This window comes from the organism of the source record quoted next, unplaced genomic scaffold (assembly GCF_019419815.1).
Source record: "Pyrus x bretschneideri cultivar Hongxiangsu unplaced genomic scaffold, Pyrus_bretschneideri_v1 Contig4, whole genome shotgun sequence".
Classification (NCBI taxonomy): Eukaryota; Viridiplantae; Streptophyta; class Magnoliopsida; order Rosales; family Rosaceae; genus Pyrus; species Pyrus x bretschneideri.
The window spans coordinates 3,168,581-3,283,212 of NW_025999723.1; the positions used below are offsets into that span (position 1 = coordinate 3,168,581).

General features: G+C 37.2%; 12 protein-coding genes across 59 annotated transcripts; 3 read left to right on the forward strand and 9 right to left on the reverse strand.

The window, feature by feature from the left end:
* Window positions 1-51: 51 nt before the first annotated feature.
* LOC103964596 (receptor-like serine/threonine-protein kinase At4g25390) lies at window positions 52-2,232 on the reverse strand. The gene has a single exon (XM_048565556.1). It carries the CDS (start codon window positions 2,143-2,145, stop codon window positions 226-228), a length of 1,920 nt encoding a protein of 639 aa, XP_048421513.1. The 5' UTR covers window positions 2,146-2,232; the 3' UTR covers window positions 52-225.
* A 4,029-nt stretch (window positions 2,233-6,261) lies between these two features.
* Window positions 6,262-11,860, forward strand: LOC103964619 (TMV resistance protein N-like). 2 transcript variants are annotated; one of them, XM_048565223.1, is made up of 3 exons: window positions 6,262-7,601; window positions 7,969-9,520; window positions 9,623-11,860. In XM_048565223.1, the coding sequence occupies exons 1-2, from the start codon at window positions 7,111-7,113 to the stop codon at window positions 9,107-9,109; spliced, it is 1,632 nt and encodes a 543-aa protein (XP_048421180.1). In that variant the 5' UTR covers window positions 6,262-7,110; the 3' UTR covers window positions 9,110-9,520; window positions 9,623-11,860. The 2 variants fall into 2 exon arrangements, with proteins under 2 accessions (XP_048421180.1, XP_048421179.1); XM_048565222.1 differs by lacking the exon at window positions 6,262-7,601 and having other exon boundaries at window positions 9,171-9,520.
* Window positions 11,861-12,678: 818 nt separating this feature from the next.
* Window positions 12,679-19,500, reverse strand: LOC108868486 (disease resistance protein RPV1-like). Of its 2 annotated transcripts, none has more exons than XM_048565214.1 (6): window positions 18,831-19,500; window positions 17,290-18,400; window positions 16,717-17,025; window positions 14,676-16,617; window positions 14,503-14,581; window positions 12,679-13,679 (listed from the first exon to the last, which is right to left on the reverse strand). In XM_048565214.1, the coding sequence occupies exons 1-4, from the start codon at window positions 19,313-19,315 to the stop codon at window positions 16,192-16,194; spliced, it is 2,331 nt and encodes a 776-aa protein (XP_048421171.1). In that variant the 5' UTR covers window positions 19,316-19,500; the 3' UTR covers window positions 12,679-13,679; window positions 14,503-14,581; window positions 14,676-16,191. The 2 variants fall into 2 exon arrangements, with proteins under 2 accessions (XP_048421171.1, XP_048421172.1); XM_048565215.1 differs by having other exon boundaries at window positions 14,676-14,773; window positions 18,831-19,497.
* On the reverse strand, window positions 12,679-84,271 carry LOC103938645 (disease resistance protein RUN1-like). 29 transcript variants are annotated; one of them, XM_048565184.1, is made up of 17 exons: window positions 83,416-84,271; window positions 81,892-82,999; window positions 81,325-81,627; window positions 78,391-81,225; window positions 78,272-78,331; window positions 78,083-78,175; window positions 77,477-77,980; window positions 77,264-77,395; window positions 74,778-75,679; window positions 74,009-74,113; window positions 73,742-73,898; window positions 73,047-73,595; window positions 72,347-72,697; window positions 71,590-71,765; window positions 70,326-70,392; window positions 13,239-13,598; window positions 12,679-13,094 (listed from the first exon to the last, which is right to left on the reverse strand). In XM_048565184.1, the coding sequence occupies exons 1-4, from the start codon at window positions 84,045-84,047 to the stop codon at window positions 78,616-78,618; spliced, it is 4,653 nt and encodes a 1,550-aa protein (XP_048421141.1). In that variant the 5' UTR covers window positions 84,048-84,271; the 3' UTR covers window positions 12,679-13,094; window positions 13,239-13,598; window positions 70,326-70,392; window positions 71,590-71,765; window positions 72,347-72,697; window positions 73,047-73,595; window positions 73,742-73,898; window positions 74,009-74,113; window positions 74,778-75,679; window positions 77,264-77,395; window positions 77,477-77,980; window positions 78,083-78,175; window positions 78,272-78,331; window positions 78,391-78,615. The 29 variants fall into 29 exon arrangements, with proteins under 29 accessions (XP_048421141.1, XP_048421136.1, XP_048421135.1 ...); XM_048565179.1 differs by having other exon boundaries at window positions 12,679-13,103; XM_048565174.1 differs by lacking the exons at window positions 12,679-13,094; window positions 13,239-13,598 and adding an exon at window positions 68,113-68,586 and having other exon boundaries at window positions 77,477-77,692; window positions 77,788-77,980.
* Window positions 33,003-33,930, reverse strand: LOC125468672. Its single transcript, XM_048564856.1, has 2 exons — window positions 33,668-33,930; window positions 33,003-33,273 (listed from the first exon to the last, which is right to left on the reverse strand). The coding sequence occupies exons 1-2, from the start codon at window positions 33,928-33,930 to the stop codon at window positions 33,003-33,005; spliced, it is 534 nt and encodes a 177-aa protein (XP_048420813.1).
* Window positions 33,507-43,080, reverse strand: LOC103936862 (TMV resistance protein N-like). Of its 14 annotated transcripts, none has more exons than XM_048565213.1 (12): window positions 43,011-43,080; window positions 41,569-42,037; window positions 40,084-41,188; window positions 39,512-39,820; window positions 38,393-39,415; window positions 36,618-37,972; window positions 36,405-36,529; window positions 36,205-36,303; window positions 35,269-35,442; window positions 35,001-35,158; window positions 34,360-34,853; window positions 33,507-34,007 (listed from the first exon to the last, which is right to left on the reverse strand). In XM_048565213.1, exons 1-6 carry the CDS (start codon window positions 43,012-43,014, stop codon window positions 36,650-36,652), a joined length of 4,233 nt encoding a protein of 1,410 aa, XP_048421170.1. In that variant the 5' UTR covers window positions 43,015-43,080; the 3' UTR covers window positions 33,507-34,007; window positions 34,360-34,853; window positions 35,001-35,158; window positions 35,269-35,442; window positions 36,205-36,303; window positions 36,405-36,529; window positions 36,618-36,649. The 14 variants fall into 14 exon arrangements, with proteins under 14 accessions (XP_048421170.1, XP_048421169.1, XP_048421165.1 ...); XM_048565212.1 differs by lacking the exon at window positions 43,011-43,080 and having other exon boundaries at window positions 39,512-39,649; window positions 39,770-39,820; window positions 41,569-42,453; XM_048565208.1 differs by lacking the exon at window positions 43,011-43,080 and having other exon boundaries at window positions 35,269-35,373; window positions 36,205-36,287; window positions 41,569-42,453.
* Window positions 46,018-52,153, reverse strand: LOC103936864 (DEAD-box ATP-dependent RNA helicase 7-like). Of its 4 annotated transcripts, XM_048565218.1 has the most exons (12): window positions 51,445-52,152; window positions 50,937-51,022; window positions 50,641-50,825; window positions 48,415-48,569; window positions 48,193-48,304; window positions 47,906-48,007; window positions 47,769-47,829; window positions 47,502-47,670; window positions 47,331-47,427; window positions 47,136-47,230; window positions 46,718-46,851; window positions 46,018-46,565 (listed from the first exon to the last, which is right to left on the reverse strand). In XM_048565218.1, the coding sequence occupies exons 1-12, from the start codon at window positions 52,056-52,058 to the stop codon at window positions 46,363-46,365; spliced, it is 2,013 nt and encodes a 670-aa protein (XP_048421175.1). In that variant the 5' UTR covers window positions 52,059-52,152; the 3' UTR covers window positions 46,018-46,362. The 4 variants fall into 4 exon arrangements, with proteins under 4 accessions (XP_048421175.1, XP_018500430.2, XP_048421174.1 ...); XM_018644914.2 differs by having other exon boundaries at window positions 50,641-51,022; window positions 51,445-52,153; XM_048565217.1 differs by having other exon boundaries at window positions 50,677-51,022.
* LOC103964615 (disease resistance protein RPV1-like) lies at window positions 57,837-66,672 on the reverse strand. Its single transcript, XM_048564859.1, has 8 exons — window positions 66,185-66,672; window positions 64,667-65,771; window positions 64,103-64,399; window positions 61,629-64,006; window positions 61,416-61,540; window positions 61,216-61,314; window positions 60,019-60,131; window positions 57,837-59,908 (listed from the first exon to the last, which is right to left on the reverse strand). The coding sequence occupies exons 1-4, from the start codon at window positions 66,670-66,672 to the stop codon at window positions 61,661-61,663; spliced, it is 4,236 nt and encodes a 1,411-aa protein (XP_048420816.1). The 3' UTR covers window positions 57,837-59,908; window positions 60,019-60,131; window positions 61,216-61,314; window positions 61,416-61,540; window positions 61,629-61,660.
* Window positions 84,272-89,453: 5,182 nt separating the features above from the next.
* On the reverse strand, window positions 89,454-93,971 carry LOC103936861 (DEAD-box ATP-dependent RNA helicase 7). Its single transcript, XM_018644915.2, has 14 exons — window positions 93,420-93,971; window positions 93,104-93,238; window positions 92,882-93,022; window positions 92,675-92,786; window positions 92,251-92,321; window positions 91,961-92,115; window positions 91,778-91,889; window positions 91,425-91,526; window positions 91,288-91,348; window positions 91,021-91,189; window positions 90,850-90,946; window positions 90,656-90,750; window positions 90,237-90,370; window positions 89,454-90,050 (listed from the first exon to the last, which is right to left on the reverse strand). The coding sequence occupies exons 1-14, from the start codon at window positions 93,876-93,878 to the stop codon at window positions 89,848-89,850; spliced, it is 2,046 nt and encodes a 681-aa protein (XP_018500431.1). The 5' UTR covers window positions 93,879-93,971; the 3' UTR covers window positions 89,454-89,847.
* Window positions 93,972-95,212: 1,241 nt separating this feature from the next.
* LOC108866527 (embryo-specific protein ATS3B-like) lies at window positions 95,213-96,613 on the reverse strand. Its single transcript, XM_018645304.2, has 3 exons — window positions 96,410-96,613; window positions 96,223-96,330; window positions 95,213-95,677 (listed from the first exon to the last, which is right to left on the reverse strand). The coding sequence occupies exons 1-3, from the start codon at window positions 96,596-96,598 to the stop codon at window positions 95,354-95,356; spliced, it is 621 nt and encodes a 206-aa protein (XP_018500820.2). The 5' UTR covers window positions 96,599-96,613; the 3' UTR covers window positions 95,213-95,353.
* A 1,381-nt stretch (window positions 96,614-97,994) lies between these two features.
* Window positions 97,995-103,895, forward strand: LOC103938637 (K(+) efflux antiporter 5). Of its 2 annotated transcripts, none has more exons than XR_007251271.1 (20): window positions 97,995-98,566; window positions 98,681-98,724; window positions 98,932-98,999; window positions 99,128-99,212; window positions 99,340-99,401; window positions 99,718-99,793; window positions 99,968-100,042; window positions 100,584-100,655; window positions 100,795-100,878; window positions 100,973-101,041; window positions 101,145-101,222; window positions 101,349-101,437; window positions 101,634-101,730; window positions 101,826-101,879; window positions 102,145-102,240; window positions 102,468-102,656; window positions 102,752-102,829; window positions 103,022-103,066; window positions 103,153-103,331; window positions 103,487-103,895. XR_007251271.1 is itself a non-coding variant. In XM_009348662.3 (20 exons), exons 1-20 carry the CDS (start codon window positions 98,344-98,346, stop codon window positions 103,529-103,531), a joined length of 1,725 nt encoding a protein of 574 aa, XP_009346937.2. In that variant the 5' UTR covers window positions 98,013-98,343; the 3' UTR covers window positions 103,532-103,895. The 2 variants fall into 2 exon arrangements, 1 of the variants encoding a protein (XP_009346937.2); XM_009348662.3 differs by having other exon boundaries at window positions 98,013-98,566; window positions 103,153-103,248.
* Window positions 103,896-104,581: 686 nt separating this feature from the next.
* Window positions 104,582-107,084, forward strand: LOC103938638 (cysteine and histidine-rich domain-containing protein RAR1-like). The gene is made up of 6 exons (XM_009348663.3): window positions 104,582-104,857; window positions 105,277-105,279; window positions 105,379-105,461; window positions 105,644-105,798; window positions 106,410-106,645; window positions 106,766-107,084. Exons 1-6 carry the CDS (start codon window positions 104,753-104,755, stop codon window positions 106,853-106,855), a joined length of 672 nt encoding a protein of 223 aa, XP_009346938.2. The 5' UTR covers window positions 104,582-104,752; the 3' UTR covers window positions 106,856-107,084.
* The last annotated feature ends 7,548 nt before the right edge of the window (window positions 107,085-114,632 follow it).

Consider the following 114,632-nt stretch of genomic DNA (forward strand, 5'->3'; position numbering starts at 1 on the left):
GAAATAAAAAACATTTTGATTTGTAGGCCGTAGCAGTAAAAGACGAGCAAATGAAATAAATTCCAATAATTCAAATTCATTGATAAAATCCTAAGTTAATACAAGTAAAAACTGTTCCTTTTCCCTTCTTTCAGTACATAAATCATCCACAAAAAATGATGAAGCAATGATCTATAGACTATAGCAGTATACCAGCTTATGTTAATGACAGAAACGCTTAGAAACTCACCGAACATTTGTATGAGACTTAAATGGGAAGCGTGACTTAGCCGAAATGGATAATTCACGCGGTAATTTGGGTGGTTCCAACTCACCGGTCAGCATCCCCACAACCTCCTTCATTGAAGGGCGGCGAGAAGGCACTTTCTGCAAGCAAACCAATGCCACGGTAATGCAAAGGATCGCTTGTTCTTGATCCAAGAACTGAATGGACTTATCAACAAGATCAACAAGCTTCCCCGCACGGGCAAGATGGCGCGCCCACGATAACAAATTCGCCCTTTGGAACTCAGATAGAGGCGAATTTGTGACCTCAAGTGGGCGCCTTCCGGCGATAAGAACTAATAAAAAAATTCCAAAACTATAAACATCCCACGTCTCAGACGGATCACCACCGTCGCCATATTCAGGAGCAACATAACAAACTGTGCCTCTCATGCTCGGAGTACTACTCATGGCGCCACTCATTGGAATTTCCCCGGAATCATGGCTAGCATTATGCCGCATTCCGTCCAACCACCAATCAATACTACTCACACTCCCCCAACTCTTGGTCCTACTCCTCTTCTTGATCTTCTTCTTACTCTCCGCATACAATTCCTCGTCGTGTGCCCACCAATTGTCATCATTCTCATCAAAGCTCATTCCTTTTGATTGCTTCTTATCCTTCTTTTTCTTCTTCTTGGCAAGCTCATCGCAGTACTCTTCCTTCCACCATTCCCTGGGAGGCCTTTTCCTCTCCTTGTTAGAATTCTTCGCATTCTTTTCCTCGTCCATTGACACCCACCATTCCAACCTCTTCTTCGTATTCTTCTTCTTCTTCTTCTTAAATTTCCCAACCATTTCGCTACTTGAACCGGAAGCAGTAGTTCCAACCGGCCTATCAGCCCCAATCTCATTCCCAATCCACTCCATCACATAGTCCTTCACCCCACTGTCCTGCCTCCACCACCAATCCCTATTCACCCTCTGCTTCCCACCCTCCTGCAAATTCCCCTCTGGTGACACCGGGGACGGCTGTGTCACCGAAGTCTCCGGCGAAACCGAAACAGGACCCTTCGCTAAATCCTCCGGTGACTGATCAACACCCACGTTTAAATCATCGAACCCAGCTGTCATCACACTCTCAGTTTCCTCCACCACCGACCCATAGTCGCACCCGCCATTGCTCTCCAGCTCCTCCTTCTTTGGCGCGTCATCAATCTCAATCACTACCTGATTCTCCGATTTCAGCCTCGCCAGCCCGAAATCGGCGACCTTGGCAGCGAAGCCGCCGTCCAGCAGCACATTACTCGGCTTCACATCGCCATGGATTAGCGGCGGGTCCAACCCATGAAGATATCTCAGCCCTTTCGCTACGTCAACGGCAATTGAGAATCTTTTCCTCCACTCCATCAATTCGGGGCACTTCCTCTTCAGCAGCGCGTCCTGCAAATTCCCGTTCCTCATAAACTCGTAAACCAGCACCATACGCCGCCGTTTGGGGTCGGAGGAGAATCCGAGCACCGAGACAACGAGCGGTGAATCGAGCTTGGAAGCTAAAAGGAGCTCGTTCTGGAACTCGCGCTCGCTCTGGAGCGACCCGGAGTCCATGAGCTTGACGGCGACGTCTTGGTGGGTGTGTGGGATTGTGCCGAAGAACACGGACCCGGAGCCGCCTTGGCCGAGTCGGCGCGTCGAAGAGAACGAGTCGGTCGCTCGGCGGAGGACGGAGTAGGAGTACCGGTGGGGGGGCTTGGAGTCGGATTCCGGGGCAGTCCGCTTACGGGTGCTTTTTCGGAAGCAGACTAGGAGGAAGAGGAGGAGAGAGAAGGCGGTGGTGGCGGAGGCGGCGGCGAGAGGGTGGGGGAAGCGGCTGCTGACGTGGGGTTGAGGCTGAGGACTAGCTGCCGGCGATGGCGATGGGGAGTGAAGGAATTGGCGCATCGTGGGGACCAAAACGACATAAAGATTGAGACTTTGGAGTTCGTTTAAGAGTGAATCTCTGCGAACTGCGACAGTCAGAGGAGTTGAAGGAAGAAGAAGAAAGTGTTTCGAGTTGTCGAGCTGTTCGTTTCTGTATTCCCTTATGGTTCGGTTCGGGATGATTTTATTTATTTATTTATTATTTGTATGAAAAAGTATAATTTATTTATTTTAGTAGACTTTTCCTTCTTCCTCATCATTGGTCATTTTTATGCACATTGAGCGTTTACTTTTGTAAGGAGTTTTAACGAAAAACTCGTGGTACTATTAATTTTAATAAAAAATTATATTTTTACGTTAAAAAATCAAACATAATACTATTTACTTTACCCTTTATTTTATCCTTATCTTTAAAATTCAAAGTTTTTAAGTATATTTTATTAGTTTTCCTTACTTTGTATTATTAGTTGTACCATCTTTGTAATAAAAATAAAGTTGGTTAATATATGTACGTTTTATCTCTAGATAATAAGAATAACGTTTCTGGAGTTATATGACCTTCCATTTTGTATCGGTTTTAAACATTTTTACACATAGGAAAAAACATTATAGTAAATATAATGTCACATAAATGTTAAAAGAAAATGCATAATTTCATACTTAAAAAATACCGACCTAATTAGTTGATGTAGTTGATATGATAAATAAATATAATATAATAGTTGTAATGACTCTAGCTAATTGCATATTTTATGATGATCGGACGCACTATGAATTTACATATACATATATATATATATATATATATATTTGTTTTTTTTTTTTTGTCCACGGGTGGGTTTGTGTGTTCTTTGTTTATTATTAACAGAGATTTTATATTTAAACAGATAGGTTATGAATTTGAATATTATTATGAAGTTGACTGAAAAATTATGATATTTAATTAAGCTGGAGACTCGACCAAATGATCATATATTAGTCCATGTATTAGGGGCTATTTGCAAACTAAATCAGCTGTATCGAAATTTGTAAAGCAACTCTACCAGACACATCATGAATCATTGGTAAACAAACGATAATGCAGAATAAAAGTGTATCGGCTGCTACTGCGTGGGAAAACAAAAGAGGTTCAAAGATTTCCAATCAACAAAATTATGAAAGAATTTATAGATACTTTATTAGTTTAAAACACATAGTGATAAAAACAAAAACAGTGCATATTGTTTTTCAAAGATAAAAAAATGTGAATGTGATACCAATGTATTAGATTCATATAGCAATCACACTTTTACAATGATGAATATCTTGAATGCAGCACTCGTATGTGGTGGGCCATGAAGGTGGTGTGAGGGGGTGGGGTCATTACATGAGATATTGGTGGGTTATTTGGGAGTTTTGTCTAGGGTATGCACGGACACATGATTATGGTCACATCCCAAAATTTCTTCTAATAATAAGTCGAAAAATTTAAGTGTGATACCAATATATTTAAATGAGTGTAATATTGATAAACTAGTAAGTTCTAAACTATGACTCTCGGTTATTAAATTCACACCAATGTAGAAGTATGTTCTAGGTATTAGATTTAAACTACCGAATTCTTATATATATATATATATATAGGTATCAGTATCACATTTACTCAAATTACGGTAGAAGACCTAACTAATTAGCCACATCTAAATCTAGTTGCGAACCGTCCTTTAAGATTCAATTAATAATGGTTAGTCGTCAAAATAATCCTAATTGACGCGAAACGTACCATTTTGTCAAAAAATCAAACCCGCACAAAATGTGGGAGCGTACCAAACAATGGACTCCTTCCATCTTCCAAGTCTTTGATTCCTTTGGCTAGGTTTGACAATTCTTATTTGAAATATTTTAGTTATATCTTTCCAACTTTAATTTTTCCTGAATGAAAATTCTAACTTAAAACTTTCCTCCTTCCACTTCCAAATGTCAAACTTTATGTGTTGATCCAACAAAAAAATAAAAAAAATTATGCTGCAGTATAAATTTAGAGGATGGAGAGAGAGAGAGAAAAAAAAAAGTTTTAAGAATTTTATGTTAATATTTCTCACACGTTATGTCTTTACACAATTATGTTTCTAATCAAATAAAAACTGCAACACGTTGAGAGTTATTGACGTATTTATAAGATTCCACGTGTGGCTGGATAGAGTTTCCACTTTCTATCATGTGGTCATATACAGTGTCGTGGAAGGGCAGAGGAAATTCGTTTCAGAAAATACAAACAAAGCTGGTAGCATATATCCAAATAAAACGAATTATAATATAAAGAAATACAACGTGGTGATCGACAACAACCGATCTGTCACTTGCTTGCAGAAAACAAAAAGATCACATGAAACCCAAGAAAACCATGTACCGTCAACTTTCCACGTGGCCACCTAGCTGGGCATTTTCCCCTTTCCCATGAAAGATTTCTAAACATAGAGTGATACATCGTATATTATTGTATAAAAAATGATTCATTAACAGGAATCGTTAGATTTTGATCCAACAGCTACAATTATTATAATTTTAAAAAAAACTTCTGTTTGTAACCGTTAAATTAAAATTTAAAAACATATGTTAGTGAACCATGAGGATCCCCACCACTTCCTCACGAGGGGATCCAATTCCAAGAAATCTATGTACCATCACTTTCCACGTGGCAACCTAGCTGGGTATATTCCCCTCTTCTATGAAAGATTTCTCTGTACAGCTGAAACATGAAGTGATATATCATGTGTCATTGTATAAAAAATGAAATACTTGTATTAATTAATAACTCCTTTTTTTGTCAAACAATAAATTTTAATAAATTATATGTTAGATTAGCCATTGTGATAAATAGTCATTTGCATGTAATAGCTCAAAATTTTGGTAAATTATAGTTGGAACCCACGTCGACATGTAATAGCTCAATACTTTTCTGTCACTGTGGTAAATGGTCACTTGCATGTTAATTAGTAATTTACATAAATAAAACTTCTCGCTATTCATATAATAATACGTAACGTATAACTTGGATTTGAGCACACTAGAAAATTACTCCCTCCAAACCACCTAACGTACAACGTTAACTGTTTATGAGATGATCACACGTGAAAAGAATCAATATCATGTTAAGAGTTTTTGCTCGAAAATTTTATGATACTTTGAGTATGTTTTTAATCGTTAACTTTTTTTTTTTTTTTAAATTTTGACAAAAAATCTAATGATTGTTAATTTTGAAGTATAGAATATTTTCGACTACACTAAATAATTCCTTCATTGCTAGCCTAAATTTGATCTTCTCATCTGCCATCAAAAATTTAATTTAATATATAATTATCTAACAGCTAAAAATCTCAATATAAACTATACTCCAATTTACACTAAAAAAAATCAACTCTACGATAATCCTTGCGACGAATTAATACACTGGCGCAGCTCGTTTTAAGTTTATTAATATCACATCAGCTTTGCTTGTATAACTGACTTACGTACGTTGAGGAGATTACAATTGCATTAATATATATTGCCCAAAGTCTCACCCCACCCCAAAAGTAGAGTTTTATATAAAGGAAAGGTCCTCCAAGTTTCCAACCACTCCACGGTCCACCCCATTCATTTACACTAATAATCGTTTCTCAAACGATTCTTACATAATTATGACTTGCGTCGCAAGGTTTATTAGGTTACTCGGAATATTAGAAATCCATTTAAATTTAGGGTTACAAGTTTGGAAACTTTTGGCTATGCTGGTTTCTCTTGTGCAATTGTTTTCATCAAATGCTGATGAACGGAGCCGACTGCCTCATGCTCATGGGTCCTTCTCAGAATCGGAGTCGGACTCAGACTCGAACTCGTTGTCACGGAGACCTGTATACATCCAAACAAGTGAATTGGCGCGCTTTAGCTGGGTCCCCATTGCAAACTACCAAATTATTTCACTCTTATGAGTGTTTTATTTACACCCAAAAAGGATCTTTAGAAAGCTAATTTTTTTAAGCCGCCATCTTTGAATTTTAAGTTCCTTTGGGCACCCCACTACTATTGCCCTCGTCTGTTTATAATCCTGCGGGGCTTGTTACTTTGACAATATGGTTTTGCACGCAATTGAAGGCCTTACTAGCAGCATTTGTCAACTCAAGTCCCTTAGAGTTATTACACTTTCTGGTGGTAAAAAGCTAATGGTTTTTCCAAACATTGTGGAAAATATGGAAGGATTAAGAGGGGTTTATTTGGATAGAACATCTACCGGAGAGCTTCCGGCATCAACTGAACGGCTCGGTTTAGATTTCAACGACTGCAAAAGACTTGTCTATCTTCCAGACACTACCATCAATTTGGCAACCCTTCAGTGGCCCACTCTCTACGGGTGCTCAAAACTTTCTACGTTGCCAGAGGACTTGTGGTATTTGAGACACTTTGACGTAGACAGAACTCTGGTATACATCAAGACAACAATCAAGGACCAACGGTTCCCCCCCAAAACAGCGATGTTGCAGAACTTTGGGCGATATGGCCGAGTTCCGGAGCAGTGCATGAGTATCCGGGGCTAACCTATTAGAATCAGTATCAACGGTGTACAAAGAGGAAACATGCAAAGAGCACAAATCACAACAAAACATGTAAGTAATTTGTCCCAAAAAATGTCTCCAAAATTTGAAGTTTACTTAGTATTTGGATATTGTAGGCATTTCATCTTAGATTCTGTACTTTATATATGTGCGTGCGCGTGTGCGTGTGCGTGTGCGTGTGCGTTTAGTGTAGTTCATAAATCCCAAAGCAAAGGGGGAAAAAACAGAGAAAGAGCCAAAAACAGACGGACACGATGTTTCCAAGGATGAAACATGAATCAATTCCTAGTTAGAATTGATGATTCCAAGGATGAAACATGAAACATGAATCAAACTTGTGCTTTGCATTGCAAGTTTGCAACTAGAAGGCTAGCCGACCATCTTTCTCCAGCTGCAATCAATCTTGAGCTTGCTAATGGCTTATCCTTCTTCTTCTTCGTCTGGCCCTGCCTTCCGTTGGATATATGATGTCTTCCTTAATTTTAGAGGCGAGGACACTCGCAAGATATTTGTCAGCCATCTATACAAAGCTCTGGTTCAGAACTCAATCAACACCTTCATCGACGCCGAAAAGCTTAGGAAAGGCTACGACCTTTCACAGCTACTGTCAGCTATTAATGGCTCAAGGCTTTCGATTGTGGTTTTTTCTCAAAACTACGCTTCTTCCACATGGTGCTTGAAAGAACTTGTCCAAATCCTGGAATGCATGGATACACAGGAACAGATTGTGGTGCCCATTTTTTACCAAGTTAGTCCAACTCATGTTCGTAAACTCCAGCAAAGTTTTGCAGAAAGTTTTTCTAAACATGAACAGGATTCTAACACCGGCATGGAAGAGCTATGGAGCTGGAGGTCCGCTCTAACTAGAGCAGCCAATTTATCTGGCTGGGACTCACGAGATTACAAGTAACTAGTTTTAGTACTCTCACTTCTTTATAATCTAATTAATTAGTTTTAGGCTTCTAGTTTAGTGAAAAATAATTGTTGATACATATCTATGATGCTAGTACAACATGTAACCCGCCTAGATCTTTGTCATCTATCAAAAGTTAAGTGCAAATTGATTAACACAATAGTCACAAACATAAAAATTGACAAAAATGCAGAAAATGGAGCCTTTATATGCAGGTTAAAGTAAATTCTAGCTTGACTTGAAGAACTAAATTAAGTTTTAGTTCAGTATGTCAAACTGACAATACATATCTTACTAACAATAGTACGAAATTATGGCTTACTCTAACTCCTTTTTTATACTCTTTTTAAAATTTCATAGGGATGATGCCAAGCTTATTGAGGACATTGTACAAGACATATTCAAGAAATTGATCAACATACCATCAAGTGAAAAGAATGGCTTGGTTGGAATGGATCCCCACTTACAGAAAATGGATTTGCTGTTATGTCCTCGGGTGGACGATGTTCGCCTTGTCGGAATATGGGGTATGGGTGGTATAGGCAAAACCACCATTGCTAGAGCTGTTTATGACAAAATCAAACATCAATTCGATGCTAGTTGCTTTCTTGAAAATGTCAAGGGACGTTTCCCAGCGGTTGATGCAGGTGAAGCACCAGTAAATATGCAGGCAGAACTTCTATCTAGTGTCACAAACAACAAGGTTGGGAGTTCGGACATTTTGAGTTATGGTTTCCAGGTGATGTTGGAAAGGTTAGGTAAGAAAAAACTTTTACTTGTTCTTGATAATGTCGACAATTCAGCCCAAATTGAAGCCTTAATTGGAAAGCAACCGTCATTTGGTGGCAAAAGTCGAATCATTATTACAACCAGAGATAAACAATCACTAAGTAGAGTTGGTGAGATCTATGAGCCCGAGTTGTTAAAAGATGATGAGGCTCTTGAACTCTTTAAGCAGTATGCTTTCAGTACAAAACAACCCACGGGAGAATACAATGATCTGTCAAGCCATTTCATAAAGTATGCTCAAGGTCTGCCTTTAGCACTAAAAGTCTTGGGAGCTTTTCTCGATAACAAAAGCGTACTTGTGTGGAAAGATGAGTTAAAGAACATCAAGAGAAACCCGCATGAGGGAATTCAGAAAGTTCTTAGAACAAGCTTTGATGGGCTAGATAGTTTGCAGAAGGAAATATTTCTAGATATCGCTTGTTTCTTTAAACAAATGAAAAAAGACTACGCAACAAGGATTATGGAGGGTTGTGGCTTCCATCCCCATACTGGATTAGACGTGCTAGTTGGTAGAGCTCTTGTAGCTATCTCATCTGATGGTATACTCGAGATGCATGATTTACTAGAGGAAATGGGTTGTGAAATAGTACGTCAAGAATCTATCAAAGAGCCTGGGAGGCGCAGTAGGTTGTGGAACAATGAAGATGTTCGTCATGTGTTAACTCATAATACAGTGAGACATATATTCATGACCTCTCTTTTTCTTTTGTAGTACTCACTAGTAGAAAGGCTAAACTTTGATCAAAATCCAATTCATGAAAACATGCATTAGCTTTATAATTTTCAAAAAGTTTATGTATATTTGTACTACCTTAATTTTCAATCTTTGGTTATTCAGGCTACTGAAGCAGTTGAAAGCATAGTTGTGGGTTGGCCAGACTCAGACAATGTGGTACAGCTAGATACAACTATTTCTAAAATGACTGAACTAAGACTACTTAGAGTTCACTCATACTATGATCAACGGGAGTGTAAGGACTTAAAGTTTCTCTCTGAAAAGTTAAGTTGTCTCTTCTGGCACAAATGTCCCCTAAATTCTTTATCGTCCAATTTTAACCCGGAGAATCTTGTTGATCTTGACATGCAATATAGTTGGGTTGAACACCTTTGGAAAGGAACTAAGGTACAATCATCATCTGCTTATTTATTTATTTTTTTTTTCAAATGGTTTAGTTCTTAGATGCCTTGTTATGTAATGCATGTTTATCTGGATGTGTTTTGACAGTCTCTAGAAAAGTTGAAAGTTATCAATTTAAGAGGCTCTCATCGTCTTATGGAAACACCCGACTTCACCAAGGCGAAAAATCTTGAGAAACTTATTCTTGAGGGTTGTACAAGTTTACATGAGGTTCACCCATCCATTTCAGCCCTTGAAAAACTTGTCCTCTTGGATCTAAGTTGTGCAACAACCTCTATACTTTTGCAAGCAGCATTTGTATGAAATCTCTTGAAACCTTGAATCTTTCTTTTTGCTCAAACATTGAGAAGTTTCCAGATATTCCAGAAGTTATGGAGAACCTTTCGGAGCTTTATTTGCAAGGTACTGCAATAAGGAAACTGCCCAGTTCAATTAACAATCTTACAGGTCTTGTTGCTTTGAACCTTGAATATTGCAGAGATCTTGAGATTCTTCCAAGAAGCATTGTTCGACTCAAGTCCATTAAATTTCTTAATCTTTCTGGTTGTTCAAAGCTTGAGGTGTTTCCAAAAGATGTAGGGAATATGGAAGGATTAAGAGAGCTTCGTTTGGATAAAACATCTATTAGAGAGCTTTGTCCATCAATTTCATCTCTTAAAAACCTTGAGAGTTTGAGTCTGGAACAGTGCAAAGAACTTCGTAGTCTTCCAAGCATCATTCATATGAGATCTCTTCGAACCTTGAATCTTTCTTGCTGCTCAAATCTGTATCAGTTTCCAGAAATTCTTGAAGTTATGGAGAACCTATTGGAGCTTAACTTAGATGACACTGCAATTTCAGAACTGCCCTCGTCCATTCAGAATTTGACAGGACTTGTTACTTTGAACCTGAAGGGTTGCAGAAGATTAAAGATTCTTCCAAGCAGCATTCATTGGAGATCTCTCCAAACCCTTAATCTTTCTGGCTGCTCAAATCTGAAGAAGCTTCCAGAGTTTCAAAAAGTTATGAAGAACCTATCAGAGCTTCATTTAGATTGGACTACAATTGAAGACTCACCAATTGACGATCATATGAGATCTCTTCGAACCTTTGGCACCCAAGATCTTGAGAACTTTCGTGAGTTTTCAGGAGATAAGAAAGATCCATCATGGCTCGGTTTAAATGGGATTGCAATTGTAGAGTTGCCCTCGTTAATTTATAAACTTACGGGTCTAGTTACTTTGACGCTACGGTATTGCAAATACTTCAAGGGTCTTTCAAGCAGAATTTGTCAGCTCAAATCCCTTAGTTATCTCTCTCTCTCTGGTTGTACAGAGTTTTCGGTGTTTCCAGACATTGTAGAAAATATGGAACAATTAACCGGTCTTGATTTGGACAGGACATCTATCAGAGAGCTTCCCCCATCAATTGAACGCCTTCGGGGGCTTGTGTCATTAAATTTGAGAAACTGCAAAAGCTTCGTCTATCTTCCGGACAGTACCTGTAATCTATTAAATCTTGAATGGCTCACTCTCAATGGGTGCTCAAAACTTTCTAGATTGCCTGAGGACTTGTGGTATTTGAAGCGTCTTGACGTGATGGGAACTGGCATACATAAGGACAACAATCATGGTCCAACCGGCTCCCACCCAAAATTGCAATTTTTCAGCACTTTGGGGGAATTGGCTCAGTTTCGGGGCACTGCACCTTTGAGTAATGTGGTGGACTCAAGCTGTGAGGAAAAGGAGGCAGTGGGTGTTGGGGCAAGTTTGAATGATCCTGAGGAGTCAAGCTATGTGGAAGGGAAGGAGGAGGAGGCGGTCGCTGTTGGAGCAATTTTGAGTGATCTTGAGGAGTCGAGCCATAAGGAAGAGAAGGAGGAAGAGGAGAAGAAGGTGGTGGCACCCTCCAGGAGAGGTGGGAGGATATGGTGTTGCATCTGTGGGGAACTTGGCACCAAAACTACATGAAGATTGAGTTGAGTTAAAATAGTAGGGAATTGGGAGGAGGAAAGAATGAGGATTTGGCGGAATGGAGTTTGCGACTCTGTCGAGTTTTGAGTTGGTGGTTAATTTCTGTAATTTGTGCCGCTGTGAGTCACTGATATTTGGTGTGTTTCGTTTTGATTGCTCTTGTGTTTAGCTTTTCATTGCGAAGTTGGCTCCTGTTTGTCAGCCCATAATTCTATTAATTTGTGTCTGTTAACTTTATGTTTTATGTTCGGACCTATTTTGCAGAAATAAGTCGATAATGTCGGTACTCACTGCCGAAATGTGCAAAGTATCAATATCCCCACTGTAAATGGTGACTGCAATATAAGCTACACTGGGTCAAATTCTTTCTTCTTTTACTTGATTCCTTCTCCTCACTAAACCTTGAACTCTTTCGGGCTACCTAATTACTTGAGAACCAGACTCGTTAGACCAACTCCAACGGAGGATCAAATCCCAAATGATAGTTGTAACAAAGTGCTCATAAGAATGCAGAAAAGAATTTAACAATATTAAGATCTTATCTTCATTCTTTTATTTTCATCTAATTCATCGAATCAACAATCAACTTATTAAAAGTATAAAGAAGTCTAATCATCTTTGTACCTTCTTTATATTGGAAGCAGTACAACTTTTTCTTCAAGTGTAGTCTGTTATCCACACTCTTCGTGTGTACTTGTCTTCTAATTTTTGTCACGTACTTGTCTTCTAATTTTTGTGACAACAACTTTGCCATTGACTCCTACATCACAAAATACTTCTGAGGTTTTGCAAGTGACAACTGAATTGTAGAGCAAGCTCACAAATCTAATTTTTCTCATTTTGACTTCGAGTCATAACTTCTAACTTATCTCCCAAAGCCACAAGTAGATCTTGTTGAGCCAACACATCCTTAACCTCACATTGCCACATCCCAAAGTTGCTTGTGCCATCAAAATTTTCCACTTCAAACTTTTCATTTTGCACAGTAGTTCTTGCAAACTCTGAGTTGCTTCCAAAATGGTCTTATTTTGTCTGCCATCTTTAACAACTAGAGGGTTCCCAAGAGCTACCAGTGTTCTGATACTAATTGTTATGCAAGAATAGCATCAAACCATTTGGAAACCAACTCAAGATAACCCACAACAATTATACCAAATAAAATGCAAGAATAAAATAGAAAAGACACCAAGATTTAACGAGGTTCCTCAACAGACAGTGTAACTAGATTATGTCCTCGGAGCAGTAGGAGCTCACCAATAGTCCGCTATCAACCAAATGGGAGTATTAATTTACAAAGTGTTTGGCAACCTCACAATTCAAAACCCCAGATACACCCAATAGCTCTCACACACCAAATAAACAAATAGAGAAGGAAATATAATGATTAATTTCCTCTCTATACAAAGCTCATAGCTAATAAAACAACTACGACTTTGATGGACTGATTGCTAACAAAGAGGGGCAGCAGCTCTTCTTCTTCTCTTGGGGGCTGTCGGCTGCTGCTTTCTTTTCGCACAATCTGCTCTAAACAAAGGGGCAGCAGCTGGTGCCAAATAACCCTAATCACGTACCCCAGTTGTGGGCTTTCACAATGAAATGCTCATGTACTGCAAGGACTGAAATGCTCAGATGGAATAAAAAGCATTAACACACACACTGAAAGTAAATCATGCCAAAAGAAAAAGAAAAAAAAACCTCCAGTGCATGAATCACAGTGGAGGTAGCCAAACTACAACAATAGGGCTTCTCACCCTGTGCACTCCATCCTTCCACACCAACCCTCTGCATTCCAGAACTGCCAGCCGATATTTCGTAGTGAAGGTGATCTTATAAGTTAGCTTTTGATTTTCTCTGGTGAAGTCATACGTCAAAACTTTCACATAAGCACCTTTGAACTGCGAAACTATGGCGTGGTAATTCGCAGGGCCAACATTAGTGACAGTTGTATGAAGTGTCAAAACAGAAACATTGGTCTCTGTTTGCAGCTGTGTTTGCCAAAATCATACCAATGGCTCCTGCATCTTTCACCACCTGTCCCTCCAGCACTCTGGGCCTAATACCACTGTCACAGATCACAATCTTCCCGGCAACAACGCTGCAATCCAAAGTTCCTTCCAAACACAAGGAGCTGGGATCAGGGTCAGTTGAATTGTTTCCCACGTACACCATCAACCTCCTCTCTTCATTCAATTCTGAACAATAATATTAATAGATAAAAGAACAACTCCAAATAAGTGAACTGCACTTCAATTCGAAATACGTTTAAGTGAAACTATGGAGTTGATGATGAGGGTGGGTTTGGAGTGTGCTTGCAGCGGATTGAGTCATGGCAACTTATTCATTCGGTAGAATTGTGAGCGACTGTGAGAAACAAACATTGGTTGCTGAGGGGACTTTGAGTATTTGGGGAGGAGTTGGGGAGAGTCGGACAAGCTTTGTTAACATATGTCCTCTACAAATAACTGGAGAAATTGGCTTGACACATGTGTGATTGTGACATATGAAATCTAGTCTGGCTAACTGGTTGAGAAATCCAAACAGACAAAGTCAATAAAGTCAGTTTTATGTGAGCATACAACTAAAACTGGCATCACCATCAATGGTGCACAAAGATTGGTGGAAAAAAAAACGTAATGGGAAGTAATCACAACACAACGTGTACCAAGTAATCTGTCCACAGATGGGGATATTTTGAACAGTTTGAGTTGTTAACTTTCGGTTGTATTTTTTAAAGCAAGGCGGACGTCAACTATGCAATGCTCTGTAAAACTTAAAAGGCTTCATTTTTCTTTGATTTCTTTCAAAGGAAAATTTTTTAACTACCAAATCTACAGATGTATGCAGAATGTGTTGATGATGCATACGACAAGCAATTGAAAATACCGTCATTATACCCCAGTTACGCCAAAAAAGAAATCTAATCTAGACTAATATAGTCATTTACACAATCCAGAGGGCTCATCCACTGTTATTTGCAGATATAGAAGTACTAAGATTAAAGGAAATGCAAAGTACCTTTCACCCAAATTGGAGGAGCACCGGTGGCATTAACAAGTTAGCAACAACCTATGACATTGCAATATCTTCACAGTTTCTGCACGAGCACAAATCAAAAGTATAAGAAATAAAAGCAGCACATAAGCAATTGAACCCGCCAAACCCATACGAAAAGATAGGCAACAATGTACCTCTCCCTGGCGACATAATCACATAAGCAATTGAAAGCCGCCCCACGTGGCATGGAGACCTATTGATTGCTTCAAAACAGAGCTTCGTATCCCACAATCTGCATAGTGACCGATTGGATGCCGATGATGTTTAGGAGTATAGTACACATGTCAAAATGTCGGTATCCCAATTATCAATTTCTACTGCACTATCCCACAAGCGTACTAAATCTTCAAAGGTGACAGGTGATTCAGAAAGATTTGTGCACCCACCGGGATGCACAAGGATTCTGCAGTCTCTCAGATGTAATACCTCAAGCCCCTGAAGCCGTTCAATCGAGGGGGAAAGCTCTTCAATAGATGTTCCATCCAAATGAAGCTCAACTTTTGTACAACCAGAAAGATTAACATTTCTAAGGGATTCAAGTTGACAAATGCTACTTGGAAGGCTCTTAAGTTCCTTACAATCTTCTAGGTCCAAACGATGCAATCCCGTGAGATTAATAATTGACGAGGGCAATTCTTTAATTTTTGACCTGGATAAATTAAGCTCTGATAGTTCCATCATAAGTGAAATGTCTGAAAACATCTCAAGACTCGAGCAGCCAGAAAGATCAAGAGTTTTGAGAGATTTCAAACGAATGGTGCGAGGAAGACTCTTAGGGTGCGTTTGTTGCACCGGACTGTCTTGGACTGGACTAGCTTCAAGGACTAAGCTGGACTGGCTTAGACTAGACTAAGCTGGACTAGCTTAGTGAAGTGTTTGGTGCAGTGTCGGACTAAGTCACATAATATATTTTTTTTGCCATTTTTAATTCACTTTTGGATTAAAAATTAAACAAAAATTAATAATTAAAGGGCAGTGAAGTCTGGAAATGAATGGACCTAAGCAAATTTTCTTTCCCCTTCCTTCCTTTAGCCTTCCTCATTTCTCTTCTCCATCATTTTCTCTCTATCAAATTATGCATTAATCTCTTAATTTTCTTGTTTAATTAAGAGAATTTGTTAGTTAACCATTTGCCAAGCCTTAAGAGATTCCAAAAAGAAAGGCAAGCCTTCCAATAACCAATTAAACCTGCAAATCCCAGAAAAAAAAAAAAAAAAAAACCCAAAAACCCAAAACAAAAAAAATTACTGAGATTGCGAAGCAGTCATGGCGGAGACAACCTGGTCGATGAGGAGGCAAGCCGAAGGCAAAGCCAAAATCAGTAGCTTGAAACCCACGACCATGGCAATAGCGAAGCAGCGAAGGAGAAAAAGATGGTGGAGATGACCCAGTCGACGAGGTCTTCGTCGGAGATGAAGACGTCGACGAGTTCGTCATCAGAGATGAAGCCACACCTTAAGCTTATGCCATCGAAATCGAGGTCGGGGAGGTGAGTCGAGCAGGACGAAGAAGTTTTCGAGGGGTCACGCTAAGAACGGCTAGTGAGGTTGTTAGTGAAAGCGAGTCCTGGCTAATCCCATTAAAACTAGTCCAGCCAGGAAACAAACGCGGGACTGGACTAATCTTTAGTCCAGTCCAGTCCAATGAACTTTAGTGAGGGGAAACAAACACCCCCTTAAGTTCCTTGCAGTCTTTCAGGTTCAAATGACGCAACCCCGTGAGATTATTAATTGACGAGGGTAACTCTTTAATTTTTGACCCGGATAAATGAAGTTCGAATAGTTTGTCTATAACTTCTGAAATCTCTGGAAAGATCTCAAGACTCCGGCAGTCAAAAACACCAAGGGTTTTAAGAGATTTCGTACAAATGTCGCTGGCTATAATCTTAAGTTTCTCGCACCCATCCAGATCCAATAAAACAAGGTTTGTAAGAGTCGAAATAGATGGGTGAACCTCAACTAAACTTCTACAACTTCGAAGAATTAGCTTCTCAAGATTTGGGACCTTTTTGAAGTCAAGGGTTTCTTTAAGGTATAGACAATAACTTAAATCGATGAATTTCAACTTTTCCAGCATCTGTTAGAACATTTAGAAAAACATGCATTACTTAATAAGACATCTCAGAACCCAGACATTTAAAAGAAACATATACATTTAAATGATGATTGTGCGTACCTGGGTTCCATTCCAAAGTCGGTCAATGAGACTATATCGCATGTCAAGGCCAACAAGATTTTTTAACTGAAAGTTGGATGACAAAGACTTAAGGGGGAATCCAAACCAGGTGAGACACCTCAACTCATGAGAAAAAAACCTCAAGTGCCCAATCAGGTGTTGTTTGCAGTAATCATCATTTGAGTAGGGGAACTCATAACTGATCTTGAGAAGTCTTAGTTGAGTCATATTAGCAAAAGCTCGAGCATTTAAGCACACCCAATCTGAGCACGACAAATCCAGGATTATGCTTTTAATTGCTTTTGTAGCCTGTGCAAATCAAAGTAAAGGAAAAAACAGAGAACCTTAGCTCACATTAAGAAATTAATGCTCGTTTCTTAAGGAGCAATTTGATAATCATTTCGTTTTTAGTTTTCAACTTGGTAATTGTTTTCAATTTTCAATTATTAAAAAATGAAAACTAAAAATTGAAAATTGAAAACAAAAATGGTTATTAAACTGGGCCTAAGAAATAGATTTTGATCAAAAGTTGAAGCTTTCTACCAACAATTGCATAAGAAAAATATTTCTCACCGTATTTTGAGTTAGCACATGATGAACATCTTCATAGCTCCACAATCTACTTCGTCTCCCAGGCTCTTTGATAGATTCTTGGCGGACGATTTCCCGGCCCATTTCCTCTAGTGAATCATGCATCTCCAGTTCCCCCTCCCCTGAGACAGTTATGAGCGCCCGATCGATTAGAACTCTTATTCCTGTATGAGGATAGAAACCACAACTGTCCATAATTTCGGTTGCATAGTCTTTCTTCATCCCTTTAAAGAAACATGCAATATCTAGAAAGATGTCCTTCTCTGTGTCATCTAGTCCATCGAAACTTGTTTTAAGCACATCATAAATTCCCCTATGCGGGATTTTCCTTATTTTTTCTAACACATCTTCCCACTCGCGTACAGTTTTGTCATCAAGAAAAGCTCCCAAGACTTTGAGTACTAAAGGCAGACCTTGAGCATATTGTGTGACACGCCTCGAAAGATCATCATAATCTCTGGTGGGTTGGTTTGTTCTAAAGGCGTACTGCCTAAAAAGTTCCAGAGCTCCACAATCACTGATATTCTTGGGCCTATATATCGCATCAGCTCCGCTTAGTAATTGCGCATTCCTTGTTTTTATAATGATTCTACTTCCATCGCCAAAAGAATGCTGCTTTCCGATTAAGGCTTCAATTTGTTCTAATGTGTCTACATCGTCAACAACAAGAAGAACTTTTCTGTGACCAAATCTTTTTAACATCACCAGGAAACCTTTATTCGATATGTCGGAACTCCCCACCTTGTTGCCCGAGATACTTGATAGAAGTTGTGTCTGCATATGGAGTTCACCATGCTTCATAAAACCCTCCTTGACATTTTCAAGAAAGCAACAAGCTTCAAATTGACAAGCAATTTCATCATAAACAGCTCTAGCGATGGTTGTTTTGCCTAAACCACCCATACCCCATATTCCAACAACGCGAACATCACCCAATTCCACGCCAGGAGGATCAAGATGTAATCGTAAATGCATTTCATGCATATGAGAATCCATTTCAACCAATTCATTATCTTTGCTTGAAGTTGATGAGATGTGGATCAATTTCCTATAAACATCTTCTACAATTTCCTCAATAAGCTTTGCATCATCCCTGTCAAATTTTAAGAATATTATAATAGCACCACCAAATAATAATTCATGGGTCATTTTGATAGTTATTTTGTTTTCATTTTTAAAATAAAATAAAAAATCTGACTTTTGATTTTAAAATTTTGGCCATAAATTTTTAGTTTCATTAAAAGTAGTTATCAAATGAGTTTTTCAATTTTTCTTTCATGTTATATAATAGTCTCAAAAATTACGAATTAGATCTTGCATATAGAGATCTAATGGGTCTTTACAATTGTTTTGCATAAAACTTGTATTGAGTATTTCATACCATTGTAGCCCCATCACAAGTTTTCATCTATTAATTTTAAACAACTAAAAATTAAAAATTAAAAACTTGAAACAAAATATTTATCAAATGACGCCATCACGTTACAAAAATTAATAGGAAAGTAAAGCAAATTAGAAATTACTCATAGTTTCGCGAATCCCAGCCGGATAAATTGGTGGCTCGAGTAAGGGCGGACCTCCAGCTCCGCACCTCCTCCATGTTGGCGTTAGAATGGCCTTCATGCTGATCAAAAGCTTCGGCGAAACTTCCTTTGTGTTTACGAATATCGGATGGATCGACTTCGTAGAAAATTGGGACCACAATTTGGTTCTTGTTATCGTTGCATTCCAGAATTTCGACGAGTTCTTTCAAGCACCAAGTGGAAGAAGCATAATTTTGAGAGAAAACTACAATCGAAAGCCTGGACTCTCGAATCGCCGTCAGGAGCTCGGAAAGGCGGTCGCCTTTTCTGAGCTCTTTGGAATCAATGAAGGTGTTGATTGGTTTCTGACGCAGAGCTCTGTAGAGATGGCCGATGAAGATCTTGCGAGTGTCTTCCCCTCTGAAGTTGATGAACACATCGTATTTCCAAGGAAGGCCAGAAGAAGAAGAAGAAGAAGCAGCCATTAATCGATCGCAGGTGGTCAGCGATGATTGAGCTTCGAAGACAAAGAGGAATGTAAGAAACGAAATACTGAATTATGCTTGGGATCCCCGACAATAGTCTGGTAGATTTGAAGTCAATCGTTTTTAAATCTGTCATTACGCAAAAAGGACAAAAGAAAATTATGCTTCATGAGTTTTCACATCTTCTTACAGGAAATTTCAGTGTGAAAGGAAGTTTGACTCAGTGGAAATGTGTGTGGCCCAAAGCCCACGAGCATTCACCTCTTCACTCAAAGGCTTGACTCATTGGAAATGTGTGTGACCATCTTTCAGTGAAAATCTGAAGTCACCAAATCGAAAACGCAAAACGCGGCACCGGTGTACTTGCATTTAGACCTTCAAGGAAATTTCGGTGCGACAGGGATGTGCGTACTTTCGATTTTTTGACCCAATAAAATGCGAAGAAGGGGGTTAAAGTACGATGTTGAATCTACACTTACCTACCCAACAACATCGTTGTAAGCCGGAAATATATCACAATCTTCCTATTCACATGAAAAGTGAGTTGGGATGACCAGAAATATCCTCGGTTAAATGTAAGTATCTCACATGTATCATATCCAACAACCAACGGAACCATATAAAGATCATATATTTAAAAACTATTCATATATTTAAAGATCATACATGAGTAACATATATTTAAAGATCATATATGAGTTACATATATCCAACGGAATCATATGTAAGTTGCATATTCTTTTTCTTCTCCTGCAATAACTTGTACTAGCACATGCAAGAGTTACATACAAGTACAGGAATCATATTCAGAAGAAAAAAAATGAAAAAATTGAACTATGTCAGTAGTCGCAAAGTGATTACTGACTGTCCTAAAGAAAGTCTTCAACCCCGCGTCTTGCTCTTACATCCCGGTATATTGCGAGTGCTTCTTCCATGATCTTAGCTTGAGCCAGCAATTCAGCTCTTATTCCCTGAAAGATAGTCTCTGAGTGCAGAGTCACCATAACCTTGCTCAACTTCTCGGACACAGTTGGACACACTCTGGGATCATATCCAGCTGAAGCAACCAACAGAAGCCCAATGTGATCCGCTTCAATTTCCATCCTGATTAAGTGAAAGAGAGCATGAGCACACGAACATGGAAAACCAAAGAATTGTGTTCAGCATTTTGTCAAGCTGTCAGCTGTTACACAAGCACTATGACGTAATAATCATGAGAAAATAAAATATAAAAAGCAAAACTACACATCCAAGCTTTAATCCAAAGAACTCTCACTTGGTAATCCAAAGCCAATTGATTACAATTCTGTTAGTCCAGAAACACTCAACTTATCTATACACTCAACTTATCCAACTATTTTACAATGTTACGAAAGACTACTACTACTACTTTACAGGTGAAACATGAAAAGGTAGAAAAACAAACATGAATCACTAGATTCACTACAACTGACACACTGAGCAATCTAACAGTAAGTATCAACAAGACCAGTCCAACGGTATCACAGAGCATATAATGGAGCTTTCAGTAAGGTAACAATGGAGGTCACTATCATCTTTTTCGAGGAAGCATCAGTGAACAAAAGCTCTGAAATATGATCCCCACAATACCAAAAGTTTTTGTGATAGGGAGGGTCAAGGGTCTTTGTACTAATACAATTCCCTTCTTTCCAATTGCTGGAACCCAAGCGTTAATGAATGGTTCACTTGAAAAAGCAACCAGAGTAGGACTTCTCACCCTGTGCGCTCCATCCTTCCACACCAACCCTCCAAATTCCGAAACTGCTTGCCGGATTTTCATAACGGAGGTGATCTTATAAGAGAGCTTTTTATTTGTTCTGGTGCAGTTCAGCGACCAGGGCTTGACTTTCACATAAGCACCTTTGAACGGCAAAACTATGGCGTGGTAATTCGAAAACTGCAGGGCCGACATTAGTGACAGTTGTATGAAGTGTCAAAACAGAAATGTTTGTTCTCCATTTGCAGCTGGGCCTAATACCACTGTTGCTTCCCATATACACTATCAACCTCCTCTCTTCATTCAATTCAAAAAAATAATAGATAAGGACAACTCCAAAGAAGTGAACTGCACTACAATTCTGAAAGTAAAAGTGAAACTTTGGAGTTCGTTTTTGGGGGGGGGGGGGGGGGGGGGGGGGGGGTGGGGGGTGGTGTGTGGGTTGGGTTGGTTTGGCGTTTTGGGGTGTGCTCGCAGTGGATTGAGTAGTGGCAACTTATTCGTTCCGTGGAATTGTGAGTGACTGAGAGAGACAGACATTGGTTGCTGAGGGGACTTTGAGTATTTGGGGAGAAGTCGAGGAGAGTCAGGCAAAGCTTTGTTAACATATGTCCTCTACCAATAAATGGAGAAATTGGCCAGACAGAGGTGTGGTGTAATATATGAAATCTAGACTGGCTGAATGGCGAAGAAATCCAATAAGCGAGAAAGGCTGTGTAGCAGCTCTTGTTTGTTGTATTGAATACCATGGTTTCACTCAGCGAGAAAGGCTTTATTTCTCTTTGATTTCCTTCACGGGAAAAGGTGCTTAAAAGTTTATAACTACCTAAGCTACCAATGAATGCAGAGTGTGCTAATGATGCATATGACAAGCAATTGAAAAGCCCATCATTATACCCCACTTATGCTTCAAAAGCAATCTAATCTAGACTAATATAGTCATTTGGACATTAATACAAAATTGGAGGGCTCATTCACTGTAATTTGCAGATACAGAAATGTTAAGATAAGGAAATGCAAACTACCTTTCACCCAAATTGGAGGAGCACCGGTGGCATTAGCAGTGAGAAATGACGTAGCCATATTTTCACAGTTTCTGCACAAGCACAAATCAAATGTATAAGAAAAGCAGCACATAAGCAATTGAACCTGCAAACTCAAACAAAAAGATAGACAGTAAATGTATTCCTATGAAAGAATGAAGTTTTATGAGAACTTTATGCATCCAAATGGCATTTGACGCAGATTGCCAGACGGTGAAAGCAAAATCCAATGTGGGAGAAGGGACAATTACATCATCGTCAATTCCAATAATAGATAAAAGAACAACTCCAAAGAAATGAACTGCACTTTCATTCCAAAAATGTAAAAGTGAAACTAAGGAAAATTTGATAACTTTAATGGTGGGTGTTGTGGTGGTTGATGGTGAGGGTGGGTTTGTGTTGTTGGGGTGTGCTTAGGCCTTGTAGTCATGGCAACATATTCATTCCGTGGAATTGCGCGAGACACACATTGGTTGCTGAGGCGACTTCAAGTATTTTGGGGGGAGGAGTTGAAGAGAGTCAGTCAAGCTTTGTTAACATGTTCCCTACCAATAACTGGAGAAATTGGCTAGACGGATTTGTGAGTGTGACATATGAAATCTAGACCGGCTAACTGGCTAAGAAATCCAGTAAGCGAGAAAGACTAAGTAGCAGCTTTTTTTCTTTGTATTGAATACCATGGTTTCACTCAGCAAGAAAGACTTCAGTTCTCTTTGATTTCCTTCCTTCACAGGAAAAGGTGCTTAAAATTTTATAACTACCTAAGCTACCGATGAATGCAGAGTCTGCTGATGATGCATACTACAAGCAAAAGAAAAATCAGCCATTATACCCCACTTACACCAAAAAAAGGCAATCTAATCTAGGCTAATATAGTCATTTCGACATTAACACAAAGAGGAGTTTTTAACTCTTTTGAGTTTTGAGTTGATTTGTGTATTTTGAGAGCTCTTCTATTTTGGTTTTTGCTTTTTCAGATATTTCTTTCTTCATCGTTCATCCTGTGACTGGTACCTGGTCACTATTTACCTACTCTTATGTGTTGGGCACTTGTTCAGTTGTTTATGATTGTATTAATTTGTGTCTGCTAAGTTAATATACTTTTATCAATTTGTGTTCTTTCTGTCATTGGTCAGTAAACAAATGTGGATTATGGTTCAGGAGTATCATCATGTTCCTAACTTCCTATTAGCGATAACGTCCTTCTCCAGTATATATACAGACACTAGAAATATATAAATCTAACCTGAAACTACCAGAACCATTTGATTCTAGCGTCTACTCTGCAGCCTTAGCTTTAGTTGGTACAAGGGACATCCTTCCGAAGAGGGAGATGAAATCGTTGAGGCTCTTATTTATTCCTCCTCTTGTTGTGCCCTTTTAGAGTGCTAATTCCAGATGATCCAATCTCATACACCTTCCCTGCAAAAGCATATGTGCCAGACTTCAAGATCAAATTTTTCCAACAAAAGAACTTAAGATGAAACTCATTAGCGGAATAAATGGTGCACAAAGGGATTTAAAATCTTGAAATCTGTGTATTTTTGGCAGAGTTTATGTGAGCATGCAACTAAAACTGTCACTACCAATGATGCACAAAGCGTGGCGGAAAAACGTAAAGGGAAGCAATCACAACAAAACATGTGCCATACGGGTACGATTCGAGTTCGCAATTCGGTTCGGGTATGGGATTCGGTAATAACATATAGTATCATTCGCTAGAGAGTAGGCATAGACAGTACGATTTTTAGTTCGATTCGTTTTAAATTCGTTAAAGAATGTAAATTAGTTTGTATATAAAAATATTGATAGTAATACATTTATAATTATATTTTGTAATACTTATTATGAGCAATCATTTTTATTTTGTAGCATTGATGATTTGTAAATAATTATTTGTAGCAATGATTTGTTACATGGGTGGATGCATGCCAAAGAACATGATTAAATGGACCGAACTTATTCATGCGGTGGAATTGTGAGTGACCATGTGAGATGCAGGCATTGGTTGCGGTGGGGACTTTTGAGTATTTGGGGAGAAGTCGAGGAGAGTCAGGCAAAGCTTTGTTAACATATGTCCTCTATCAATAAATGGAGAAATTGGCCAGACAGAGGTGTGGTGTAATATATGAAATCTAGACTGGCTGAATGGCGAAGAAATCCAATAAGCGAGAGAGGTTGTGTTGCAGCTCTTGTTTGTTGTATTGAATACCATGGTTTCACTCAGCGAGAAGGGCTTCATTTCTCTTTGATTTCCTTCACAGGAAAAGGTGCTTAAAACTTTAGAACTACCTAAGCTACTGATGAATGCAGAGTGTGCTGATCATGCATATGACAAGCAATTCAAAAGCCCATCATTATTTATACCCCACTTATGCTTCAAAATTAACCTAATCTAGACTAATATAGTCATTTGGACATTAATACAAATTCAGAGGGCTCATTCACTGTAATTTGCAGATAAAGAAATGTTAAGGAAATGTTAAGTAAGTTGTGAATTTGCTTGATTGTAGTCACGGATAGGATGCAATTCTCAACTAGCATCTTCTAGGCCCAGAAGGGCTAGATAACCGTGATTCACCTCCAATTGTCCCCTTTTTAAAAAAAAAACAAAAATAACAAAAACAAAAACGAAAGTGATTAGAGGAAAAATCCAAATGTGAAGGGATAATTAAAAACAATTATTCAAGATCGGCGGTAAATGATTCAACCATTTACAAGATTCGAACTTAAGACCACGATCTATTAAATCTTGTATTAACTATAAAGCGGTGTTCTAACATAATTCTTAGAAATTTCAAAGAGACATATAGAGGTGGATTATTATTATTATTTTTATTTTATTTGGCAGCACAAGAGAATTTTATTGACCATATTTAGGCTCCACCACTAAAACTATTGCAAAATGCGCATTAGGATTAAAGTTGTAGCATAAAGTAATTACCCTGTGAACTCCGTCCTTCCACGCCAAGCCTCCAAACTGAGTCTGATATGTTGCTGCTGGTTAGATGCTTGTCCCCTGCATGCTACAGAATCACAAGAGCGAGCTTACAAAACTGCAGTTTTTACTGAATAGTTATTGCAAATTGAAAATACAGGTTGGTGCCAGCAAGCAATTACCAATGTAATTTTTGTCGCAACTGCTAGGACTAATAGGAATGAAATTTCCCGGTGATCAACAAGTATGACCATGGCATGCCAGCACGTGAAGAAACTGCTTCTCGGTTAAACGAGATGCTCAGATTTGACATGGTGGAATGGACCATAAAGCACAAGTGTTATTTGGAAAGCCCACGAGCATTCACTATTCGACCATAATTATCTCGTCTTCTCTCAATAATTTCGGATGTGACACGTTTAAGATGACTTTTTCAAACACATTTTTTATGCCTAATTTTTAATACCACCATATCTTATCATGGTAAATCCAAATAACTATATAATAGCAACAAAGCCTCTGGAATATCAAATGCATTACTTTACATAGAAAATTTGTTTATTCAAAAGCATTAATAAAACACATATAGAATCAATTCATGCCAAAAAGAAATTTCAGTGTAAAAGAAATCTGTGCACTTTGGTTTTGACCTAAAAAAATGTGAAGAAAGTGTCAAAGTACTATGTTGAATCTACACTTACCTACCCAACAACTTCATTGTAAACTGGAAATATATCCCGATCTCCCTATTTACATTAAGAGTGAGTTAGGGTGAATAGAAATATTGCCGGTTAAGTGTAAGTATCTCACATATGTACCATATCCAATAACATCATCGGCATAAAACAAGAAATTAATAGTTATTTGGCTTCTAATTTGATGTTGTTGTAGTAACGGTACTACTCTGAAATTTTTGATGTATATGATTTTAGCCACAAAACTACTAGAACTTCACAAATTGCTTGTGAAATAAAAAAATATTGACTAGATTTGAACTTGCATTATCTACCTTTCCACTACACGTATTTGTTTCGCTGGTGTTCTAAGGTTGGAACAAAACTTGAACATCGCAGCAAGAAGCAGAGGAGGCTAATGAGTTATATTTTTAAAATGTCAAATCGGATTAATGGTTTCCGTAGTGATATGGTATTCGAAAGATAGTCCTCATAGTAAAAGAAATAGGATTCAAATTAACTCTCGTGATGAAGACTGTTAGTAAATTTGATTCAAAAGTTAAATTTTCAGTCAAACATCAATTAGATGGAAGGATAAAAAAATAAAAATAAAAATAAAAATTGGGTCCACGTTCTGAAGTCATGTGTTAGCGTGCATCGGAACATTTGTTTATCATCAATATGATATAAACCCAACCGGATTCAAATCCTCTTTGTAAGGATCCTAGAGATCCATTAATTGTGTCTATTCATTCTACATCGGGCGATCACTTTTCTTCAGGTACGTTTAATTTTAAATAAAAAAAAATTAAAATGATTTCTAACCGCACGATGTACAATGAACGGACACGATTTATGGATCCCCGAGATCCTCACAAAGAGGATCCGAAGAGGATCCAAATTCGATATAAACAGGCACCCAAAATAATGGTGGTGGTTGTGTTTAGAGAAGACTAGTCTTCATGCACGTGCTCACGCAAGTGCAGAATATATTTTTTGAATCACGGCGTGCTACGTGAGACTTACACAACGTAGTATTATCCGCGTGTGAAAGACCTTTTTTTTATAACCGGTGAGCATATACATAAAACATTTTTTGAATCACGGCGTGCTACAAACGGCTTAAACGTTTTAAATGTATTATTATACGCATATGAAAGACTTTTTTTATAACTGGCACTACACGCGTGTTAAGATATTTTGAAAATGTTTAAAAATAGAGAAAATAATATTTAATAAGCAACTGATTGAATCACATTATTACTACCTATTCTAAGGTACTTATTTTTAAAATTAAAAAAAAAACACTATACAAAAGTAATTAATTATTAAATATATGATAAAAATACCCTTGCATTATTTGGTTCATTATTTTGAATTGCTTTTGAACTTTTTTGATTAGGAGGCATTTCTGTCCTAAATTTTTTGGTGAAACCGTTGATCCCAAAAGTGCCTCCCGACTTTATATATAAAGATATATGTATAGAAAAATGGCAGCAGTAGTGAAGGGATGATGTTGAAATATCAAAACCCAAGTCAATGGAGCTCCTTCAGTCCATGAAAACAAAAATTTATAATATAATAAGGTTCGCATATGGACTTGAAAAACGACATACCACCGGCAGGGAAGGTGCAGTGAAAGAGAGAGGAAATGAGGAAAGAAGCGAACGCGAAAGGACAAATACTATACAATAAATTATAACAATTACTATGCAACTATTAATAATGCATTATTTTAAGTTGAAATATGGAAGTATACGAGAGAGAGCATGACAACAATCACACAATAAACAAAAGTGATTGAAGAAACAGTTATTCAAGATCTGCATTAAATCATTGAACCATTTTCAAAATTCGAATTTAAAACCACAATCTACTAGATCATTGTATTAAATATTAAGTGATGCTCTAGTATAATTGTTAGGAATTTCAAGGAAGCATATGGGGGACTCTTCTTTTTCTTAATTCGGCAGTACAAGGGAGTTTTATTGCCCCGTTGATTTTGTTTTGTTTATGATTTCATATGAGGATAAATTGGTAAAAAAGAAAAATAAAAGTAAATTCGTATTGTTGGATGATGGGCTTTGGTTGCACTCTCCTTCGGCATGTGTAATTAGTGGGTCGGAAAGTTAGGCCCTGAAGATGATTCATATTACCCCAAAGGTTAATCGTTCGGCCTGCTGTAGGTCAATTTCACAATTAGGGACATTGCGTATGGGAGAAACTTTTGGGTATAAACTTCCGTAGCACGTTACTTGTGCGCCTAAGATACATACACGGGGATATATTGCATTCCAAATAGGCCTGGCAAACGGGTCGTGTTTATCGTGTTCGTATCGTTTTCGTGTAACACCTGTTATCTTAACGGGTCGTGTCGTGTCACACCCGTTATCTTAACGGGTCCTTAACAGGTCGTGTCACTTTACCCAACGGGTAAAGTGACCCAACCCGTTATGACCCATTATGACCCGTTAAGAAAAAAAAATATTTTTTTAAAATTTGCACATACCACACATTGCCACATAAATATTACTTCAAAACATTAAAACATTTCTCATTCAAGTACTATATCTACACTCGAAAATAAAAGCCTAATAAAAAAAATAATACATACACTACTAATATATTACAGATATTAAATGTGCAAGGATAAAGAGTTTTTGTTTTTAAGATTGTAAGTCTTTCTCAAAAGTTTACACCTCCATTTACAAAATCTTCAATTTACATCGATCATCATGAAATTGTATTCAATTTACACCTACATCTATATAATTATTATAGTTTTTACTTTTTAGGGATATAAAATTATTAAATTAATGTATATAATTATTAATATTATAGTTGATTCATACTTTTATTAAGTATATAAATTATAACATAAGATTTTGTGATATCCACATCCACTAGTGTAAATATTTTAAATTGAAGATCAAATTCATTCTTTGCATTCATATAGGGTCAAGGAGTGTAGCTGTAAAAATTCATCAAAATCAGAGTTAAAATAACTGTTAAATCTTGATTTTTCGTTTATAACCGTCGAAAAGCTTTGTCCCGTTACTTGATCTCTGAATGTTTTTTTTTTGTGATTTTTTGCTGATGTGATCTCCAAGCATATACAAACAATTTTGATGGTTTGGATTGTTGAAATTAGTTTTGGAGAATTCATAAAACGATAGATTGACTAACACTTAGAGTTTATTTATACTTTCATTAAGTATAACATAAGATTTTGTGGTATCCACTTGTGTAAATATTTTAAATTGAAGATCGAATTCATTCATTGTATTCATATAGGGTCAAGGAGTGTAGTTATAAAAAATCATCAAAATCGGAGTTAAAATAACCGTTAAATCGTGATTTTTCGTTTATAACCGTTGAAAAGCTTTGTCCCGTTACTTGATCTCTGAATGTTTTTTTTTTGTGATTTTTTGCTGATGTGATCTCCAAGCATATACAAACAATTTTGACGGTTTGGATTGCTGAAATTAGTTTTGGAGAATTCGTAAAACGATAGATTGACTAACACTTAGAGTTTATTTATACTTTCATCAAGTATAACATAAGATTTGTGGTATCCACTTGTGTAAATATTTTAAATTGAAGATCGAATTCATTCATTGTATTCATATAGGGTCAAGGAGTGTAGTTATAAAAAATCATCAAAATCGGAGTTAAAATAACCGTTAAATCGTGATTTTTCGTTTATAACTGTTGAAAAGCTTTGTCCCGTTACTTGATCTCTGAATGTTTTTTTTTGTGATTTTTTGCTGATGTGATCTCCAAGCATATACAAACAATTTTGACGGTTTGGATCGTTGAAATTAGTTTTGGAGAATTTGTATGCCATCAATCAAGTTCCGTGTGTGTGTGTGTGTATATATATATTTATTAAGTAGATTTAAATCTATTTATTTTGTACGTATAAATTATAATTGACTGGTACACGGAATAGTACATACATCACGTGTCACGTGTGTCATTATAAAAATAGTGAGATATGTCATGACAGTCATGTGTGTGATAAAAAGTTAATAACTTAAAAAAAAATAAAAAAATTTCTCACCACTTCTATTAATTTTCATTTTTCCCTCTCTTTTTTGTTTCCTTTTCAACTTTTTCTTATCATTTTCACTTTTCCCTCCAACATCTTTCCCTAATTCCCTCACTTTTTTGTTTCATTTTCAACTTTTCTTAACATTTTCATTTTCCCTCCATTTTTTTTTTCAAAAAGGGCGGCAAGTTGGCAACAGCAAGAAATTGATTATTGAAATTTGAATGGAAATAAATCACATCAAATTTCAATGGATGCAAAATCATGCAATGCATCATGCATATTAAATTATTAATTAATAATTATTATAGTTTTTATAAAATTATATATATATATAATTATTATAGATAGACTTAATATTTTGGGGGTATAATTATTATAGTATATATAATTATTACAATTATTATAAATTTTATAGTTAATTTAATATATATATATTTATTTATTATAATTTTTAGGGGTATAAAATTGTAAAATTAATGTATATAATTATTATAGTATTTTTTTAGGGTTATAAAATTATAAAAATAATATTCTGCTTATCGTGTATCATGTTACCCACGTGTATACCCGAACCAACCTATTATCTTAACAGGTGCTTATCGGATTACCCGATAATGACCCGATTCGTTATAGTGTCGACCTAAACACCTGTTAATTTCGTGTCGTGTCGTGTCGGGTTATCGGGTCGTGTCAGAAATTGCCAGGCCTAATTTCCAAAGCATTGAATCAAGTTTAATTTAAATTATTTTTGTGATTTTTCTTCCTTTTTTTTTTTTTTTTTTGTTCTTTTTATCTTTTTATCTTTTTTTTAGTTTAATGCATTCATAGCGAATGACCCTTTACAATAGTGGTGAAAAAGAGTGAGCTTTTACATGATGGCGTAAGTTTAAACTCCGTTAATGACTAATCTAATATCTAATCTAATAAAATCTATGTTTTGACAAACAAAAAAAAAGTTTGGTGCGTTCACTCTTTCTTTTTCCCACTATTTCTTGAAGATTAATGGCCGGATTATTTGAACTTGGTAATTCCAATGCTTCTGCTTCAAAAGGCGCAGATTGGCGCTATTACAAGCAAGTTGTTAGTCTCGAATGCGAGAATAGCAACACAAAGGATGTGCTCCATATCTGCAGTTCCTGGTCATCCCACCATCTCTTATCCTTAAGGAGTCCATTTTCTAGAGTTCCTGCAAGAACAAGCAAACATGGTGAATGCTTATATATGTAACGCGTTCCGGTAATGATCCATACACACTTATAATTAGGGACGGGGGAGGCACCTCAATTTGTCATGAAACAATATTCAGAAGAAAGTGAATTTGGAAGATGCTCTTGCTCGGTCGACCATGTCTACCACTCAATTCATGAACGAAGCGAAAATGCAGTTGCCAAATCAGCAAACTTCTTTTTGTAATTTGGAGAAGCAAGTTGGCCACATTGCCGTGTATATAACAAGATAGAAGACCCTTATTATTTAAGGAAAACTAATAAAAATAGCTTAAAATTTTTGAGTTTTAACGATAAAGACAACATAAAAGGTAAAGTGAATAGTACATGATTGACTTTTTAGTGTAAAAATATAATTTTTTTTGTTAAAACAAACAATACTGCGAGCTTTTCGTTAAAATTCTCCCTCATTTATTGTATCTAACCGTGAAATGCACAAATTCAAAAAAGCGCCCTCTTTTACGACTGTCTCGAGAAGGGCCATTTATAAATTTCGCAAAGGCCCCAAAATCTCAGATAAGACCTGCTCTCTCTCTCGTTCAAGTCCTCCTTCTCCGCTTTCCCAGTTACTCCCGTCCGCTGTTGGTGGTTGTGCTATCTGCGAAAGCCAAGCTGATTTGTGATGCGCAGTGGCTGACTGTGAATTCAATTCAAGTCCCCGATGAAGCCTATTTTGGGAGAATCATGGTGTTCAGATTTGACATCCATTGCATTAACTGCTCTGCCGAATCGCCATCAAAACCGATCCCCCAGAAACTCCGACGCTGTCGAGTCCGGCACTAACAGGAAGCTTGAGTCGTGGCCGGGAGCGGCGGTGAGGTTGAGGGAGAGGACGTGGAGAGGAAGAGGACGAGGGCGGGTGAATCATGTGAAGTGGTTGGAGTACGGGAGGGATGAAAATCATGTGAAATGTGAAATGGGCAATACCATCAGTCCCGTTTGAACAAAAGTAGGTACCTTTTAATCTCGGAATCAAAAGCGTTCCTACATTCCTCTGATCAGGCAAAAGCATTAAACGATTAAGCAACCCGCACAAAGTATAAATCGGAGACTCATATGCTTTGTTGGAGTTGGAATCAAAAGCGTTTCTGTAGGGAGATGTTGTTGGTATATGGTCCAGCCCATGATGAATGTTCTAGATTATTTTAGTAAGTGAAGTGGCTGGAGCATGCTAGACCATTCTAGCATTTTATTAAGTTGGTGGAAGAAGATAGAGAGTAGTAGCTTCCTTGATTGCAAATGGAAGGATCTAGAAGCTACAATGCCCACCTATAAATAGGTGTGTGGGTGTTGCTACAATAGTATAGAGTAGAAAGGGATCAAGTCCAAAACTAAGAGTTCCACTCCAATAGTGTGAGTTAGAGTGTTCCACTACACATTGTGTGAGTGAAGTTTAGAGTGATAGAAAGTGTGTGTTATACTTTCTTTTATCCATCAAGCTGTCTTTGATTTGGTAAGACTACTCTTGTTGTACTCATCATTTTCATATAGTGAAGATGAATCGTTGTTGCGTGGACGTAGGCATAAATTGCCGAACCACGTAAATTCTTGGTGTCCATTTTCTACTTTACTTCGTGCATTCTCTATCTTGTAGTACCGACATTCCTAACAGATGTTTCCAACTCCAACAAAGCATATGAGTCTACAACTGTTGCCTTTTATCAAGCAACCCGCACAAAGTATAAATCGGCATTGACTTACTGCCTCGCCAATAGAGGATGAAAACCGCCATCAATCGCAAGCTGCAAATCAAAGTGAAATATTACTTTTGGATCAACAAAACGCATAAAAGTTGGTTTGTTAGGAATGAACACAGAGACCACAGAAGATGACAGAGATAACAACACTGACTAGAAGGCTTTTCGACCAAACAACTTTTCTTGACATTGTTAATGTGAACCAAAGTGGCAACCAATCTGCAGGGTTGCATCACCTCCATTCCGGGCCATCAACAATTCCCACTGAAGGCATTTTACTATGGTCATTTTCAGATGCATCATGTTTTGAATGCCTTTCAGGATATTGTATGGCAAGCCCCCAAGATTTTAAGTGCTAAAGGCACGCCATGAGCATGTTGTATGGCAAGCCTCGATAAACAATCATAATCTCTTGTGGGTTGGTTTGTTCGGAAGGCATGCTGCTTGAAGAGTTCAAGAGCTTCTGACTCGCTTAAGTTCTTGGGCTTAGATACAATTACAGCATCAACTCCATTTAGTAATTGCATATCTCTAGTTGTTATAATTGTTGTGCAAGAATAGACCAAACCAATTGGAAACCAACTCAAGCTAACTCGCAGGAAATATACCAAATAAAATGCAAGAATAAAATTGGAAAGACACCAAGATTTAACGAGGTTCCTCAACAGTCAGTGTAACTGGAGTACGTCCTCGAAGCTGTTGGAGCTCACCAATAATCCAATATCAACCAAACGGAAATGGGAGTGTTTACAAAGTGTTTGGCAATCTCACAATCCTAAACCCCAATACACCCAATAACTCTCACACACCAAAGGAACAAATAGAGAAGGAAATACAGTGATTAATTTCCTCTTTATACAAAGCACAAAGCTAATCACATGCCCCAATTGTGGGCTTTCACATGGGCCATTAAACACCCAATTAATTTTGGGCTACTGGGCTTATCAGACGCAAAGGCCCAATGTAATTCGGCCTCAAATACCTGATTTCCACCACCAAATGAAAGCTGCTTTCCAAGCAAGGCTTCAATTTGGGATAATTTTTCAACTTCATCAAGAACCTAGAAAGAAGCAGTTCCTGCATGGGTGCACCGGTGCTAAAACCTTTTCTCAAGATATCTTCCAAACTGTTGGAGTCGTGGCTCCCAAAAAGGTCCGCTCTCGGCCATTCCAAACGCTGCCTAGCAGAGGAGTGGTTATCTGAAGCGATGTACAGCACCATTATCCGAGAAGCCTTCCTTGACATTTTCGAGAAAGCAGCAAGCTTCAAATTGACAAGCGATTTCATCACAAAAGAGTCAAAGCTTCAAATTGGCATCATCCCTGTGAAGTTTTAGAATTATCAAACCTGAGTTTTATAACAAGCCCAAAAGAGTCAAAGGAATGCATGTTCACTTGCTTGCAAATTGCAATTAACATACTTTAACCGCACAAATATCATAATCTGAATTGTTCATGTTCTTGAGCATATAAATGGCCAAATTGGTGAACGTTTAGCCATTTAAATTTAAGGATGTTAAACGAGACCAAAATCGTGGATTTGTTTGATACATATGGGTAGGTAATTAACGATCTCCAGCTAATCTTGATCAAGAAAATGAACACTTTCAAGTTATAATATTTCTACAGTAAAAATACTTTAACAGCAAGTGCATGTGAAAAAAATTAAACTTACTTATAATTTTGCGAATCCCAACCGAATAAATGATGGCTCTAACAAGAGCGGACATCCAGTCCTGCACCTCCTTCACGCCAGCATTATAACGACGTTCACGGCTTCTGCAAAACTTCCTGTTTTCGAATATCGGAGTCGATCCAGTCCGGATCTGTATAAAACAGGAACCACTATCTGCTCGTGTGCATCCACACATTCCATTATCTGGATCGAAAGCCTGAGTTGCAAATAGCTGCCAGGAGCTCCGAAAGGTCGTTGCCTATTGAAGCTCTTCGGCGTCAATGAAGGTGTTGACTGCTTTCTGATCCAGAGCTTTGTTGAGATGGCCGACGAAGAAGCAGCAGCCTTGAGTCCTCTTAAATTCAGGAACACATCGTATTTCCAATGACTGTCGGATGAAGACAAAGAAGCAGCAGCAGCCATTAACATGCACGGGATAGATCGCAGAAAGTACTATGTAAACGATGATTGACTAGCCTCATGTACTGCAAGGACTGAAATGCTCGGACGGAATAAAAAGCATTAATAATTAATATCATTGAAATTAAATCATGCCAAAAAGGGGGAAAAAAAAAAAAAAAAAAACTCCAGTGCATGATTCACAGTGGAGGTAACCAAACTACAACAATAGAGCTTCTCACCCTTTGCACTCCATCCTTCCACACACCAACCCTCCGAATTCTGGAACCGCCTGCTGGGATTTCATGGTAAGGTGATCTTATAAGATAGCTTCTGGTTTGCTCTGGTGAAGTTAAACGTCTGAGGCTCGACTTTCACTAAGCACCTTTGAACTGCGAAACTACGGAGTGGTAATTCGAAACCGCGGAGCCAACATTAGTGACAGTTGTATGAAGAGTCAAAATAGAGACATTTGTTCTGCATTAGCAGTTGTGTTTGCCAAAATCATACCAATGGCTCCTGCATCTTTCACCTCATGTCCCTCCTGCACTCTAGGCCTAATACCACTGTCACAAATCACAATCTTCCCAGCAACAACGCTGCAATCCGAAGTTCCTTCCAAACACAAGGAGCTGGGATCAGGGCAAGTTGAATTGCTTCAACTACACACCATCAACCTCCTCTCTTCATTCATTTCAAAACAATAATTAATAAAAGAACAACTCCAAAGAAGTGAACAGCACTTCAATTCCAAAAAAGTAAAAGTGAAACTTTGGGGTTCATGGTGAGGATGGGTCAGGGGTGTTGAGGTGTGCTTGCGGTGGATTGAGTCGTGGCAACTTATTCATTCGGTGGAATTGTGAGTGACTGTGAGAGACAGACATTGGTCGCTGAGGGGACTTTGAGTATTTGGGGATGGGTCAAGAAGAGTCGGTCAAGCTTTGTTAACAAATGTCCTCTACCAATAGCTGCAAGGTGTTTCGAATTACAGAGGGTTGGGAAGATGTACAAGGCTTTTGCAGTTTCTCAGATTTAAATACTCAAGCCCCTGAAGTCGTTCAATCGAGGGAGAAAGCTCTCTGATAGAAAGACTAATCCTAGAACAATATGACAAAGAAAATTACCCATCCTGTCACTGAAAATTGATTGTGGAAAGCAGCAATGTACCCACCGATGATTGAAGTAGTACATATAAAGACGAGAGCAGTGAACAAAGCTCCACGATTATACGGATATAGGACTCCAAAAAATCAAAGTTAAAACTAAAACAAAGGTTAAAAGTTGACACTCATACGGTCGCATTTTTTTGTAATAATTTAAGACAAAGGTCCAGATTCATGGCAAGCAGTTGGGTACCAATTAGCCTAAAAGGGGCTAGCTTGTTACTGGTCTCTTTTGTAATAATTTAAGATATAGAAAAGTTAAGATAGAAGGAAAGCAAAGTACCTTTCATCCAAATTGGAGGAGCACCGGTGGCATTAGCAAGTTAGCAACGGGAATTGACATAGACAGCAATAGCTTCACAGTTTCTGCACAGGCACAAATCTAAAGTACAAGAAAGAAAAGCAGCGCATAAGCAATTGAAACCCGCCAAACCCGAACGAAAAGACAGGTATCAAATGTATTCCACATGTAGAGATATGTACCTCTCCCTCGCGACATAATCACAATAACCAATTGAAGGCCGCCGCATGTGGCGTAGTGACCAACTGATTGCTTCAAAACAGAGCTTCGTATCCATGTGTTTATCAGCAGAGTGTACCCAAAACCCCTGAAATTTCTTTCTTTTTTCAGGTAATATAATCTCCCAATTCTGAAATTTAATTCCGAATCAAAAATTGGGTTTGAATTTTGATTACCTGGAAATTGGGGTTGTACACGCGTCAAATTTTCACAACAGCTCTGTTTTGGGTTTTACCCAAAACCCAATGCTACTTGGAAGATTCTTAAGTTCTTTGCAATCTACTAGGACCAAATGATTCAACCCCGTGAGATTATTAATTGACGAGGGCAGTTCTTTAATTTTTGACCCGGACAAATTAAGCCATGATAGTTTCTCCATAACTTCTGAAATCTCTGGAAACATCTCAAGACTCGAGCAGCCGGAAAGATTAAGGGTATTGAGAGATTTCATACGAATGCTGCTCGGAAGACTCTTCAGTTCCTTGCAATCTACTAGGACCAAATGATTCAACCCCGTGAGATTATTAATTGACGAGGGCAGTTCTTTAATTTTTGACCCGGACAAATTAAGCCATGATAGTTTCTCCATAACTTCTGAAATATCTGGAAACATCTCAAGACTCGAGCAGCCGGAAAGATTAAGGGAATTGAGAGATTTCATACGAATGCTGCTTGGTAGACTCTTAAGTTCCTCGCAATCTTTTAAGCTCAACATGCTCAACCCTGTGAGATTATTAATTGACGAGGGCAGTTCTTTAATTTTTGACCCGGACAAATTAAGCCATGATAGTTTCTCCATGACTTCTGGAATCTCTGGAAACATCTCAAGACTCGAGCAGCCAGAAAGATCAAGGTGTTGGAGAGATTTCATACGAATGCTGCCTGGTAGACTCTTAAGTTCCTCGCAATCTTTTAAGCTCAACATGCTCAACCCTGTGAGATTATTAATTGACGAGGGCAGTTCTTTAATTTTTGACCCGGAAAAACTAAGCCATGATAGTTCCTCCATGACTTCTGGAATCTCTGGAAACATCTCAAGACTCGAGCAGCCAGAAAGATCAAGGCTTTGGAGAGATTTCATATGAATGCTGCTTGGAAGACTTTTAAGTTCCTTGCAATTTGCTAAGATCAAGTCGGTCAATCCCGTGAGATTATTAATTGACGAGGGCAGTTCTTTAATTTTTGACCCGGAAAAACCAAGCCATGATAGTTCCTCCATGACTTCTGGAATCTCTGGAAACATCTCAAGACTCGAGCAGCCAGAAAGATCAAGTCTTCGGAGAGATTTCATATGAATGCTGCTTGGAAGACTCTTAAGTTCCTTGCAATCTTCTAAGATCAACTCGGTCAATCCCGTGAGATTATTAATTGACGAGGGCAGTTCTTTAATTTTTGACCCGGAAAAACTAAGCCATGATAGTTCCTCCATAACTTCTGGAATCTCTGGAAACATCTCAAGACTCGAGCAGCCAGAAAGATCAAAGCTTTGGAGAGATTTCATATGAATGCTGCTTGGAAGACTCTTAAGTTCCTTACAATCTTTTATGAACAAATACACCAACCCCGTGAGATTATTAATTGACGAGGGCAGTTCTTTAATTTTTGACCCGGAAAAACCAAGCCATGATAGTTCCTCCATAACTTCTGGAATCTCTGGAAACATCTCAAGACTCGAGCAGTCAGAAAGATCAAGGCTTTGGAGAGATTTCATATGAATGCTGCTTGGAAGACTCTTAAGTTCCTTGCAATCTGCTAAGATCAACTTGGTCAATCCCGTGAGATTATTAATTGACGAGGGCAATTCTTTAATTTTTGACCCGAAAAAACTAAGCCATGATAGTTCCTCCATGACTTCTGGAATCTCTGGAAACATCTCAAGACTCGAGCAGCCAGAAAGATCAAGTCTTCGGAGAGATTTCATATGAATGCTGCTTGGAAGACTCTTAAGTTCCTTGCAATCTGCTAAGATCAACTCGGTCAATCCCGTGAGATTATTAATTGACGAGGGCAATTCTTTAATTTTTGACCCGAAAAAACTAAGCCATGATAGTTCCTCCATGACTTCTGGAATCTCTGAAAACATCTCAAGACTCGAGCAGCCAGAAAGATGAAGATGTTTGAGAGATTTCATATGAATGCTGCTTGGTAGACTCTTAAGTTCCTTGCAATCTGCTAAGATCAAGTCGGTCAATCCCGTGAGATTATTAATTGACGAGGGCAATTCTTTAATTTTTGACCCGAAAAAACTAAGCCATGATAGTTCCTCCATGACTTCTGGAATCTCTGAAAACATCTCAAGACTCGAGCAGCCAGAAAGATGAAGATGTTTGAGAGATTTCATATGAATGCTGCTTGGTAGACTCTTAAGTTCCTCGCAATCTTTTAAGCTCAACATGCTCAACCCTGTGAGATTATTAATTGACGAGGGCAGTTCTTTAATTTTTGACCCGGAAAAACTAAGCCATGATAGTTCCTCCATGACTTCTGGAATCTTTGGAAACATCTCAAGACTCGAGCAGCCAGAAAGATCAAGTCTTCGGAGAGATTTCATATGAATGCTGCTTGGAAGACTCTTAAGTTCCTTGCAATCTTCTAAGATCAACTCGGTCAATCCCGTGAGATTATTAATTGACGAGGGCAGTTCTTTAATTTTTGACCCGGAAAAACTAAGCCATGATAGTTCCTCCATAACTTCTGGAATATCTGGAAACATCTCAAGACTCGAGCAGTCAGAAAGATCAAGTCTTTTGAGAGATTTCATATGAATGCTGCTTGGAAGACTCTTAAGTTCTTGGCACCCCTTCAGATTCAATAAAACAAGGTTTGTATGAGTCCAAATGGACGGGTGAACCTCAGCTAATCTTATACAACTTTGAAGAATTAGCTTCTCAAGATTTGGCATCTTTGTGAAGTCAGGGGTTTCCTTAAGGCATTGACAATAACTTAAATTGATGAATTTCAACTTTTCCAGCGTCTGCCAAAACATTCAAGAAAGCATGCATTACTGAATGCGACATCTTAGAACCCAAACATTTAAAAGAAACATATACATGTAAATGAACGTACATACCTGGGTTCCTTCCCAAAGTCGGTCAATGAGACTAGATTGCATATCAAGGTCAACAAGATTTGTGAATAGACAGTTGGATGGTAAAGACTGAAGGGGGAAACCAGCCCAGGAGAGACACGTCAACTCATGAGAATGAAACTTTAAGGGCCCAATCAGGCGTTGTTTGCAGTAATCATGTGTAAAAATGGAGAATTCATCACTGATCTTGAGAAGTCTTAGTTGAGTCATACTAACAAAAGCTTCAGCATTGAAGCATACCTCATCTGAGCACGACAATTCCAGGATTATGCTTTGAACTGCTTGTGTAGCCTATACAAATCAAAGTAAAGGAAAAAACAGAGAACCTTAGTTACATTATGAAATTAATGTTTTTTTCTTAAGGAGCAGTTTGATAATCATTTCGTTTTCAGTTTTCAACTCTGGTAATTGTTTTCAATTTTCAATTATCAAAAAATGAAAACTAAAAATGAAAAATTGAAAACAAAAATGGTTATCAAACTGGCCTAAGAAATAGATTTTGATCAAAAGTTGAAGCTTTCTACTAACAATTGCATAAGAAAAATATTTCTCACCGTATTTTGAGTTAACACACGATAAACATCTTCATAACTCCACAACCTACTTCGTCTCCCAGGCTCTTCGATAGATTCTTGGCGAACTATTTCTCGACCCATTTCCTCTAGTAAATCATGCATCCCCAGTTCCCCATTCACTGAGACAGTTATGAGAGCTCGATCGATTAGAACTCCTATACCAGCATGAGGATAAAAACCACAACTGTCCAGGATTTCGGTTGCATAGTCTTCTTTCATTCCTTTGAAAAAACATGCAATATCTAGAAAGATGTTCTTCTCTTTACGATCTAGTTCATCGAAGCTTGTTCTAAGCACATCATTAATCCTTCCTAGTGGGACTTCCTTTAATTTTTCTAAGACACCTTTCCACTCACGTATGGTTTTGTTATAAAGAGAAGCTCCCAAGACTTTGAGTGCTAGAGGTAGACCTTGAGCATAATTTACGGCACGCCTCGTGAGAACATCATAATCTCTAGTGGGTTGGTTTGTTCTAAAGGCGTAACGCCTAAACAGTTCTAGAGCTTCCGGTTCACTGAAAATCTTGGGCTTATATATCGCATCAGTTCCGCTTAGTAATTGCAAATCTCTAGTTGTTATAATAATTCTACTTCCACCACCAAAAGAACCCTTATTTCCGAGTAAGGCTTCAATTTGAGCTAATTCGTCTACATCATCAACAACAACAACAACTTTTCTTTGACCAAGGCTTTTTAACATCACTTGGTAACCTTTAGCCGATATGTCGCAACTCCCCACCTTGTTGCTCGAGATACTAGATAGAAGTTGTGTCTGCATATATAGTTCGCCATGCTTCATGAAACCTTCCTTCACATTTTCAAGAAAGCAACAAGCTTCAAACTGACAAGCGATTTCATCAAAAACAGCTCTGGCGATGGTTGTTTTGCCTAAACCACCCATACCCCATATTCCAACAACGCGAACATCATTCGTTTCAACTCCAGGAGGATATAATAATGAACGCATTTCACACATATGAGAATCCATTTGAACCAAGTCATTATCTTTGGTTGATGTTGATGAGATGGGGATCAATTTCCGAAAAACATCTTCTACAATTTTCTCAATAAGCTCTGCATCATCCCTGTCAAATTTAAAAAACAATATAATAACAACAACAAATAATAATTAATGGGTCGTTTTGTAAACAATTTCGTTTTCATTTATGTTTTTTAAGTCTAGATTTTATGTTTTTAAGTCTATAATGGAAATTCATATAAATCTTTCAAAATCCATATAGAATTGTAGAATCTATTAAAATCCTTTAAAATCTGTCCCTTAACAAAATCTATTAAAATCCTATGAAATCCAAATTGACTGCCCCCCTAGTTTCACTGAAAGCAGTTATTAAACTGTTATAGTTATTCGCGAATCCGAACCAGATAAACATTTTCTAGTTATGATATTTCAACAGTAAAAATACATTAATAGGAAGTGCGCCTGAGTGTGAAGAAATTAACTTACTTATACTTTGATGAATCCCAACCGGATAAGTCGATAGTTCTGGCAAGAGCAGACCTCCAGCTCTGGACATCAACGTTAGAATGGCAGCGTTCATGTTTAGGCAAAGCTTCTGCAAAACTTCCTTTGAGTTTACGAATATCGGAAGGATCGACTTCGTAGAAAATGGGGACCACAATTTGGTTCTTGGTATCCTTGCATTCCAAGATTTCGACGAGTTCTTTCAAGCACCAAGTGGAAGAAGCATAGTTTTGAGAGAAAACTACAATCGAAAGCCTTGACTCTCGAATCGCTGTCAGGAGCTCGGAAAGGCGGTCGCCTTTTCTGAGATCTTCGGTATCAATGAAGGTGTTGAGTGGTTTCTGACGCAGAGCTCTGTACAGATGGCTGACGAAGCCCCTGCGAGTGTCTTCCCCTCTGAAATTGATGAACACATCGTATTTCCAACCAAGGCCAGAAGAAGAAGAAGAAGAAGAAGAAGAAGAAGAACCCACCATTAATCGATCGCACCTGGATCGAGCGGCACCCATTACTAAAAGTAATATAAGTAGAAGAGGAGAAGCAGGAGGAGGAGGAGGAGGAGGAGGAGGAGGAGAACCCCCTATTAATCGACCCCCCATTAATCGATTGCGCCTGGATCGAGCAGCACCCATGACTAAAAGTAATGTAAGAAGAGAAAAAGAAGAATACGAAGAACCCCCCATTAATCGACCAGAAGAAGAAGAAGAAGCACCCATTGAAGAAGAAGAAGTGCCCATTGAAGAAGAAGAAGTACCCATTAAAGAAGAAGAAGAAGAAGCACCATTAATCGATCGCACCTGGTCACGATTATCGAGCAGCACCCATTACTAAAAGTAATTAGTACTGTAAGAACAAAAATACTCAATTGATCTACAAAATGGATCAACGGAAAATGGTCTGATTCGATACGAAGTCAATGAGGAAAAAGAAAATTATGCTCTATGTGCTTTCACATCTTCCCGGAAATTAACGAAACTAATCTTCTTGCAGGCAAATTGACAAGACCGGCCCTGACAATTTGGGCCTAGGCGAGTTTGTAAAGTGGGACCTAAGTTTTCGGATCTTTGATTTTTTGTATATTGACATGTAGTAAAAAGAATTTGCTAATTACATAAAAAGTTTATTTGTTCATCTAATATCATTAAAAATTAATATTAAAAAAAAAAAAAAAAAGATGTACTAATATTCTTAATATTACATGTCACATGTCTTTAGACATAAATGCACTAAATGTTTGCAGTCAAGAGTCTAAGTACAGATTTGCTACTAAGGTGATTTTATAAAAAGTGGATATAAAAAAAAATTGAGCTCAAAAAGGTGTTTGATAAACATTTAAAAAAAAAAAAAAAAAAGCAGAACTTTGCCTCTGAAATTGATGAACACACCGTATTTCCAACGAAGGCCAGAAGAAGAGGATGAAACAGCCATTAATCGATCGCACCTGATCAGCGATGATCGAGCAGCTAAGATTAAGAGGAATGTAAGAGCAGAAATTCTCAATTGATCTACAAACTAGATCACCGGAAAATGGCCTGATCGATACCAAGTCAATAAGTCAATGCAAAAGGGTAAAGGGAAAAAGGAAATTATGCTTGATGTGTTTTCACATCTTCTTCAAGGAAATTTCTGTGCGAAAGGGATGTGCATAATTTTGCTTTTTCGACCCAAGAAAATGCCAAGAAAGGGGTCACAGTAGAATGTTGAATCTACACTTGCCTACCTAACAGATTTTTTTGTAAAGAAATATATACCGATCTACCTATTCACATGAAGAGTGAGTTAGGTGATCGAAAAATATTTCCAATTAAATGTAAACATCTTATATGTGTGCTATATCTAATGAAATTGTGGGTGAAAAGTGGGAGATTAATGATTGTTTGACTTCTAATCAGATGTCACGGTACTAACGGTACAACTCTAAAATCTTTTAGGTACATGCTTTTAGCTACAAAACTACTAGAACTTCACAAATTGCTCATGAAATAAAATATATTGACTAGATTTGAACTGGCATAATTTACGGTTTCGCTACATATCATTGTTTTGCTCGTGTTCTAAGGTTGAAACTAGATTTGAACATAAGAAGAAGCAAGGGAGGCTAATGAGTGGTATTTTAAAATGGTCACATATCGAATTAATGATCTTTGTAGTAATAAGGTATTCAGAAAATAATTTGGATTCAAACCTTACCATTAGCAAATTAATCAAAAAGTTAATTTTCCATCAAATATCAATTAGATGCAAGGATAAAAAATTAAGAAAACTAACAAAAAATTCAAAATAAACCTTTAATTTTAATAAAAAAAATGACAAATAAATGTGCAATAAATAGTATCAGAAAAAAAGTAAAAATATAATTTTTTATTAAAAATGAACAGTATCGTTTAAAATTCTTAAAAAATTTGGGTCCACGTGCCGAAGTCATTTGATAGCGTGCATTGTAACATTTGTTTATAATACAATATAATATAAATAGGTTGAAACGAAAAAAGACAAAGGAAATTTATGCTTTATGAGTTTTCACTTATTCTTCCTGGAAAATTCAGTGTGAAAGGAATCTTCATATTTTGCTTTTGACCAAGAAAATGCAGGTAAATGGTGGTTTAGCTTTTGCGTGTGGGGACTAGGTGTAAGTAGTACGTTGAATCTACACTTGCCAATAAGTTCTGAATCCGGAGATTATAGATCCTTTTTGTAAGAATTTTGACACAATCAGTATTTGATAAAAATTGATCGCACAATATATGATAAATAGACATAATTCACGAATTTCTGGGATCCTCAGAAAGAGGATCCGGAGAAGATTATGTTGGAATAACTTCTTAGTAAGTGTAAGATAGGGTGATTGGAAATATTCAGAAGTGTGAGGGTAATCGGAAATATCTGGAAGTGTAAACATCTCACATATGAACCATATGCAATGACATTGTTAGCAAAAAATAAGAGATTAATAGGTGTTTGAATATAAAAAGCAGGTGAGGTTAATGAGTGGTATTTTCAAATGGTCAAATCGGTATTCAAAAAATATTCGGTGGTAAAATAATTAGAATTCAAACCTTACCATTAGCAAGATTAATCAAAAAGTTAATTTTCCATCAAATATCAGTTAAATGCAAGGATAAAAAATTTGGGTCCGTGTGCTGAAGTCATTTGTTAGCGTGCATTGTAACGTTTGTTTATAATGCAATATGATATAAATAGGTTGAAACGATAAAGGACAAAGGACAATTATGCTTTATCAGTTTTCACTAATCCTTCCTAGAAAGTTCAGTGTGAAAGGAATCTGCATATTTTGCTCTTGAGTCAGGACCAAAATATGGGGTGAAGAAAATGCGAGGAAGGGGTGGTTTAGTTAGCAGCTTTGCGTGTGGGGACTGCTAGGTCAAAGTCGTACGTTGAATCTACATTTGCCCACCCAATTAACTTCTGAATCCGGATACTCTCTGGATCCTTTTGTAAGAATTATGGAAATTCGTAAATTGTTTTCGTTTATCGTATATAATACGGTTAAAAATTATTTTATTTAAAATTGAACACAAACAGTATATGAAAAAAACTATCTGCACGATTTATGATGAACGAACACGATTCATGAATTTTAGGAATTCACACAAATAGGATCCGGAAAGAATCTTGTTGGAATAACTTCTTAGTAAGGGTAAGATAGGGTGATTGGAAATATCCGGAAGTGTGAGGGTAATCGGAAATATCTCGAAACGTAAGCATCTCACATATGTACCATATGCAATGACATTGTTAGTGAAAAATAGGAGATTAAAAGTTGTTTAGCTTCTAATTTGAAGTCACAGTAGTAATTGTATTACTCTGAAAATTTGTATGTATATGCTTTTAACTACAAAACTACTAGAACTTCACAAATTGCTTTTGAACTTAAAAAATAATAATGACTAGATTTGAACTTGCACAATTTGACATTTTCCCTTGTATTCTAGTTCATATTCATGTAGTTTAGAAGATCACTTTGTCAGAATACCAACGTAACACCGAATAGTTATTAATATTATTGAAAAATACAACATAAAATGTCACGTCTCTTATTAATAATACGGTATTACATTGCACCATTTTCTTCCGTTGTCACGATATTACATTGCACACCATTTTCATCAGTTGGCCTCATACCCTTCACTGATCAACTCTCTCCTAAGCCTATACAGCTGTATTTAGATTCATTCTAAAAAGGCAACCATCCGATGATTGGTAGTAGTTCTACAGTTCTACGTTCAGAGCATACAAAAGCATAGAACACGAAATACAGGGTTTCAATTACATGTAGAGAATACAATTTTATAATGGCATTTATGCTCGCACGATTATATCAGCGTTAATCAGAAAATTGTTATCAGCACTGTAAAGTATACGTACAGCACAAATAACATTAGAAGAAAAGAAAAACGAAACTGAACAAAATTGAACGATAAAATAGTGTTCTTACACTCCAAAAAAGTGTTCTTACACTATTAAGAGCATAAAAAAAATGCTGAAAAAGAAAATTGAACAAAAATGAACGATAAAATAGAGAAGGGGGTTGACAGAATATGCTATACGCAGAAAAAATGATGTCGTTGTAACGAGCCAATCGAGGCCCTCAACCTACCGAATATTTTCTTCATTGTCAAAATATACTCCTGCCCCTCCACTCGGATCAACTGGCTTTTAGTACCTCCGCCAGTTGAAACCATCGTGAATGCAACCTTTTGATATTATTTGTTGCTCACAACAGCTTACTTGAAAGGAGCCGGTTTATATTGCGCTTCACCATCTGTTGCCGCGACCTCTCCCACCACCACCACCACCACCGGATCGGTTGTTGGAATACCTATCATTTCGAAAACCTCCTCCACCTCCACGGCCAAACCTTCCACCACCGCCAAATCTTGTATTCCTTGATTCTTTTTCTTGTAAATAAGGCAGTGATTTCAACACCGTTATGCTCACATTAGCTGCATTTTCCTGACCTGCACCCCACATGATACGACCACAATAATCAGACTTCAAGACATCAATACAACAAAATGAATGACATCAGTTTCTGGTAGAATCTTAATAAACTATAGTGCTTGATGAGAATGTAACACATGATCGTATAGAGATATGAAAAGAAGAATACCAGCAAGAAACAAATCCAAATCTTCAGATGCCACATAAAAAACTGCACCATTTCCATCAGCTGTTAGTGCCATACCCTTCACTGACTCAACCTTCTCCTCGGGCAAGAATCTCCTCAAGACACCAAAAGCAAAAATGAGACAAGGTTGGTGGAAATTATGGATCAAATATGATCAACAAATCAAAACGCTAACTCTTAAACAATAACACAAACTAAATCGATAGAAGATATAATTACGGATATCTATATTTAAACAGCTCATAATATCTTGGAATCACAAAGCACAATGTGACTCCTTCAGAACACAATCAATATTGTTCCCATTATTAGCTAGTGCTTGTATCCACATGTGAAAATAAAACCAAGAACATCAGACATATTGGTTTAGAACACAAGGACACTAATGATAATTGCTTACGACGGTGAATAAATGGGCTTTCCAGCCTCGAGAAGTACTGTGACATGGTCCTCCATAGAGCTAAGAAGTGATCTTTTCTTTATCTCAGTGTAGCCCTGCACACCATACAATAAGCAACTCATAAACTGATAAACAAACATTTACATTAATTAATTTAAAGAACTCATCAAGTGGGAAAGAAACAGCAAATCTTACAGCAGCTTTAGCTAGTGCTTTAGCCAGTAGATCTACTGCAGATAGGCCAGAGGTGTTAAGTAGCTCCTCGGCAACAGACTTGAAAGCAGGAATTACACTGAAATGAAAATTGTATTAATATATGAAAATGATTGCATCAAAATGTAACAAGCATTGCACTGTCAAGCATACCCATCAGAAATTTTGGTTATCATTTCTGCTGCATCTTGACCTACTGCTTTAGCTATATCAAGTGGCTGAGGAGCAGAAATGTGTTCAAATTTCACCCCCGATTCCCTCTCGATTTTTGAAAAATTTGACCTTCTTGGATCATAAAGCATGACAGCAACTCCAGAATTTCCTGAAAATATGGACGCACCTCTAAGTACAACATAAAATCAAAGACATTGTTTAATAAAATACGCATAAACAAGAAATGCAACAGTTTTCAAGATTTACCTGCTCTCCCTGTGCGTCCAGATCGATGGATATAGTCTTCTACATCACGTGGGGGTTCACACTGAACCATAAACAATAAAAGTAAGTATACAGATTGACAAATATTACAAAGTTCACCCATATGCACACTGACAAACCTGGATAATTAATTGAACATCATTGATATCCAGTCCACGCGCTGCCACATTTGTGGCGACTAATGTCAAAAACTTGCCAGACCTGAAACCAGCAAGTGTGACCTGAAAACACAAAACAGGAAGGGAAACAAAAAACTCTGCCATTAGAAAAACAAATTAGCTTTTTAAAAAAGAAATATCTCTATGAAAGGAAAAGAGCCTGAAATATCATGTTTCAGTACAGTTGTACAAGGGGAAAGGAGGAGGATTTTTTGAGGGGGTTGGTGTTGCATAGTCAAACAACTTACCTCACGCTGGCCCTGCTGTATGTCCCCGTGCAAAGCTCGGGCTCCAGGCAACGCCTCAGCAAGTCCAGAAGCAGCTTCCTTTGTCTCGGTGAAAATAATTGTGCGTCCTCCACTGAGTCGGAAACAAACATGTCAAGTACATGAAAAATGACTCCCAGATAAATTATACCCAAAAGTAAAAATAGAAAGCATACGGTAGTTGTTGACTAAAAAACAACCAACCTGCTATAACAACGTATGATATCAGGAATAAGTTGCGACCTTGCTGAACTGGAGCAAGGAAGAACAATATGCCTAACATTGGTGCTGGCCTTCATTTTTTCATTACCAACAAGATCTACAGTTTTCTTATCTGGTTTGAGAAACCTAGAAGAAATCTGGGAAAAAGAACAAGAAAATTTCATTCATGTGTCGAGAATGGTTGGAAAGGTATAACATTGCAATATAATCCATTTATGTTTGACTGAAATCAGAAGAACATCCAAATTCAGGATCTCAGCTAATTACTTACGCCTTTCGATAGATGTTCCATCCAAGTGAAGCTCTCTTAATCCTACCATATTTTCTTCAATGCTTGGAAACACATCAAATTTTGTGCAATCAGAAAGATAGAGATATTCAAGGGACTTGAGTTGACAAATGTTGTTTGGAAGACTCTTAAGTTCCTTGCAATTGTCCAGGACCAAACAACTCAACCCCGTGAGATTATTAATTGATGAGGGCAGTTCTTTAATTTTTGACCTAGACAAACTAAGCCACGATAGTTCCTCCATAACTTCTGAAATCTCTGGAAACATCTCAAGACTCTGGCAGTTAGAAAGAACAAGGGTTTTAAGAGATTTCATACGCATGATGCTCGGGAGAATCTTAAGTTCTATGCACCCATGCAGATTCAATAAACCAAGGTTTGTAAGAGACGAAATAGACGGGTGAACCTCAACTAATCTTATACAATATCGAAGAATTAGCCTCTCAAGATTGGGCATCTCTGTGAAGTCAGGGGTTTCCTTAAGGTATAGACATTCACTTAAATCAATGAACTTCAACTTTTCCAGCTTCTGTTAAAACATTCAGGAAAACATACATTACTTAATAAGACATCTTAGAACCCAAACATTTAGAAGAAACATATACATGTAAATGATTGTACGTACCTGGGTTCCTTCCCAAAGTCGGTCAATGAGACTATTTTGCATATCAAGTTCAACAAGATTTTTGAATTGAAAGTTGGATGGCAAAGACATAAGAGGGCATTTAAGCCAGGAGAGACACCTCAACTCAAGTAACTTGAAGTGCCCAATCAGGTGGTGTTTGCAGTAATCATGTTCAAAAATGGGGTCCTTATGACTGATCTTGAGAAGTCTTAGTTGAGTCATACTAACAAAAGTTTCAGCATTTAAGCATACCCCATCTGAGCACGACAAATCCAGGATTATGCTTTTAACTGCTTTTGTAGCCTGTGCAAATCAAAGTAAGGGAAAAAACACAGAACCGTAGTTTACATTATGAAATTAATGTTTTTTTCTTAAGGAGCAGTTTGATAATCATTCGTTTTTAGTTTTCAACTTTGGTAATTGTTTTCAATTTTATTAAAAAATGAAAAATGAAAACTAAAAATTAAAAATTGAAAACAAAAATGATTATCAAACGGGCCTGAGAAATAGATTTTGATCAAAAGTTGAAGCTTTCTACTAACAATTGTATAAGAAAAATATTTCTCACCATATTTTGAGTTAGCACATGATGAACATCTTCATAACTCCACAACCTACTTCGTCTCCTAGGCTCTTCGATAGATTCTTGAAGGACGATTTCCCGACCCATTTCCTCTAGTAAATCATGCATCTCCAGTTTCCCCTCCTCTGAGACAGTTATGAGAGCTCGATCAATTAGAACTCTTATACCAGCAAGAGGATAGAAACCACAACTGTCCAGGATTTCGGTTGCATAGTCTTCTTTCATTCCTTTTAAAAAACATGCAATATCTAGAAAGATGTTCTTCTCTTTATGATCTAGTCCGTCGAAGCTTGTTCTAAGAACATCATTAATCCTTCTTTGCGGGACTTCCTTTAATTTTTCTAAGACACCTTTCCACTCACGTATGGTTTTGTTATCAAGAAAAGCTCCCAAGACTTTGAGTGCTAGAGGTAGACCTTGAGCATATTTTACAGCACGCCTCGTGAGATCATCATAATCTGTAGTGGGTTGGTTTGTTTTGAAGGCGTACTGCCTAAAGAGTTCTAGAGCTCCGGGATCACTGAAAATCTTGGGCTTATATATCGCATCAGTTCCGCTTAGTAATTCCAAATCTCTAGTTGTTATAATAATTCTACTTCCACCACCAAACGAAGAATGTTGCTCTCCAAGTAAAGCTTCAATTTGTTCTAATTTGTCCACATCATCAATAACAATAAGGACCTTTCTCTGACCTAGACTATTTAACATCACCTGGAAACCTTTATCCAAAATGTTGGAACTCCCCACCTTGTTGTTTGAGATACTCGATAGAAGTTGTGTCTGCATATGTAGTTGGCCATGCTTCATGAAACCCTCCTTGACATTTTCAAGAAAGCAACAAGCTTCAAATTGACTAGCGATTTCATCACGGACAGCTCTAGCAATGGTTGTTTTGCCTAAACCACCCATACCCCATATTCCAACAACACGAACATCATTTGTTTCAACCCCAGGAGGATGTAATAATAAATGCATTTCATGCATATGAGAATCCATTTCAATCAAACCTTTAGCTTTACTTGATGTTGATGAGATGTGGATCAATTTCCTGTAAACATATTCTACAATTTCCTCAATAAGCTTTGCATCATCCCTGTCAAATTTTAAAAATATTATAATAGTATCACCACATAATAATTAACAGGTCGTTTTGATAGTTTGTTTTCAATTTTTTTTTTTTAAATCTAAATTTTGAATTTTAAAATTTTGGCCATGAATTTTTAGTTTCATTAAAAGTAGTTATCAGATGAGTTTTTCTATTTTTCTTTCATGGTATATAATAGTCTCAAAAATTACGAGTTAGATCTTGCATATAGAGATCTAATGGGTCTTTACAATTGTTTTGCATAAAACTTGTATTGAGTATTTCATACCATTGTAGCCCCATCACAAGTTTTCATCTATTAATTTTAAATAACTAAAAATTGAAAATTGAAAACTTAAAACAAAATATTTATCAAATGACGCCTAAACGTTACAAAAATTAATAGGAAAGTTAAGCAAATTAGAAATTACTCATAGTTTCGCGAATCCCAGCCGGATAAATTGGTGGCTCGAGTAAGGGCGGACCTCCAGCTCCGCACCTCCTCCATGTTGGCGTTAGAATGGCCTTCATGCCGATCAAAAGCTTCGGCGAAACTTCCTTTGAGTTTACGAATATCGGATGGATCGACTTCGTAGAAAATGGGGACCACAATTTGGTTCTTGTTATCGTTGCATTCCAAAATTTCGACGAGTTCCTTCAAGCACCAAGTGGAAGAAGCATAGTTTTGAGAGAAAACTACAATCGAAAGCCTTGACTCTCGAATCGCTGTCAGGAGCTCGGAAAGGCGGTCGCCTTTTCTGAGCTCTTCGGTATCAATGAAGGTGTTGAGTGGTTTCTGACGCAGAGCTCTGTATAGATGGCTGACGAAGCCCCTGCGAGTGTCTTCCCCTCTGAAATTGATGAACACATCGTATTTCCAACGAAGACCAGAGGAGGAGGAGGAGGAGGAAGAAGAAGAGGTGTTGATTGGTTTCTGACGCAGAGCTTTGTAGTGATGGCTGACAAAGCCCCTGACAAAAAGAAGAAGACGAAGAAGAAGAAGAAGAAGAAGAAGAAGAAGAAGGAAGAAGGAAGAAGAAGCCATTAATCGCACCTGGTCGGCGATGATCGAGCAGCCAAGAGTAAGAGGAATGTTGGAACATAAATACTCAATTTATCTACAAATTGGATCACCGAAAATGGTCTGGTAGATATGAAGGACAAAGGATAATTCAGTGTGAAGGGAAATTTGACTTTGTGGAAATGTGTATGGCCCAAAGCCCAATAGCATTCACCATCCCACGGTAAAAGATTGACCATCTTTCAGTAAAAATCTAAAGTCACCAAATCGAAGACGCAAAACGCGGCGCCGGTGTACTTGCATTTGGATCTTCAAGGAAATTTCGGTGCGAAAGGGATGTGCAGACTTTTGATTTTTTGACCCAATAAAATGCGAAGAAAGGGGTTAAAGTACGATGTTGAATCCACACTTGCCTACCCAACAACTTTGTTGTAAACCGAAAATATATCACAATCTTCCTATTCACATGAAGGGTGAGTTAGGATGACCGCAAAAATATATTCGGTTAAGTGTAAACATCTCACATGTGTCATATCTAATGATTAACGGAATCATCTAATTAAAGATCACATATTTAAAAATTATTCATATATTTAAAGATCATACATGAGTAATATATATTTAAAGATCATATATGAGTTACATATATCCAACGGAATCATATGTAAGTTGCATATTCTTTTTCTTCTCCTGCAATAACTTGTACTAGCAAATGCAAGAGTTACATACAAGTACAGGAATCATATTCAGAAGAAAAAAAGTGAAAAAATTGAACTATGTCAGTAGTTGCAGAGTGATTACTGACTGTCCTAAAGAAACTCTTCAACCCCGCGTCCTGCTCTTACATACCGGTATATTGCGAGTGCTTCTTCCATGATCTTAGCTTGCGCCAGCAATTCAGCTCTTATTCCCTGAAAGATAGTCTCCGAGTGCAGAGTCACCATAACCTTGCTCAACTTCTCGTACACAATTGGACACACTCTGGGATCATATCCAGCAGAAGCAACCAACAGAAGCCCAATGTGCTCGCTTCAATTTCCATCCTGATTAAGTGAAAGAGAGCATGAGCACACGAACATGGAAAACCAAAGAATTGTGTTCAGCATTTTGTCAAACTGTCAGCTGTTGCACAAGCACTATGACGTAATAATCATGAGAAAATAAAAAATAAAAAGCAAAACTACACATCCAAGCTTTAATCCAAAGAACTCTCACTTGGTAATCCAAAGCCAATTGATTACCATTCTGTTAGTCCAGAAACACTCAACTTATCTATACACTCAACTTATCCAACTATTTTACAATGTTACGAAAGACTACTACTACTACTTTACAGGTGAAACATGAAAAGGTAGAAATACAAACATGAATCACTAGATTCACTACAACTGACATACCGAGTAATCTAACGGTAAGTACCAACAAGACCAATCCAACGGTATCACAGAGCATATAATGGAGCTTTCAGTAAGGTAACAATGGAGGTCACTATCATCTTTTTCGAGGAAGCATCAGTGAACAAAAGCTCTGAAATATGATCACCACAATACTAAAAGTTTTTGTGATAGGGAGGGTCAAGGGTCTTTGTACTAATACAATTCCCTTCTTTCCAATTGCTGGAACCCAAGCGTTAATAAATGGTTCACTTGAAAAAGCAACCAGAGTAGGACTTCTCACCCTGTGCGCTCCATCCTTCCACACCAACCCTCCAATTCTGAAACTGCTTGCCGGATTTTCATAACGGAGGTGATCTTATAAGAGAGCTTTTTATTTGTTCTGGTGCAGTTCAGCCTCCAAGGCTTGACTTTCACATAAGAACCTTTGAACGGCAAAACTATGGCGTGGAAATTCGAAATGCAGGGCCGACATTAGTGACAGTTGTATGAAGTGTCAAAACAGAAATGTTTGTTCTCCATTTGCAGCTGTGTTTGCCAAAATCATACCAATGGCTCCTGCATCTTTCACCACCTGTCCCTCCTGCACTCTGGGCCTAATACCACTGTTGCTTCCCATATACACTATCAACCTCCTCTCTTCATTCAATTCAAAAAAATAATAGATAAAAGGACAACTCCAAAGAAGTGAGGCAGTGGATTGAGTAGCGGCAACTTATTCGTTCCGTGGAATTGTGAGTGACCATGTGAGATGCAGACATTGGTTGCAGTGGGGACTTTGAGTATTTGGGGAGAAGTCGAGGAGAGTCAGGCAAAGCTTTGTTAACAAATGTCCTCTACCAATAACTGGAGAAATTGGCTAGATAAATGTGTGAGTCTAACACATGAAATCTAGACTGGCTAACTGGCTAAGAAAACCAACAAGCGAGAAAGGCTGTGTAGCAGGTCTTGTTTGCTGTATTGAATACCATGGTTTCACTCAGCGAGAAAGGCTTCATTTCTCTTTGATTTCCTTCACAGGAAAAGGTGCTTAAAACTTTATAACTACCTAAGCTACTGATGAATGCAGAGTGTGCTGATCATGCATATGACAAGCAATTGAAAAGCCCATCATTATTTATACCCCACTTATGCTTCAAAATTAATCTAATCTAGACTAATATAGTCATTTGGACATTAATACAAATCCAGAGGGCTCATTCACTGTAATTTGCAGATATAGAAATGTTAAGATAAGGAAATGTTAAATAAGTTGTGAATTTGCTTGATTGTAGTCACGGATAGGATGCAATTCTCAACTAGCATCTTCTAGGCCCAGAAGGGCTAGATAACCGTGGTTCACCTCCAATTGTCCCCTTTTTTAAAAAAAATAAAAAATAACAAAAACAAAAACAAAAGTGATTAGAGGAAAAATCCAAATGTGAAAGGATAGTTAAAAACAATTATTCAAGATCGGCTGTAAATGATTCAACCATTTACAAGATTCGAACTTAAGACCACGATCTATTAAATCTTGTATTAACTATTAAGCGGTGTTCTAACATAATTCTTAGAAATTTCAAAGAGACATATAGAGGTGGATTATTATTATTATTTTATTTAATTTGGCAGCACAAGAGAATTTTATTGACCATATTTAGGCTCCACCGCTAAAACTATTGCAAAATGCGCATTAGGATTAAAGTTGTAGCATAAAGTAATTACCCTGTGAACTCCGTCCTTCCACGCCAAGCCTCCAAACCGAGTCTGATATGTTGCTGCTGGTTAGATGCTTGTCCCCTGCATGCTACAGAATCACTTGGTGCCAGCAAACTCTTACCAATGTAAAAACTGCAGTTTTTACAGGTTGGTGCCTGCAAGCAATTACCAATGTAATTTTTGTCGCAACCGCTAGGACTAATAGGAATGAAATTTCCCGGTGATCAACAAGTATGGTCATGGCATGCCAGCACGTGAAGAAACTGCTTCTCGGTTAAACGAGATGCTCAGATTTGACTTAGTGGAATTGGCCATAATGCGCAAGTATTATTTGGAAAGCCCACGAGCATTCACTATTCGATCATAATTATCTCGTCTTCTCTTAATAATTTCGGATATGACGCGTTTGAGACGACTTTTCAAACACATTTTGTATGCCTAATTTTTAATTCCACCATATCTTATCATGGTAAATCCAAATAACTATATAATAGTATCAAAGCCTCTGGAATATCAAATGCATTACTTTACATAGAAAATTTGTTTATTCAAAAGCATTAATAAAACACATATAGAATCAATTCATGCCAAAAAGGAAAATTTATTTTTGTATTTTCGTATCTTCTTTCAAGAAATTTCAGTGTAAAAGAAATCTGTGCACTTTGGTTTTGACCTAAAAAAATGTGAAGAAAGTGTCAAAGTACCATGTTGAATCTACACTTGCCTACCCAACAACTTCTTTGTAAACTGGAAATATATCCCGATCTCCCTATTTACATTAAGAGTGAGTTAGGGTGAATAGAAATATTGTCGGTTAAGTGTAAGTATCTCACATATGTACCATATCCAATAACATCATCTGCGTAAAACAAAAGATCAATAGTTGTTTGGCTTCTAATTTGATGTTGCTGTAGTAACAGTACTACTCTAAAATCTTTGATGTATATGATTTTAGCCACAAAACTACTAGAACTTCACAAATTGCTTGTGAAAAAAAAAAATATTGACTAGATTTGAACTTGCATAATCTACCTTTCCACTACACGTATTTGTTTCGCTAGTGTTCTAAGGTTGGAACAAAACTTGAACATCGCAGCAAGAAGCAGAGGAGGCTAATGAGTTGTATTTTAAAAAGGTCAAATCAGATTAATGGTTTCCGTAGTGATAGGGTATTCCAAAGATAGTCCTCATAGTAAAAGAAATAGGATTCAAATTAACTCTCGTGATGAAGACTGTTAGCAAATTTGATCCAAAAGTTAAATTTTCAGTCAAACATCAATTGGATGGAAGGATAAAAAAATAAAAATTGGTTCCACGTACTGAAGTCATGTGTTAGCGTGCATCGGAACATTTGTTTATTATCAATATGATATAAACCCAACCGGATTCAAATCCTCTTTGCAAGGATCCTAGGAATACATTAGTTATGTCCATTCATTTTACATCGGACGATCACTTTTCTTCAGGTACGTTTAATTTTAAATAAAAAAAATTAAAATGATTGACATGATTATGGATCCCTGAGATCCTCACAAAGAGGATCTAGAGAGGATCCAAATTCGATATAAACAGGCACCCAAAATAATGGCGGTGGTTGTGTTTAGAGAAAACTAATCTTCATGCACGTGCTCACGCGAGTGCAGAATATATTTTTTGAATCACGGCGTGCCACGTGAGACTTCCACGTTTTAAATGTAGTATTATCCGCGTGCGAAAGACTTTTTTTTTATAACGGTGAGCATATACATAAGACATTTTTTGAATCATGGCATGCTACAATCGGCTTAAACGTTTTAAATGTATTATTATACATATGTGAAAGACTTTTTTTATAAATGGCACTACACGCGTGTTAAGATATTTTGAACGTGTTTAAAAATAGAGAAAATAATATTTAATAAACAACTAATTGAATCACATTATTGCTACCTATTGTGAGGTACTAATTTTATAAATTTAAAAAAAAAAACTATACAAAAGTAATTAATTATGAAAAAACACTATTTATATGATGAAAATACCCTTTCATTATTTTGAATTGCTTTTGAACTTTTTTGTTTATGGGGCATTTCTATCCTAAATTTGTTGGTAAAGTCGGTGATCCCAAAAGTGCCTCCCGACTTTATATGTAAAGATATATGTATAAAAAAAATGGCAGTGGTAGTGAAGGGATGATGTTGAAATATCAAAACCCATGTCAATGGAGCTCCTTCAGTCCATGAAAACAAAAATTTATAATATAATAAGGTTTGCCTATGGACTTGAAAAACGACATACCACCGGCCGGGAAGGTGCAGTGAAAGAGAGAGGAAATGAGGAAAGAAAGACGCGAAAGGACAAATACTATACAATAGATTATAACAATTACTATTCAACTATCAATAATGCATTATTTTAAGTTGAAATATGGAAGCATATGAGAGATAGCATGACAATAATCACACAATAAACAAAAGTGATTAGAGAAACAGTTATTCAAGATCTGCATTAAATCATTGAGCCATTTTCAAAATTCGAACTTAAAACCACAATATATTAGATCATCGTATTAAATATTAAGTGGTGCTCTAATATAATTCTTAGGAATTTCAAGGAAGCATATGGGGGACTTTTCTTTTTCTTAATTCGGCAGTACAAGGGAGTTTTATTGCCCGTTGATTTTATATTGTTTATAATTTCATATGAGGATAAATTGGTAAAAAAGAAAAATAAAAGTAAATTCGTATTGTTGGATGATGGGCTTTGGTTGCACTCTAGTGGGTCGGAAAGTTAGGCCCTTAAGATGATTCATATTAGCCCAAAGGTTAATGGGGCCTGCTGTAGGTCAATTTCACAATTTGGGACATTGCGCATGGGAGAAACTTTTGAGTATAAACTTCCGTAGCACGTTACTTGTGCGCCTAAGATACATACACGGGGATATATTGCATTCCAAAGCATCGGATCAAGTTTAATTTAAATTATTTTTGTGATTTTTCTCCTTTTTTTTTTGGTTCTTTTTTATCTTTTATTTATTTTAGTTTGATGCATTCACAGCGAATGGCCTTTTACAATAGTGGTGAAAAAGAGTAAGCTTTTACATGATGACGTGAGTTTAAACTCCATTAATGACTAGTCTAATATCTAATCTAACAAAATTTATGTTTTGACAAACAAAAAAACAGTTTGGTGCGTTCACTCTTTCTTTTTCCCACTATTTCTTGAAGATTAATGGCCGGATTATTTGAACTTGGTAATTACAACGCTTCTGCTTCAAAGGCGCAAATTGGCGCTATTACAAGCAAGTTGTTAGTCTTGAATGGGAGAATAGCAACACAAAAGATATGCTCCATATCTACAGTTCCTGGTCATCCCACCATCTCTTATCCTTAAGGAGTCCATTTTCTAGAGTTCATGCAAGAACAAGCAAACATGGTGAATGCTTATATATGTAACGCGTTCTGGTAATGATCCATACTCTAACACTTATAATCAGGAATGGAGGAGGCACCTCAATTTGTCATGAAACAATATTCAGAATGTGCAAAAGTCTCCCCCAGGTTTCATGGCTCAAGAGAAGAAATTGAATTTGGAAGACACTCTTGCTCAGCCGACCATGTCTACCATTGAATTCATTAACGAAGCGAAAATGCAGTTGCCAAATCCGCAAACTTCTTTTTGTCATTTGGAGAAGCAAGTTGGCCACATTGCCATGTATATAACAAGATAGAAGACCCTTATTATTTAAGGAAAACTAATGAAAATGATCTAAAAATTTTGAGTTTTAACGATAAAGACAATATAAAGCGTAAAGTGAATAGTATCAGAATTAACTTTTTAGTGTAAAAATACAATTTTTTGTTAAAACGAACAGTCCTGCGGATTTTTCGTTAAAACTCCATCATTTATTGTATCTAACCGTGAAATGCACAAATTCAAAGAAGCACCTTTTTTTTACGACTGTCTTGAGAAGGGCCATTTATAAATTTCGTATAGGCCCCAAAATCTCAGATACGACCTGCTCTCTCTCTCTCTCGTTCAAGTCCTCCTTCTCCGCTTTCCCAGTTACTCCCGTCCGCTGTTGGTGGTTGTGCTATCTGCGAAAGCCAAGCCGATTTGTGAGGCAGTGGCTGACTGTGAATTCAATTCAAGTCCCCCATGAAGCCTATGTTGGGAGAATCATGGTGTTCTGATTTGACATCCATTGCATTAACTGCTATGCCGAATCGCCATCAAAACCGATCCCCCAGAAAGCTGTCGAGTCCGGCACCACCAGGAAGCTTGAGTCGTGGCCGGGAGCGGCGGTGAGGTTGAGGGAGAGGACGTGGAGAGGAAGAGGACGAGGGCGGGTGAATCATGTGAAGTGGTTGGAGTACGGGAGGGATGAAAATCATGTGAAATGTGAAATGGGCAATACCATCAGTCCCGTTTGAACAAAAGTAGGTACCTTTTAATCTCGGAATCAAAAGCGTTCCTACATTCCTCTGATCAGGCAAAAGCATTAAACGATTAAGCAACCCGCACAAAGTATAAAGGAGACTCATTTGCTTTGTTGGAGTCGGAATCAAAAGCGTTTCTATAGGAAGATGTTGTTGGTATATGGTCCAGCCATGATGACTGTTCTAGATTATTTTGTGCCTCCTTCACGCCATGATGACTGTTCTAGATTATTAAGCAACCTGCACCTCCTTCACGCCAGCATTATAACGACGTTCAAGGCTTCTGCAAAACTTCCTGTTTTCGAATATCGGAGTCGACGCCAGCATTATATCGACTTTCACTAAGCACCTTTGAACTGCGAAACTACGGAGTGGTAATTCGAAACCGCGGAGCCAACGTTAGTGACAGTTGTATGAAGAGTCAAAAAAGAGACATTTGTTCTGCATTAGCAGTTGTGTTTGCCAAAATCATACCAATGGCTCCTGCATCTTTCACCTCATGTCCTAATACCACTCCTGCACTCTAGGCCTAATACCACTGTCACAAATCACAATCTTCCCAGCAACAACGCTGCAATCCGAAGTTCCTTCCAAACACAAGGAGCTGGGATCAGGGCAAGTTGAATTGCTTCGAATACACACCATCAACCTCCTCTCTTCATTCATTTCAAAACAATAATTAATAAAAGAACAACTCCAAAGAAGTGAACAGCACTTCAATTCCAAAAAAGTAAAAGTGAAACTTTGGGGTTCATGGTGAGGATGGGTCAGGGGTGTTGAGGTGTGCTTGCGGTGGATTGAGTCGTGGCAACTTATTCATTCGGTGGAATTGTGAGTGACTGTGAGAGACAGACATTGGTCGCTGAGGGGACTTTGAGTATTTGGGGATGGGTCAAGAAGAGTCGGTCAAGCTTTGTTAACAAATGTCCTCTACCAATAACTGGAGAAATTGGCTAGACAAATGTGTGAGTAACACATGAAATCTAGACTGGCTAACTGGCTTAGAAAACCAACAAGCGAGAAAGGCTGTGTAGCAGGTCTTGTTTGCTGTATTGAATACCATGGTTTCACTCAGCGAGAAAGGCTTCATTTCTCTTTGATTTCCTTCACAGGAAAAGATGTTCAAAATTTTATAACTACCTAAGCTACAAGGTGTTCCGAATTACAGAGGGTTGGGAAGATGTACAAGGCTTTTGCAGTTTCTCAGATTTAAATACTCAAGCCCCTGAAGTCGTTCAATCGAGGGAGAAAGCTCTCTGATAGAAAGACTAATCATAGAACAATATGACAAAGAAAATTACCCATCCTGTCACTGAAAATTGATTGTGGAAAGCAGCAGTGTACCCACCGATGATTGTAGTAGTACATATAAAGACAAGAGCAGTGAACAAAGCTCCACGATTATACGGATATAGGACTCCAAAAAATGCTAGCAAAAATAAGATAAACAGCCTGAAGATTTGAAAAAAAAAAATCAAAGTTAAAACTAAAACAAAGGTTAAAAGTTGACACTCATACGGTCTGCACTTTTTTGTAATAATTTAAGACAAAGGTCCAGATTCATGGCAAGCAGTTGGGTACCAATTAGCCTAAAAGGGGCTAGCTTGTTACTGGTCTCTTTTGTAATAATTTAAGATATAGAAAAGTTAAGATAGAAGGAAAGCAAAGTACCTTTCATCCAAATTGGAGGAGCACCGGTGGCATTAGCAAGTTAGCAACGGGAATTGACATAGACAGCAATAGCTTCACAGTTTCTGCACAGGCACAAATCTAAAGTACAAGAAAGAAAAGCAGCGCATAAGCAATTGAAACCCGCCAAACCCGAACGAAAAGACAGGTATCAAATGTATTCCACATGTAGAGATATGTACCTCTCCCTCGCGACATAATCACAATAACCAATTGAAGGCCGCCGCATGTGGCGTAGTGACCAACTGATTGCTTCAAAACAGAGCTTCGTATCCATGTGTTTATCAGCAGAGTGCACCCAAAACCCCTGAAATTTCTTTCTTTTTTCAGGTAATATAATCTGCCAATTCTGAAATTTAATTCCGAATCAAAAATTGGGTTTGAATTTTGATTACCTGGAAATTGGGGTTGTACACGCGTCAAATTTTCACAACGGCTCTGTTTTGGGTTTTACCCAAAACCCAATGCTACTTGGAAGATTCTTAAGTTCTTTGCAATCTACTAGGACCAAATGATTCAACCCCGTGAGATTATTAATTGACGAGGGCAGTTCTTTAATTTTTGACCCGGACAAATTAAGCCATGATAGTTTCTCCATAACTTCTGAAATCTCTGGAAACATCTCAAGACTCGAGCAGCCGGAAAGATTAAGGGTATTGAGAAATTTCATACGAATACTGCTCGGAAGACTCTTCAGTTCCTTGCAATCTACTAGGACCAAATGATTCAACCCCGTGAGATTATTAATTGACGAGGGCAGTTCTTTAATTTTTGACCCGGACAAATTAAGCCATGATAGTTTCTCCATAACTTCTGAAATATCTGGAAACGTCTCAAGACTCGAGCAGCCGGAAAGATTAAGGGTATTGAGAGATTTCATACGAATGCTGCTTGGAAAACTCTTAAGTTCCTTGCAATCTACTAGGACCAAATGATTCAACCCCGTGAGATTATTAATTGACGAGGGCAGTTCTTTAATTTTTGACCCGGACAAATTGAACCATGATAGTTTCTCCATAACTTCTGAAATCTCTGGAAATATCTCAAGACTCGAGCAGCCGGAAAGATTAAGGGTATTGAGAGATTTCATACGAATGCTGCTTGGAAGACTCTTAAGTTCCTTGCAATCTTCTAGGACCAAATGATTCAACCCCGTGAGATTATTAATTGACGATGGCAGTTCTTTAATTTTTGACCCGGACAAATTAAGCCATGATAGTTTCTCCATAACTTCTGAAATCTCTGGAAACATCTCAAGACTCGAGCAGCCAGAAAGATTAAGGGTATTGAGAGATTTCATAGGAATGGTGCTGGGAAGACTCTTCAGTTCCTTGCAATCTTCTAGGACCAAATGATTCAACCCCGTGAGATTATTAATTGACGAGGGCAGTTCTTTAATTTTTGACCCGGACAAATTAAGCCATGATAGTTTCTCCATAACTTCTGAAATCTCTGGAAACATCTCAAGACTCGAGCAGCCGGAAAGATTAAGGGTATCGAGAGATTTCATACGAATGCTGCTTGGAAGACTCTTAAGTTCCTTGCAATCTTCTAAGACCAAATGATTCAACCCCGTGAGATTATTAATTGACGAGGGTAGTTCTTTAATTTGTGACCCGGACAAATTAAGCCATGATAGTTTCTCCATAACTTCTGAAATCTCTGGAAACATCTCAAGACTCGAGCAGCCGGAAAGATTAAGGGTACTGAGAGATTTCATACGAATGCTGCTTGGAAGACTCTGAAGTTCCTTGCAATCTTCTAGGACCAAATGATTCAACCCCGTGAGATTATTAATTGACGAGGGCAGTTCTTTAATTTTTGACCCGGAAAAATTAACCCATGATAGTTTCTCCATAACTTCTGAAATCTCTGGAAACATCTCAAGACTCGAGCAGCTGGAAAGATTAAGGGTATTGAGAGACTTCATACGAATGTTGTATGGAAGACTCTGAAGTTCCTTGCAATCTTCTAGGACCAAATGATTCAACCCCGTGAGATTATTAATTGACGAGGGCAGTTCTTTAATTTTTGACCCGGACAAATTAAGCCATGATAGTTTCTCCATAACTTCTGAAATCTCTGGAAACATCTCAAGACTCGAGCAGCCGGAAAGATTAAGGGTTTTGAGACATTTCATAGGAATGCTGCTTGGAAGACTCTTAAGTTCCTTGCAATCTACTAGGACCAAATCACTCAACCCCGTGAGATTATTAATTAACGAGGGCAATTCTTTAATTTTTGACCTGGACAAATCAAGCCATGATAGTTCCTCCATAACTTCTGAAATCTCTGGAAATATCTCAAGACTCAAGCAGCCGGAAAGATTAAGGGTTTTGAGACATTTCATACGAATGCTACTTGGAAGACTCTTAAGTTCCTTGCAATCTACTAGGGACAAATCACTCAACCCCGAGAGATTATTAATTGACGAGGGCAGTTCTTTAATTTTTGACCCGGACAAACTAAGCCATGATAGTTTCTCCATAACTTCTGAAATCTCTGGAAACATCTCAAGACTCGAGCAACCAGAAAGATCAAGGGTTTTGAGAGATTTCATACGCATGATGCTGGCTAGAATCTTAAGTTTTTTGCACCCAAAAAGATTCAATAACACAAGGTTTGTAAGGGTTGAAATAGATGGGTGAACCTCAACTAAACTTATACAATCTCGAAGAATTAGGTTCTCAAGATTGGGCATCTCTGTGAAGTCAGGGGTTTCCTTAAGGTGTTGACAGTAACTTAAATCGATGAACTTCAACTTTGCCAGCTTCTGTTGAAACAATCAAGAAAACATGCATCACTTAATGAGACATCTTAGAACCCAAACATTTAAAAGAAACATATACATGTAAATGATTGTACGTACCTGGGTTCCTTCCCAAAGTCGGTCAATGAGACTATATTGCATATCAAGTGCAACAAGATTTTTGAAATGAAAGGTGGATTGCAAAGACTTAAGAGGGCATCCAAGCCAGGAGAGATACCTCAACTCAAGTAACTTGAAGTGCCCAATCAGGTGGTGTTTGCAGTAATCATGTTCAAAAATAGAGTGACTGATCTTGAGAAGTCTTAGTTGAGTCATACTATCAAAAGCTTCAGCATTTAAGCATACCCAATCTGAGCACGACAAATCCAGGATTATGCCTTCAACTGCTTTTGTAGCCTGTGCAAATCAAAGTAAAGGAAAGAAAACAGAGAACCTTAGTTTACATTTTGAAATTAATGATTGTTTCTTAAGGAGCAGTTTGATAATCATTTCTTTTTAGTTTTCAACTTTGGTAATTGTTTTCAATTTTTAATTATTAAAAAAATGAAAACTAAAAATTACAAATTGAAAACAAAAATGGTTATTAAACCGGGCCTAAGAAATAGATTTTGATCAAAAGTTGCAGCTTTCTACCAACAATTGCATAAGAAAAATATTTCTAACCGTATTTTGAGTTAGCACAGGATGAACATCTTCATAGCTCCACAATCTACTTCGTCTCCCAGGCTCTCTGATAGATTCTTGGCGGACGATTTCCCGGCCCATTTCCTCTAGTGAATCATGCATCACCAGTTCCCCCTCCCCTGAGACAGTTATGAGTGCTCGATCGATTAGAACTCTTATTCCTGTATGAGGATAGAAACCACAACCGTCCAGAATTTCGGTTGCATAGTTTTTCTTCATCCCTTTAAAGAAACATGCAATATCTAGAAAGATGTCCTTCTCTGTGTCATCTAGTCCATCGAAGCTTGTTTTAAGCACATCATAAATTCCCCTTTGTGGGATTTCCCTTATTTTTTTTAACACATGTTCCCACTCGTGTACAGTTTTGTTATCAAGAAAAGCTCCCAAGACTGAGAGTACTAAAGGCAGACCTTGAGCATATTGTGTGAAAAGCCTCGAAAGATCGTCATAATCTCTGGTGGGTTGGTTTGTTTTAAAGGCGTACTGCCTAAAGAGTTCCAGAGCTCCACGATCACTAAAAATCTTGGGCCTATATATCGCATCAGCTCCACTTAGTAATTGTGCATCCCTAGTTGTTATAATGATTCTACTTCCATCACCAAAAGAATGCCGCTTTCCGAGTAAGGCTTCAATTTGAGCTAATTTGTCCACATCGTCAACAACAACAAGAACTTTTCTCTGGCCAAGGCTTTTTGACATCACCTGGAAACCTTTATTTGATATGTCCGAACTCCCTACCTTGTTGCTCGAGATACTAGATAGAAGTTGTGTTTGCACATCGAGTTCGCCATGCTTCTTGAAACCTTCCTTGACATTTTCAAGAAAGCAACAAGCTTCAAACTGACAAGCGATTTCATCATAAACAGCTCTAGCGATGGTTGTTTTGCCTAAACCACCCATACCCCATATTCCAACAACACGAACATTATTCGTGTCAACTCCAGGAGGATGTAATAATAAATGCATTTCATGCATATGAGAATCCATTTCAATCAAAGGATTATCTTTGCTTGAAGTTGATGAGATGAGGATCAATTTCCTATAAACATCTTCTACAATTTCCTCAATAAGCTTTGCATCATCCCTGTCAAAATTTAAAAATATTATAATAGCACCACCAATTAATAATTAATGGGTCGTTATAATAGTTATTTTGTTTTCATTTTTTTTTAAATGTAAATTTTGAATTTTAAAATTTTGGCCATGAATTCTTAGTTTCATTAAAAGTAGTTATCAAATGAGTTTTTCAATTTTTCTTCCATGCTATATAATAGTCTAAAAAACTACGAGTTAGATCTTACATGTAGAGATCTAATGGGTCTTCACAATTGTTTTGCATAAAACTTGTATTGAGTATTTCATATCATTGTAGCCCCATCACAAGTTTTCATCTATTAATTTCAAATAACTAAAAATTAAAAATTAAAAACTTAAAACAAAAAGTGACTCCTAAACGTTACAAAAATTAATAGCAAAGTAAAGCAAATTAGAAATTACTCATAGTTTCGCGAATCCCAGCCGGATAAATTGGTGGCTCGAGTAAGGGTGGACCTCCAGCTCCGCACCTCCTCCATGTTGGCGTTGGAATGGCCTTCATGCCGATCAAAAGCTTCGGCGAAACTTTCTTTGAGTTTACGAATATCGGATGGATCGACTTCGTAGAAAATGGGGACCACAATTTGGTTCTTGTTATCGTTGCATTCCAAAATTTCAACGAGTTCCTTCAAGCACCAAGTGGAAGAAGCATAGTTTTGAGAGAAAACTACAATCGAAAGCCTTGACTCTCGAATCGCTGTCAGGAGCTCGGAAAGGCGGTCGCCTTTTCTGAGATCTTCGGTATCAATGAAGGTGTTGAGTGGTTTCTGACGCAGAGCTCTGTATAGATGGCTGACGAAGCCCCTGCGAGTGTCTTCCCCTCTGAAATTGATGAAGACATCGTATTTCCAACGAAGGCCAGAAGAAGAAGAAGAAGAAGAAGTAGCCATTAATCGATCGCAGCGGGTCAGCGATGATCGAGCAGCTAGGACTAAGAGGAATGCAAGAACACAAGTAGATCTACAAACTGGATCACCGATAAATGGTCTGATAGATACCAAGTCAATGACTCAATGCAAAGGGGCAAAAGCGAAAATAGGAAATTATGCTTTATGGGTTTTCACATCTTCTTCCAGGAAATTTCGGTGACCCAAGAAAATGCGAAAAGTTGAAAAGATGTTGTTCTTGTTAGACCAAGTCATAGTCTGCGTGCGGTTTCTAGAGTTCGTGATCAAGTCAAACTGTTATCCAACAGGAGTTATTTTAGTTTAAGACTCTTTCAAATATGTCTTTCCGCGTACATCAAAGTTTGATCTTTCTGTTGTATTTTTTAATTTCAAATAACCTTGTAAACAGGGATTTCAATTCCCTCATGTAATCTGGAATGCAGTATTAATACATGCAGCCCATCACTGATTGGGTAATGCAATTGAAGAGAAACCTTGAGTGTTCTTAAGTTTTACAGTTCTGCTCTTCAAAACCCTGGACTCGGTCTGCATACGGGTGGGCGCCGAAAAACAGAAAAAGAAAAGCATTTTTCTTTTTTTTTTCTTTGTTTTTGGTAAATAGAAAAGCATTTTTCTTCGATTTAATATATTTAAGGGTAAATATAAGTTTACTGATCTCAAGTTTACATGAAGTTTTTTTTCGTTCCAGAGTCATATTGTTAATTTTAGAACAGTTTCATAAATCTGTTTGTTAGTCTGACGGTTAAATAAGTCATTAACTGATGACGTGGTGTTCACGTGGACATAATTGGACGCCAAGTGTCAATATGAGGCCTACATGAATATTAAAAAATTAAAAAAACTTAAAAAAATCAAAAAATAAAAAAAAATTCTGGGCCTCAGCCCTACGACCCCCTCCCTCCTTCTCCCTCCCTTGTCTCGTCTGCACTCACCCATTCCCCATTGGTTGATTCCGAAGCCGCATTTTTATAAACAGGTTCAGTGCCAATCCCAACGCCGCCGCCCTCCTCCGCACGGTCATCATCCTCAGCAGATTTCAACTTCGAATTCGAACCCATCGAACTCATCAATTCTTTCTCTGTAATCAGCAGCTTGGCCCCATAGAACAACTCTGAAGTCACCAAATCGAATCATGTACAAGACGCAGAACGCGGCACCGGCGTACTTGCATTTGGATCTTCAAGGAAATTTCGGTGCGAAAGGGATGTGCATACTTCTGATTTTTTGACCCAAGAAAATGCGAAGAAAGGGGTTAAAGTACGATATTGAATCCACACTTGCCTACCCAACAACTTCGTTGTAAACCGAAAATATAGCACAATCTTGCTATTCACATGAAGAGTGAGTTAGGATGACCCGAAATATATTCGGCTAAGTGTAAACATCTCACATATGTCATATCCAACGATCAACGGAATCATCTAATTAAAGATCACATATTTAAAAATTATTCATATATTTAAAGATCATAAATGAGTAATATATATTTAAAGATCATATATGAGTTACATATATCCAACGGAATCATATGTAAGTTGCATATTCTTTTTCTTCTCCTGCAAGAGTTACATACAAGTACAGGAATCATATTCAGAAGAAAAAAAAAAAAAAAAAAAATTGAACTATGTCAGTAGTTGCATGGTGATTACTGACTGTTCTAAAGAAAGTCTTCAACCCGCGTCCTGCTCTTACATCCGGTGTATTGCGAGTGCTTCTTCCATGATCTTAGCTTAAGCCAGCAATTCAGCTCTTATTCCCTGATGGATGGGTTGAAAGATGGTCTCTGAGTGCAGAGTCACCACCAGTAACCTTGCTCAACTTCTCGGACACACTCTGGGATCATATCCAGCAGAAGCAACCAACAGAAGCCCAATGTGATCCGCTTCAATTTCCATCCTGATTAAGTGAAAGAGAGCATGAGCACACGAACATGGAAAACCAAAGAATCCTGTTCAGCATTTTGTCAAGCTATCAGCTGGTACACAAGCGATATGATGCAATGATCATGAGAAAATAAAATATAAAAAATAAAACCCAAGCTTTAATCCAAAGAATTCTCACTTAGTAGTCCAATGCTAATTCATTACCATTCAGTTAGTCCAGATACACTCAACTTATCCAACTATTTTACGATGTTACGAAAGACTACTACTACTACTACTTTACAGGTGAAGCATGAAAGGGTAGAAAAACAAACATGAATCACTAGATTCACTACAAGTGACATACCAAGAAATCTAACAGTAAGTATCAACAAGACCAATCCAACGGTATCACAGAGCATATGATGAAGCTTTCAGTAAGGTAACAATGGAGGTCACCATCGTCTTTTTCAAGGAAGCATCAGTGAACAAAAGCTCTGAAATATGATCACCACAATACTAAAAGTTTTTGTGATAGGGAGGGTCAAGGGTCTTTGTACTACTTCAATTCCCTTCTTTCCAATTTCTGGAACCCAAGAGTTAATGAATGATTCACTTTAGCAAACAACCAGAGTAGGACTTCTCGCCCTGTGCGCTCCATCCTTCCACACCAACCCTCCGAATTCCGAAACCGCTTGCCGGAATTTCGTAATGAAGGTGATCTTATAAGAGAGTTTTTTATTTGCTCTGGTGCAGTTTAGCGTCCAAGGCTCGACTTTCACATAAGCACTTTTGAACGGCGAAACTATGGTGTGGTAATTCGAAACTGCAGGGCCGATATTAGTGACAGCTGTATGAAGTGTCAAAACAGAAATGTTTGTTCTCCATTTGCAGCTGTGTTTGCCAAAATCATACCAATGGCTCCTGCATCTTTCACCACCTGTCCCTCCTGCACTCTGGGCCAAATACCACTGTCACAAATCACAATTCTTCCCGGTAACAACGCTGCAATCCAAAGTTCCTTCCAAACACAAGAAGCTGGGATCCGGGCAAGTTGAATTGCTTCCCATATACACTATCAACCTCCTCTCTTCATTCAATTCAAAACAATAATAGATAAAAGGACAACTCCAAAGAAGTGAACTGCACTACAATTCCGAAAGTAAAAGTGAAACTTTGGAGTTCATGGTGTTGGTTGGGGGGGTTGGGGTTTTGGGGTGTGCTCGCAGTGGATTGAGTAGTGGCAACTTATTCAGTGGAATTGTGAGTGACTGAGAGAGACAGACATTGGTAGCTGAGGGGACTTTGAGAATTTTGGGAGAAATCTAGGAGAGTCAGGCAAAGCTTTGTTAACATATGTCCTCTACCAATAAATGGAGAAATTGGCTAGACAGAGGTGTGGTGTAATATATGAAATCTAGACTGGCTGAATGGCGAAGAAATCCAATAAGCGAGAAAGGCTGCGTAGCAGCTCTTGTTTGTTGTATTGAATACCATGGTTTCACTCAGCGAGAAAGGCTTTATTTCTCTTTGATTTCCTTCACAGGAAAAGGTGCTTAAAGTTTATAACTACCTAAGCTACCGATGAATGCAGAGCGTGCTAATGATGCAGATGACAAGCAATTGAAAAGCCCATCATTATACGCCACTTATGCTTCAAAAGGAATCTAATCTAGACTAATATAGTCATTTGGACATTAATACAAAATCGGAGGGCATTATTCACTGTAATTTGCAGATATAGAAATGTTAAGATAAGGAAAAGCAAGCTACCTTTCACCCAAATTGGAGGAGCACCGGTGGCATTAGCAGTGAGAAATGACGGATATTTTCACAGTTTCTGCACAAGCACAAATCAAACGTATAAGAAAAGCAGCACATAAGCAATTGAACCTGCAAACCCAAACGAAAAGATAGATAGTAAATGTATTCCTATGAAAGAATGCAGTTTTATGAGAAGTGTATGCATCCAAATGGCATTTGACGCAGATTGCCAGACGGTGAAAGAAAAATCCAATGTGGGAGAAGGGGCAATTACATCATCGTCAATTCCAATAATAGATAAAAGAACAACTCCATAGAAGTGAACTGCACTTCCATTCCAAAAAAGTAAAAGCGAAACTGGGGAAATTTTGATAACTTTAATGGTGGGTGTTTTTGTGGTGGTTGATGGTGAGGGTGGGTTTGTGTTGTTGGGGTGTGCTCGGGGCCTTGTAGTCATGGGAACATATTCATTCGGTGGAATTGCAAGAGACAGACAATGGTTGCTGAGGCGACTTTGAGTATTTGGGGGGGAGGAGTTGAAGAGAGTCAGTCAAGCTTTGTTAATATGTTCCCTACCAATAACTGGAGAAATTGGCTAGACAGATTTGTGAGTGTGACATGAAATCTAGACCGGCTAACTGGCTAAGAAATCCAATAAGCGAGAAAGACTAAGTAGCAGCTTTTGTTCGTTGTATTGAATATCATGGTTTCACTCAGCGACAAAGACTTCATTTCTCTTTGATTTCCTTCACAGGAAAAGGTGCTTAAAATTTTTTAACTACCTAAGCTACTGATAAATGCAGAGTCTGCTGATGATGCATACTACAAGCAAACGAAAAATCAGCCATTATACCCCACTTACACAAAAAAAAAAAAAAGCAATCTAATCTAGGCTAATATAGTCATTTCAACATTAACACAGAGGAATTTTTTACTCTTTCTGAGTTTTGAGTTGATTTGTGTATTTTGAGAGCTCTTCTATTTTGGTTTTTGCTTTTTCAGGTATTTCTTTCTTCATCGTTCATCCTGAGACTGGTACCTGGTCACTATTTACTTACTCGTATGTATTGGGCACTTGTTGAGTTATTTATGATTGTATTAATTTGTGTCTGCTAAGTTAATATACTTTTATCAATTTGTGTTCTCTGTCATTGGTCAGTAAACAAATGTGGATTATGGTTCAGGAGTATCATCATGTTCCTAACATCCTATTAGCTATAACGTCCTTCTCCAAGCAGTATATATACAGATACTAGAAATATATAAATCTAACCTGAAACTACCAGAACCATTTGATTCTAGTGTCTACTCTGCAGCTTTAGCATTAGTTGGTACAAGGGACATCCTTCCGAAGAGGGAGATGAAATCATTGAGGCTCTTATTTATTCCTCCTCTTGTTGTGCCTTTATAGACTGCTAATTCCAGATGATCCAATCTCATACACCTTCCCTGCAAAAGAACGTGTGCCAGACTTCAAGATCAAAATTTTCCAACAAAAGAACTTAAAGATGAAACTCGTTAGCAGAACAAATGGTGCACAAAGGGATTTAAAATCTTGAAATTCTGTGTATTTTTGGCAGAGTTTATGTGAGCATGCAACTAAAACTGGCATCACTACCAATGACGCACAAAGCATGGCCGAAAAACATAAAGGGAAGCAATAACAACAAAACATGTGCGAAGTAATCCGTCCACATATTGGGAAACTTTAACAGTTTCAGGAGTTAGTTTTCGATTGTATTTGTTAAAGGCGAGATGGATGTCAACTATGCAATGCTCTGTAAAACTTAAAAGGTTGTATAGCAGCTCTTGTTCGTTGTATTGAATACCATGGTTTCATTTCTCTGTGATTTCCTACGCAGAATGTGTTGATGAATACGACAAGCAATTGAAAATACCGTCATTATACCCCAGTTACGCCAAAAAAGAAATCTAATCTAGACTAATATAGTCATTTACACAATCCAGAGGGCTCAACCACTGTTATTTGCAGATATGGAAGAATTAAGATTAAAGGAAATGCAAAGTACCTTTCACCCAAATTGAATGCTGCTTTCCAAGTAAGCCTTCAATTTGGGATAATTTTTCAACATCATCAAGAACAATGAAAACTCCGCATTTTACGTTAAGCAGTTCCTGCATGCATTCACCGGTGCTAAAACCTTTTCTCAAGATATCTTCCAAACTGTTGGGGTCGTCGCTCCCAAAAAGGTCCGCTCTCGGCCATTCCAAACGCTGCCTAGCAGAGGAGTGGTTATCTGAAGCGATGTACAGCACCATTATCCGAGAAGCCTTCGTTGACATTTTTGGGAAAGCAGCAAGCTTCAAATTGACAAGCGATTTCATCATAAAAGAGTCAAAGCTTCAAATTGGCATCATCCCTGTGAAGTTTTAGAATTATCAAACTGAGTTTTATAACAAGCCCAAAAGAGTCAAAGGAATGCATGTTCACTTGCTTGCAAATTGCAATTAACATACTTTAGCCGCACAAATTTCATAATCTGAATTGTTCGTGTTCATGAGCATATATATGGCCAAATTGGTGAACATTTAGCCATTTAAATTTAAGGATGTTAGCAGTGACCAAAATCGTGGATTTATTCGATACATATGGGTAATTAACAATCTCCAGCTAATCTTGATTAAGAAAATGAACACTTTCAAGTTATGATATTTGTACGGTTAAAATACTTTAACAGCAAGTGCATGTGAAAAAAAAATTAAACTTACTTATAATTTTGCGAATCCCAACCGGATAAATGGTAGCGGACCTCCAGCCCTGCACCTCCTTCACGCCAGCGTTAGAATGACGTTTATGTTTAGGCAAAAGCTTCTGCAAAACTTCCTGTTTTCGAATATCGGATGGATCGACGCCGTATAAAACAGGAACCACTATCTGCTTGTGTGCATCCACGCATTCCATTATCTGGGCAAGTTCTTTCAAGCACCACGTCGAAGAAGCATAGTTTTCGAAAAAAAAAACTAGGATCGAAAGCCTGAGCCGCTAATAGCTGCCAGGAGCTTCGAAAGGTCGTTGCCTTTTGAAGCTCTTCGGCTTCGATGAAGGTGTTGACTGCTTTCTGATCCAGACCTTTGTTGAGATGGCTGACGAAGAAGCAGCAGCCTCGAGTCCTCTAAAATTCAGGAACACATCGTATTTCCAATGACTGTCGTATGAAGACGAAGAAGCAGCAGCAGCAGCAGCCATTAGCATGCATGGGATTGATCGCAGAAAGTACCATGTAAGCAATGATTGACTAGCCTCATGTACTGCAAGGACTGAAATGCTCGGACGGAATAAAAAGCATTAATAATTAATATAAACATACATTGAAATTAAATCATGCCAAAAAGGGCAAAAAAAAAAACCACCAGTGCATGATTCACAGTGGAGGTAGCCAAACTACAACAGCAGAGCTTCTCACCCTTTGCACTCCATCCTTCCACACCAGCCCTCCGAATTCCGGAACCGCCTGCCGGGATTTCATGGTAAGGTGATCTTATAAGATAGTTTTTGGTTTGCTCTGGTGAAGTTAAACGTCTGAGGCTCGACTTTCACATAAGCACCTTTGAACTGCGAAACTACGGCGTGGTAATTTGAAACCGCAGAGCCAACATTAGTGACAGTTGTATGAAGAGTCAAAATAGAAACATATGTTCTGCATTAGCAGCTGTGTTTGCCAAAATCATACCAATGGCTCCTGCATCTTTCACCATCTGTCCCTCCTGCACTCTGGGCCTAATACCACTGTCACAAATCATTATCTTCCAGGCAACAACGCTGCAATCCGAAGTTCCTCCCAAACACAAGGAGATGGGATCAGAGCAAGTTGAATTGCTTCAAATATACAGCATCAACCTCCTCTCTTCATTCATTTCAAAACAATAATAGATAAAAGAACAACTCCAAAGAAGTGACCTGCACTTCAATTCCAAAAATGTAAAAGTGGAACTTTGGAGTTCATGGTGAGGGTGGGTTTGGGGTGTTGAGGTGTGCTTGCAGTGGATTGAGTCTTGGCAACTTATTTATTCGGTGGTATTGTGAGTGACTGAGGGAGACAGACATTGGTCGCTGAGGGGACTTTTGAGTATTTGGGGATGAGTCAAGGAGAGTACAAATGTGTGAGTCTGACACATGAAATCTAGACTGGCTAACTAGCTAAGAAAACCAACAAGCGAGAAAGGCTGTGTGGCAGGTCTTGTTTGCTGTATTGAATACCATGGTTTCACTCAGCGAAGGCTCATTTCTCTTTGATTTCCTTCACAGGAAAAGGTGTTCAAAATTTTATAACGACCTAAGCTACAGATGAATGTACATTGTGCTGATGATGCATACAACTAGATTGAAAAACCCATCATTATACCCCACTAATGCAAAAAAAGCAATCTAATCTAGAATAATATAGTCATGTACACAAATTCAGATGTAGAAATGTTAAGATAATAGGAAATGCAAAGTACCTTTCACCCAAATTGGAGGAGCACCGGTGGCATTAGCAAGTTAGCAACAGGAATTGACATAGCAGTATCTTCACAGCTTGTGCACAAGCACAGTTTCTACCCTAGCCGTCTGACCATGCCAATTCCACCAAAGCCGCTGCACGTGGCGTAGTGACCGATTGATTACATCAAAACCAAGCTTCGTATCCATGTGTTTATCAGCAGAGTGTACCCAAAACCCCCGAAAATTATTTCTTTTTCAGATAATAAAATTTCCCAGATATTGAAATTTAATTCCGGATCAAAAATTGGGTTTGAATTTTGATTACCTAGAAATTGGGGGGTTGGGGCAGAGAGGGACCCAGGCAAAACGGAGCTCTGATATGGCGTGTAGCCGTTGTGGATGCCAATGATGTTTGGGAGTGTTGTACACGTGTCAAACCTTCACTACGGATCTCTGTAGTGGATGCCGATGATGTTTAGGAGCATACTACACGGGTGAAAAAGCCAGTATGCCCATTATCAAAATCCACTGCATTATCCCACAAGCGTACTAAATCCTCAAAGTTGACAGGTAATTGAGAAAGATTTGTGCACCCACAGAGATTGAGAGCTACAAGGTGTTCCAAATTACAGAGTGTTGGGAAGATGTACAAGGCTTTTGCAGTTTCTCAGATTTAAATACTAAAGCCCCTGAAGTCGTTCAATCGAGGGGGAAAGCTCTCTGATAGAAAGACTAATCCTAGAACCATATGACGAAGAAAATTACCCATCCTGTCACTGAAAATTGATTGTGGAAAGCAGCAGCAGTGTACCCACCGATGATTGAAGTAGTACATATAAAGACGAGAGAAGTGAACAAAGCTCCACGATTATACGGATATAGGACACCAAAAAATGGTAGCAAAAATAAGATAAACAGCCTGAAGATTTAAAAAAAGTCAAAGTTAAAACTAAAACAAAGGTTAAAAGTTGACACTCATACAGTCTGCATTTTTTTTTTTTAAACAGGAACCAGTATCTGCTTGTGCAAAACTTCTGCACAACTTCCTGTTTTCGAATATCGGATGGATCGACTCCGTATAAAACAGGAACCAGTATCTGCTTGTGTGCATCCACGCATTCCATTATCTGGGCAAGTTCTTTCAAGCACCAAGTCGAAGAAGCATAGTTTTCGAAAAAAAAACTAGGATTGAAAGCCTGAGCCGCTAATAGCTGCCAGGAGCTCCGAAAGGTCGTTGCCTTTTGAAGCTCTTCGGCTTCGATTAAGGTGTTGACTGCTTTCTGATCCAGACCTTTGTTGAGATGGCTGACGAAGAAGCAGCAGCCTCGAGTCCTCTAAAATTCAGGAACACATCGTATTTCCAATGACTGTCGGATGAAGACGAAGAAGCAGCAGCAGCAGCAGCCATTAGCATGCATGGGATTGATCGCAGAAAGTACCATGTAAGCAATGATTGACTAGCCTCATGTACTGCAAGGACTGAAATGCTCGGACGGAATAAAAAGCATTAATAATTAATGTAAACATACATTGAAATTAAATCATGCCAAAAAGGGCAAAAAAAAAAAAAACACCAGTGCATGATTCACAGTGGAGGTAGCCAAACTACAACAGCAGAGCTTCTCACCCTTTGCACTCCATCCTTCCACACCAACCCTCCGAATTCCGGAACCGCCTGCCGGGATTTCATGGTAAGGTGATCTTATAAGATAGTTTTTGGTTTGCTCTGGTGAAGTTAAACGTCTGAGGCTCGACTTTCACATAAGCACCTTTGAACTGCGAAACTACGGTGTGGTAATTTGAAACCGCAGAGCCAACATTAGTCACAGTTGTATGAAGAGTCAAAATAGAAACATTTGTTCTGCATTAGCAGCTGTGTTTGCCAAAATCATACCAATGGCTCCTGCATCTTTCACCATCTGTCCCTCCTGCACTCTGGGCCTAATACCACTGTCACAAATCACAATCTTCCAGGCAACAACGCTGCAATCCGAAGTTCATTCCAAACACAAGGAGCTGGGATCAGAGCAAGTTGAATTGCTTCAAATATACACATGGTCTGCAAGTTCATTGTCTTTAAGTTGCAATATTAATGCAGTGTGTCATAAATTAGTCTTTAGAATTCCTAAGTATATTAATGTGGATCTTTCCAGATTCATGTACCGATTAGCCTAAAAGGGGCAAGAAATCTTGGATTTTCTGCTTGTGTGTGAGGCACATTAACCTTGGAGTGATTCCAAGGCACCTTCTGGGGGATGCCAAAGGATGGAGTGAGTCCAAATATCTTCTTGTCTGCCTAACTAGTCTTATTGTCCTACATCTTATACGTATATGATATTATGTGTAGGTGTTCAACATTTACAGAGGCTTTGATGTCCCTCTGTTCTATAGGTGTTCCCTTAAAAGTTAAAAACAGAGTAAAATATCTGTCACCATGCTATCTACAGAACATAAAGCTATGAAACAAGAAGAGAAGTGACTGAAGAATGATAAATTAGCTTACAAGGCAAGCAGTTGGGTACCCACGCCCAAGACAGCACAAAACAGTGACATGTTTGGGGGATCTCTGAAAACACCACCATGAATGTATTTCCAGCCAACCTCCTTGTCTTCTTCTTCGTCACTGTTTGAGAACCTACGACAAGATTAATTACACTAGGCTGACCAAGTAAAAACATAATGTAGTTGGAGGACAGGATTGTGAATAATGTTTAACTTTTCCATATCATTCTTGAGGCGTCGCACTATGAGCAAAGCAAGCAATCCCATCAAAAGCAAAATGATGAAATAGAATTAATGAATGAGAACCAATGACTTTTCTGGCAGACTGGCAGTAATGAAGCCTTTGAGTACTTGACCATCCTGATCTGGAACTGAGTTGAGGTGGCCTTCCAGTTAACCGAATAAGTGAACTCAACATCAATATCAATTTCTGTTATATCGATAACATGATTTGGATCACAAAAAGCATGTATTTCTTTTCCATTGTAAAGAACATCAAAAAGCAAATATGTGAACAGATAATACTTGGTCCCTTTTCCCAACTCTCATCTTCAACTTTCCCGATGTACCCGCAGACTGGAAGATCATCACAATACATCTGGAAGTGAAATTCATTACTGATAACATCCCTGAACTTCACAACTTCAACAACTTTAAGCTTCTTCCGACACAGGCTCTCTCCAGCTTTGAATTGCTTAGTCGAAGAAGTAACTGAAACCTTATATAAGCAAGAACTTAAAACCGTTAGCGTTTTCCTCTAAAAATATTTACAGAATTTAAAGAATTTGTATTCAATCGGCGGTGAGGAAGATAAGGGTACCTGGGGTTGTTCAAGAGGCCAACTTTGTTGACGAAGAAGACAGATCTCCTACATTATAGCAGTGATCGCTTGCTGAGGCTGTTGCATCAGGAGCTGAGAATGTAAGGATCGTCAGGAGGACCACGAGGAGACTCATTTGCAACGAAATTGCAGATATAGAAAAGTTAAGATATAAGGAAAGCAAAGTACCTTTCATCCAAATTGGAGGAGCAACGGGAATTGACATAGATAGCAATATCTTCACAGTTTCTGCACAAGCACAAATCAAAAGTATAAGAAAGAAAAGCAGCACATGTAGAGATATATACCTCTCCCTCGCGACATAATCACAATAAGCAATTGAAGGCAGCCGCATGTGGCGTAGTGACCGACTGATTGCTTCAAAACAGAGCTTCGTATCCATGTGTTTATTACCTGGAAATTGGGGGGTTTGGGTCGAGCTCTGTGTGCCGATTTTGTGAGTGTTGTCCACGCGTCAAACTTTCACAACGGCTCTGTAACGGATGCCCCACTATCAATTTCTTTCTACTGCATTATCCAACAAGCATCCTAAAGTTGACGGGTAATTGAGAAAGGTTTGGGCACCCACATAGATTGAGAGCGTCAAGGTGTGCCAAATTACAGAGAGTGTCAGGAAGATGTACAAGGCTTTTGCAGTTTCTCAGATTTAAGTATTCAAGCCCCTGAAGCCGTTCAATTGATGGGGAAAGCTCTTTGATAGATGTTCCATCCAAGTGAAGCACCGTTAATCCTTCCATATCTTCTTCAATGCTTGGAAACACCTCAAATTTTGTGCAACCAGAAAGAGAGAGAGAGTATAGGGATTCAAGTTGACAAATGCTGCTTGGCAGATTTATAAGTTCCTTGCAATCTTCAAGGCCCAAATACTCCAACTCTGTGAGATTATTAATTGACGATGGCAGTTCTTTAATTTTTGATCCGGACAAATTAAGCCATGATAGTTCATTCTTAACTTCTGAAATCTCTGGAAACATCTCAAGACTCGAGCAGCCAGAAAGATTAAGTTTTTTGAGAGATTGCATATGAACGCTGGTTGGAAGACTCTTAAGTTCCTTGCAATCTTTAAGGCTCAAATACTCCAACTCCGTGAGATTATTAATTGACGATGGCAGTTCTTTAATTTTTGATCCGGACAAATTAAGCCATGAAAGTTCCTCCATCACTTCTGAAATCTCTGGAAACATCTCAAGACTCGAGCAGCCAGAAAGATTAAGTTTTTTGAGAGATTGCATACGAATGATGATTGGAAGACTCTTAAGTTCCTTGCAATCTTTAAGGCCCAAATACTCCAACTTCGTGAGATTATTAATTGACGATGGCAGTTCTTTAAATTTTGATCTGGACAAATCAAGCCATGAAAGTTCCTTCATCACTTCTGAAATCTCTGGAAACATCTCAAGACTCGAGCAGCCAGAAAGATCAAGTTTTTTGAGAGATTGCATAAGAATGCTGATTGGAAGACTCTTAAGTTCCTTGCAATCTTTAAGGCCCAAATACTCCAACTCCGTGAGATTATTAATTGACGATGGCAGTTCTTTAATTTTTGATCCGGACAAATCAAGCCATGAAAGTTCCTCCATCACTTCTAAAATCTCTGAAAACATCTCAAGACTCGAGCAGCTAGAAAGATTAAGTTTTTCAAGAGATTTCATACGAATGCTGGTTGGAAGACTCTTAAGTTCCTTGCAATCTTTCAGGTCCAATTTCTCCAATCTCGTGCTATTATTAATTGACGATGGTAGTTCTTTAATTTTTGACCCGGACAAATTAAGCTGTGATAGTTCCTTCAATTCTGAAATCTCTGGAACCATCTCAAGACTCGAGCAGCCAGAAAGATTAAGTCTTTTGAGAGATTTCATACGAATGCTGGTTGGAAGACTCTTAAGTTCCTTGCAATCTTTCAGGTCCAATGTCCTCAATCCTGTGTAATTATTAATTGACGAGGGCAGTTCTTTAATTTTTGACCCAGACAAATCAAGCCATAATAGTTCCTCCTTAACTTCTGAAATTTCTGGAAACATCTCAAGACTCGAGCAACCATTAAGATACAGGCCTTTGAGAGATTTCATATGAATACTACTTGGAAGACTCTTAAGTTCCTTACAATCTTTTAGGACCAAATAAATCAACCCCGTAAGATTATTAATTGACGATGACAGTTCTTTAATTTTTGACCCGGACAAATCAAGCCATAATAGTTCTTCCATAACTTCTGAAGTCTCTGAAAACATCTCAAGACTCGAGCAGCCGGAAAGATCAAGGTTTTTGAGACATTTCATACGAATGCTGCTTGGAAGACTCTTAAGTTCCTTACAATCTTTTATGTACAAATACTCCAACCCCGTGAGATTATTAATTGAAGATGGCAGTTCTTTAATTTTTGACTCGGACAAACTAAGCCATGATAGTTCCTCCATAACTTCTGAAATATCTGGAAACTTCTCAAGACTCAAGCAGCCGGAAAGATCAAGGGTTTTGAGACATTTCATACGAATGCTGTTTGGAAGACTCTTAAGTTCCTCACAATCTTTTATGTACAAATACTCCAACCCCGTGAGATTATTAATTGACAAGGGCAGTTCTTTAATTTTTGACTCGGAAAAACTAAGCCATGATAGTTCCTCCATAACTTCTGAAATCTCTGGAAACATCTCAAGACTCAAGCAGCCAGAAAGATCAAGGGCTTTGAGACATTTCATACGAATGCTACTTGGAAGACTCTTAAGTTCCTTACAATCTTTTAGGTACAAATACTCCAACCCCGTGAGATTATTAATTGATGAGGGCAATTCTTTAATTTTTGAACCAGATAAATTAAGTTCTAATACTTCCTCCATAACTTCTAAAATCTCAGGAAACTTGTCAAGGTTTGAGCAACCATAAAGATCAAGGGTTTTAAGAGAGCGCATACGAATGCTGCTGGCTAGAATCTTAAGTTTTTTGCACCCATTCAAATTCAATAAAACAAGGTTTGTAAGAGTCGAAATAGATGGGTGAACCTCAACTAAACTTATACAACTTTGAAGGATTAGCCTCTCAAGATTTGGTACCTTTGTGAAGTCTGGGGTCTCCTTAAGGTATTTGCAATAACTTAAATTGATGAATTTCACCTTTTCCAGCGTCTGTGAAAACATTCAGGAAAACATGCATTACTTAATAAGACATCTCAAAACCCAAACATGCAAAATAAACAAATACATGTAAATGATGATTGTACGTACCTGGGTTCCTTCCCAAAGTCGGTCAATGAGACTATATTGCATATCAAGGTCAACAAGATTTTTGAATTGAAAGTTGGATGCCAAAGACTTAAGAGGGCAATTAAGCCATGAGAGATGCCTCAACTCAAGTAACTTGAAGTTCCCAATCAGGTGTTGTTTGCAGTAATCATGTTTAAAAATGGAATCCTTATGACTGATCTTGAGAAGTCTTAGTTGAGTCATACTAACAAAAGCTTCAGCATTTAAGCATACCCAATATGAGCACGACAAATCCAGGATTATGCTTTCAACTGCTTTTGTAGCCTATGCAAGTCAAAGTAAAGGAAAAAACAGAGAACCTTAGTTTACATTATGAAATTAATGCTTGTTTCTTAAGGAGCAGTTTAATAATCATTTTGTTTTTAGTTTTCAACTTTGGTAATTGTTTTCAACTTTCAATTATTAAAGAATGAAAACTAAAAATTGAAAATTGAAAACAAAAATTGTTATCAAACGGGCCTAAGAAATAAATTTTGGTCAAAAGTTGAAGCTTTCTTCTAAACATTGCATAAGAAAAAGATTTCTCACCGTTTTTTGAGTTAGCATATGATGAACATCTTCATAATTCCACAATCTACTTCGTCCCCCAGGCTCTTCGATAGATTGTTGGCGAACTATTTCCCGACCCATTTCCTCTAGTAAATCATGCATCTCCAGTTTCCCATTCACTGAGACAGTTATGAGAGCTCGATCGATTAGAACTCTTATTCCAGTATGAGGATAGAAACCACAACTATCCAGGATTTCAGTTGCATATTCTTCTTTCATTCCTTTTAAAAAACATGCAATATCTAGAAAGATGTTCTTCTCTTTATGATCTAGTCCATCAAAGCTTGCTCTAAGCACATCATTAATCCCCCTTTGCGGGACTTCCTTTAATTTTTCTAAGACATCTTTCCACTCACGTACAGTTTTGTTATCAAGAAAAGCTCCCAAGACCTTGAGTGCTAGAGGTAGACCTTGAGCATATTTTACGGCACGACTCGTGAGATCATCATAATCTCTAGTGGGTTCGTTTGTTCTGAAGGCGTACCGCCTAAAGAGTTCTAGAGCTCCGGGATCACTAAAAATCTTGGGCTTATATATCGCATCAGTTATGCTTAGTAATTGCAAATCTCTAGTTGTTATAATAATTCTACTTCCACCACCAAAGGAAGAATGTTGCTCTCCAAGTAAAGCTTCAATTTGTTCTAATTTGTCCACATCATCAATAACAATAAGGACCTTTCTCTGACTTAGGCTATTTAACATCATCTGGAAACCTTTATCCAAAATATCGGAACTCCCCACCTTGTTGTTTGAGATACTCGAGAGAAGTTGTGTCTGCATATGTAGTTGGCCATGCTTCACGAAACCCTCCTTGACATTTTCAAGAAAGCAACAAGTTTCAAATTGACCAGCGATTTCATCACGGACAGCTCTAGCGATGGTTGTTTTGCCTAAACCACCCATACCCCATATTCCAACAACGCGAACATCATCCGTTTCAACTCCAGGAGGATATAGTAATAAATGCATTTCATGCATGTGCGAATCTATTCCAATCAAACCTTTAGCTTTGCTAGATGTTGATGAGATGTGGATCAATTTCCTATAAACATCTTCCACAATTTCCTCAATAAGCTTTGCATCATCCCTGTCAAATTTAAAAAATATTATAATAGCACCACCAAATAGTAATTAATGCGTCATTTTGATAATTATTTTGTTTTCAATTTTTTTAAATCTAAGTTTTGAGTTTTAAAATTTTGGCCATGAATTTTTAGTTTCGCTGAAAGTAGTTATTAAATGAGTTTTCCAATTTTTCTTTCATGGTATATAATAATCTCAAAAATTAAAAATTAGATCTTGCATATAGAGATTTAATGGGTCTTTAGATTGTTTCGCATAAAACTTGTACTGAGTATTTCATACCATTCTAGCCCCATCACAAGTTTTCATCTATTAATTTTAAATAACTAAAAATTTAAAATTTAAAACTTAAAACAAAATATTTATCAAATTACAGCTAAACGTTACAAAAATCTCAAAAAATACTAGGAAGCAAATTACTCATAGTTTTGCGAATCCCAGCCAGATAAATTGGTGGCTCGAGTAAGGGCGGACCTCCAGCTTCGCACCTCTTCCACGTCGGCGTTAGAATGGCCTTCACGCTGATTAAAAGCTTCGGCGAAACTTCCCTTGAGTTTACGAACATCAGATGGATTAACTTGGTAGAAAATGGGGAGCACAATCTGGTTCTTGGTATCGTTGCATTCCAAGATTTGCACGAGTTCTTTCAAGCACCAAGTGGAGGAAGCATAGTTTTGAGAGAAAACTACAATCGAAATCCTTGACTCTTGAATCGCTGTCAGGAGCTCGGAAATGCGGTCGCCTTTTCTGAGCTTTTCGGAATCAATGAAGGTGTTGATTGGTTTCTGACGCAGAGCTCGGTAAAGATGGCTGACGAAGCCCCTGCGAGTGTCTTCCCCTCTGAAATTGATGAACACATCGTATTTCCAACGAAGGCCAGAAGAAGAAGAAGAAGAAGAAGAAGAGTTGATTGGTTTCTGACGCAGAGCTTTGTAGAGATGGCTGACAAAGCCCCTGCGAGTGTCTTCCCCTCTGAAAAGAAGAAGAAGAAGAAGAAGAAGAAGAGGAAGAGGAAGAAGAAGAAGAAGAAGGAAGAAGGAAGAAGAAGCCATTAATCGATAGCACTTGGACGGAGATGATCGAGCAGCTAAGACTAAGAGGAATGTAAGGACAGAAATACTCAATTGCTCTACGAACTGGATCACCAGAAAATAGTATGATCGATACCAAGTCAATGAGCCAATGCAAAAGGGAAAAGGAAATTATGCTTTTATGTGTTTTCACATCCTCACATGAAGAGCGAGTTAGGCTAATCGGAAATATCTCCAGTTAAGTGTAAGCATCTCATATATGTGCTATATTTAATAGTAAATTGTAGCAATAATTCCTCGATTTTAACTTAATTGGAGTAATGATCTCTCAATTAAAATTCTATTACCATTGGAGCCTCAACTCATCAAAACATGCAACTATAGTCTCTCAACTAAAAATTCATTACCAATAGACTCTCAACTTTAATCCAACTGGAGAAATAGTCCCTCAACTTTAACCTAATTAGAGAAATGGTCCTCAACTTTAACCCAATTATAGCAATAGTCCTTCCAACATAACTCATTTTGACAAAATTCTAACAAAGTTGACGAAACAGACCATAGCTACACGTTTTGATGAGTTGAGGGACAAATGGTGATAAATTTTTAGTTAAGGGATCATTGCTCCAATTTAATTAAAGTTGAAAGATCATTACTACAATTTACTCATATATTTAATGACATTGTGGGCTGAAAGTGGGAGATTAATAATTGTTTAGCTTCTATTCTGATCACGACACTAACGGTACAATTCTAAAATCTTTGATGTATATGCTTTTAGCCACAAAGCTACTATAATTTCACAAATTGCTTATGAAATAAAAAAATATTGACTGGATTTGAACTTGCATAATCTACGTTTTCGCTATATATCACTGTTTTGCTTGTGTTCTAAGGTTGAGACCAAATTAGTATATTTGAACATAAGAAGCAAACGAGGCTAATGAGTGGTATTTTAAAATGGTCAAATCGAATTAATAGTTCTTATAGTGATAGAGTATTCAGAAGATAGTTCGTGATAAAAAAAATTAAAATTAAAATTCTCGTAATGAAGATCGTTAATAAATTTAATCAAAACGGTAATTTTCCATAAATATCAGTTAGATAAGGATAAAAAACTTGGGTCCATGTAGTGAAGTAATTTGTTAGCGTGCATTGTAACATTTGTTTATAATACAATACAATATCATATAAATAGGTTGAAACGAAAAAGACAAAAGAAAATTATGCTTTATGAGTTTTCACTTATTCTTCCAGGAAATTTCAGTGTAAAAGGAATCTGCATATTTGGTTTTTTACCAAGAAATGCAAGGAAAGGGCGGTTTAGCAGCTTTGCGTGTGGGGACTGGGTCAAAGTAGTACGTTGAATTTACCCTAGCCTACCCAATAACTACTCAGTAATGGTAAGTTAGGGTGATCGAAACTATCTCGAAGTGTAAGCACCTCACATGTGTGTTATATGCAATGGCATTGTTGGCGAAAAATAAGAGATTAATAGTTGTTTGATTTTAATCTGATGTCACGGTTGTAATGGTATTGATCTGAAAATTTTTATGCATATGCTTTTAACTACAAAACTACTAGAATTTCGCAAATTGCTTATGAAATTTTTTTTTTTAAAAAATTGACTAGATTTGAACTTGCATAATCTACGTTTTCACTACACATCATTGTTTAGCTCATGTTCTAAAATTGAAACTGGATTTGAACCTAAAAGGCAGAGGAGCCTAATGAGTGGTATTTTAAAAAAAAAAAAAAAAAAAAAAAAGTAAAATCAGATTAATGGTCCTTTTGATAATAGAGTATTAGAAAGATAACCTCTGTGGTAAAAAAAAAATTTTTAATTTAAATGCTCAAAGTGAAAATCGTTGGCAAATTAAATCTACAAATTCATCAAATATCAGTTAAATGCAAGGATAAAAATAGGCCCTGAAAATGGAAAAAAACTAACGTCAACCGCTCTTCTTTACTATTGCTTCCCGTTTGAGATGTTAGGCCAGGTTTCTGCTGGAAAGGGTCTGCATATAGAGAAATTTTTATTGTGACCGGAACACGGAGGTACACTACGTGTTTTTATATAAGTGGTGATGAATTTTATTTTTTAAGTTATTAACTTTTTAATACACATATCTTATCATTTTTATAATACCGCGTGATGTACTATCACATGTATCAGTCACACTAAAAAATTTCTCGCGCATGTGAGTGGATGCCAAAAAAGAGAAAAAGAAAAGTCTTTTTCTTTGATTTAGTACATTTAAATGAGACGTAGATGTTTTGTGCCCCTTGATTTAATATATTTAAATGAAAAGAAGTTTAGTGGAAGGATGGTATATCTCTTTTTCTTCTCTCTCAATCTTCCAGCACGTGATTTAATCATGATTAAAGCTAAAATCAAAGCTAAGCTTAATGCCACGGGAGGTAAAGCAGTGGAAAGAAAAATCCATGGCACTCACGGCACTTATGGAGAAGACAAAGAAAAATAAACCATGGGCCGTATCATTTGTATGCAAAATCATGGCTAAATCACAAAGATGACAAAGACAGCTGGTTATAGGACTAGGCCGCCATATAGGACTCTTTATTCATTTTTTCACATGGTATCGAAACAGATTGTTCTTCGTGTAAAACCCTAAAGGTTATAAGTGCTCACACGTCACCTAATTTGTTGTCCACATGTTGGCTTAAAAATTGCCCATACATGAAGGGGTGTGTTGAGAGTCCAAAATATGAGGATAATTTGTCCCACATCAGTGAGGGACAAGTCTAGCAAAAAACTTACAAGAGGTTACGTTACTTCTTATATTATCAATTGATTTTATAATAGAATCTCAGTTTTATTCGATCTGTATTGATGCAAGCGCATGAAGACCCTCAACCTTCTATACCATTGGTACGGTGGAACCTCAACCGGTTCAGACTTCACATTGGTCTCATCTTTTATCAATTAAAAATGTTGGAATGCTTAGAGAATAATATTGGTATATCCTCGAAGCACTTAATTTTTAAGGTTAAATTACATTTTACCCTTCATGATTTGGGGCATTTGTAATTTTGTACGATATTTTTAAAACATTTTAATGTTACTTATTATTTTATTTCAATTTTATACATCCGTTAAAAAATCTGTTAAGTTAATAAAATCTTAATCTCTGATTAACATATTACGTAATCCCCATTTATTAAAACTTATTATGGTGGGACATTGATTGATTGGATTATGCTTTGGTAAATTTCTCCTTCCTATAATAGAATGGATGGAGAGAAACCTTAGTCAATATAAAAGGCAGTCCCTGCTTTGGTAAATTCTCCTTCGTTATCCTAATGTCTTCTGCCTGTTGTACCTTTCAAAATATGTCTTAAATTTATAAGACAAACTTAGGCCTGGTTTGGTACTAAGGTGATTCTGAAAAAAGCTGGTATAAAAAAAAGTTGGGAGCTATTTTTGTATTTGGTAAACATTCAGCTTCAGCTTTTTTTCATAGTTTTAGGTGAAAAAAAGCCAAAAACAAGAAGCTGCAAAACCCAGCTTTGAAAAACTGACTTTTTTTTCAATCTGTTTTACATAAAAGTTTACCAAATACTATAATACTGTTTTTTTTTTTTCAAAAGCACTTTTACAAAAAAGTTACCAAACACTTTGCTGCTTTATTTCACAGCTGCTTATTCTCACAGCACAGCAGAAGCAGCTTTTTTTTCAAAACACAGCAATACCAAACCAGCCCTTAATGCTACGGCAGGTAAAGTAGTCGAAAGAAAATTCATGGCACTTATGGAGAAGAAGAAGAAAAGAAACCTTAGGTCATATCATTTATTTACAAGTGACGCGTGACTGAATCACAAGAATGACAAAGAGAGAGCGTACGATTGTAGACAACCAGTAACATGAGAATTCATCTCAATCAAAGAGGATCAAATTACTATACTATATCATTAGCCGTATAATCTCTCCTCTTTTACGACTTCTCCTGCTATAACTTGTACTAGCACATGCAAGAGTTACATACTAGTACAGGGACCATCTTCAGAAGAAATAAAAAATGAAAAAGTGGAAATGCATCAGTAGTTGCATGGTGATGACTGACTGTCCTAAAGAAAGCCTTCAACCCCGCGTCCTGCTTCCTTCATGATCTTAGCTTGAGCCAGCAATTCAGCTCTCTTTTTCCCTGATTGATGGGTTGAAAGACAGTCTCTGAGTGCAGAGTCACCACCAGTAACCTTGCTCAACTTCTCGTACACAGTTGGACACACTATGGGATCATATCCAGCAGAAACAACCAACAGAAGCCCATGTGATCCGCTTCAATTTCCATCCTGAGCAAGAGAGAGTGCATGAGAACACGAACATGGAAACAGAAAGAATTGTGTTCAGCATTTTGTCAAGCTATCAGCTGGTACACAGCACTAGGATGTAATAATCATGAGAGAAAAAAAAAACATAAAAAGCAAAACTACACATCCAAGCTTTGATCCAAAGAATTCTCACTTGGTAGTCCAAAGCTAATTGATTACCATTCAGTTAGTCCAGATACACTCAACCTATCCAATACATTCAACCTATCCAACTATTTTACGACGTTACCAAAGATTACTACTACTAATTTACAGGTGAAACATGAGAGGGTAGAAAAGCAAACATGAATGACTAGATTCACTACAACAGATATACCGAACAATCTAACAGTAAGTATCAACAAGACCAATCCACCGATATCACAGATCATATGATAGAGCTTTTAGTAAGGTAACATTGGAGGTCACTACCATCTTTTCCGAGGAAGCATCAGTGATCAAGAATCTCATCCTCACGAGACCACTTTCCCTCCTGCGGAGCATCCTGCAGTGCCATCAAAGTATCCTTACCACCACCTTCATGCGCTGGCTCCACTTTACCGGACGCATAGTCCACGTCAGTCCAGGTCACCTCATGGCTCAACCCTCTCTGCAAAGCCTCAATTATATCCTTGGCAATCAACCGAACCCGCACGCCATCCAAGTGTGTGGCGGGCAAAATGTCCCCTTTGAAACGCTCCTTCATTTGCTGGAATTGGGTCTCCCCCAACCTCTTCTCCAAGGCTTTCGACTAAATTATAAAATGGATTCGCTTCGTGTACTGAATCGTCTCCAAATTCCCAAAATACGGAGTGCTAAAAAACCCCGGAACCTACCAAGACCCACAATCAAAACGTTCCTGGTATTCTCAAACCACTTCCGGAGGCCTCTCGGCTTTTAGTGGCGAACCCGGTTCCGGTCGACATAGTAATATCTGTTGGTGCAATCAAGAAAGGGGCTTTTGTACTGTTGTTCTTGTCATTCTACCAGAGTTGTGGAATTGATTCGTGTAAAGTTGAAGAATTGGAAGAAAAACCAGAGAACTTAGCTGTGTTGGAGGCTAAACTCTAAATTCAAACTACAGCACAAATAACATTAAAAGAAACGAACAAACACTTGTTTTTCTCACTAGTAAATAGAAAAATTACAAAAATTAGATGGTGTTCTCACACTCCAAATAAGTGCTCTTACACTATTAAGGGCATAAAGAAAAAAGAAAAACAAAACTGAACAAAATTGAACAATAAAATAGAGAAGGGGGTTGACGGAAAACGCTATGCGCGGAAAAAAAAAGATATCGTTATAACGAGCCAATCGAGGCCCTCAATCTACCGAATATTTTCTTCATTGTCAAAAATATACTCCTGCCTCCACTCAGATCAACTGGCTTTTAGTACCTCCACCAGTTGAAACCATTGTGAATGCAACCCTTTGATATTATTTGTTGCTCACAACAGCTTGCTTGAAAGGAGCCGGTTTATACGGCACTTCACCATCTGTTGCCGCGACCTCTCCCACCACCAGCACCACCACCGGATCGGTTGTTGGAATACCTATCATTTCGAAAACCACCTCCACCACCACGGCCAAACCTTCCACCACCGCCAAATCTTGTATTCCTTGATTCTTTTTCTTGTAAATCAGGCAGTGATTTCAACACCGTTATGCTCACATTAGCTGCATTTTCCTGACCTGCACCCATCATGATACGACCACAATAATCAGACTTCAAGACATCAATACAACAAAATGAATGATACGCTCCATGTCTAAAAGGACAGAACTGACTAACATCAGTTTCTGGTAGAATCTTAGTAAATTATCATGCTTGATGAGAATGTAATACACGATCATACAGAGATATGAAAAGAATAATACCAGCAAGAAACAAATCCAAATCTTCAGCTACCACATCAAAAACTGCACCATTTCCATCAGCTGTTAGTGCCATACCCTTCACTGACTCAACCTTCTCCTCTGGCAAGAATCTCCTCAAGACCCCAAAAGCAAAACTGAGACAAGGTTGGTAGAAATTAAGGGTCAAACATGATCAACAAATCAAAACGCTAACTCTAAAACAAGAACACAAACTATATCAATAAAAGATATAATAACGGATATCCATATTTAAACAGCTCATGGTATCTTGGAATGACAAAGGACATTGTGATTCCTTCAGGACACAATAAAAATTGTTCCCATTATTAGCTGGTGCTTGTATCCATATGTAAAAATAAAACAAGGGAACACAAGACATAATGGTTTAGAACACAAGAAAACTAGTGATAATTGCTTACGACGGTGAATAAATGGGCTTTCCAGCCTCGAGAAGTACTGTGACATGGTTCTCCATAGAGCTAAGAAGTGATCTCTTCTTTATCTCGGTGTAGCCCTGCACACCATACAATAAGCAACTGATAAACTAATAAACAAACATTTACATTAATTAACTTAAAAGGCACATCAAGTAGGGAAGAAATAGCGAACTTACAGCAGCTTTAGCAAGTGCTTTTGCCAGTAGATCTACTGCAGATAGGCCAGAGGTGTTAAGTAGCTCCTCGGCAACAGACTTGAAAGCAGGAATTACACTACAATAAAAATTGTATTAATATATGAACATGATTGCATCAAAATGTAACAAGCATTGCACTGTCAAGCATACCTATCAGAAATTTTGGTTATCATTTCTGCTGCATCTTGACCTACTGCTTTAGCTATATCAAGTGGCTGAGGAGCAGAAATGTGTTCAAATTTCACCCCCGACTCCCTCTCGATTTTTGAAAAATTTGACCTTCTTGGATCATAAAGCATGACAGCAACTCCAGAATTTCCTGAAAATAAGGACACACCTCTAAGTACCACATAAAATCAAAGACATTGTTTAATAAAACACGAATAAACAAGAAATGCAACATTTTTCAAGATTTACCTGCTCTTCCTGTGCGTCCAGATCTATGGATATAGTCTTCTACATCACGTGGGGGTTCACACTGAACCATAAACAACAAAAGTAAGTATACAGATTGACAAATATTACAAAGTTCACCAATATGCACACTGACAAACCTGGATAATTAATTGAACATCATTGATATCCAGTCCACGCGCTGCCACATTTGTGGCAACTAATGTCAAAAACTTGCCAGACCTGAAACCAGCAAGTGTGACCTGAAAACACAAAATAGGAAGGGAAACAAAAAATTCTGCCATTAGAAAAACAAACTAGCTTTAAAATATATATATATATATATATATATATATATATCACTATGAAAGGGAATGAGCCTGATATATCATATTTCAGTACAGTTGTGCAAGGGGAGAGGAGGATTTTTGTTTTTTTTATTGTGGTGGTTAGTTTTTGTGGTTGGGGGGGGGGGGGGGGGGGGGGGGCGGGGGGGCACAGTCAATCAACTTACCTCACGTTGGCCCTGCTGTATGTCCCCGTGCAAAGCTCGGGCTCCAGGCAACGCCTCAGCAAGTCCAGAAGCAGCTTCCTTTGTCTCAGTGAAAATGATTGTGCGTCCTCCACTGAGTCGGAAACAAACATGTCAAGCAAATATAGAAAGCATACGGTAGTAGTTGACTAGAAAACGACCAACCTGCTATAACAACGTATGATATCAGGAATAAGTTGCGATCTTGCTGAACTGGAGCAAGGAAGAACAATATGCCTAACATTGGTGCTCGCCTTCATTTTTTCATTACCAACAAGATCTACAGTTTTCTTATCTGGTTTGAGAAACCTAGAAGAAATCTAGGAAAAAGAAAAAGAAAATTTCATTCATGTGTCAAGATTGGATGGAAAGGTATAACATTGCAATATAATCCATTTATGTTTAACTGACATCAGAAGAACATCCAAATTCAAGATCTCAGCTAAGATACTTACGCCTTTCACCCAACTCGGCAAGGTTGCACTAAAAAGTAGCGTTTGAACTTTACTTACATCCTTCACCTTGCCTTAAAAACCAAAGAATAGAAGTTAACAAGAAGTTGTACAGTATACCCTTCAGAAATGCAACCAGCAACAGACACAGAAATTTTGCACAATTAAAGTACCATTGCAAAAAATTGTAAACTACAGTTACCCCTGTGAACCAAAGATGCCTTGACAGTGTAATATAAGAATAACATTGATTTGACAGGAGTCATATAGCAAGAGAATTCTTTGAAAACACAAAGATAAAATGATTCCAAGCTTCAGATGGACATTAGTAACCAAAAACATGGATACAAAATACAGTATATAAGATATGCAGAAATAGACAAACATGGTACAGAAAACAGATGTTGGAATTACCAAAAAGACATACCTAGAATGAGTTCAACATCATCAACAAAGCCCATCCTCAGCATTTCATCAGCTTCGTCAAGGATCCTAACTTTCAAGGTACTCAAGTCGATATTGCCCCTCTCTATATGATCCTACGTATTTCCAAAAATTAATTTTAGCATCATAAGTATATTGCATAATACCAAATTGACACAAGAACTCAGCTATAGTGAGAAATTGTGAATACCTTTATACGGCCAGGCGTTCCAATAACAACATCCACCCCTCTCCTTAACTTACTTTCTTGAGCCCCGTAAGGAGATCCACCATACACACAACATGCTGCTAGCCCCACAGCACCACCGTAAGCTTCAAAATCGGAGAAAACCTAAATGAACAAAAAATTGTCAAGTGGATACTCTAAAAGCCAAACCAGTGCAAGCATAAGGTCCAGGGTAAATAAACTTACCTGTTTGGCAAGTTCCCGAGTGGGTAAAAGCACGATAACAGTTGGAGGCCTACCATAACCAGTCTTTCTAAATGCTTTTGCAGGCCCATTTGTTAAGGACTCCAAAACAGGCAACACAAAAGCTAGAGTTTTACCCTGCAATATTGCAAAACAACGAGCATGCAATTCAGAAACTGAACAAAATCACATCAATAAGCTAAATATTCCAATCCAATTCAACAAACCACAAAAAACAAAGAGTAAAAATTTGTGATTCTCGGTAAAAGTTCGGGATTTCTGAGTAAAAATTTGTGCTTCTTAAGTAAATTAAATTTACCTGTCCAGTTCGAGCCCGACCGACCAAATCCAAACCATCCAAAATGGTATCGAATGTCATGGCCTGAATAGGAAACAAGGATTCGATCCCATTCTCCTTCAATTTGGCCCTCAACGGCGCCGAAATCCGAAACTTCAACACCGCATTAGGATCCTCTTTGGACTTCTCCTCCTCCTCCGGCTCCTCCACCTTCGCCTTCTTCGACTTCTTCTTGCTCTTCTCTTCGCTCTTTGGCGGCTTCACATTCACGGGCTCGCCCATCTCGGAGCTCGTCTCGCTCCTGTCCTCGTCATCCGAAGCCTTCCGCTTTTTATGCTTAGACTCCTTCTTCGACTTCTTCTCAGTAGTCGGCGAGTCGGCGGCGTCGTCTAGGGTTTCGCTTTTCAATTTCTTCTTCTCCTTCTTATCCTTCGGAGTGGTTCCCGCGAGAAGATAATCCGATACGTCCATCGAAGGCATGGTTTTCTAGAGAGAGAAAGCGTGCCTGTACGTCTGTGAATTTAGAGAGAGAAAGAGACGGAGAGCGCGGCGGAGAGAGAGGGGTTTCTGGTTTTCTCCTGCTACGAAAGGGTGTGGCAGTGATTTGCGTTTAGCAGGAGAAAGAGAGGAGAAACGGAATTAGGGTTTTGCGCATTTTATGGTTTTAGCAGTGGAGGGTTCTTGAGCGGTTGGATCGTGGACCTCGACGAATTTTGGTTTTGAGCCGTCGGATTTCGGTCCGTTTGAAAATATCTAACGTACCTTGCCAACGACTCCACGCACGCAAATAAAACGCAGCGCCCGAGCAAGACGTCGTTTGCTGCCGGCCCAAGGCCCAAAAGATAACCAAATGCCAAACCCCACTAGGAAAAATGGTTTGACGGACAATTTGGATTTTGGTTCGATTTCTCTTAAATTAAATTACATATCAATAAAATTTTCTTTGTCAATAAAAAAACGATGAAAAAATTATTTAGTCTACTATCATAATAAAAAAGTATGAGCAGTTACATAAATTCACAAAACAAATTTTTGTTGTTTTTGTTTAAGCATCACCTACATGTGATTTTAACATTTCTAATTTTAAATTTTTTTTATAAAATAAATAAAAAATAAACCTCCCTCCCTCCTCCCTTCTCTCTCACTCTATATCTCTCTCCAATTTTAAAAACAAAAATAAATTTCCAAACCGATAATACCAAAATTTTTGGAATCCACACCGAGCCAATCTCAATCTTTTCAATATGAGAATCGAAATTATATATTTAATTGTTCGAGAATACCGAACCGAACCGAAAATATATATATATATATGTATTTATTTTGGTTGCATGCATGTTGAATGTTGAATTTAAGTAGTTTAATAGTAGACTATATTAGAAATAGAAGTATGAAATTAAGGAGTTTAGAACTTTGAAACATCAATTTGACTTGGTATTAATGAATTGGCATTTCAATTGATATGAGGTAAAAAGCTTAACTTTCAATGCATATGAAATTGGGGAACAAAATTTTAGCCCACAACCAAAAAAATCTCAAATTTCAGCCCAAAAGCCCAAAATAGAAAATCCAATCCTGATCTATCCCGAAATACCGAAAATATTTCGAGATTCCGAAAATGGGATTGGTCTCTAAATTCCCGTCTCGAAAATTTTCAGTTTGAGATTCAAGATCTCATTTTCGGTTTAGGAACAACCCTTATCCAATTCAATCCACCAAGAGACAGTCGCACGTGAATTGACTCTCCCTCAACGTATAAAAAATACACCGAGGATAATCATCGGCACTGATTAAAATTTGACTTCGTCACTGAGTAATCTACTAACAAGGGGATTCATATATCGCCCAATCCACAAGTACAAAGTGTTTATACTTATTTTTCTTCTAAAATACTGATATACGAATAAAACAAAGCAAAATGTAAGAGGCTATGATCATAGTGGCAAATGCAAGATTTACAATATAAGAAAACCAATAAGCCCGGCTATGGCAAACATAGACCATCTCTGAGCAGATTTCTGGGCGGAAGAGGGGGCGGCGTTGCACCAGTTAAACCCGTACCAAAGATCATTGGGAATGAAGGTATTGTAGGTAAATGTAACTGCCCTGGAATTGTGACCATAGATTTTCACATACTCAGGCTTCCAACCATCCGGTCCGGTTCTGTAGAGGTACAAGTAGCAGATTTGATATGCACAGGGGCCGTATATATCGAATGTGTCTGTAGAACACAGTTCAAATGTTCTCGAAGATGGATCATCCAGTCGCGGAGCATAAATCTGACCAAGAAAAATGATCCTTATAAGTTGTATGTGCAACCATCTAACACAATAACTCATATTCGTTCACACTATGTTGATTCTAAACAGTTTAGATAAACAGGCAACCAAATATAACATCCGAATACATTGGTTTTGCATTCAACATACCAAACTCACAACTTTGAAAAAGTGCAATTTGCAATATGCTTTTAGCCAAAATGGTATGTTGTCGTAACTCTTCATTTGAGTCCCTAAAATTTAAAATTGATATAAGTGTTCTCTGAGATTATCAACCGTCAATTATTTTGATCATTACGTGAAAAATATCTGTGAACAAACCACCAGTTTCAGAGGAGGAATTGATTTGACAAAAATAGATTTCTCGCACAAGGGCCAAAATAATTTGCGGTAGACAAATTTGATTTCAATTTCAATTCTTCTTAATTCTTTGAAAACCCATGTTCGAAGATTAATTTCTATATACAATCATATCACATGATTAAGATCTCAACGCTGTTTTATCATAAATCAACATGAAAAACTGAGTAGGTAGAAGAACAAACCTGATTTCCATAAGCATCCCCAAAGGAGATACTGATCTGATCCCTCGTGTACCTCGTCGAGGAGCAGCTCGTAGTTATAATCGCCGTATAAGAACAAGTCCCCGCGTTCTTTAAAACCATAAACATCAAAATTATCAACAAAAATTCGTAAAAATAAAAAGAAATAAGCTTTGCCAATCGCTGTTACCGGGATTTTGCTGACGTTGAAGTCCTTGGCGGCGGCTTCCGGCCGTATGATGCTTAGCTTGGCTTGTGAGAGCGTAAAAAGAAAGCAAGCTTGGAGAAGAAGAAAGAGTGCTCCGAACATGTTTGATGATTTGCCGCAGATAGAATGCGACGACGACTTGCGGGATGCGGAGGAGTCAAAGAAAAGCATCCGTCAGGGGATGGAAGATGATATCTTGTGGAGACCGAATGTTCGGTTGATAGAGTAGTCATTTATGTCCGTCAAGACACGCAAGGGCAAATCCGTCTTTCAAAAATATTTGACATGTTTATGGCATTTTAAATAAAATGATCTATGAGGCTGACGTAATTCTTCATTTTGTTCAGCGAGACTTGAAATTGATATGAGTGATGCGTTTGTCCATCACCAATCATTTCGATTTTTTGGTAAAAATCTCAGTCAAGTAAGAACCAAAACTAAAATAATACCCTTAATTTAATAAACAAAATGCGAAAATGATTTGACAAAATATAAGGGTATTTTTTGTTATTTTGATCTTATTCAACGAGATTTTTTACGAAATAAACAAAATAATTGACGGTGAACAAGTTTAAGACCATTTCTATTTATCTTAAATCTAAATAACCAAAATAAGAAATTATATCAATTTCACGTACTATTCTAGCTAAAAAAATTCCATATTTTTTTAGTTCATCGGGAAAAAAAAATTTCTTTTTGTAGTAAAAACAAATTATACCGATAAATACTTGGAAGATAATTGTAAAGTGTGCCGGGTGGATTAGAAAAATTGGATGCAAACAATTAGTACTAGATATAAACACTCTTAATCATTCACATTTCACCTTCCTCCTGAACCCAAATTTCTAAGTTATTTTGTTGCATTGATGAAATTTGAGATTTGACAATGTGTGACTTCTTCGATACACCAACATACGAGTATTAAAATCATTTTAATTCATGAGACGACGTAAAAGATCTGTATAGATGTGAGCATCTTTAAACAATAAAGTTGCAAATTAAAAAGTCAAAGTATTTATTAAACAAAATACTTATATATTAATCCATAAGATTTTTTATACAACATATTATATAATTCCTCAAAGTGCTTTCATATTGTATAACAACTTCATTACTAATACCATCAAATATCTCTTTCTCTAAAAAAATAAAAAATAAAAAACATGTTATCATTCATTCATTGATTTTCCATCCTATTTCTCAGTTGCTTCTTTTCATAATCGAAAATGCTCTTTCAACGTTGACAACAACAACTAAAAAATTTAATGCTAATATCATAAGTAAGTAAATTAGTAATACACCGTACTAAAATCACAAGTTTGCACATTCTTTTCAACAAAAAAGTAAGTGGAAACATCCGCCCCATGGGCTCAGGGTGGCTTTTGTCCTTGTACACGGTGTCTTGCACTTATTTATCTTTACAACTAGGAAAGTAAAAATCAACATCAACAAATCAAAATACACACGTGAGCATTACAAAACCACATACAAATGACACACAATTTCATAAAACATTTGCAAATATTACACGAATACAATATGAACACGAAAAAGTAAACGGAAAAATGTGCATCTATTTTCCTACACCTTGTCATTAAAAAAAAAAAAAAAAATCGATTTTCCAGAAGAAAACAAAAATTAAAATTGAAAAACGCAAAGTATATATTTTCAGGTGTGCGATCGCGCCCTCAACGACTGAAAAAATCCCAATTAACAACCACACTGACTTTAAACCAAGTCGCTTTTCTTCCTCTTTCGCAATATCAGATAAAGCTTTCGTCTTCCAATTCAGTTCAATTCAATTCCTCACTACCCCTATTCCTCTCTCCCTCTGAAAATTTCCAAATTCCCGTTCCAGAAATCTAGAGAGAGAGAGAGAGAGAGATTGGATTAGTGTAGCTTTTCTTCCACATTTGATGGCGAAGAGAAGACGATGCGTGTTTGGGTTCTGCTATTCTCTTTTGACGATTTTGGTTTACGCAAGGGTTTCGTTTTCCGCGAGATCTGATAAGGAAGTCAGGGAGAGGTTCTACGGCAACATGATGAACTCCTCCGCGCCGGTTTCCGGCGACGGCACCATTGCCAAAATGTTCGATCGCGTCCTCGAGAAGGAGTTCTCCGAGAATGATCAGCCTGAAGGTTTAGCTCCTTTGCCATTTTTGTTAACTTGCATTTTGCATTTTATAGTTAATTTCTCGTTTATTGTCTTAATTGTAGTTAGTTAACATTTTTTTCACCTTCAACTTTGTGTAGGATCTGATGGGGCCAGCTTTAACAGCAGTGTGGCCGATCAACAAGTAGGTTTTTGTTACTCTTCTGATTTTTCATGTACCGAAATGTGATACTTTTCGGTTATTTTTAGGCCAAAACAATTCTGTAGTGAAGCATTTATCTGCTCGAGGTTGAAATGCAAAATTAATCTGTGATTGTATTTACTGTCTCATTTTTAAAACCCTTCGTTTATTTATACCGAAACAATTATGTGTTGTGATTATGTTTTGCAGGCTGTACTAGAGACTGTGGCAAAAATCACTCACGAGAAGGGCAAGAAAAATGATACACAAGTGGGAAAGTATGTGAATGTTAGGATAGTCTTTTGATCCTAATATGGTTGTGCTGTGACAAGATATTAAATTCGTAGCGGAATAAGATGCGATCTTGGATATGGTAATAATAGATTCCCCTTTTTTTGGTTGTCAGCGGCACGAAGCCTTATGATTTTGAAGGTGTTTTTTCATTGGAGAATGAAGATTCTGACGAAACAACAACCTTGATTGACAAAAAGGTACTTTGGAAAGCTATTAGTAATGAATATTTGAAGTTTACAACTCTGGCAGGGATTCCGGCTTGTAATTATAGTTGATTTTAGCTATACTTTAGCCCTATTAACTTTTTTCACTTGTTTATGATAGGATAATGTGTTTGTGATGTCAAACAAGAAATCTAAATATCCAGTACTTCAAGTAGATTTAAGGTATCTTTACACATCCCTTTCCTGACTGACATGAATAAATTGGGGTCCCATTTGGTTCTTGACTCAAACATGAGTTTCTCAAATGTTTGTGGAAGTCACAAACTTTTTAAGTCTTTGGTGGTTTTTAATTGATAATGGATCTCGAATTCCTATAAAACAGTATGGTTTCTCTCAAAGAGCCGTAAGGCTTTTCTTCATTTGAAAGCTAAAGATACTCCACACATGTGCCCTATGAACAGTTAATTGCAGTTTCCGAGTTTTTATTTGTCTTCTTGATGCATATATTACCGATGGGTAACACTTGATATTTTGGCAGATTAATTTCTGATCTGGTGGTTATCATAGTATCTGCTGCCATTGGTGGAATTCTGTTTTCTTGTTTGGGACAACCGGTTTGTCTTTAAATCCTAGCCACTCTTTTCATATTTTATTCATCATCTCTAGCTTAATGTTCCTTTATAGTTCTTAGTTCATGATCTATATGATCCAACTCTAAAAAATTTTCAGCATAGTGATTTAAATGATGCGATTCAGGTTTTCTGATCTAATTTGTATGCATATGATAGGTTATTGTCGGATACCTGCTTGCTGGTTCTCTCATTGGACCAGGGGGTCTTACATTCATCAGTGAAATGGTGCAGGTACGTTGTTGATTATGATCAGTTAGAAGTTTTATGTTTTCTTCAGAGTCCGGTTTCAATATAAGTTTTTCCTCATCTACTTTGTTCAAACTTTCATTCATTCTCATCTCCATTTAAATTGGCCTTTATGAACTATTACTTATCAGCAGTATCTGTTATTCAGCAACACTATATTAATGCCCTCTTGCCTCTGTTTTGAAGACTGGATAATTTTATTCTTAAAAGAAAACCCTATTGCTTTCAATATGCATTGGAGTATCAGTAGAAGGATTCAAAATTCAAAATTGGTAAAACTTAGGATGTCAAAAGTATCAAAAGATTGCTCCTTATTTAGATTTCTTCAAAATTTAATGCTGTTTATCCATATCAGATTGTCAATTCTCCTAATAAAAGAATAATAGTAGAAAACTAGCATTAGTCACTTGTTTTCCTGGAGATCCATGTTTAACTATTTGGTGTTGGTCAACCATTTACATCCGAGCTGTGGTATCAGTTCTCTTCTATATGTAATATTGTTTAATTCCTTTTTCTTTCATTACAGGTTGAAACTGTTGCACAGTTTGGTGTTGTATTTCTTCTTTTTGCTCTAGGTTTGGAGTTTTCTTTGGCTAAGGTATGTTAGACTTGGGAAGTTTAAGTTTACTGTCTGTTATGCTGTAAAATTATGAAGGTTTCTGTTTGATGTCCTGAGGGAGGGAGAGGATGAAACTTGCCTTTGTTTACGGAAGCCATTTAATTTGTCGGTGGTGCAGTTAAAAGCTGTGGGCCCTGTAGCTGTTCTTGGAGGCCTTCTTCAAATAATGACATTTATGCTCTTGTGTGCCATAACTGCTGTGGTATGGTGTTTAATCTTGCTAACTGTATTTTCTTACAAGTAACTAGTTAACATGTCAAAATGAACACCAAGCTTGCCCTTTTCTTATTTTTCAGTTATGTGGAGCAAAGCTGTCTGAGGGAATTTTTGTCGGTTCCTTCCTGTCAATGTCCTCAACAGCGGTGGTAGGATTTCTAACCCTTAGTAATATGATGCCACTTTACTTCCTAGGTTGCTTGTTTCTGAATCTCAACTGCACTTCATTCATCTCTCATTTCCTTTTACCAGGTGGTGAAATTTCTTGCAGAAAGGAATAGTAATAGTGCTCTTCACGGTCAAGTAACAATTGGAACGCTCATTTTCCAGGTAGGTTTTGAAGTCTGAAAACTTAGATGGTATGTTTATTGATAACTGATGGACCTTTTACGTTATAACCCTGGTTTCTAAATCTCTGATGCATATCCATACACCCCTTCATGTGGCTTATTTCAGGACTGTGCTGTTGGTTTACTGTTTGCTTTGCTCCCAGTTTTGGGTGGTCATAGCGGCCTTTTCCAAGGAATGGTATCAGTAGGGAAGCTGTAAGTCTGCTTCTGCAGCTTTTATGGCATATTTCTTTTTTCCTTTTATTCTTTCTGTTCTGAAAAGTTCTTTTGCTTTGCTGCCATAATAAAAATGAGGGTCATTTTATCTTCTTCTTTTTTTTTTTCTTTTTTTTTTTTTTTTTTTTTAAGTGGTTATTTTGTAGTCCAACATCCTAGTTTGTTGCTACTTCAGGTTGCTGGTGCTGTCACTATATCTTGGTGCTGCGTCAGTATTCTGTTGGTCATTTGTTCCTCGATTTCTGAAACTGATGATGCAGTTGTCCTCTCAAGTAAGTTTTGTTGGTCTAGTAGAGTAAGATAGTTAGCTTTCTGTCTTGACTTTTAATAACTTCATTGGCTCATTTATAATCTTATGGTGAATCAGACAAATGAGCTTTATCAGCTTGCTGTTGTGGCTTTCTGCTTATTATCTGCTTGGGTAAGTGGAAATATTTATTATTTTTCTCAAGTTTCTCAAATCAAGGGTTAATACTGTTCAAAAAGCTATGGCCTCCAAATTTAGCTTTCCTGCTCAATCTGCATGCTTTTAAGTGCTGTTCTGACTTCAGTTGTTGCGCAACTTGAATTTCCAGAATTTCTGGTTACACAATAACAGTAACACAGTTCTAATGCAGGGATCTTTCTACATATTTGTAATTCTCAATGCTATTTTAATTCTAGTGAATCTCTTGTAACCTTTGCAGTGCAGTGATAAGTTGGGCCTTAGCCTTGAGTTGGGTTCATTTGTGGCTGGAGTTATGATATCAACCACTGACCTTGCACAACATACCTTGGACCAGGTACTCTTCTGGATTTCTACTAGTTACGTATTACGTAATCTGTTGCAGTCGTTTTTATTTGCTTACCTTCGTTTTCCCTCACTTGTAATTAAGAAGTAATGGTGTTGGATTCTTTTGGGGCGTCTCTAACTACGTGTTTGATAAGCCTAGTAGCTTGGAAAAAATGTGTAGCCTTCACACTATGATTCATGTGTAATGCTTGTATTTGATATTTTTGTACATTGCAGGTGGAACCAATTCGTAACCTATTTGCAGCTCTCTTCCTTTCAAGTATTGGAATGCTCATACATGTACATTTCTTGTGGAGCCACGTCGACATACTGCTAGCATCTGTTATTCTAGTTATAGTTGTAAAGACTGCTGTTGCTACTATTGTTACTAAGGCCTTTGGATATAGCTTTAGGACGTCATTTGTGGTAAGTGGATTTATAAGATTCGAGTTGTATCTTATTTGTTGCAGATAAGCTAATTTGTAGTTTCCTAATTATTTAACCTCGATTATTTTTTATAGGTTGGAGTCTCACTTGCTCAAATTGGAGAATTTGCTTTTGTCCTCTTAAGTCGGGCCTCAAATCTTAAACTTGTTGAGGTAACTTATCTCTCTTATGGTTAGTGTGAATTTCTTCACCTGGATTCAGTTTTGAATCCCAGCTGTTAGGGTCCTGATTCCTGAATGAAAGAAATCACGTCCTGCAGTCAGGTTCACAAAATAGAATCCACATATTTTCCTCGATTTCATGTTGATTTTCTTATCATTGTCTTTTCAAACTATTTTTTACAGGGGAAAATGTACCTGCTTCTTCTTGGAACAACAGCGCTTAGCCTGGTAATTTTATTTAGATGTTACCTTTTGTGGAGAACGAGTCCAATAATTTCTCTGTCAAAAACTTACCCTAGTAAATGATGTTACAGGTTACAACTCCTCTCTTGTTTAAGTTGACTCCCACCATAACGAATCTAGGAGTTCTTATGCACTGGTTTCCTTCCGAGGGTACTCCATATAACGAGGTCTCTCTCTTTCCCCCTCTTTGAAGCACATGCATGCATACTTGCAAGCTCGTTATACCTACGAAGTATGAACTGTACAGTAGGCATTGCTCGTGGCTCCTCTCATCTCTCCTTTAAAATGCATATCCGTGCAGCGGGATGGATTTGCATTCAGCAGTTACTTAAAACTGTAATTTGCTTCTGAAAGCTATCCACAGTTCAAGTCTTGCCTTATTTCCTGTTTCCTCCGCTTTTACAGGAGAAAGCTTCAATGATCGACGCACAGCACAACCGCATATTGTGATCTCCTTCCCATGTCTATCTACCATCGGATCACAATTCATATCATGTTACGAATTCAGTAGTGTATGATTTGTGAATATCCGGTGTTCAGTTCGCTGCCAATTCCGTCGTTGTAGATGTTGCAGATGTCACTTCAAGATGTCCGGATCCAGCTTCAAGAACTATCGTGTACAGAACATATCATTTTTGTAATTTTTTGAGGATTTTGTAAATAGGAATGTTTATGTAGGGCTCCTCTTCAAGTGTGCATGCTAGTCTATTTGGAGAAAAAGTTGCTGCAAATACTAGAGATCGTTAGGAAACTGTATCGTACAAAAAATGGACTTCCAGAATTATTTTTTGAAGAAATACTACCAACTGAAACATTTTTTTTTATCTTATTCAGTTGATGCTTCTTTTGTCAATCCTACTGCTAAAAGCTAACATAGCTCATAACCAGTGCTTAAAATATTTAAAAAATTATTGATATTTTTGTCAAATATCCGAAAAATTAAGCATCGACGACATTGTTGATATTTTTGTCAAATATCTGAAAAATTAAGCATTGATGTGGAAAGGGGATGAAATGAAAACTTCATCATATATCAATGAGATGTAAGAAAATCAATGAATATCGATGATATTTACTGATTCACTGTAGAAAATTTTGTTGGAATCCATTGCAAATTTCAAAATTTTTTATTTTTTTTGAGAATTTTTTTCTCTAATTGACTAAACCTGAATAAGTTGATATAATTAATCCATTGCAAATTTTCATAATTTCATTCAAATACAACCGATATCAATATTGATATTTTTATAAATTTGTATATCGATATTTTCACCTATATCATTATTTTATAAAACATTAAAATTTGCGAGGTCAAATCATAAGTTTCTGAACTAAAATCTCAACCAATCTAAAGTTTCTAAACTGCAGTAAGGAGAATTCGATCTGGGGCTCTGGCCCATGTGACTGTAGCCCAAATCAATTGGGCCGATGGAAAAGTAAAAGAACCACCAAGCTGGCGTACTCTCTAGAATAAAGGAGAGTGGGAATAATCAAGTACGAATTTGTTTCTTGTGCTCTGTTGGACTTTCCAGTCAGTCTTTCTTTTCTGGTCTTCCTCCCCCGGTCGTCCCCCTCCTCCGTCGCTCCCCTCCTCCAGCGTCGTCTTCTTCTTGTTTCCCTTCTCCTTTTCTGGTATTTATCTCAGGCAGACACGGAGACCGACGAGAGTGGATGGAGGGTCAGCGGGCAGCTCTGTTGCAATGCCAGCGAATTGGCTGCAACGCCATGTTTTCCGAGGACGACAATCCTGAAGGCTCCTGTCAATACCATGATTCGGTACCCTCTCTCTTACTGTGCTCTGGTTTGGATGTGAGAGAAGCAAAGAAGATTATCGTTTCCCCTTTTTCTTTTGGTTCAATTTGCATAATTAAAGTATCCCAACTGAGATTAGTCTCAAAATTCTGTTTTTTTTTAACTCTTATTATTTGCTTGAATGCATGTTTTCATCTGAATCTTAAAAGTAATGACCTCGTAATTTTCTTTTTAGTTTAAACTAATTTCAAACGAAATTGGGTTTAATTTGATCCAAATGCTGCACATTGTGTATCTAATTGATCTGTTCCCTTGCTTGCTTTGTAAACTATGAAGCTTTTAATTGTTATGCATTTTAAAACCTTGTTATTAGATGTTAATTCTGTTTATTTTCTTGCATGTTTGGGCTCGGCTGATTGCGTCGGCATCTTCAAACTTTTCAGGGAGTAAGTATTGCCTGTTGTTTTAGTTGTTGCGTCGCGTTTCTTTAGATTTACGTTTTATTCGATGCCATAACTTAAGCAGAATGTATTTGTTTTTCCCAGCCTATATTTCATGATGGGATTAAAGAGTGGAGTTGTTGCAAGCAAAGAAGTCATGATTTCACCTTATTTTTAGAATTACCAGGGTAAGCACAAATTTCGCTAGTATTTTTAAGCATGCCGTAGCACTCCACAACGGAGTTGAATGGTCGCAACGCTAACCTTTGAAGCAAACTTTGATTGTTTATTGAATTCTTGAGATTTTTGTTAGTATCAGTTAGCTACTTAACTCTCCTTTTTCTGTCGTTTCTCTATTTGGTGAATGCAGATGTAAGACGGGTAAACACACAACAGAGAAACCAGTGTTGGCGAAACCGAAGCCTAAGGATCATGCTCCTGCTCCTACTACAGCTCCTGCTACTGATGCATCATCAAAGGAGTCCTGCTCTAGGTGTCGCCAGGGTTTCTTCTGTTCCGATCATGGTACTTTCATTTGATGCTTGTTGCTTTAAGCATTCGATTACTGTTTATTCTTCATACATTGTGTAACGGGTCAGGAGGTTGGTTGGTTTGCGTGGAGATGATATAAATTAGGTGTATAGAAAATGTGAAAGAATCAATATGCACACAAATATTAATGGCGATGCAACTATTAGAGAGTCTAATAGTACCTTCTCGTTGGGAGTTTTAGGGAAAAGTGGGAGTGATTTAATCTCCAAAGCCTGGTAATGATCCTTAACACTGAAAGATATCGGTGATATGGGCGTGTTAAAAAATAACAGTAATAGGATGTGATACAAGATGAATTTTTACCCTTTAGTATCTTACTGAGGAACACGATTTGAGGGAAATGGTTAATATTCTAATCTTCAGGTCTTGGCATCTAGAAGATGTAAAAACACAACCAAGCTTTGTTGTGTATTTGTATTTTCTTGGGGTTTTAATCTTTCTCGAGTACAACTAGTCGTGTATTTTAATCTTCATATCTTTATGCAGGATAAGACTTCTTCTCAATGATAGCATAGCTGATCAATTTATTAGAATTGGTATTGCATTTTAGGCATCTTAGATTCTGAGCGACGTTCCTTTTCCAGGTGCGCAAGCCAAAGAAATAAACTCAAAGCCTGTAAATGTGGAAACAACTCCACTTCCGGAAAGCATTACTGATGATCAAGGCACTTCTGCTCCACCGAAAAAGATTGTTGACATAAACCAGCCCCAGACATGCAAGAATAAGGGGTGTGGTAAAACTTTCAAAGAGAAGGATAACCACGAGAGTGCGTGCAGTTACCATCCCGGGCCTGCTATTTTCCACGACAGAGTGAGAGGGGTGAGTGTACTACCATAATTGTCAATTCAGTCCAACATTGTGTGTTTAACTCTCTGTGTGTGTGTGTGTGTGTGTGTGTATGTATAATTTGAATAATATTTTTTTCTTTTGGTATTGCAGTGGAAGTGCTGTGACGTTCACGTAAAGGAATTTGATGAGTTTATGAGCATTCCTCCATGCACCAAAGGTTGGCACAATGCTGATTGCTGACCCGGTATCTTAACATCAGACGCAGGGAAGGATGATTTGTTTTTCCCGTCTTTCTTGTCCTAAATTTTCTTCTTGTTATTGAACTGATATTACATTTCTTGCAACTGTCCGCCACGAATATTTAGCTTCTCTCTGTACCACTTTTGGAATATATGAATTGTCATGTCCTGTGTTCTTGTTATATTGAACAATAATTCATGGTGTCGATATCGAACTTATTACGACTCTACATATTAAGGTCTGCATTTCTGTCTGATGGAAAACTTACCCTATTCTTCTGAAATCACGTCCAGAATATCTGATCGTTTGATTGTCGGTCATTTGGTTCATCTCGGATTTGCTTGTTTCAGAGTCTTCTCTCGTACGTTGATGTTTTGGTCCATCTTCCTCTCTTACAGGTGAAAACTGGTTGCTCTGATATAATGCCGTTTGCGCGCCACTGTTTAGTAAATTGTTGTGATGGAATTAGACTTGAAAATTTATTGTATGACCTGTTAACCTAACACGAAATATCACAAAAATAACATGTTTGGGTTTACCCGTTAGAGTCGGGTTGTCATCGGATCTTCTGTTAAGAATTCGTTAAACGAGTTTGATCGTTACCAGGTCAACTGTTAACAATCCTATAAGTTATCCTTTGTTAGATTTAGTCATTAGGCATTACAATCTATTACATGACCCGTTAACCCGACGCGAAATGACACAATTCATTAAAAAGTTAGATCATCATCCGATCATTTATTAAAAACGAGTTAAGATAACAAGTTTAGATAATATGATATATTAAAATAACGAAGTTTAGGCAGAAGGCAGATTGATGGTAAATAAGTTAAAAACTGTTGCCGACAAAAATTACCTTTGCCTCCAATGTGAAATGGCCTTTTGTGGCTCTGGGATATTGGACCATGCTTGGGCTTTTATTTTCTGCTTTCGGAGTCATCGAAGCCCGAATCTGGATAGAAGCTCTTACCGGTCCAACATAATTCAACCATTTTTGTTTATCAACTCTTTAATCAATTACGCTAAATTGAGTAATGCTTGTATCAGTTGTTCATGCAAGTAGTTTTCTAATCTTGCTATACGTGAGGCTCACAACGCATCAGTGGTTACGGGCACATAAGTCAATGTTAAAAAGACAACCAATTCTCATGTTGGATGGGTAAAGTTTTTTCTCTGTCAATTGTATTGATACATAATTTGAATATAGTAAGTCTTGTTCTCTATCGAAACCATGACCAATTCACCATAGTTGGTGTTATCTATATTTTATCTTTCACATATTCTTTTTAAATTTTAACTTCGAATTACTTAAATTTAAAAAAATTAAATAACCAAAAATGATTGAAAAAGAAAAATGTGGATAACCATCCATTCATCATATCGTATCTTAAAAGATTGGAATGATTAAAAAGGACGAAAGAATTAAAATTAATTAGAGAGGGTGAAGTTATCACGTGTGTTACGATGGATATAATCAATCCCCTGTGCCCCCTCTTTTATATCTCAACCAAATTTCAGGGTCCCACACCAAGTTTTGTTTTTGCATGTCCCACCAACAACAAAGTTCCGTTGCATTGCGATGACTGGTTTGAGTCATTGCTCGTTTGACCAAACCCATTTTTCTGCCAGTTGTTTGCATGCACACTCAAAATTTTCACAACCATTACAAAGATTTATGCCAGTTTTTCGAACATTGAAGTATATTTGGTCGATGTGGATGACATTTAAAGTAATAAAAAAAATGTTATGATATTTTGTCTCCGACCACACAAACTAATCTTGATCGACGCATATGAGGCATTGCATTATTAGTCAAAATCAACTCATAAGCTGTTGGTTAATTTGACCATTGATGCATGTGAAAGCATTAACCATCAATCCTCAGTTTACCGCGGCATAAGTTAATTATTGATTTTTTTTTTATGCATATGAGGCCGCCTACATTGCATTATTAGTCAAAATCAACTCATAAACATGCTGGTTAATTTAATTCTTAATACATATGAATGCACAAACGGTCAAAATCGTAATTGGAGATTGACTTTAACAACGATTTAAAGAGAAATGTATGTTAAGTGATACATTTGGCACACTACATAACGTATTTGTCTTTTAAGTAGCGTAACGTTACTAAAGTATAATATTATAGCATTTGTACGTATTAGTACTTATTATTTATGTAACAAAAAATAAAACCAAGATCAGCAAACCATATATTTCACCAATATTGAATTCAAATCAGGATTATACACTTGAGGACAACTTTTTTAGTACGTTAAAAAAACGATTTGGTATACTAAATAATGATATATCAAATCGTGTTCCAACACACCAAACAGTATCTCACAATTGAGCAGTGAACGGGAGGTAACCCATGGAATCTTAAATGTGGTAGTGATGAAAGTGGGTCCCAGTGACACTGCCAATGGGTTTAAAAGTTGGACTCGGCAACTGTCACGCCGGTAGTACAATTGCTGACGGCGGGTCACCGGCTGCTTGTACGCCGGCCTTGTCTTTGGTTTATAGGCTCAGACGCAGACTGTCTGGCTCTAACCTATATATATACGCTATAGCTGTCTGTCACTTTTTTCATTTTTTGACGCCTTGTTTTTATTGTTTTATGCTAGAGGTAGGTGCTTCACTCACGCATAGATTTTTTTAAGGGTAAATAATAATATGTGTTCAGAAAGTATGCTGCATGTTATTTTATAAAAAAGATTTTGGTATTATTTATTTTATCAAAAAATTATATTTTTATATTAAAAAAATTAATTTTGATATTATTAATTTTATTTTATTTTATGTGTATATATATTTATATTTATATTTGTAACATAGTAAATTAACATATAATATTTGTTTGATAAACATACATATACATATGTATTTTTAAAATTTTTTGTTTTTTTGGTACATATCTTAAATATTTGTTAAATTCACTTTTTTTTAACTTTCATGTATGATATGTTTATTATATATACATTTACGTGTAAAATAGATGGTTCAGATTATTGAAGTATGCTACATATTATTATCCGTATGTCTATATGTATTTTTAAAATACTTTTTTTTCTTCTACATATCTTAATAATTTGTTAAATTGCACTTTTTTTATAACTTTCATGATATGTTTTTTCTATTCATTTACTTACTTATTTTTCACAATTAATCCATGTTACATATATTGTCTTTTAATGGCAGATAGAAAATTCATATATTCTATACATATTTTTCTCATATTATTGAAACGATAATAATAAATAAATATTTTAAGTAAATATGTTTTTAAGTTTTATAAAAATGGCCATATTTTTCAAACAAAAAAAATTTAACAAAGGGGTCACGTACTATACTTGTCATGTATTTTACTATCTATAATCCAAATAATGCAAATTATTGGGTAACATATATATACATGCCCTTTATCTAAAGAGTTATCCATTTTTATGTAAAAATGAGGATTAGTTAAATGGCTCATTTCATGTCGAATTTCAACGATCTGAACCGTCTATTTTGTAAGCCTTGATTAATAGATTATCTTTACAAAAATTCAATTTAATCCAAAACCGTTTGTCTATTTAATTATCACGATGAAATTTCATTGTTTCTTATAAAACAAAATATTTGTCAATTTTTTTAACTTTAATTAGATGTCTTAAATATTTTCGAATTTGCTAATATTATACAAGAATGATCTATAAGATTCAACTTAAAAATTTGACAACTTGAAATATTGAAGTTTGATGTAGTATGGGCTCTACAAGATATCCTCATTTAAAAAAAAAAATAGAGATCACTCCTCTTAAAGATCTCGCATACATACATACATACATACATACATACATGTATTCTTATTTTCTCGTTGGTATGCGATTAATGTGGCTTGGATTTATGGGTTTGGGTTGTAGCCGACCAGAGGATATATAACACTGTATATGACTTATTAGCACACCCTGTATCCTATAGGCTATATACTGTATATGACTTATTGGGTGGTCTCATCCTAACGATTTATATTATGTGTACTATTATAAATATGATAGTGCTATTAACACAATTATTTTAACCTCATATACACCTTTTTTTCTTTATTTCGGTATTTGAATAGAATGAAATGAAGCAAATCAATAGACAAACTTAACAAAGATGTATTAGAAGTAAAAATGAGTGGCTTCGGTTCAATTGGTAATTTAGTTGGACTCGCGACCCAATTGATTTCGTTAGCATTCAAAATGTCGAAGTCAACGCTAATAGTTCACCTATGTTATAAGAAGATGAACGCAATTTGTATAAAGTTGACATGGTTTCTGGATATGGATCCTCTCCGAATCCATTGTTCCTAATTCAAAAAATTTCGTAATCTGGATCATTGAAATTTGATCCAACGGGTACAAACAGTGACCTATGTTAAAAGTTATAATAACTTTAACTGTTTGATGAAATTTCAATAATTCGGATTACAAGATTTGATGGATTAGAACCCATGAATTCGGAGATGATCCATGTCCGTGGTTTCTCACACCAAGTCAAACTAGTATTGGTTGATTAAGACTAAAACATAACAGTTTCATATTTTTGTAGGAACTTTTCGATGAATAATGTGGTCACTCATACACAAGTTTTTTCGAAGTAGAGCCAGAAACGTGACACTAGATTGAATATTTTGTAACACTTTATTTTTCGGAGCTGTGCAACACTGGTTCAACTCTGTGGCTCTGCTTGATTTATACGATTTTCATAACTGCATCTATCTATGGAATTCGCATTTGATTTGACAATAGGAATGTGAGTGAGTTTTTCACACTCCAACTCACCTCTTGCAGTTTTTTGATCTTTAAATTAAATAAACCAAAATCATTATTAAAAATGTCATACCCAAATTTATAACATATTGATAGATATATCGATATCGGTTATTTTCAACGAAATTTGATCTGAAACGGAAAAATTTAAAATGAAACTTTAGAAAACGTGACATGACAGTTTGTCAATATTTAATTTAACTTATATATTGAAAATATCGACAAAATTTGTCAATTTTAGCTAAAATTTAAAAGTTTCTCTAATATAATATGAAGTTTACTTCCCTTCATATCTTTATCCGATTTTTTTGATATTTCTATATTGAAAAATTTCAAACATTGATCAAAATATACTTTATTATACTAAATAATTTGTAGTGTGAGAATCATTTTTTAATGAAAAATCACTCATAAAACAATAATCTTATATTGAAAAAAACAAAAAAACAAGATCAAATCTTCTACACCTAAAATAAGTGCGACCCCTTTGTGGCGTCAATTATTGTTTGACACATATTAAAATTACAATAACAAATTTAAGAAAAATTAAGTTTATAAACACGTGCTTGTTAACGGTGGGACTCACAGAGAGACCACATTTGTTTTAAATTCAGAAGATTTAGTCTAAAGAAAATACCTAACGGATATTGGAGGTATGTTAAGGGATAAAGCTTTGGATATTAAACCATAGAAAATAGAGATAGCAGGAGGTCCTAATCCCAGCAATACATGCAGAGACGGAGGAGTTTTAAAATAATGGAATTAAAAAGTTAGCACGGCCAGCTTTAAACGAAGGAAGCCTGTTGTTTGTTGAAGTGAATGCTGCTGCTGCAAAAGCCTGCATCAAGATGCTGCTGTTGCCAAACATTACTTATCCCACAGCTGAGAAAGAGAAATACTAAAGAGTTTCTCTAGATTTTTTATGAATTTTCTATCACTTTATTTTTATAATATATTGTTTTACAATAAGATTAAAATAAGAATTGTACCATAAATATGAGGTGGCACTGGCGAATAATACATGGAGAGTCTCCTTAACATTTCTCATTGAGAAATGCTAAGCAGAAGCTCTTAAAGTGAGACTCTCTATTGATTTTCCGCCATCCCATGTTTTTTGAGAAAATTTTCATTGTTACTGGAACACAAGTGGTATACAAAGTATTTTCATATAAGAGGTGAGAAATTATACTTTTTAAGTTGTTCACTTATTAGCACACGTATTTCATAATTTGTATAATAACATATGCTGTATTATTCTGCGTTCTGGTTATATTGAAAAACCTATCATATTTTTTACACAAAATTTGATACCGGTGGTAAAATTTTATAAGAATTGTGTTAAAAATATTACGTGGTACACAGTCAACACTTTTAAAAAAAATTCTAATTACCTTTTCTCCCCACAACGACTCTCTCCTTTTGTGTGCTTGTTAACATTAATATTAATCATCTTTTTAATTAATTTGTTATTATATCGATCTTTGTGAAGTTCCTCCTCATATTCTAGTGATGTGATTATAAAGGAGAGTACGAAATTATTAGGGTTTCAGAAGTCATTCTGTCTAACGAAATTGATGATCCTGTCAAATGTAAAGGAAGCTTTGTGAATGTGAAATTTTTTATGAATTTTCTGATACCATACAATTTGACGTTAATTTTTCTGTTTGTGTTATAAAATATTATGTATAAAAAACGAAGTGGCAAAAACTCATAAAAAATTCCACTTCTAAAAAAAATCTCTTTAGCCTATCTCAAAATACCAAAACAAACGTAATGATGATTCCTATTGTTTTGTGTATTTTAAACATTGTCTTCTTCATTGTATAATGCATGATTAGATTCATTATTGATAATTAGAACTTCATAATTAAAATGAGTGGTCTTGGCCCTCTTGGGTCATGAAAGAACCTTCGACGCACAACTTTTACAAAGTAATATTATGTGCATTGAAAGTTGTATTTATGTATAAGATTGTATGACATTCAAGTTGTATTTAAATATAAGAGTGTATGACATTCAAATACAATGAGATATCTTCTTTTGTGAGAATGAACTGACCATCCAATTAGGCCATCTTCAATGGAGATGGGTAAAAGAGGCATCATTCCGATTAAAAGTGCTCTTAGTCCCTTTTTCCAAGGCCCAAGCTCTCATTTGCAATAATTGACTCAAATTTAACGTTAGTTTTGAAGAGCAGTAGTTTAATTAAATTGACCAATAAATTAGAAGTCTAAACTTAAAATTAATAAATTATTGAGAGGATTATATTTAATCTTTTCTGTTGCAAATGATATATAAGAACGAAATGACATTGTTTATTTAAAAATAACTTTTTATAAACCTATAATTTTAGACAAATCTATATTTAATCTTTTCAATTGGAGATAGCCTTAGTCATAATTCTCAACTCAAGTTGTTTTCGTTGGGTTACGTGGATGTGGTTTGACTTCATAAATGATAAACTTTGTTAACGTTCAAGATGTTGCTATTACAATGTCTCAAACTAATTATGCACTATTGGTTGAGCGTGTGTGTGTATATATATATATTAATTCCTTTTTTCTAAAAGCGAGACCAGTTAGCTGCTTCGCTATGACAGTTCATTAGTTTGAGGATCAGAAAGACTCACAGAGATATTTTATTCTCTCTCTTACCATAATTGTATAATTCATCAATGCCAAAAACCAAACATACGATATGTCGTGTAAAATACATGCCTTATGTGTATATATTGTTTTGCATAACATTGCACTGCGTAAGTAAACTTATAATCCCACCAAATGCAAGAAATAAGGCAATCTCAGTTTCCAAAAAAAAAAAAAAAAAGAGCATCTATCTCTCTTTCCAAACATAAACAAAAGGTCAACATTTAAACTTCGGGTCAAGGCGAAGTTGCAGTTTTCGCCATTGAAGCAGACCACAAATACACATCAAAAGCCAGGGTTTTGGGCCTTCTTCCATTTCTTGGAAGGGAA

Coding starts and splice junctions, on each gene's coding strand:
- LOC103964596 (XM_048565556.1), bottom strand. CDS start 2,145: ATGCGCCAATTCCTTCACTCCCCATCGCCATCGCCGGCAGCTAGTCCT.
- LOC103964619 (XM_048565222.1), top strand. CDS start 9,835: ATGAAATCTCTTGAAACCTTGAATCTTTCTTTTTGCTCAAACATTGAG.
- LOC108868486 (XM_048565214.1), bottom strand. CDS start 19,315: ATGGCTGCTTCTTCTTCTTCTTCTTCTGGCCTTCCTTGGAAATACGAT. Junction 17,026..17,289: donor ATGTGCTAACTCAAAATACG/GTGAGAAATATT, acceptor TGATTTGCACAG/GCTACAAAAGCAATTAAAAG. Junction 16,618..16,716: donor GACTTTGGAATGGAACCCAG/GTACGCACAATC, acceptor ATGTTCTAACAG/ATGCTGGAAAAGTTGAAATT.
- LOC125468672 (XM_048564856.1), bottom strand. CDS start 33,930: ATGTCAAGGAAGGCTTCTCGGATAATGGTGCTGTACATCGCTTCAGAT. Junction 33,274..33,667: donor CATTTGGTGGTGGAAATCAG/GTATTTGAGGCC, acceptor CCTGCGAGTTAG/CTTGAGTTGGTTTCCAATTG.
- LOC103936862 (XM_048565209.1), bottom strand. CDS start 42,344: ATGGGTACTTCTTCTTCTTCAATGGGCACTTCTTCTTCTTCAATGGGT. Junction 41,189..41,568: donor TGGGATTCATCAAAGTATAA/GTAAGTTAATTT, acceptor TAAATTTGACAG/GGATGATGCAGAGCTTATTG. Junction 39,821..40,083: donor GTGTGTTAACTCAAAATACG/GTGAGAAATATT, acceptor TGATTTGTATAG/GCTACACAAGCAGTTCAAAG.
- LOC103936864 (XM_018644914.2), bottom strand. CDS start 52,058: ATGGCTTCTTCTTCCTTCTTCCTTCTTCTTCTTCTTCTTCTTCTTCTT. Junction 48,570..50,640: donor TTTTGGATAAAGGTTTCCAG/GTGATGTTAAAT, acceptor TCTTTTTCCCAG/ATTTCTTCTAGGTTTCTCAA. Junction 47,830..47,905: donor ATGTTCAATTAATTATCCAG/GTTTGTCAGTGT, acceptor TTTATGGTTCAG/TGTGAACCCCCACGTGATGT.
- LOC103964615 (XM_048564859.1), bottom strand. CDS start 66,672: ATGGCTACTTCTTCTTCTTCTTCTTCTTCTGGCCTTCGTTGGAAATAC. Junction 65,772..66,184: donor TGGGATTCGCGAAACTATGA/GTAATTTCTAAT, acceptor AAATTTTGACAG/GGATGATGCAAAGCTTATTG. Junction 64,400..64,666: donor CTGTGCTAACTCAAAATACG/GTTAGAAATATT, acceptor TGATTTGCACAG/GCTACAAAAGCAGTTGAAGG.
- LOC103938645 (XM_048565184.1), bottom strand. CDS start 84,047: ATGGCTTCTTCTTCCTTCTTCCTTCTTCTTCTTCTTCTTCCTCTTCCT. Junction 83,000..83,415: donor TGGGATTCGCAAAACTATGA/GTAATTTGCTTC, acceptor TAAATTTGACAG/GGATGATGCAAAGCTTATTG. Junction 81,226..81,324: donor GACTTTGGGAAGGAACCCAG/GTACGTACAATC, acceptor ATGTTTTCACAG/ACGCTGGAAAAGGTGAAATT.
- LOC103936861 (XM_018644915.2), bottom strand. CDS start 93,878: ATGCCTTCGATGGACGTATCGGATTATCTTCTCGCGGGAACCACTCCG. Junction 91,527..91,777: donor TACAGCAGGGCCAACGTGAG/GTAAGTTGATTG, acceptor TTGTGTTTTCAG/GTCACACTTGCTGGTTTCAG. Junction 91,190..91,287: donor TGGACGCACAGGAAGAGCAG/GTAAATCTTGAA, acceptor CCTTATTTTCAG/GAAATTCTGGAGTTGCTGTC.
- LOC108866527 (XM_018645304.2), bottom strand. CDS start 96,598: ATGCTTTTCTTTGACTCCTCCGCATCCCGCAAGTCGTCGTCGCATTCT. Junction 96,331..96,409: donor TCAACGTCAGCAAAATCCCG/GTAACAGCGATT, acceptor ATGGTTTTAAAG/AACGCGGGGACTTGTTCTTA. Junction 95,678..96,222: donor GGGATGCTTATGGAAATCAG/GTTTGTTCTTCT, acceptor TTTCTTGGTCAG/ATTTATGCTCCGCGACTGGA.
- LOC103938637 (XM_009348662.3), top strand. CDS start 98,344: ATGGCGAAGAGAAGACGATGCGTGTTTGGGTTCTGCTATTCTCTTTTG. Junction 101,042..101,144: donor CAATGTCCTCAACAGCGGTG/GTAGGATTTCTA, acceptor TCCTTTTACCAG/GTGGTGAAATTTCTTGCAGA. Junction 101,731..101,825: donor TGATGCAGTTGTCCTCTCAA/GTAAGTTTTGTT, acceptor ATGGTGAATCAG/ACAAATGAGCTTTATCAGCT.
- LOC103938638 (XM_009348663.3), top strand. CDS start 104,753: ATGGAGGGTCAGCGGGCAGCTCTGTTGCAATGCCAGCGAATTGGCTGC. Junction 105,462..105,643: donor TTATTTTTAGAATTACCAGG/GTAAGCACAAAT, acceptor TGGTGAATGCAG/ATGTAAGACGGGTAAACACA. Junction 106,646..106,765: donor TCCACGACAGAGTGAGAGGG/GTGAGTGTACTA, acceptor TTGGTATTGCAG/TGGAAGTGCTGTGACGTTCA.